The sequence below is a fragment of the Pituophis catenifer genome, unplaced genomic scaffold (assembly GCF_029215685.1).
Source record: "Pituophis catenifer annectens isolate HBS135680 unplaced genomic scaffold, rPitCat1.0.hap2 SCAF_2, whole genome shotgun sequence".
Taxonomy (NCBI): domain Eukaryota; kingdom Metazoa; phylum Chordata; class Lepidosauria; order Squamata; family Colubridae; genus Pituophis; species Pituophis catenifer.
Window position 1 is genome coordinate 36,848,554 of NW_027256882.1, and position 118,148 is coordinate 36,966,701.

The 118,148-nt window shown below is 41.0% G+C and overlaps 3 protein-coding genes and 1 pseudogene across 3 annotated transcripts; all 4 read left to right on the top strand.

Annotated features, from left to right (window-relative positions):
* Window positions 1–7,860: 7,860 nt before the first annotated feature.
* On the top strand, window positions 7,861–13,405 carry LOC139310140 (vomeronasal type-2 receptor 26-like; annotated as a pseudogene).
* A 6,197-nt stretch (window positions 13,406–19,602) lies between these two features.
* Window positions 19,603–36,315, top strand: LOC139310141 (vomeronasal type-2 receptor 26-like). The gene is made up of 6 exons (XM_070934298.1): window positions 19,603–19,754; window positions 22,996–23,281; window positions 24,363–24,608; window positions 32,899–33,048; window positions 34,839–34,965; window positions 35,414–36,315. Exons 1-6 carry the CDS (start codon window positions 19,603–19,605, stop codon window positions 36,313–36,315), a joined length of 1,863 nt encoding a protein of 620 aa, XP_070790399.1.
* Window positions 36,316–38,845: 2,530 nt separating this feature from the next.
* On the top strand, window positions 38,846–69,338 carry LOC139310142 (vomeronasal type-2 receptor 26-like). The gene is made up of 8 exons (XM_070934299.1): window positions 38,846–38,930; window positions 46,132–46,291; window positions 51,101–51,386; window positions 52,463–52,750; window positions 55,636–56,472; window positions 66,018–66,245; window positions 67,885–68,011; window positions 68,437–69,338. The coding sequence occupies exons 1-8, from the start codon at window positions 38,846–38,848 to the stop codon at window positions 69,336–69,338; spliced, it is 2,913 nt and encodes a 970-aa protein (XP_070790400.1).
* Window positions 69,339–73,729: 4,391 nt separating this feature from the next.
* LOC139310143 (vomeronasal type-2 receptor 26-like) lies at window positions 73,730–90,523 on the top strand. The gene is made up of 5 exons (XM_070934301.1): window positions 73,730–73,881; window positions 77,220–77,505; window positions 78,656–78,826; window positions 89,047–89,173; window positions 89,622–90,523. Exons 1-5 carry the CDS (start codon window positions 73,730–73,732, stop codon window positions 90,521–90,523), a joined length of 1,638 nt encoding a protein of 545 aa, XP_070790402.1.
* Window positions 90,524–118,148: the final 27,625 nt, after the last annotated feature.

A 118,148-nucleotide genomic window follows, 5' to 3' on the forward strand; every position in this document is an offset into this window, starting at 1 on the left:
CTGCTGGCGCGCTGCCGGAGCTCTCCTTATATTCGCTCCCGGCAGACGCACCGCCCCTAGACAGGGATTCAAATCTCCCGCCCGATGGCTGGCAGCCAATCAGGGCGGATGTCCTTATACGGACATAACACTGGTAACTCGACAAATAAGAGAAGGAGACTCAGAGGAGAATATGCTGAAAATCAGCCAAAATAAAACATGCTGGAAATCAGCCAAATAATAGTGGGAGGTTTGGAGGAGATTATGCTGGAAATCAGCCAAAATATAATATGCTGGAAATCAGCCAATAACGGATGGAGGTATGGTGGTGACTATGCTGGAAATCAGCCAAAATAAAGCATGCTGGAAATCAGCCAAACAAAAACTGGAGGTATGGAGGAGAATATGCTGTTAATCAGCCAAACAATAATATGCTGGAAATCAGCCAACAATAGGAGGAGATATGGAGGAGGATATGGATTTTGAGATAAATTTGAGCAATATGGAATATGTAAAATTAAAGATAAATTAATAAAGATTTACGGTTTAAAGACCTGATGAAGGGGTCAAGAGATTAAGAAATATGGATTGAATTTTGATTTAAAAATTGGAATAAAAAATAGAGCTGTAGTTAAGTTGAAATTAAGATGTTTGGTGAGAAATTATAAGGTAAATAATTAGACTAAGAGGTTAGAATATTTTTTTCTTTCTTTTAATGTTTTAATATTGATGTTAAAAGGTGTAATGAAGAGAGCTTGGAAAAGAATCAGAAATAATTGAATTTACAAATGAGTATAACAATGAATTAAATGTGTATTTGGAAATTAAATTGATGGTGATATAATAGAATGGTTCTGATCAAGATATTAAAATTTATGACTAAACATTTCTCTACATTTTGATTATAAATTTTAAAAGATATAATGGGAAATTGTGAATGGAATTTTTTAAAATCTAAGCGATTGTACCTATCTATGACCAGATCGAGACTTTGCTCTCGAAAGAGATATATTTTATTTGTTATGTTGGAAAAAATAAAAAATATTTTGCAAAAAAAAAAAGAGGCTCATGATTTAATTAGGGCATCTGTTGGATCCCTGACATGAATAATGAGAAGTTGATTAACTTTTTGGCATTGCACTCAGTGGTGGGATTCAAGTAATTTAACAACCGGTTCTCTGTCCTAATGATTTCTTCCAACAACCAGTTTGCCAAACTGCTCAGAAAGTTAACAATCGGTTCTCCCGAAGTGGTGCGAACTGGATGAATCCCACCACTGATTGCACTATGTAGATATAAAGCTACAGTAAATATGATATGCTTTCATGAAAATCCAAACTGAAGATTTCTTTCTTTCTTTATTGGAATTTGTCAAAGAAAAATGAGAACAAGAATAAGAGAATAAAAATACAATGACAGGGAGGATAGCAGTGGTGAAATTCAAATTTTTTTTACTACCAGTTCTGTGGGTGTGGCTTGGTGGGCATGGTGTGTCTTGGTCGGTGTGGCAGGGGAAGGATACTGCAAAATCCTCACTCCCGGGGCCAGCCAGAGGTGGCATTTGCCAGTTCTCCAAAGTACTCAAAATTTCCACTACTAGTTCTCCAAAACCTGTCAGAACCTTCTGAATTTTACCCCTGGATGATAGGCACATTAGTGCACTTATGCATGCTCCCCCTACTTACCACTTAAGTATGAAGTAAGATCCATGGAAGTCAATTTGTGACTGAAACTGTGAAAATTTGTAGCTGAGACAACTGAATCAGGTAGGGCATTCCAGACTTTGATAACTCTATTACAGAAATCATATTTTTACAGTAAAGTTTAGAACGATTTACATGGAATTTAAAGTGGTTGTTCGCAGAGATATTATTGTGATTAAAACAGAAAAAGTAATTTACAGGTAAAATATCACTGTTCAATTTTGGATGCATACCTAGGCCTGGTCACAAGGGGTGCAGTTCTAAATTATCCAAACTGAGAATTTTGAGCCTAGTAGCATAGGGAATTCTATTGTGTAAAGAATTGTGCAAGACTTTTCTCGTGAAGTACTTCTGAACCCACTCAATTGTACTGATGTCAGATATATGGTGGGGATTCCAAACAGTTGAACAAGACTCTAAGATTGGTCTAGCATAAGTTTTATAAGCTCTAATGAGCAATACAATGTTTCCAGAAAAAAAAGCTTTGTCAAATTAACCTTACAACTCTTAATGCTTTTTTAGCAATGCTGTTACAGTGAGCATTGGAGCATAAATTGTCAGAGATACAGTAAGTACACCTAGGTCCTTAACAAAGTGAGGGTCATCTGCTAGATCAGAGATCCCCAACCTTTTGGACCTCACGGACCACTGAATTCATAATTTGAAATCCCAGGGACCGCTAATATGATCTGCCTAATGACTGGCTGGGTGGGTGTGGCCAACTTGATGTCACTCACATCAAAGGGCGCCTTACCAGCCTCTACTTGCCACTCCTCGCCTAACTGCCTGGGCACCTTAGGGCCCCAGTTGTTGGAGCTAAGCAGCCACCACCAGTTGGTGACCACTGTGCTAGATCAATGCCACTTTTCTTATACTTGACATTCTTATTATGTTTACTAATATATAAGACAGAGCATTTATGAATTGAAATTTGAAGTTGCCAAATAGATGACCATTCAGACACCATTCAGAAACATAATTGAGATCACTTTGCAAAACAACAGAATTATCTGTAGAACTGAATAATTTTACGTCATCGGCAAAAAGAACGCAATTGTTTTTAAGTTGATCACATAAATCATTGATATAGAGCAAAAAAAGATGATGAAATTTCTTACATTGCAGTGAGAACACCTTCTACCACAATCTGCCCTTCTTGTTGGCTGTTCATGAAGTCAACCAGAATTCAAGGCTCTTACCCAACATCACCCTGGGCTACAACATCTATGAGAACTTTTTCAGTGCAAGAATGACATATGAGGCCATGCTGGATGTACTGTCTACAGGACAGGAGAATATCCCAAACTACAGATGTGGAAGACAAAAGAACCTGTTGGCGATTCTTGAAGAGATGGATGCTGAACTCTTTGATCATATTTCCAATGTCCTGAGCATCTATAAAATTCCACAGGTATAAAGACAAATGAAATTAATTCCGGGTTGTAAAATGTTCAGATTTGCCTAGAAGGCAGCACTAGAGGGTAAGCTATAGAGCTTGATATTGATGTATTTTGAGCGCTGTACACAAATGCAAAGTGTGAGCTCACAGAACCAGTTTTTAAACCGGTTGCAGTCTACCATTCTATGAATATACATACTTTGGCTTTGGGCCATGTGGCCAGCAGGCCTCTGGTAGTAGAAAAAGTCTGGGTGTGAGCATTGTGAATTTTGAAAATTATGACGTTTGAAAAGTTAGACTTTGTCAAACAATGTATGAGGGTTGAATCACTGACTTTTAAACATTTTGAAAATTTAGTGACCAATGCAAAAGAGATTTTTTTTCCATAGAATCATAGAATAAAACGTACATCTCCTTACACAGAAGAGGAATGGTCAGACCACTGTAGCCAAATTGCTGTCCAGGTTTTCCTTGAAAATAACCAGCAGTGGAGCTCCAGGAGGCAGGCTGTTCCAACTCTTCATAACTCTCACAGTGAGGAATTCCTCATTTTTTTATAATCTTGAGACTGAAGTAAAAAATTCAAAAGAAAGATATGAAAAAGCAATGAATGGGTCAAGATAAGTAGAAGGCACCTCCAGAAAGCAGCTTTTACATACTTTCTCTAGTGTACATAAAAAAAATAGTGTACATAAAAAAGGCTGAGCACCAAAGAACTGAGGCCTTTGAACTATGGTGCGGGAGGAGACTCCTGTGAGTCCCTTGGACTGCGAGGTGATCAACTGGTTAGTCCTAGAGCAGGGGTCCCCAACCTTTTGGACCTCAGGGACCACTAAATTCATAATTTGAAATCCCATGGACCACTAATATGATCTGCCTAATGACCGGCTGGGTGGGTGTGGCCAACTTGATATCACTCACATTGAGGGGCGCCTTGCCAGCCTCTACTTGCCACTCCTAGCCTACCCACCTGAGTTCCTTAGGGCCCCAACAGGAAGCAGTTGTTGGAGCTAAGCAGCCAACGTGAGAAAGAGTTGGCAAAACATCTGGCTCAGTTTAAATTCAATCTGACAGAGAAAGAGGCTCAGCAGAAGCACCTCACTGAGGACTACGAGCATAGGCTTTCCAAGCAGAGGGAAGACCTGCGGGAGTACAAGGCCAGTTACTGGTACCTGGAGGCTCAGTAGAGTGAGATGGTCAGCCAATTCCAGGCCATGATGCAGTCTCACTGGAACAAGGCCCTCCGGATCTTCGCCACCAGCGGCACTTCCTTCCAGCCTTCACCCAAAGCCCCTCACCAGGAGGCTGAAACAGACCCCAAGTCAGAATTTCTTCCCCCCTCTGACCCACACAAGAAGACCCCAAAGGGGGAGATTTTGCAGCAACACAAAGTTTCATTGCACGTATCCGACCCAGGGGCCGTAGTTTGAGGACCCCTGATTTAGTGCAATGTAAAAAATGCAAATAATTTTTCTGAGGACCACCTAAATTTTCTCCATGTACCATCAGTTGATGACTACTTTCCTAGAGGAGATCAACCCTGACTGCTCTTTAGAAGGCCAGATCCTAAAGATGAAACTCAAATACTTTGGCCACCTAATGAGAAAGAAGGACTCACTGGAGGAGAGCCTAATGCTGGGTAAGGAAGAAGAAGGAGACGACAGAGAACGAGGTAGTTGGATCGAATCACTGAAGCAGTAGGCATGAGCTTAAATGGACTCCAGAGGATGGCAGAAGACAGGAAGGCCTGGAGGAACATTGTCCATGGGGTCATGATGGGTCAGACACAGGGGTGAAATGCTCCCGGTTTGGACTGGATCACCTGAAAATCCCTGCTCCCCACCACCACCACCATGCCCAGCTGAGCCACACAATCATCAGAGGCTTTTTTTTTGCTTTTTACTTTTAAATCACTTTTTTTTACAACTTCTTCCTTCTTCAGTTCCAAGTTGGGGGAAAGACACTGCATTCATGGAAGTTGCTTGGAAAGATGGCTTTAATAGTGAACAGGATCACATGCCTTGATGATGTTGGGTGAAGAAAAAAAGGGAAGAGATGCTGAGAGTGCCTGAGTTTTATGCCCTCTCTGGGCTTTTGCATTTGAGCTTGTATTCTGATTGGTTGTCAGACTCCCAGGGGGCCATGCAGAGGCAACTCTGTAGGCTGTGTTTTGAGTCCAAGTTTGGTTGAGCCTTGCTGGATGGTGCTAGAATAGAATAGAATAGAATAGAATAGAATAGAATAGAATAGAATAGAATAGAATGGAATGGAATGGAATGGAATGGAATGGAATGGAATAGAATAGAATAGAATAGAATAGAATAGAATAGAATAGAATAGAATAGAATAGAATAGAATAGAATAGAATAGAATAGAATTCTTTATTGGCCAAATGTGATTGGGCACACAAAGAATTTGTCTTGGTGCATACGCTCTCTGACTACATAAAAGAAAAGATACATTTGTCAAGAATCATAAGGTACAACACTTAATGATAATCATAGGGAAACAGTCAAGGATTCCAGCAACAAGCTTACAGTCAGACAGTCATAAGTGAGAGTGTAGAATAGATTGGCTCAGGGCTTAATGGTTCATTGACAAAGGTGTGTGTGTGGGGGGCTGAGTTTCTGCCTCCATTTTAGGGGAAATATTCTTCCCTTTTAATATTTCCTTAAATATCTCATTTTCCTAGGAGGGGCTGGGTGCTAACTTCCTACACTATCAATACCTTCTCTTTCATCTTAGATCAACTATAGTGTCATCAACCAGATGGCTGAGAAAAATCATCGTTTTCCTTTTTTATATCGGATGACCCCAAACCAAGAACCTCCTTACTCAGCAATTGTCCAGCTGCTCCTGCAGTTCCAATGGACGTGGATCGGCCTCCTTTCTCAGGACAATGAAAAAGGAGAAAAATTCAAAAGACGCTTGGAAGTTCTCGCTCTAAAAAATGGGATTTGCATTGTCCTCTCAGGAACCGTCCCAGAAGCAAATATGAAGACAAATGCTAGAGAAACTCTCACGCAAGAAAAAAGGAAAATATTCTTTTCTATTATCAACAGTCAAATAAAAATTATAGTATGCCAACTGGATTTTCAGGCCTCAGGAATGTTAGCAACAATAATAAAAATGATTGATATGACTAATACACCCATTGTGGGAAGGGTGTGGATTGCAACAACTTTGACAGCTTTAAGTGGAAGTATTTTTGACCACTTGGTTGATCTCCAAAATAAATATGCTTTGTTTTCCTTCCTCATCCAGACAAAAAGAAGGACTCAGTATTATGACTTTAATTCTTATGCATCCATGGTCTTATCGTATGGAAAGGAAGCATTCCAATGTTCTTTTTCAAGTCCTGTGTTATCTAAGAAAGTCTGGAAAAAATGCAGAGAAAAAGAGAATTGGGAATTTCCACCCCATGATGTGATTGCAAAAATCCTGTCTCAGGATTCCTCCAGTATTTCCCAAATAATTCAAATTGTGGCCTGGGTCCTCAGTGCTGCCTCTTCCTCCCAATGGAGTAAGAGGAGAATGCAAGTTGGAGACCATCAACCACCGCAGATTGTACAGCCATGGCAGGTAAGTCTCTTCCTTTGAGGTTCCATTGATTCTCCCCTTCCAATTCATCCATATTAAATTAGATGTAGAAAGGGGTCAGATATTCCAAAGAGCAGCTGCCCAGTTTGTGGTATTTGAGAGTGGGTGTCAATCCTGATGTTAAACAACCTGTGCTATTTGGGATGCTTTTGTGACAGAATTAAAATCTATAGTGACAATTTTCCAAATCAAACAAGTATCAGAATATTCCAGCAATCCTCAACCCTTTATTGTGATCACAAAGTGGTCTCCAAGCTAAGGAGTTCAGCTGGATTCTTTGTTCTGGATTAAGATTGAACTTTGCTAGCTAACTCCGCTAACTTCATCTTGATCAGGTCTGATGGCAAAATTGTATTCTCCATCTTTTCCTATTACATGTTTTCCCATATCTGCAAATGGTCTTGCCTCTGATGGGCTGTGATGGTGAAGCAGCAAAACATAGATCATAAAACATAGAATAATAAGAGTTTGAAAGGACCTCAGAGGTTTTTCTAGTCCAACCCACAAATTGAGCAGGAGACCCTGCACCATTTCAGACAAAGATGCAGCAGCTGAAGGCTTGTTGTAGCGAAAGTTACAGGCAGCTGTTCCCCTTCTTAAAAGTGCTGCTGCCATTGCCACCCTGTTCCATGCACGTGCGCACACCATTGCCTGCTGCCGCTGATAAATGATGAATGAATAAGTAAATGGTGTGTGCATGTGCACCCAGCACATGGAACAGAGTGGCGATGGCGGCAACGTATTTAAGAAGGAGAGCGGCTCTGTTAACTTTCGCTACAAGAAGCCTGCAGCCGCTGCATCTTTTGGCACAAGAAGCACCTCCAGGTGCACACACACAAAAAAAGTGGCTGTGGCTGCAGGCATCTCGCGACAAGGGGGCCGAGGTACGGATTGGCATTCAGCCCAGCAGCGATGGCTCAGCCCTGGCTTGCCTTTCCTGGCAGCCAGCCATGAGAAGAAGTTAAGGATGCATAATGTGGAAAAGGGAGAGCCGGCAGTGGGCAGCAAGTGGGCGGCGGCTCCAGGACAAGGCCGGAGCCAGGAAATGATGCATTTGTTGACCCAGTCGAGGCAGGTGGCAAGCGGGAGGTGGCTCTATGGCAAGCCTGGAGACAGGGAATGGTGAATGGTGGAGGTGGCCAGTGAGCAGGTGGCAGCTACAAGGACTCAGGGAATCACATGTCCCTGGGCCCGGGCCCCAGCACCACACGCAAGTCGAAGGACGAGCAGGCAGAATGCATTGCTTACCTTTGGTGAGCTGAGCAGGTGAAGCGACTGGTGAGGCAAGTAGCCGGGCCGCATGGCAAAGGGAACTTATATAGGGTGGGAGTGAGTGGGTGGGCCGACAGCTAGAAGCAGCGAGTAAGCCAGAAGGGGAGAGCGAGCCGGAAGAGGCGAGTGGGCATATGTGCGCCACCAGGGATGATTGCTATGGTGTGGCGAACTGATGCCAATCATCCCTACTGGTTTACCCAAACGGGTCCGAAACAGTAGGATTTTACCCCTGCTGTAACTGTTTTTGGTATGTTTTAGCCTTCAGCTCCCTAATCATTTTTGTTGCTCATCTCTACAGTCTTTCCAGTGTTTCAATACCTCTTTTATATTGTGTTGACCAGAACTGGAGGCAGTATTCTAAATGTGGTCTTACTAAAGCTTTGTAAAGCAATATTAGAACTTCATGTGATCTTGATTCTATCCCTTTATTAACGCAGCCTAGGATTGCATTGGCATTTTTGTCTGCTGCCACACATTATTGGCTCATATTTAAGTGATTGTCCACTAGGACTCCAAGATCCTTCTCACAGTTACTGGCATTAAGCCAAATTTCACTTAGTCTGTACCTATACTGTTGGTTTTTCTTGCCTAAGTATAAAACCTTACTTTTATCTAATTTGAATTTCATTTCGTTAGGTAGGGGACCATGTTCAATTTGTCAAGATCTTTTTGGATCTTGAGCTTGTCTTCTGGAGTGTTGGCTATTCCTGCCAGATTAGTGTCATCTGCAAATTTGATGAGTTCCCCTTCGATTCCCTCACCTAGATCTTCAAAAGACATTGAATGGTGCTGGGCCTAAAATGGAAACCTGGGGTTCCCCATTTCTTACTTTCCTCCATGTGGATGAGGTTCCCCAGAGGACTACATGTTGAATATAATTTGTTATCCAGTTACAAGGCCACCTGATGGTGGTGTTATCTATTCCATGTTTTCAAGAATGTGAAATTTGCAGATGACACCAAGCTGGCAGGAATAGCTAACAATTAGGAAGATAGGCTTAAGATACAGAAGGATCTTGACAGACTTGAAGATTGGGCGCAATCTAACAAAATGAAATTCAATGGAGAAAAAAGTAAGGTTCTACATTTAGGCAAGAAAAACAAAGTGCATGGGTACAGTATATGTGGTACCTTGCTCAATAGTAGTAACAGTGAGAGGGATCTTGGAGTCCTAGTGGACAACCATTTAAATATGAGCCAGCAGTGTGCAGCAGCTGCCAAAATAGCCAACACAGTTGTAGGCTGCATAAACAGAGGGATAGAATCAAGATCACGTGAAGTGTTAATAGCACTTTATAATTCCTTGGTAAGGCCATACTTGGAATACTGCATCCAGTTTTGGTTGCCACAATTTAAAAAAGATGTTGAGACTCTAGAAAGAAGGCAGAGAAGAGCAACAAAGATGATTAGGGGACTGGAGGCTAAAACATATGAAGAACCGTTGCAGGAACTGGGTATATCTAGTTTAATGAAAAGAAGGACAAAGGGGAGACATGATAGCCGTGTTCCGATATCTCAGGGGCAGCCACGAAGAAGAGGGAGTCAAGCTATTCTCCAAAGCACCTGAGGGTAGGAAAAGAAACAATGGGTGGAAACTAATCAAGGAGAGAAGCAACCTAGAACTAAGGAGAAGTTTCCTGACAGAATAATTAATCAACGGAACAACCCACCTCCACAAGTTGTGAATGCTCCAACACTGGATGTTTTTAAGAAGATGTTGGATAACCATTTGTCTGAAGTGGTGTAGGGTTTCCTGCCTAAGCAAGGTCCTTTCCAACTCTGTTATTCTCTTCTCTTCTCTTCTCTTCTCTTCTCTTCTCTTCTCTTCTCTTCTCTTCTCTTCTCTTCTCTTCTCTTCTCTTCTCTTCTCTTCTCTTTCCTCTTCAATAAATATTTGAAAAAGAGCTGTAAATTCCTGGAGAATGACTGGAAGAACCTTCCCATGAAATGCTGAATTAATCTGTTTCAGACTGTAGTGGTGATTTGAAGAGGTTGAATTATTCAGAGTACCTCCAATCCGGAATAACATTGAATAAAGGCTCAAATTGGAATGTTTTTTTTCCCTGCAGCTTCATAGGTTCCTGAGAAAATTCCAACATCACAATATTTCCCGTGATGGGATTTCTTTTGATGAAAATGGAATTCCTGTTGGTGACTTTGATATCATGCAGTGGACATCAGCTTTGAACAAATCAGATGCGGGGGTGAAAATTGGGACTGTAGAAAGACAAGCCTCCTCGGAAGTCAAGATATCTGTCAATCAAAGCGCCATCCAATGGCCAACTTTATTTAACAAAGTAGTTGAGGCTGCTTGTATTTTGCTCTTCTATTTATCTCCATGTGTGGAAATTTTTCTGTTCAGAAATAATTCTTATTGAGGCCACTTGAGATAACTGCCAAATAAGAGAATTTAAAGCCACATTAATTCATTAGATATCATTTTACTTTAGAGGTTTTAGAATAATCTATCACACACTGGAACCTGTTGCATTGTATTGCGGGATTTGCAATCTACATTATTAAACTGAAATATGTTGCCATAATTTATAGTACATCAAATTATTTTGTTTTCAGTAAGAGAAAATCCAGAATGTCTATGGAGATTTTCAGTCATCCAGGTTGTATCAAAGGTGCTTTTTCAAAAGGCACCTGGGCTTTGTTTTCCCTTGAAGATGTTTCACTTCTCATCCAAGAAGCTTCTTCAGTTCTGACTAAATGGTGGAGGATGGAAAGATTTGAAACCGCTGAAAAGACTGTGTTTTAAACAGGATATAGATATAGATTCAGCAATTGCAGGAAGGTTCCACACCCATCTGCACTATTCAGGTGACCCTGAGGGCGCAGATAAATTTCAAGTGGCTCAACAACTTTCAGAAAGACTGCTAACAACCAGATGACTGCAAGGATTATAAATCCTTCCATACTTCACCATTCAGTCAGTACTGAAGAAGCTTCTGGAATGAGAAGTGGAATGTCTTTAAGGGGAAACAAAGATCACTTGTCTTTTGAAAAAGCACCTTTGGGAGAAAAATCCAGAATATTAAGGTTTCTCTTATGCACTGAATTGCATAAGAGAAAGATATCACTAAGAATGTGGTGAAGGAAATATGGGCAGCTAAAAAAGTGATTTACATATGATGATACAAATCTAGACGTTGGAGGGTTCCTGAGAAAGCAAAGATGGAGAAAAATATACTGCTCAATAAAATAAAGGGAACATAAGCAGAAGACATCCGAGATCTGAATGAATGAAATAGCCTTATTAAATACTTTGTTCTTTACCTACATAGTTTATATACTGCTCAAACAACTAAAGGGAACACAAAACTACTGTAGGTTACGAACAAAGTATTTAATAAGGCTATTTCATTCGTTCAGATTTCGGATGTCTTCTGATTGTGTTCCCTTTATTTTTTTGAGCAGTGTATATATACCGTATTTTTCGGAGTATAAGACCCCTCCCAATCATTCCATTTTTGCCCTCCCCAGCCCCCAGAAGCAATCTGCAGGCCTCCCAAACCCTCTGTGCATCCCTTTTTTGGGAAAAATAGACCCATTTTTTGCAAAAACGGGATGTGCAGAATGCTCCTAGGGAGCTGGGGAAGGCAAAACCTTTTTTTTTCTTGTTTTCCCCTCAAAATCTTGGTGTGTCTTATAGTCCAAAAAATACGGTAAGCATTCTCATACATGCCCTAAGGAGAAACACCTGTTGCAATGGAACTACTGTTCTTTGGAAAAAAGAATGAGGCAACAAGTCTGTTTTGGAATCTACAACGGAGACTGATAGAGAAAAAGAATGACCTTTCATTTGCCCCTTGCAAGTAGAGTAATTAAAGTTCATGCCACTACTTCTTGACTGATTTTGCTCAATGTGCTGCTGAGCTTCTGGAAACAAGTTGATTTCAGTAAAACCTTCTAATTCATATATCACCTTGACTAATCTTTCTCTTTATGTTTAGATGGTGCCTTATTCAAGATGTACAGAAAGCTGCTCCCCAGGTTATGCCAAGCTTGTGAGAGAGGGAGCCCCAGTTTGCTGCTATGACTGTTCTCTGTGTATGGAAGGAACATTTTCTGTGCAAGAAGGTACAGTAGGTGGCTCCAAAAAAATCAAGGTACAATCAATATTCTATCTTGTTTTTTGGGGGAGTATTTGATCAAGAAGTAAGAAAAACATTACATTTCTTGAAGGCATCCACAAACTTCAAAGATTGGACACTCTCGGCAAATTTGGATGTTGATGTGAGCATTAAAATAATTAATGAAAGGTTGCTGATTTCTATTGAGTTGTTACTTACTTGCTTTCTTTTAGGAAAGAAGATTTGAGAACTGATAATCACATTCATCTTCAGCCTTTAAAAAGAGTGTTAACTAATGTATGGATATTCCTGGGGAGAAATATTATATTATTCCTTGACAATGAAGTAATTGATTTCTGGTGCAGTTTTCATGCTCCTACAGCTGCAGAAACAGATTCATGCTAACCATTTTTTTCTCAGATGCAGCCCATTGTGAAAAGTGTCCAGATGACTAGTATTCCAATAAGAAGCGAGATCAGTGTGTCCCCAAAAATATAAGCTTCTTATCCTATCAAGAATTGTTGGGACTCATCCTGGCTTTCTTTGCCATTGCTTTATCCCTAACCACCGCCTTTACTCTGGGAATAATTCATGAAATACCGAGACACTCCCATAGTCAAAGCCAACAACTGTGAACTCACCTACATCCTCCTGGTTTCGCTCCTGCTTTCTTTCTTGACTTCCCTTCTATTCATCAGTCGCCCCGTGAAAATGACCTGTCTCCTTCGACAAACCATTTTCAGTATTGTTTTCTCAGTTGCTGTGTCTTCCTTGCTGGCCAAGACTGTCATGGTGGTGGTGGCCTTTCTGGCCACCAAGCCAGGCAGCAGCATGAGGAAATGGCTGGGGAAGAGTCTGGCCAACTCTATTGTTTTATCCTGCTCTGGTATTCAAGTAGGCCTCTGTATGATGTGGCTGGGAGTCTTTCCCCCATTCCCAGATTCTGACTTTCATTCCCAACCAGAACACATCCTGCTGCAGTGCAATGAAGGCTCTGTCACCATGTTCTACTCTGCTCTTGGCTACATGGGTTTTTTGGCTGCCATCTGTTTCTTGGTGGCATTTCTGGCTCAAAATCTGCCAGGGGCTTTTAATGAAACCAAACTGATCACCTTCAGCATGTTGGTTTTTTGTAGCGTTTGGATCTCCTTTGTTCCCACCTATCTGAGCACCAAGGGGAAATACATGGTAGCCGTGCAGATCTTCTCCATCCTGGCCTCTGGCTTGGGTTTACTGGGCTGCATCTTTATCCCCAAATGCTACATTATTATCCTGAGACCTGCCATGAACACCAAAGAACATCTTGTGATAAAAAATCATCAAGTCTCCTTTTGCTGGTGTTTATTTTTGTACAGTTTACATGCAGCATAAAATCACATGCTTTGAAGTAATGTTTTCTGTGTTGTCACTTATCTTTCTTCATTCCATGTGAATTTTGAATTATAATAATTATAATAATTGAACAACAGATAGCGACAGATCTAACAAAATGGGAGAATTTGCAGCTATCATTGATAGGGAGAATATCAACTATTAAAATGAATATACTGCCCAGACTTTTATACTTATTTCAGACAATTCCAATTAAGTTGGGGAAAAAATATTTTGAAGATTTAAATAAAATGGTGTTAAAATATATATGGCAGGACAAAAAGGCAAGGATAAAACTAAAATTGATGCAAGATGTTAGATCAAGAGGAGGTTTTGGTTTGCCAGATTGGGAATTATATTATCAAGGTTGTAACTTGATGTGGATTAAAGAATAGCTTAACGCTAAGGAATATTAGATTGTTGACTTTAGAAGGACATGATTTATTGTTGGGTTGGCAGGCTTTTATGTGGTATAAAAGTACAAAAGTACAGGGTTATTTCAGAAGACATATGATACGAGAGTCTTTGTTATTAAACTGGGAGAAGATTAAACAATGTTACTATTTAAAAATTCCAGTCTGGTTATCACCTATTGAAGCAGTCTCATACGCAATAACATTTAGAAAGGAACAAATTGTTAGATATGGTGAATTATTAAATGAAAGGGGTGAACTTAAGTCGAAGCAAGAACTAGAAGAACAAGAGTTTGAAATGGATTGGTTTTCATATATGCAAATACAGTCTAGATATGATGAAGATTCTAAAAAGGAGGGTTTTTATAATAACTTGATAAACTTAGATAAAATCTTAACAGGTTCTGATGACCATGTAATTAAAAAATTGTACAGTCATTTATTAGAAGTAAAATTGGCAGAAGAACAAGTTAAAGAAACAATGATTGCATGGGGGAAAAATGTGGGTCATGGGATTGACTTAGAGAAATGGGAAAAATTATGGTTGCAGAATTATAAAATGACAATGTCAACAGAATATTTAGATTTAGATTTAGATTTTATTAAATTTGTATACCGCCCTATTCCCGAAGGAATCAGGGCAGTGAACAGGCACAGGATAAAATACAGAAATACAAAAGTTAAAAACAATTTAAAACCAAATTAAATAATTTAGCCCACGACAATTAAAATCCCAATAAATTTAAAACAAATTAAAAATTACAATTTAAAATTTTAAAAGGGGAGAAAAAATTAGGCCAGGCCGGCTTGTTGGAAGTATGGCGGAAGGTGCGTAGATCCGGGATCCTCCGTATCTCTGGGGGGAGCTCATTCCAGATAGTAGGTGCCCCCACAGAGAAGGCCCTCCCCCTGGGGGCCGCCAGTCGACACTGCTTGGCTGACGGCACCCGGAGAATCCCCTCTCTATGAGAGCGTACCGGCCAGTGGGAGGCTATTTGTGGTAGTAGGCGGTCCCGTAAATAACCAGGTCCTAAGCCATGGAGCGCTTTGAAGGTGGTAACCAAAACCTTGAAGCGCACACGGAAGACCACCGGGAGCCAGTGCAGCTCGCACAGGAGAGGTGTTACACGGGAGCACCATGTTGTTCCCATAACCACCGGTGCGGCCACACTCTGCGCCAGTTGGAGCCTCCGGGTGCTCCTCAAAGGGAGCCCCATGTAGAGAGCGTTACAATAGTCCAGGCGGGAGGTGACGAGGGCATGAGTGAATGTGTGTAGGGAGTCCCAATCCAGAAAGGGATGCAACTGGTGAATCAGGCGAACCTGATGAAAAATCCTCCCGATCACGGCTGTCAAGTGCTCTTCTAAAGACAGCCGTGAGTCCAGGAGGACGCCCAAGTTGCGAGCCCTCTCTGTGGGGGCCAGCGATTCGCCCCCAATAGTCAGCGATGGCGTCAACTGACTATATTGGGACGTCAGAAACCACAGCCACTCAGTCTTGGATGGGTAGAGCCTGAGCCTGTTCCTCCCCATCCAGATTTGCACGGCCAGATAAATATATGGAAAATCTGTATAAGATGTTTTACAGGTGGCATTTACCTCCGGCGAGAATAGCCAGAATGTACAAGAATAAATCGGAGAAATGTTGGAAGTGTCATCCGGGCTCATATTACCATATGTGGTGGACATGTGCAGAAGCTAAGAGATATTGGACTAAAATCCACAAATGGTTGGAAAAAATGACAAAGAAACATATTGACTTTAAACCAGAGATATTTTTATTGGGGATTTTACCAGAAATATACAATAGAGAAATGAGATATTTAATTGTGAATGTTTTAATGGCGGCTAGAATTGTATTTGCTAGAAACTGGAATTAGGGAACAAGAAGACAAACAATATTATTTGATATGGGATTTATTTTATCAATGGTTAGACAAGAAAGAATGGAAATGAAATATGAAATATGATATGGATAAGATAATAAAACATATAAAGGGTGTTTTTTCCCCCTTATAGAGGACAATTTACTGTTAAATAATTGGTAAATGAGAATAATAAAGTAATAAAGGAGAAAATAAATAATAAAGGAGAAAAAGAGAAAAAGGGCAGATTATTGCCAAATTGGGAGTTATAATAATATTATGCTAAATTAGAAGCTATTATACAATGTTATAGTATAATGTTTTTCTTTCTTTCTTGAAATGTATGGTTAAAGGGGGATGTTATAATATTAATAATATTTCTAGTAAGTAAAGCTCAGTATTTATAGGAGGGAGTAAGTAATCTGTTATGAATTAGGTTTTTTGTTATGAAGAAGTCACAGGGGGGATGGGTGGGGAGGGGGGGTTGGGGAGGGGGAGGGGGAGAAAAAAGGGGGAAAAATTTGTATTTGAAAACTTTTTCAATAAAAAAAAGAATAATAAAGTAATAAACTGTTAAATAAGAAAATGATGGATAGAGGATTAAGCACAAAAGATTTGTAACCGATCAATACACTTTCTGTAATTGTAATGGATGATAATTGTTTTATGTTTTAAGTTTTGTTTAAAAATAAAAAAAAAATTCCCCCCAAAAAATAATTATAATAATTGAATAGTAAAGTTGCTAAAAAACCTCAAATTATCTGAAATAATCATATCCTTCAATTGTCCTAATCTGAATTCATATTATGAAATTAATAAAATTTCTGAAACCAGGCCAGATAAACTGTAATCAGAGATGTTGTGATATGGTTTTATGATTAAATTAAAGATTATGGCTAATGGTGATGTATGTTTTTGTTACTATATAAATAGCAGCCATCAAAATGAACATCCTACCTAAAATTCTGTTCCTATTTCAAAATATTCCGATAACCTTAGATAAAAAATTCTTTCTGGACCTGAACAAACATATTAGAAACTTCCTATGGGAAGGTAAGAAATCGAGGATCTCCTTCAAGATACTGCAAGGGAAAAGAAATTTGGGAGGATTCGGGCTCCCCGATTGGGAAATATACCAAAAGGCGGCGAAAATAATTTGGATTAAGGAGTGGATCACGTTACGAAATAGGAGAATCCTGACATTAGAAGGACATGACCTATTAGAAGGATGGCATGCTCACCTGTGGGACACAAAGAACAAGAAAAAATCCTACTTTCATAAACATAAAATTAGGGAGACACTTATACGCACGTGGGAGGAAATTAGACAGAGGATTTATACTAAGGTACCTAACTGACTTTCTATTATGGAAGCGTTGGCGGCCCCAAACAGGAGAGATGATTATAAACTGGGCACATATAAAGATATTCTTGATGAAAAGGGGAAGCTCAAATCTTTGGATTTATTGAGGGACCAGGGTTTCAACTTGGATTGGTGGAATTACCTGCAGATTAATTCAAGATTTCAAAAAGACAGAGACCAATTTGATATAGAAGCTAAGCATCGAAATTTTGACAAAATTATTTGGGGAGTAGACAAGAAAATGCTAGCAAAAATATATAACTTCTAACTAGATGAGGATAGGGCAGAGATTATAGCAAAAAATCAGTTAAATATCTGGGAAAAAAACTTGGGATACAGATTAAATTTTAACGACTGGGAGATGGCCTTGAATAGGAACTATAAAATGACAAAATCGGTAACATTCAGAGAAAACCATTATAAAATGCTACACAGGTGGTATCTAGCGCCAGCTAGGTTAGCAAAAATGTTTCCCAATCTCTCAGCCACGTGTTGGAAATGTGGAAAAGCGGTCGGCACCTTCTATCATCTATGGTGGACCTGTCCAGAGACCAAAAGGTTCTGGTCAAAAATTCGATATTGGCTATGTGAAATAACAGGACAGGAGATAGTTTTATCTCCAGAAATCTTCCTTCTGGGTATAATCGGAGACGGCCTCAATAACAACAAAACTCAACTCATAATCCAGATTACAACAGCGGCTAGACTAGCCTTTGCGAAATACTGGAAAAATAAAGCCATACCCTCAGAAGAAATACTAATAAACAAAATCCTAGAGTGCGCAGAAATGGCAAAATTGACGAGTGAGATAAATAATGAGGAGAAATCTAAATACTATGAAGTATGGGGAAATTGGTACAATTGGTTGAAGAACAAGACAAAAACATGATTTTAGGATATGATTTGTTATGCATTTGAAGTAAGAGCTAGATTGCATAGAATATCGAACAGTTAAGGATGAAGTTTATTTGACGTATGATTTCGTAAATTGTATAAACACTGTATCTCCGAAGGAGATAGAGATTGTATATATTTTTTTCTTTTATAACGGAAAAATTTAATAAAGTATATTTAAAAAAAATAAATAAATTGGTTGTGCGGCTGTTATATTTTATTTTCTGGGGTGATGTTCTGAATTTTTTAAAAAAACTAGTTAATTTAAAATATATATTTGATTGATCTCTTCTGGCTGGATAATGTAAGATTACTCAAAGATAGATAAATGAGATAGATGATAGATAGATAGATAGATAGATAGATAGATAGATAGATAGATAGATAGGAGATATTGAGAAAGAGAAAAACAGAGAGACAGATAACAGTCTATATATTCAGAATAGATCAAATTTCAACATGAACTTTGGAGCAATTTTAATTTTTTTTCTTCATCACTTTGAATAAATTAATGAGACAAATTATTATTTTTAACAGTCTTCAGTCAAAAGAAAAATATGTACAGCTCTGAGTGATGGGGGGGATCATGTAGACATGCTCTGACATGAGAATTAAAATTGGTTCCTGTTTTTTATCCATGTCCATATCCATGTCCATATCCATTTCCATATACTGTACATACAGTAGCATACAGTGCTTTATATATACAAGGCACTGTGAAGTGTTATATAAGTCTGCTATTGCTATTGCTATCATGAAGAAGTCAATAACGGGCCATTGTTTTAGATTAATGCCCCAGGGAATTTTGATTAGATCTTCTTTGTAAACATTAAGATTGATAGTCCCTTCTACATTTTGAAAGACACAAGACATTTAACAGGGGGCTCCAATTGCAATAGCACTTAGACTTATATACCGCTTCATAGTGCTTTACAGCCCTCTCTAAGCAGTTTATAGAGTCAACTCATGAGTTAACTCATTCTGGAGTATCTAACCTTCACTGAAGAAGATAGCCTCATCCACACCAGACAAAATAAGAAGGAATTATAATGGCCCACTGCCTAGTTCAAGAGTGTTGAACTGTTTTTCCACATTTAAATCTTTACAATCTCTAGAATAAGTTTGGAGACTAAAAAACAATCAAACTTCCCTGAATTGTTCCTTTCTTGACTCTCAAATTAGGATTATTCTCCTGAATAAAAGAAAACTCTTTTCTCCAACGGCACACTTTTATGGCCAAGGCTCGTTCCCAATTCCCCTTCTAATTATTAAAATCATGATTATTTATTCTCCTTTGAACAAGGTTCATGGGATTTCCACCACCACAATTAGTTGTTAATCTATGTGACAACAAATGGCATAGGCAGCATGTGATAATCTGATTTGTAACAGCCTCCTGTGATGAGATCAGAGTTTGGGGTAAAGCTGGGCAAATATTGTAGCAGTCTGAAATTGCAGATAGCTCTTCCAAATCTGGGGGCAAACTGGACCTTCTTCACTATAGTTGTGGTCTTTTTGTGATCTCTGAGATTTAGCTCTGTGCTGAAGAAAGAACTCTAGGAAGGATCTCCTGCAGTATACTGTATGTCAAATGTTGCTGCTGCTGCATATACAGCTTTTTCTGCTTCAGTTTCTGTCTCAAATTCCCTGTGTCAGTACGCTGATGAAATGTCCATTTAAGGTGATAGTAGAAGAAAACGAGTGGTTCCATTACTACAAGCCAGGAGACTACTGGATTACGGGAATAATGTCTGCACTCGTAGTTCTGTTGTACCCATTTTCATTCTCCAAGCCTCCAACCCATCAACTGAAAAGGTAATTGTCAACTCATCCAAGGATTCTGGTGATTGATTTTACTTGCTCCAATGTCTTTTCTTTATTTTATTTTAATACAAACATTCCCTCTTTCAGTAAACAGCATGTTGTCTGAGTACACGTTTTTGTGTCATGACAATTAAAATTTACCACCATATTCATTATTTGTATTTATTCTTATATTACTACTAATATTTAACATACCTAGTCTTATAACATTTCCCTTCTTAACTTATTTGCCTTTATAATACATTGCTTTCATATTTATTCTCTAACCATTGATAGAATATTATAAGAATCAGATTCTTCCTTTCCTTTGATTGCAAGTGTTAATCTATGTATCTATGTATTTTTTCTTTTATGAGAGCATATGCACCAAGACAAATTCCTTGTGTATCCAATCACACTTGGCCAATAAAGAATTCTATTCTATTCTATTCTATTCTATTCTATTCTATTCTATTCTATTCTATTCTATTCTATTCTATTCTATTCATTTCTGCACATTCTAATATTTTCTTAATCATATTTTCATCCGTAGGGATCTCTTCACTTTTACAATTTTGTGCAAATACAATTCTAGCTGCAGTTATTACATGAATAATCAAGTATACATTTTCTTTACTATAAGCTTCTGGTAGAATACACAACAGGAATAGTCCAGGTTTTAAATCGATATTTTGCTGCGTCATCTTCTCCAACCACATACCTTCAATGTCTTTTCTAGGAATGATTTCCTTTCCCCTATTCCTCACTTTGAGAAAGCCAAGTCATTATTGCTCATCCCAATTTGCTTTAGAGAAAAGGCTCTTGGGAAACCTGATGATTTTGTAAAACCTGAATTTGCAAAGTTTCTTTTTAAATTCTTCCACAAGTGTCAGCCTCAACACTGGGCACTGCCAACACTGTCCCATGATGAATCTTGCCTGTTTGGGGTTCTGCCTGCTTTCAAAATGATTACCTTGGTACTGTGGAGTCAGCAACTTATTTATTCATTTAACTTATTTAGCCATTTTGCTTTCTTGCCTTTCTTTTTCTTTGGGATGGTTTTAGTTGCTATTTGTTATAAAATAGTTATTTAGGCACTCTGTCTATCAGATCTAATTCCTTAAATCTATTTGTCACCCCTACTGTATATTCATCAGAGATATGATTTAGTTCACACCTGAGTGGTATGATTTTAATTACATTTTATGGATTGTTTTGAATTGATATGAGTGATATATTAGCTTTATAAATAGGTAAGTGGATAAAATAAATGCTTTGATTTTGCAAAAAGTTTATTCTAAGCAGATTGAAACAGTTACAATAGTAAGAAACCTTCACACTTTCTTTTTGTGAAGAAGATGGTGTGGAGGTTTCTTGCTATTGTAACCATTTTCCTTACCTGGCTCCTAAACTTTAAGAATAATTTTCCTCATTTTTCCCCCCAAGTCATAATGTGGAGAAAAAGGCAGAATCAGTTCTGGTGATTTTGATAGGATTCCTTTGATCCTGACATAACAAGCTTGCTATCTCTCTCTGATATTTTTCTTTCTTTCTTTTTTTTTTTTTTGGCAAGAAGCTCCTAGTAGTGTCAATTGAACTGTTGGCTGCACAGCATCCAAAGACAGATGCACATTCTAGACATTTGATATAATTTTGATATAAATTTGATTAATAATAAATAAATAGACTTATAGTTCTCAAGGCTGTATCCCAGGGTTACCACAGTGGCCGGAGGAGAGTGATCTCTACAATCCACAAAATTGCTCTGTTGGTGAATGTGATTGATGACACACCATACGGGGAGGAGGAAAACAAGGTCATGATTGGGGCATTATTTATGTGGGGTCAGATTTGGCTTCACTTGGGAAAGTGCCTACATGAAGCTCCTAATAACTAACTGGATTTCTTTTGAAGCTTGGCTCAAGGCTCATGATTTAATTAGGGCATCTGTCGGATCCCTTACATGAATAAAGAGAAGTTGATTATCTTTTTGGCATTGCACTATATAGATATAAAGCTACAGTAAATATGACATGCTTTCATGAAAATCCAAACTGAAGATTTATTTCTTTCTTTATTGAAATTTGTCAAAGAAAAATGAGAACACGAATAAGAGAATATAAATTCAATGACAGGGACAATAGGAGTTGTGAAATTCAATTTTTTTTACTAGCAGTTCTGTGGTTGTGGCTTGGTGGGCATGGTGTGGCTTGGTGGGTGTGGCTTGGTGGGCAAGGCAGGGAAATGATGCTGCAAAATCCCCATTACCACCCCACTCTGGGGCCAGCCAGAGGTGGTATTTGCCAGTTCTCCAAACTACTCAAAATTTTCACTACCGGTTCTCCAGAATCTGTCAGAACCTGCTGAATTTTACCTCTGGACGATAGACACATTAGTGCACTTACGCACAGTCTCTCTACTGACCACTTAAATATAATGTAAGTTCCATTGAACTCAACTTGTGACCGAAACTGTGGAAATTTGTAGCTAAGACAACTGAATCAGGTAGGGCATTCCAGACTTCGACAATTTACATGGTGTTTAAAGCAGTTGTTCGCACACATATTATTGCGATTAAAACAGAAAAGGTCATTTACATGTAAGACATTATTACGTATAATTTTGTATTCAATACCTAGGCCTGAACGCAGGCGACACTGCTCCAAGTTATCCAAACCGAGAATTTCGAGCCTAGTAGCATAGGGAATTCTATTGTGTACAAAAGAGTGCAAGACTTTTCTCGTGAAATACTTGTGAACCCTCTCAATTGTACTGATGTCAGATATATGGTGGGGAATCCAAACGGTTGAATAATACTCTAAGATTGGTCTAGCATAAGTTTCATAAGGTCTAATGAGCAATACAATGTTTCCAGAAATAAAAGCTTTGTCAAATTAACCTTACAACATTTAATGCTTTTTTAGCATTGCTGTTACAGTGAGCTTTGGAGGATAGATCGTCAGAGATAAATACTCCTAGGTTCTTAACAAGGTGAGGGTCATCTACTAAATCAATGCCACCTATCTCATACTTGACATTCTGATTATGTTTACCAATATGTAAGGCAGAGCATTTATTAATCGAAAGTTGACCATTCAGACTCATAATTGTGATCACTTTGCAAAACAACAGCATTATCTGTAGAATTGAATAATTTTACGTCATCGGCAAAAAGAATGCAATTGCTTTTAAGTTGATCACATAAATCGTTGATATAGAGCAAAAACAGATGATGAAATTTCTTACATTGCAGTGAAAGCACCTTTTACAACATTCTGCCCTTCTTGTTGGCTGTTCATGAAGTCAACCAGAATTCAAGGCTCTTACCCAACATCACTCTGGGCTACAACATCTATGAGAACTTTTTCAATGCAAGAATGACATATGAGGCCATGCTGGATGTGCTGTCTACAGGACAGGAGAACGTCCCAAACTACAGATGTGGAAGACAAAAGAACCTGCTGGCGATTCTTGAAGAGATGGATTCTGAACTCTTTGATCATATTTCCAATGTCTTGAGCATCTATAAAATTCCACAGGTATAAAGCCAAATGAAACTGATTCCGTGTTGTAAATTGTTCATATTTGCCTAGAAAGCAGCATTTGTATATATTTCTCCAAATAAATTGAAAGTCAGAGAGTAAATATTAGAAGATTTGAAAGAATTGTTAATTCAGAAGGTATGTGTCTATACATAAAGTGATGGGCTGCTTCTGGTTTGGACCAGTTCTAGCAAACCGGTGGTTCCGGTGATCAGTTGTCCCTGCCCACCTACCTGTCCCCACCCTATCCTGTCCTATATTTCTGTGTTTCTGAGCCCAGCTGATTTGCGTGGCATGGTGGATTTCCACCCCTCAGCTGTTTTACTTACCAGGGCTTCCCTAGAAGATAAGCTATAGAGCTTGATATTGGTGTATTTTGAGCGCTGTACACGAACGCAAAATGTGTGCTCACAGAACCAGTTGTTAAATCAGTTGCAGTCCACCACTGTATCTATCTATCTATCTATCTATCTATCTATCTATCTATCTATCTATCTATACTTTGGCTTCAGGCCCTGTGGCCAGCAGGCCTCTGGTAGCAGAAAAAGTCTGGGTGTGACCATTGGGAATTTTGAAAATTATGACATTTGAAAAGTAAGACTTTATCAAAGAATGTATGAGGGTTGAATCAGTGACTTTTAAATACTTTGAAAATTTAGTGACCAATACAAAAGAGGTTTTTTTTTCCATAGAATCATAGAATAAAAAGTCCAACTCCTTACACAGAGGAGGAATGGTCAGACCACTGTAGCCAAATTGCTGTCTAAGTTTTCCTTGAAAATAACGAGCAGTGGAGCTCCAGGAGGCAGGCTGTTCCAACTCTTCATAACTCTCACAGTGAGGAATTCCTCATTTTTTTATAATCTTGAGACTGAAGTAAAAAATTCAAAAGAAAGATATGAAAAAACAATGAATGGGTCAAGATAAGTAGAAGGCACCTCCAGAAAGCAGCTTTTACATACTTTCTCTAGTGTACATAAAAAAAATAGTGTACATAAAAAAGGCTGAGCACCAAAGAACTGAGGCCTTTGAACTATGGTAATGGGAGAAGACTCCTGCAAGTCCCTTGGACTGCAAGGTGATCAACCGGTTAGTCCTAGAGGTTCAGCAGAAGCACCTCACTGAGGACTATGAGCATAGGCTTTTCAAGCAAAGGCAAGACCTGCGGGAGTACAAGGCCAGTTGCCAGCACCTGGAGGCTCAGCAGGCTGAGATGGTCAGCCAATTCCAGGCCATGATGCAGTCTCAATGCAACAAGGCCATCTGGCTCTTCGCTACCAGCCGCACTTCCCTCCAGCCTTTGCCCAAAGCCCCGCACCAGGAGGTTGAAACAGACCCCAAGTCAAAATTTCTTCCCTCCTCTGACCCACACAGGATGACCCCAGAAGAGACCCCAGTTGTCTCTGCAGCAACGCAAACATTCATTGCACATATCCGACCCAGTGGCTGTAGTTTGGGGACCCCCTGATTTAGTGCAATATAAAAACTGCAAATAATTTTTCTGAGGACCACCAAAATTTTCTTGTGGTCCACCAGTGGTCCACGGACCACCAGTTGGTGACCACTGTCCTAGAGGAGATCAACCCTGACTGCTCTTTAGAAGGCCATATCCTGAAGATGAAACTCAAATACTTTAGCCACCTGATGAGAAGGAAGGACTCACTGGAGGAGAGCCTAATGCTGGGTAAGGAAGAAGAAGGAGACGACAGAGAATGAGGTGGTTGGATCAAATCACTGAAGCAGTAGGCGTGAGCTTAACTGGACTACAGAGGATGGTAGAGGACAGGAAGGCCTGGAGAAACATTGTTCATGGGGTCACGATGGGTCAGACATGACTTCACAACTAACAAAACAATTAGTGTACAACACAGAAGAAAGTATGTCATAATATTATTTCCTATTTTGAACTGGAGCTTGGCAAAATGTCAGTTGATTTGGGTTGTTTTTTTTTAAAGGAGGTTATTAAACTGACTTCTGCATTTTAAATGTCTGAAAGAAATCCAGCCAATTAAAGAGTTTATATAGAGTTATTTGAAATCAATTATATGAATAAAGACAATGAAATAATATACCAATATTAAACAATTGTTGAGGGGGGATATAACAATATTTCAAGCCCAACGTATGAAACAATCAAATAAGCAGTTATAATCTATGAGAAATTAATATGTTTGTCAGTTTAAAAAGATATTCCATAAGTGTATAGCAGTATTCCAGTATTTGTGAAGCTGCCATAAAGAGGAGGAGATCAATTTATTTTCCAAAGCACCAGAAGGCAGGACAAGAAGCAATGGATGGAAGCTAATCAAGGAGGGAAGCAACCTGGAATTAAGGCTTGGAGGACAATTAATCATTGGAACAGATTGCCTTCAGAAGTTGTGGGTGCTTCATCACTGGGGCTTTTTAAGAAGAGACTGGACAGTCACTTGTGTAAAATGGTCTTGTGTCTGCTGCTTGAGCAGGGGGTTGGACTGGGGCAGGGGTGTCACTCAATTTCATTGAGGGCCACATCCAGGTTGTGTCTGACTTCGGGTGGAGGCATGGCCAAGGGTGGTATGGCTAGCATGATGTCACTTGTGTCAGGGGAACCTGCAGTGGCCTGAATTCTTTGCCAGCAAAAATGGGCTCCCGAGCTCTGTTTTCATCTGGGATGGCCTCCTGCAACCCTCTGCCAGCTTAAACAGAGCTCGGAGAGGGCATGCATGGCCCTTGCAAGCTCTATTTTGGCTGGGAAGCCTCCTGCAACCCTCTGCTTGCCAAAACAGAGCTCGGGAGGGCCATGCCCGGCCCTCTCTAACTCCATTTTCACTGGCAGAGGCACTGTGGGCTGGTCCTTTGCTATTTCAAGGGCGGCCACATAGGCCGGATCTAAGCACCCTGCAGGCCAGATCCAGCCCTCAGGCCTTGAGTTTGATACCCCTGGACTAGGGTCTCCTGCTTGAGCAGGTGGTTGGACTAGAAGACTTTCCAGCTCTATTCTGATTGACTAATTGACTGAGTGGATGGGTGACCCACAGAGTTCTAATGTTACAGAAGGGTGTGCTCTATGAGGACCACCAATGAACATCACCCACAGATAATTCAGAGCTCCCTGGTTTCAAAGGCAGCATACAAGACAACAGGACAGAACATCCAGAGAACCAGCAAAATTCATGCAGTTATCATTTGAAACATCTCTCAGCAGTGTGGAAAGGCCCTTAGATTTACCATCTGACTTTTATCATTAAAAGTGGCAAAAACTACTGTTGGAAGAAATATCCTTCTGGGTTCAGTTCCAAGGTGGGGTGAAAGACGCTGGATTCAAGGAAGTTGCTTGGAAAGATGGTATTAATGGTGGACAGGATCATTTGCCTTGATGATGTTGGGTGAATTAAAAAAGGGAAGAGATGCTGTGAGTGACTGAGTTTTATGCCCTCTCCGGGCTTTTGAATTTGAGCTTTAGTATTTATCTTTTTTTTTTTTTGAAAAAAAAAAATTCTAAACAAATATTAAAAAAACAAATAAAAAACCATCTTTAATTACAAATACAAACAGTGTGTCGGTTGGTTACAAGTCTTTTGTGCATCTTCACCCTATTCAAAGTTTGAGTTAATTTGTATTATACCGTTCATTTTATCCTCTTACATCGTTCCAATAATAGTACATCTTTATATTATATTTTATATAATTCTACATTATTTGTATTAGAAAGATCTCTACCATATTTCATTTCCATATCTTTTTATCTAACCATTGATAAAATAAGTCCCATATCTTATAGTATTGTTTATCTTCTTGTTCTTTAATTTCAAATATCAATTTACTCATTTCTGCACATTCCATTATTTTCTCAATAACTTCTTCTTGCGTTGAGATTTTCTCACTTTTCCAATTTTTAGCAAACAGAATTCTAGCCGCTGTTAATACATGCACAATCAAATATCTCAATTCTCTATTGTATATTTCAGGTACAATCCCCAATAAAAAAATCTCTGGTTTAAAATCTATGTGTTTTTGTGTCATTTTTTCCACCCATGTGTGGATTTTAGTCCAGTATCTCTTAGCTTCTACACACGTCCACCACATATGGTAATATGAGCCCGGTATCTGATGACATTTCCAATATTTTTCAGATTTATTCTTGAACATTCTGACTATCCTCGTTGGGGGTAAATGCCACCTCTAAAACATCTTATACAAATTTTCTTTATATGCAGTTGACATTGTCATTTTATGTTCCTTTCTAAATATTATTAAATATGAGAAAGCTTCAATAGATGATAACCAGACTGGAATTTTTAAATAATGTTATCTTTTTACATTCTCCCAGTTTAATAGCAAAGCATCTCGTATAAAATGTCTTCTAAAATACCCCTGTGTTTATGTTTCCTTGTACCATAAAAAGCCATGCCAACCCAATAACAAATCATGTCCTTCTAAAGTCAATAATCTAACATTTTTTAACATTATCCATTCCTTGATCCACATCAAACTTGTCGTTTGATAATATAGTTCCCAATTAGGCAAGCCAAAACCTCCTCGCATTCTAGCATTTTGCAACAACTTTAGTTTTATCCTCGCTTTTTTACCCTGCCAAATGTATTTCATCACTATTTTATTCAAATCTTCAAAATAATCTTTCCCCAATCTGATTGGAATTCTCTGGAACAAGTACAGAATTCTAGGCTATATATTCATTTTAATCATTGATATTCTCCCTATCAATGACAGTTGTAAATTTTCCCACTATTCCAAATCTGTCACTATCTGTTGCTTGAGTTTATTATAATTATTCTCTTTAAGTGAACTACATCTTGCTGTCAGATATATCCCCAAGCACTTAAACTTATTTGTGACCTTCATCTTCGATACTTCCACCAATTCTTCTTTTTGTTTTATTAACATATTTTTTGTCAAAATCTTCATTTTGTCTTTATTTATTTTCAAACCAGCTACTTTTCCATATTCTCCTATCTTGTCAATCAATTTAGTTGTTGATTCTAATGGATCTTCAAAAATAAAAAACCAGGTCATCAGCAAATGCTTGCAATTTGTATTCTTCCTTTTGGAACTTCATTCCCTTTATATCTTTATCTTCTCTAATATTTCTGTTTAGCACTTCTAATGTTAATACAAACAATAAAGGTAACAGTGGACAACCTTGTCTCGAACCTTTTTTTATTTCAATAGACTCTGTCAATTCTCCATTTATCATTACTTTTGCTGTTTGTTTGTAGTATATGGCTTCTATGGCTTGAATAAATTTTTTGCCAAGGCCCATCTGTTCCAGCTGTAATAACACAAATTGTCAGTTCACATTATCGAAGGCTTTCTGAGCATCTAGAAATATCAAAGCCATTTGCTTTTCAGGATGTGCCTCGTAATATTCCAAAGTATCCAGAATTATTCTCATATTGTCCTTAACTTGTCTTTTTGGCAGAAACCCATTTTAATCAGAGTGTATAAAATTATTTAAATATAATTTAAGTCTTTCTGCCAATATTGAAGCAAAGATTTTGTAGTCTGAGTTTTGCAGAGAAATAGGCCTATAATTCTTGATTTGTTGTGGGTCGGTGTCCTCCTTGGGAACAAGTGTAATATATATTACCCATGACTTGGGTAATTTCATCTTTAACATGACTTCATTCGGATTGTATCTCTAATATATAAAACAACTCCTCTTTTCTTATATTGTGGCAATGAAGAGAATATTTTCCCTAATTTTGGCTCTACCATGTTGCTTTTTAATATGCACTTCTTCTAGACAAATTATACTTTCTGCCTCCCTTTTAGGGGAAATGTTCTTCCCTTTTAATATATCCTAAAATATCTCATTTTCCTAGGAGGGGGTTTGGTGCTAACTTCCTACACTACCAATACCTTCTCTTTCATCTTAGATCAACTATAATGTAATCAACCAGATGGCTGAGAAAAATCATCGTTTTCCTTTTTCATATCGGATGACCCCAAACCAAGAACCTCCTTACTCAGCAATCATCCAGTTGCTCCTGCATTTCCAATGGACGTGGATCGGCCTCCTTTCTCAGGACAATGAAAAAGGAGAAAAATTCAAAAGACGTTTGGAAGTTCTCGCTCTAAAAAATGGGATTTGCATTGTCCTCTCAGGATTTGTCCCAGAAGCAAATGTGCCGACAAGTGCTGGAAAAATTCTCACGCAAGAAAAAAGGAAAAAGTTCTACTCTCTTATCAAGAGTCAAATAAAAATTATAGTATGCCAACTGGATTTTCAGGCCTCAGGAATTTTAGCAACAATAATACAAATAATTGATACGACTAATGCATCCACTTTGGGAAGGGTGTGGATTGCAACAACTTTGACAGCTTTAAGTGTAGGTAGTTTTGACCTCTTGGTTGATCTCCAAAATAAAAATGCTTTGTTTTCCTTCCACATCCAGACAAAGAGAAGGACTCAGTATTATGACAAATCTTATGCATCCATGGTCTTATTGTATGGAAAGAAAGTGTTTCAATGTTCTTATTCAAGTCCTGTGTTATCTAAGAAAGTTTGGAAAAAATGCAGAGAAAAAGAGAATTGGGAATTCCCAACCCATGATGTGATTGCAAGAATCCTGTCTCAGGATTCCTCCAGTATTTCCCAAATAATTCAAATTGTGGCCTGGGTCCTCAGTGCTGCCTCCTCCTCCCAACGGAGTAAGAGGAGAATGCAAGTTGGAGATCATCAATCACCCCAGATTGTACAGCCATGGCAGGTAAGTCTCCTCCTTTGAGGTTCCATTGATTCTCCCCTTCCAATTCCTCAATATTAAATTAGATGTAGAAAGGGGTGAGATATTCCAAAGAGCAGTTGCCCAGTTTGTGGTATTTGAGAGTGAGTGTCAATCCTGAAGCTGACCTGACTGAGGCCATGTTGGAAGCTTCAGTGTTGCCACATTGGATCTGAGAGGTAGAGAGGGAGGGGGGAATAGACATAGCTGGAGTTTGTAGCCAAAACAAAATACCTGGAAACCAAAGATATTCCCACTGATGGCCGGAGGGAGGATGAGTAAAGTCACCAGGCAACCAGATGATACCTTGATTGGACCATGTGACTTATTGTTTGGCAAGAGGAGGAAAACTTTTACTTTAATTAGGTGAAAACTGTGGGAACATTTAGAGTCAGTTTTCACCAGCCTGTGCCTATATGATATGTCCAATAAAACTGATATTTGGGGAACCTGCTTGCCTTAGAGTCTTGTTTGCTATGGGCCTATTATTTGGAACCCTAACATTAAACAATCTCTAAATGTTTTTTTTTCAAGTTTTTTTAATTTTATTTTTTCATTTTTTACAACCATATCAGTGCCTGAACAGTGTGGCACCTGAGTGACTTACATTTTGGTACAAAAAAAATAATATTCATCATATTTGCTACAGTTGACAAGCATATATAGTTCTCATAATAGTACACATATTTTGTTGAATTATAACCTTACATTATTAGTTATTCCATATTTCCATATTTTATTTTTATGCCAATTACTGTATTCTGAGTGTCATTCCTTTTACTGCAAATAAAATATTAATAATTATATTTGTTATAATTTACAGGCTTTTATGGTTTTAACAGGCTTTTATATTTAATAGGCTTTATGGTTCTAATAGTAATACACATATTTATGCTCAACTATAACCCTCCATTATTTAATTATTCAATATTTCAATATGTTATTTTGAAGGAGAGCAGGCATGTGTGGGCCACCAGGGATGATTGCTATTGGTTCAGCGAACTGATGCCAAACATGCCTACCGGTTCCCCCAAACTGGTCCGAACCAGTAGGATTTTACCTCTGCTGTAACTGTTCTTGGTATGTTTTAACCTCCAGCCCCCTAATCATTTTTCTTGCTCATCTCTACAGTCTTTCCAGTGTTTCAATATCTTTTTTATATTGTGTTGACCAGAACTGGATGCAGTATTCTAAATATGGTCTTACTAAGGCTTTGTAAAGCGATTTTAGAACTTCATGTGATCTTGATTTTATCCCTTTATTAACACAGCCTAGGATTGCATTGGCATTTTTGTCTGCTGCCACACATTGTTGGCTCATATTTAAGTGATTGTCCACTAGGACTCCAAAATATTACTCACAGTTACTGGCATTAAGCCAAATTTCACGTAGTCTGTACCTATACTGTTGGTTTTTCTTGCCTAAGTATAAAACCTTACTTTTATCTAATTTGAATTTCATTTTGTTAGATAGGGGCCCATGTTCAATTTGTCAAGATCTTTTTGGATCGTGACCTTGTCTTCTGGGGTGTTGGCTATTCCTGCCATCTTAGTGTCATCTGCAAATTTGGTCAGTTACCCTTCAATTCCCTCACCTAGATCTTTTTTGAAGATATTGAAGGGTGCTGGGCCTAAAATGGAAACTTGGGGTTCCCCATTGCTTACTTTCCTCCATGTGGATGAGGTTCCCCAGAGGACTACATGTTGAATATAATTTGTTAGCCAGTTATAAGGCCACCTGATGGTGGTGTTATCCATTCCATGTTTTCAAGAATGTGAGATAATGAATTACTTGGATGAGAGGATAGATGGGGAACTCATCAAATTTGCAGATGACACCAAGCTGGCAGGAATAGCCAACACTCAGGAAGATAGGCTTAAGATACAGAAGGATCCTGACAGACTTGAAGATTGGGCACTATCTAACAAAATGAAATTCAATGGAGAAAAAAGTAAGGTTCTACATTTAGGCAAGAAAAACAAAGTGCACAGGTACAGTATATGTGGTACCTTGCTCAATAGTAGTAACTGTGAGGGGAATCTTGGAGTCCTAGTGGACAACCATTTAAATATGAGCCAGCAGTATGCAGCAGCTGCCTAAAAAGCCAACACAGTTGCAGGATGCATAAACAGAGGGATAGAATCAAGATCACGGGAAGTGTTAATAACACTTTATAATTCCTTGGTAAGGCCATACTTGGAATACTGCATCCAGTTTTGGTTGCCACAATGTGAAAAAGATGTTGCAACTCTAGAAAAATGGCAGAGAAGAGCAATAAAGATGTTTAGAGGACTGGAGGCTAAAACATATGAAGAACCGTTGCAGGAACTGGGTATGTCTAGTTTAATGAAAAGAAGGACTGGGGAGACATGATAGCAGTGTTCCAATATCTCAGGGGCAGCCACGAAGAAGAGGGAGTCAAACTATTCTCCAAAGCACCTGAGGGCAGGATAAACAGCAATGGGTGGAAAGTAATCAAGGAGAGATGCAACCTAGAAGTTTTTGAGAAGATGTTGGATAGCCATTTGTCTGGAATGGTGTAGGGTTTCCTGCCTAAGCAGGGGATGGACTAGAAGACCTCCAAGGTCACTTTCAACTCTGTTATTCTCTTCTCTTCTCTTCTCTTCTCTTCTCTTCTCTTCTCTTCTCTTCTCTTCTCTTCTCTTCTCTTCTCTTCTCTTCTCTTCTCTAAATATTTGAAAAAGAGCTGTAAATTCCAGGAGAATGGCTGAAAGAAGCTTCCCATGAAATGCTGAATCAATCTGTTTCAGACTGTAGTGGTGATTTGAAGAGGTTGAATTATTCAGAGTACCTCCAATCCAGAATAATAGCAAGGAAAACATTGAATAAAGGCAAAAATTGGAATGTTTTCTTTTTATGTTTCTGCAGCTTCACAGGTTCCTGAGAAACTTCCATCATCACAATATTTCCAGAGATGGGATTTCTTTTGATGAAAATGGAGTTCCTGTTGGTGACTTTGATATCATTCAGTGGACATCAGCTTTGAACAAATCAGATGCAGGGGTGAAAATTGGGAATGTAGAAATGCAAGCGGAAGTCAAGATTTCTGTCAACCAAAGTGCCATCCAATGGCCAACTTTATTTAACAAAGTAGTTGAGGCTGCTTCGATTTTGCTCATCTTTTTATCTCCAGATGTGGAAATTGTTCTGTTCAGAAATAAGTCTTATTGAGGCCAATTGAGATAACTTCCAAATAAGAGAACATAAAGCCTTATTAATTCATTAGATATCATTTTACTTTAGAGGTTTTACAATAATCTATCATACACTGGAACCTGCTGCATTGTATTGTGGGATTTGCAATCTACATTATTGAACTGGAATATGTTGCCATAATTTATAATACATCAAATTATCTTGTTCTCAGTAAGAGAAAATCCAGAATGTCTATGGAGATTCTCAGTCATCCAGGTTGTATCAAATGTGCTTTTTCAAAAGGCACCAGGACTTTGTTTTCCCTTGAAGATGTTTCACATCTCATCCAAGAAACGTCTTCAGTTCTGACTAAATAGTGGAGGATGGAAACATTTGGAACTGCTGAAAAGACAGTGTTGTAACCACAATCATTTGCACTATTCACGTGACTCTGAGGGCAGAGATAAACTCCAAGTGGTCTCAACAACTTTCAGAAAGACTGCTAATGACCAAATGATTGTATGAAATATGGATCCTTCCATACTCCACCATTCAGTCAGAACTGAAGAATCTTCTGGAATGATAAGCGAAAAGTCTTCAAGGGAAAACAAAGATCAGTTGTCTTTTGAAAAAGCACCTTTGGGAGAAAAATCCAAAATATGAAGGATTTAGACCACTGAATTGCATAAAAGAAAGATATCACTAAGAATGTGGCAAAGGAAATGAGGGCAGCTAAAAAAGTCATTTACATATGATGATACCATGATCATTTGTAGGAGAGAAAGATAGGGACTCTCAACAAATCTAGATGTTGGAGGTTTCCTGAGAAAGCAAAGATGGAGAAAAAATATATACCGTATTTTTTGGAGTATAACACAACCCTCTTATAGGGGGAAGTGAAATAATATTTCAATGTTTATTTCTGTGATAATGTTGCTTGAATGTGTTGATGATCAAATTAAAGAGTAGTTGATATAAGGGAAATTAGATTATTTAAGTAGAATAAGATAAAGTTAGAATATAAGTAAATAATAAGAAAGGATCACCTTAAATGAGCTGTTAACAACAGAAAAATGATAGGTATATAAGTGTCTGTTTTGTGTTTGTTTTAATGTGTTTAAAATAAGAAAACTTTTTAATAAAAAAAAGATACCCCTCCCAACCATTGCATTTTTGCCCGCCCCAGACCCCTAGGAACACTCTGCAGGCCTCCCAATCCCCCTTTGCATCCATTTTGGGAAAAACAGGCCTGTTTTTTGCAAAAACAGGATGCGCAGATGTTTGGGAGGCCTACAGAGTGCTCATAGGGGTCTGGGGAGGACAAAAACTTTTTTTCTTGTTTTCCTCTTCAACATCTTGGTGCGTCTTATAGTCCGAAAAATACGGTAAGCATTCTCATACATGCCCTAAGGAGAAACACCTTTTGCAATGGAACTACTTTCCTTTGGAAAAAAGAATGAGGAAATGAGTCTGTTTTGGGATCTACAATGGAGATTGATAGAGAAAGAGAATGACCTTTCATTTGCCCCTTGCAAGTAGAGTAATTAAGGTTCATACCATGACTTCTTGACTGATTTTATTCAATGTAGTCCTGAGCTTCTGGAAACAAGTTGATTTCAGTAAATCCTTCTAATTCATATATCACCCTGACTAATTTTTCTGTTTATGTTTAGATGGTGCCTTATTCAAGATGTACAGAAAGTTGCTCCCCAGGTTATGCCAAGCTTGTGAGAGAGGGAGCCCCAGTTTGCTGCTACGACTGTTCTCTGTGTATGGAAGGAACATTCTCTGGGCAAGAAGGTACAGTAGGTGGCTCCAAAAATAACCCCCCAAAATTCAAGATACAATCAATATTCCATCTTGTTCTTTTGTGGGGGGGAAGGTATTTCATCAAGAAGTAAGAAAAACATTAAATTTCTTGAAGGCATCCACGAACTTCAAAGATTGGGCACTATCGCCAAATTTGGATGATGATGTGAGCATTAAAATAAATAATAAAAGTTTGCTGATTTCTACTGAGTTGCTACTTTCTTGCTTTGTTTTAGGAAAGAAGATTTGAGAACTGATAATCACATTCATCTTCATTCATTCATCTTTAAAAAGAGTGTTAACTAATGTAGTATCGCATGGATATCCCTGGGCAGAAATATTATATTATTCTTTGAAAATGAAGTAATTGATTTCTGATGTGGTTTTCATGCTCCTACAGCTGCAGAAACAGATTCATGCTAACCATTTTTTTTCTCAGATGCAGCCCATTGTGAAAAGTGTCCAGATGACCAGTATTCCAATAAGAAGCGAGATCAGTGTGTCCCCAAAAATATAAGCTTCTTATCCTATCAAGAATTGTTGGGACTCATCCTGGCTTTCTTTGCCATCGCTTTATCCCTAACCACCGCCTTTATTCTGGGAATCTTCATGAAATACCGAGACACTCCCATAGTCAAAGCCAACAACTGTGAACTCACCTACATCCTCCTGGTTTCACTCCTGCTTTCTTTCTTGACCTCCCTTCTATTCATCGGTCGCCCCGTGAAAATGACCTGTCTCCTCCGACAAACCATTTTCAGTATTGTTTTCTCAGTTGCTGTGTCTTCCTTGCTGGCCAAGACTGTCATGGTGGTGGTGGCTTTTCTGGCCACAAAGCCAGGCAGCAGCATGAGGAAATGGCTGGGGAAGAGTCTGGCCAACTCTATTGTTTTATCCTGCTCTGGTATTCAAGTAGGCCTCTGTATGATGTGGCTGGGAGTCTTTCCCCCATTCCCAGATTCTGACTTTCATTCCCAACCAGAACACATCCTGCTGCAGTGCAATGAAGGCTCTGTCACCATGTTCTACTCTGCTCTTGGCTACATGGGTTTTTTGGCTGCCATCTGTTTCTTGGTGGCATTTCTGGCTCGAAATCTGCCAGGGGCTTTTAATGAAGCCAAACTGATCACCTTCAGCATGTTGGTTTTTTGTAGTGTTTGGATCTCCTTTGTTCCCACTTATCTGAGCACCAAGGGGAAATACATGGTAGCCGTGCAGATCTTCTCCATCCTGGCCTCTGGCCTGGGTTTACTGGGCTGCATCTTTATCCCCAAATGCTACATTATTATCCTGAGACCTGACATGAACACCAAAGAACATCTGATGATAAAAAATCATTAAGTCTCCTTTTGTTGGTGTTTATTTTTGTACAGTTTACATGCAACATGAAATCACATACTTTGAAGTAATGTTTCATGTCTTGTCGCTTATCTTTCTTCATTCCATTTGAATTTTGAATTATAATAATTGAGTAGTAAAGTTGCTAAAACAACTCAAACTATCTGAAATAATCATATCCTTCAATTGTCGTAATCTGAATTCATATTATGACATTAATAAAATTTCTGAAACCAGGCCAGATAAACTATGACCAGAGATGTTCTGATATGGTTTTAGATTAAATTAAAGTCTATGGCTAATGATGATGTGTGTTTTTGTTACTATATAGATTGCTGTGCTGGTGTTATATTTTATTTTCTGGGAAAGATGGGAAAGATGGGAAAGATGGGAAAGATCAAGAAAGAGAAAAAGAGAGTGACAGATAACATTCTATAGATTAAGAATAGATAAAATATCAACATGAACATTGGAGCAACTTTAATTTTTTTCTCCGTCCCTTTGAATAAATTCATGAGACAAATTATTATTTTTGACAGTCTTCAATCAAAAGAAAAATATGTACAATTCTGAATGATTTTTTTTTGGGGGGGGATCCATGTAGATATGATGTGACAATGAAGATGTGCTTATGAGTAATAAAATTGCTTCCTGTTTTTTATCCATGTCCATATCCATTTCAATATCCATTTCTATTTCCATATACTGTACATACAGTGTCTGTTTCTCTGTGTGTGTGTCCTGCCAACCTAGCAATTCAAAAGCATGTAAAAGCAAGTAGATAAATAGGTACCACTTCAGCGGGAAAGTAACAATGTTTCATGCACCTTCAGTGCATAGTCATGCCAGCCACATGACCATGGAAGCATCTTCAGATAAAGGCTCTTCATTTGTGAATCAAAGATGAGCACCGTCCCTTGGGTTGGTCATGACTGTGTTGTAGGAAAATCACGGGACCAGACCAAGCACTTCAATGCAGGAAAGGTTTATTATGCATAAGGTTCAAACAGCAGTTAACACAGCAAATTGTCTGAACCCCGAAGGGTGTACAGAGGTGTTGCTTATATACTTTTCGACTACGTATACATTTGTCGAGGTTGCATTAATACATATTTGGTCCTAGAGGAAGTGAAAGGAGACTCTCCAGACCCTTGGTGATAGATAACAGGAAAAAGGAAATAACATGAATATATTGGGGTATAATTATACATAGCACACATTATATATGACATTTGAGGTTAAATGCAGAAGTCAGCAACAGGATGCATCTGTCTGGGTCAGTCTGCTCTTTTCAGATAAAAATACTCTCTGTCATCTCAGCACCTCCTTACTGGCAAGAGAAAATATTTAACCTTGACCAAAGTTTCAGGCCTATTTACTCAGGCTTTGGGTTTTGACCAAAGAATGTTTGTATACCTGAACTCTTACCCTCTTCACTCCCCCCTTCGTGACTCATCTGACATATCCAGAAGAGTCACGTACTCAGGTTCTCCAGGTTCCCCAGGTTGACTTGGGTGGAGTTCCTGATAAGCCCACAAAGCCATTACCTGAGCCGTTGCCCTTCTTTCCACCAATAAGGATAGACTGTTCGAAATAGTTTTAACAAAAATGGGTAAAATACATGGCAGTATGACACAACCTGCAGCTATCAGTCCAATTAAACCTACAATTGCTTGTAATCCAGGCAGCTTTGGCCACCACCCGGAAAACATATCTTTCAGGTTTAATCCTCTCCATGTTTGTACCGGCACATGAGCTACCTTGACCATTTTATCAGTGATTTCTTTTATGACCTTACCACTTTCATCTATTTCAATACAACAGTTGGTTAGATTAAATTTTCCACACACTCCACCCTCTTTAGCAAGCAAATAATCTAAAGCTAGCCTATTTTGCATGATATAAGTTCTTGACTTCACACTCTCCCTAGCTAATTGCGTTAGGCCTTTTACTGTTTCATTAGTGATTATTTCAACAACAGCCTGTAAACGAATCAACCGGTTCAAGATATATATAGGTGTTCGATAGCCATACAAACCATCCTCTGCCCAGGTTGCTGGTCCATAAACTTGTATGATTCGTTCAGCAGGCCATTCCTCATCTCCCCACGTGCGTAGAAAGTCAGCTTCCGGTGTGACTTAGCAAGGGTTTCTTTCTTCTTTTAGAAATTCCTGCCACATGATCAGCTGTGGTGGGGGAATAGTTTGGGCGAAGAGAACCACGTCGGGCAAAGGGACCGGAGGATTAAGGGCTTCTCCACACAATCTCAGTCTATATTGATAAAATATAAAAGGAACAAAAACTAAAACAGCAACGATCCACAATCCCCACATCCAAGTCTCCCACATAAAGTGAGGCCAATCTTCAGCCGTGCGCAGGGAAGCAGCTTCCGGTGTGCTCCGGCAGGGCAAGACGTTCTTTCCTTCTTACAGCCACCCAGTCATACCTGGATACGCTCCAAACAACCTATATACATATGTAAGACACCTTTTAGTTGCGTCTAAAGGTAAGCTTGGTTGGATTCTTCGGGTCCATGGACACTCTCCAGTTCTTGTCTGCTGCCGCTTTGACTCGTGTCCAATGGATCCACGATTTGGATTCTGCAATTTTAACAGCGAGTGGGGAAGACATAACAACTGTGAACGGTCCTTTCCATCTTCCCTCTAACTGTTCTTTCTTCCAATGCTTAACCCACACTCGATCTCCAGGCTTAAAGGGATGACAGCGAGTTACTAATCTTGGGGGTACCTGTTCCATCACATATTGTTGTAGTTTTTCAACCTGTTTGCTTAATTCTTGCACCATTTCCATATGCCAAACACCCCCCTTATGACCCAAATCTGGCCATCCCGCTAGGTGGCGTCTCAAAAGATTCGGAGGACGCCCAAACATCAATTCATATGGGGACAACTTGTGCTGTCCTCTCGGAGAGCTTCGAATAGCATACAAAGCAAGTGGCAAAGCATCAGGCCATTTCAAGTGACTTTCAGTACAAATTTTATACATTTGTCGAGGTTGCATTAATACATATTTGGTCCTAGAGGAAGTGAAAGGAGACTCTCCAGACCCTTGGTGATAGATAACAGGAAAAAGGAAATAACATGAATATATTGGGGTATAATTATACATAGCACACGTTATATATGACATTTGAGGTTAAATGCAGAAGTCAGCAACAGGATGCATCTGTCTGGGTCAGTCTGCTCTTTTCAGATAAAAATACTCTCTGTCATCTCAGCACCTCCTTACTGGCAAGAGAAAATATTTAACCTTGACCAAAGTTTCAGGCCTATTTACTCAGGCTTTGGGTTTTGACCAAAGAATGTTTGTATACCTGAACTCTTACCCTCTTCAACTGACAGGGGAAGTCTTTACCTATACCCACTTAAACCTTTACCTATAAATATATAAATATATTTTTGTGCATGTATCCTTTCTTTGTCTTTGTCTTTTTGTCAGTCAGCCCTTCGCTGTATTCCAAGTTAGGAAAGCTACATCATATAAGTCAGTACTACTTTTATCTGACCTTGTCTTGGCAATGGTCTCTCAGTGCCATTTCCTCTGCCTTCTACATTCTCTTTCGATATTGAGAAAGCATTGGAAAAGCAAAGAAATTTCCATATATCTTAATTCACATACTGATCGGTTTCATTCATTATGCTAAATCAGGATTGTAGATTGTCCTAATATTGATTTCTGTCATTGTAGTTGTTAGGTTCAGCTTGCAGCTTACTCCTAACTTGTTGGTCAGGCAATATCTGTTTCTTTAAGAAACAACTGAGCCATGTAATCAGGGTTTGCTGAACCCTGTAATTAGGCTACAGTGCATAAATAAGCAGCACAGAGAAGCGTTCCTTCTTCCTGCTTCTTCCTGCTTCTTCCGGATTGATACCTGATTGTATCCTGTTGCTTACTGCGTATGGTACTGTATACCAAGAGTTACTAAAGTCTGTTTGCTTTGGTAAGGGAAGATACTTACTGGACTGATATTACTGTTTATGACCTTGGACTGTTTTACTTACACCGAGACTGTTTGTTATCTATAAAGTATTATTCTCACATGAGCTGGACGTTTATCTCCTTCCCTGTGTGTTTCTGCTCTGCTCGTTGCACAAGCAACAAATACTTTTTACACACACCCTAACATTGGTTATGGGCCCAGAACGTTCCAGGGCTCTTTAATTTGTTTTTGTGGAAGTGAGAAGTGCAGGCAGTGGGTGTAGTAGTCAAGATGATGGCTTTTGAGCAAGGTACAAGTTATTCTACTATAACCCGGTTGGATGGAACAAACTATGTTACCTGGTCCACAAAATGCTGTCTACTTTTGCGAAAAGAAGGACTGTGGGACATGGTTAATAATCCACCGGACATAACTGCATTGAATGCTGCTGATGAAGAAGATGCCAAAAAGATAGCGAAGTTTCACAGGGACAATGAGCGTGCTTTATGCATCATTGGCCTGACACTGGGAGACCAGCAACTTGTCCATTTCCGGGGCGAAGAGTCTGCTGCGAGGTGTTGGACAAAGCTAAAGAAGCTCTACGTTCGTGACTCTGTGGGTGTCCATATCTACCTGACACGGAAATTGTTTCGCTTACATCTTCAGAAAGGAGGAGACATGATGGCTCACCTGGACTCCATGACAGGGCTTTTCCAGGAGCTACATGAGAAAGACCTTGTGTTTACTGAACTGCAGCAAGTTTATATTATTCTTTCATCGTTGGATGACAGTTATGACTCTTTTGTTTCATCATTAGAAGTATTGTCTAGAGATGAACTAACATTGGCCAGTATAACTGGTAGGTTACTGGATGAGGCCAAACGTAGGCAAGAACGAGACCAGTTAAGGATGCAACAGCAACCAAAAGTGGAAGCTGTATATGAGAATGTCAATATTGTTAAACGCTGTTATGCTTGTGGGGCTAGGGGCACATTGCAAAATATTGTAATAAGAAAGTATCTGCTAGTAACTCTGCTAAACCCAGGAAAGGGTGTAATTTAGCAACCAGTTCATCTAATAATATAAAAGATGATTGGTGGGTGATTGATAGTGGTGCCTCTCAATCAATAACAAAAAACAGAAAACTGTTTCTAAATATGAAGAAAAGTACTAAAAAGGTCAAATTAGCTAATGGCTGGAATGTGACTGTAGCTGGGGAGGGACTTGTTCAATGTTCTATTAGTAAGCACCCTTTACCCATGCTTTATATCCCTAGTTTGAAATATAACCTTTTATCTGTAAAGTCATTACTACATTCTGGGTTTACAGTAACTTTTAAAAACAACAAATGTTTGCTGGAATGTGAAGGCACTGTAGTTACTGCAGAATTAGAAAACGACTTATTTGTTATTAGGGATACGTCATTACTGTTAGTTCAGTCAAAAGCTAAATTTGGAAATGTAAAGCCTCATGATGAATGCGTACATTTATTACATAGAAGGCTTGGTCATCTGAATTTCAGGTTGTTGAATTCGACTGTTAAGCAGTCTAACGGCATAAAATTAAGGGCTTGCAGCAAATACCTGAACTGTAATACTTGTAACCAACATAAAAGTAAAGTTACACCTGCAAACCGCTGCAATGGGTTTAAAACAACTAAACCTTTGGAGGTAGTCTTTTTAGACTTAATAGGGCCAAAGAAACCCAGTTTAGGGGGAGCATGCTATATTTTGAGTATAGTTGATCACTTTACTAGATATGGTTTTTGCTACCTTATGAAGTCCAAAAGTGATACATTTCAATGTATCACAAATTGGCTTCATTTTGTAGAAAGGAAGCAGAGGTTTAAGGTGAAATGCATTGTTACTGACAATGGAACTGAGTTTACTAACCATCAGTTGGCTAAGTTTTTGAAGGATGCTGGGATACAGCATAAACGTTCTGCCCCTTTTCGGCCAGAACATAATGCATATATTGAAAGAAGAGGCCAGACCCTACAAGCTATGACTAGGACTATGCTGGCTGATGCTTGTTTACCTGATAAATTATGGGGAGAAGCAATACTATGTGCCAATCATATTTTAAATAATGTGGTACACTCCTCTACAGGAAAAATACCTTTTACTTTATGGCACGGGAGGAAGTCTGATTTAAGTTATATACATACTTTTGGTGCACCAGCCTGGGTGCATACACCAGTTAGTCAGAGAAGGAAGGACCAACAGAGAGCAAAGAAAATGATTTTTGTTGGCTATGAGGCTAACCATAGGTCCTATAGGTTCTGGGAAAAAGGAACAACAAAAGTTTTGTGTAGCACTAATGCTAAATTCCTAGAACATGAAGGCTGGGACAGGTTAGAAAAAGCAGACTATGGTTTTACAGATGTAGATGTTAGAATGGACCATATTCCTGATGATAGTTCATCTGGGATGGATGATAAACCATCTATTAAGGTTGAAGAACAGGAACAGGAATTAGGGTTAGGGGAGGATGAACCCAATATACCTGATGTTAGTCCTGTTATGCCTAGACGATCTTCCAGGGACCGGCATCCACCAGATCGCTATAAAGCCACAGTGGTTTGCCAAGTAGATATCGAACCATCCAGTTATCATGATATAAAATTATATCCAGAAAAGGAGCAAAAAGCCTGGCAAGAGGCAATGGATAGAGAAATTGATTCTTTGAAGAGGCTTGGTGTCTATGAAGTTGTAAGAAAACCACCAAATGAGAAACTTATAGGCTGTAGGTGGGTCTATAAGGTAAAGAAAAGTGTAGATGGGGTAGTAACCCATAAAGCTCGGCTTGTTGCACAAGGGTTCTCACAGACAGATAGAGACTATGATGAGGTTTTTGCTCCAAGTCTACGAGCGAGCACTTTGAGAACGATGCTTGTTTGGGCAGCTAGAAATAAATGCTCAATTACTCATTTAGATGTCGAGACAGCTTATTTGAACGCTCCGTTGAGGCATACAATATATATGAAGAAACCTCCTGGTTATGATACACAGGATAGAACTGAGTGTTGGAGGCTACAAAAAAGCCTATATGGTTTAAGGCAATCAGGTTACGAGTGGAACCAATGTATAGTGCAGGAATTACATAACATTGGGTTCTATGAGGGCGTAGCAGATAAATGTCTGTTTAAAAAAGAACAGGATGGATGTGTTTCATTCTTGTTACTCTTTACAGACGACATTGCCATAATTACCAGAACTGACGCTGAGGCCAGAGAGATTATCGGTCAGTTGCAAACAAAATTTAAACTTAGAAATCTAGGACATATACGGCATTATCTAGGGCTGGATATCCTGAAAACATCTAGAGGATTTAAAATATCACAGTCTAATAAGATCTGCAAATTGTTGAAAAAATATGGGATGGAATTATGTAAACCTGCCAAGACTCCTATGGCACAGGAATTTCAGCAGGATAGTTTGCAGAGTCCACAGTTCAGTAAAGAACTGTATCAATCATTAATAGGCAGTTTGTCGTATTTGAGCAACTGGACACGGCCTGATATAGCTTTTAGTGTTAATCAACTAGCACAATATAGTTCAGAGCCTACTGATAGGCATTGGCAGGCTGCTAAACGTGTTCTTAGGTATCTTAAAAGAACATTGCATTTTGCTATGTATTTAGAACCAAATGCCAATATGATGTTAAAGGCATATGCTGATGCCAGTTTTGCCAGAAAATCTACGTCTGGAATGGCAATCATGTTGGATAACTGCCTGATTGGATGGAGATCAATTCGCCAGAAACACATCAGTTTGTCTACCATGGAAGCGGAATTTTCTTGTCTATCACTTACATGTACTGAACTGATTTATTATAAACAGTTGATGGAAGATATTGGATTCAAAATGGATTATCCTATTACGGTTTATGAAGATAACCAGGCAGCCATTAAAATGGCAACGAATCTTGCTGTAAAGACAAGGACTAAATACACTGATATACGTTATCTGAATGTTCGGCAATGTGTTAAGGATAACATGATTACATTGGAATATTGCGCATCAGAGTACAATATTGCCGACAACTTTACTAAAGCGCAAGGTGCCATTAAACACACCAATTGTTGTGAAAGAGTTGGATTAAGAATCTGAAATGTAACTGATACCACTGTACAATGTATGATTTGGATGTGCATTTCTGTTTCTGCATCTATTGTGGATATTGTCCTGCCCAATGGGGAGAATGTTAGGTTCAGCTTGCAGCTTACTCCTAACTTGTTGGTCAGGCAATATCTGTTTCTTTAAGAAACAACTGAGCCATGTAATCAGGGTTTGCTGAACCCTGTAATTAGGCTACAGTGCATAAATAAGCAGCACAGAGAAGCGTTCCTTCTTCCTGCTTCTTCCTGCTTCTTCCGGATTGATACCTGATTGTATCCTGTTGCTTACTGCGTATGGTACTGTATACCAAGAGTTACTAAAGTCTGTTTGCTTTGGTAAGGGAAGATACTTACTGGACTGATATTACTGTTTATGACCTTGGACTGTTTTACTTACACCGAGACTGTTTGTTATCTATAAAGTATTATTCTCACATGAGCTGGACGTTTATCTCCTTCCCTGTGTGTTTCTGCTCTGCTCGTTGCACAAGCAACAAATACTTTTTACACACACCCTAACAGTAGTATTGAATCTATCCTAGCCACTTCTAAGTTATCTGTAAAGATAAGAAACATTTCCTCCCTCCAATTGTTTACCATATCAAAGTGTCCAGAACCCAGCACTCAACAAGAATGAACTCAACAAGAATAAAATAGGATATGTAACTCCACAGTCCCTTCCAACTCTATTTTTCTATTCTATTCTATTCTATTCTATTCTATTCTATTCTATTCTATTCTATTCTGTTCTGTTCTGTTCTGTTCTGTTCTGTTCTGCTCTGCTCTGCTCTGCTCTGCTCTGCTCTGCTCTGCTCTGCTCTGCTCTGCTCTATTCTACCCTTTCCAAGCAGTTTACAGAGTCAGCCTATTGCCCCCAATAAGCTGGGTCCTCATTTCACCGAGCTCGGAAGGATGGAAGGCTGAGTCAACATTGAGCCTGGTGAGATTCGACCTGCCAAACTGCTGGCAGCCGGTGATCAGCAGAAGTAGCCTGCAGTACTGCACTTAACCACTGCATCACCGTGGCTCATCATCAACAATAATAATAGGTGATTCAATATGTCATGATCTGGAGTTAATTCATTCTGGAGTATCAAACCTTCACTGAAGAAGATGGCCTCATCCACATCAGACAAAATAAGAAGGAATTATAATGGCCCACTGCCTAGTTCAAGAGTGTTGAACTGTTTTTACACATTTAAATCTTTACAATCTCAAGAATAAGTTTGGAGACTAAAAAACAATCAAATTTCCCTGAATTGTTCCTTTCTCAGCTCTCAAATTAGGATTATTCTCCTGAGTCAAAGAAAACTCTTTTCTCCAACGGCACACTTTTATGGCCAAGTCTCGTTCCCAATTCCCCTTCTAATTATCAAAATCACGATTATTTATTCTCCTTTGAACAAGGTTTATGGGATTTCCACCACCACAATTAGTTGCTAATCTATGTGACAACAAATGGGATAGACAGCATGTGATAATCTGATTTGTAACAGCCTCCTGTAATGAGATCAGAGTTTGGGGTAAAGTTGGGCAAATACTCTAGCAGTCTGAAATTGCAGATAGCTCTTCCAAATCTGGGGGCAAACTGGACCTTCTTCACTGTAGTTGTGGTCTTTCTGTGATCTCTGAGATTTAACTCTGTGCTGAAGAAAGAACTCTAGAAAGGATCTTCTGCAGTATACTGGATGTCAAATGTTGCTGCTGCTGCATATACAGCTTTTTCTGCTTCAGTTTCTGTCTCAAATTCCCTGTGCAGGTACACTGATGAAATGTCCATTTAAGGTGATCATAGAAGAAAACGAGTGGTTCCATTACTACAAGCCAGGAGACTACTGGATTACAGGAATAATGTCTGAAATCGGAGGTCTGTTGTACCCATTTTCATTCTCCAAGCCTCCAACCCATCAACTGAAAAGGTAATTGTCAACTCATCCAAGGATTCTGGGCTTTTTTCCTCCCACCTAGCAGGAAGAGTTTGCTAGCTGCTAGAAAGGAAGAAAAGTCCAGAACAGAGTGGGTGTGATTCTACTGAGCTGGTGCAGCAGAAAAACCTGTTCTGTTCTGTTCTGTTCTGTTCTGTTCTGTTCTGTTCTGTTCAGTTCAGTTCTGTTCTGTTCTGTTCTGTTCTGTTCTATTCTGTTCTATTCATTTCTGCACATTCTAATATTTTCTTAATCATATTTTCATCCGTAGGGATCTCTTCACTTTTACAATTTTGTGCAAATACAATTCTAGCTGCAGTTATTACATGAATAATCAAGTATACATTTTCTTTACTATAAACTTCTGGTAGAATCCCCAACAGGAATAGTTCAGGTTTTAAACTGATATGTTTCTGTGTCATCTTCTCCAACCACATATCTCCAATGTCTTTTCTAGGAATGATTTCCTTTCCCCTATTCCTCACCTTGAAAAAGGCAAATCATTACTGCTCATTCCAATTTGCTTTAGAGAAAAGGCTCTTGGGGAACCTGATGATTTTGTCAAACCTGAATTTGCAAAGTTTCTTTTTAAGTTCTTCCACAAGTGTCAGCCTCAACACTGGGCAACAATGGGCACTGCCAACTCTCTCCCACAATGAATCTTGCCTGGATGGGGTCCTGCCTGCTTTCAAAATGATTACCTTGGTACTCTGGAGAGTCAGCAACATATTTATTCATATTTATTTTATTTATTTATTTATTAACAATGGTTAAACAGTAACTCCCAATAAAGTAAATGAATGACACCTTAAAATAGAGTGAGATCTCTGGTATTTTCTCCCTCTGTTTCTTCCCCTTCCTTACATTTATTCTATAATTCCTATCACCCTCTCCGCTCTTTCTTTCCACCCTTCAACACTTTTGTAGCTGTTCCTTTTGGTTTAGATAAAAGGGATACTTTTTAAAAACCGAATTCAAGGAGGGGACAGACTTTATGAGATAAGTTAATGTTTAGTGGCAGAGGAATCCCATTAACTGTAGTTAACTGTAAAATATAGGACAATAACTCTAAAGCCGTGAATGTTGTTGTTCTTAGTCACAAAATCGTGTCTGACCCATCACCATCATGGACAACATTACTCCAGGCCTTTCTGTCCTCTACCATCCCCCAGAGACCATTTAAGCTCACACCGACTGCTTCAGTGACTCCATCCAGCCACCTCATTTTCTGTCGTCTCCAGCACCATAGTTCAAAGGCCTCAATTCTTTGGTGCTCAGCCTTCTTTATGGAAACCATGAGTATTTTGCAGCTAATATCTAAGTCTAAGGAAGGCTTGCTAAAGAGATATCCATCTTCAGTTAGGTAATACCACTTGCTAATCTAGCACTTGAATCCCAACAGTTAGTCCTCTCCAGGGTGATACAACGGGAAGAAATCATATCATATGATCACAACCTATACATGTACACTTGGTAGCATCCCTTAATAGCATTCTTGAGGATTGGAAAGAAAAGGATCTTATATAATTTTTCTGTGTAATTTTGCCACCTCTTCTTAATCTCTTCTGCCTCTGTTATGTCCCTACCGTTTTGGTCCTTTATTATGCCTATCTTTGCAGGAAATGTTCCCTTCATATCTCCAATTTTCTTGAAGAGATCTCTGGTCCTCCCTATTCTTTTGTTTTCTTCTGTTTCTTTGCACTGTTCATTTAAGAAGGCACTCTTATCTCTTTTAGCTATTCTCTGGAATTCTGCATTAAATTGGGTGTATCTTTCTCTTTCTCCCTTGCCTTTCGCTTCCCTTCTTTCCTCAGCTATTTACAAAGCTTCCTCAACAGCCATTTTGCTTTCTTGCCTTTCTTTTTCTTTGGGATGGTTTTAGTTGCTACCTCTTGTACAATGTTGCGATACTCCATCCATAGTTCTTCAGGCACTCTGTCTATCAGATCTAATTCCTTAAATCTATTTGTCACCTTTACTGTATATTCATCAGAGATATGATTTAGTTCACACCTGAGTGGTATGATTTTAATTACATTTTACGGGTTGTTGTGAATTGATATGAGTGATATATTAGCTTTATAAATAGGTAAGTGGATTAAATAAATGCTTCAGTTTTGCAAAAAGTTTATTCTAAGCAGATTGAAACAGTTACAATACTAAGAAACCTTCACACTTTCTTTTTGAGAAGACGATGGTGTGGAGGTTTCTTGCTATTGTAACCATTTTCCTTACCTGGCTCCTGAACTATAAGAATAATTTTCCTCATTTTTTTTCCTCCAAGTCATAATGTGGAGAAAAAGGCAGAATCAGTTATGGTGATTTTGATAGCATTCCTTTGATCCTGACATAACAAGCTTGCTATCTCTCTCTGATATTTTTTTTTTGGCAAGAAGCTCCTAGTGGTGTCAATGGGACTGTTCTTCTCAGAGAAATTTCAAAAATGTCTATCACTTGCAAAATTCAAATAAATTGAATAATTTAATTGAAATGTCAACTTGCAAAGCATCCCTGGCCTGCTCTCGAGTTGCCATAGGCAAGTGGGATGGGAAACCGACAAAACAGCACAGCAGCCAAAGACAGATGCACATTCTAGAATTATATCTCTAAAGGCTGTATCCCAGGGTTACCACAGCAGCCGGAGAGGAGTGATCTCTACAGCCCGCAAAATTGCTCCGTTGGCAAATGTGATTAATGACACAGCATGAGGGGAGGAGGAAAACAAGGTCATGGTTGGGGCATTATTTACGTGGGGTCAGATTTGGCTTCACTTGGGAAAGTGCCTATATGAAGCTCCTAATAACTAACTGGATTTCTTTTGAAGCTTGGTTAGAGGCTCATGATTTAATTAGGGCATCTGTCGGATCCCTGACATGAATAAAGAGAAGTTGATTAACTTTTTGGCACTGCACTCAGTGGTGGGATTCAAGTAATTTAACAACCGGTTCTCTGCCCTAATGATTTCTTCCAACAACCAGTTTGCCAAACTGCTCAGAAAGTTAACAACCGGTTCTCCCAAAGTGGTGCGAACTGGCTGAATCCCACCACTGATTGCACTATATAGATATAAAGCTGCAGTAAATATGATATGCTTTCATGAAAATCCAAACTGAAGATTTCTTTCTTTCTTTATTTGAATTTGTCAAAGAAAAATGAGAACAAGAATAAGAGAATAAAAGTACAATGAAAAGGACGATAGCAGTGGTGAAACTCAATTTTTTTTACTACCACTTCTGTGGGTGTGGCTTGATGGGCATGGTGTGTCTTGGTCGGTGTGGCAGGGGAAGGATACTTCAAAATCCCCATTCCCACACCACTCCCGGGGCCAGCCAGAGGTGGCATTTGCCAGTTCTCCAAACTACTCAAAATTTCCACTACTAGTTCTCCAGAACCTGTCAGAACCTGCTGAATTTTACCCCTGGACGATAGGCACATTAGTGCACTTATGCATGCTCCCCCTACTTACCACTTAAGTATGATGTAAGTTCCATGGAAGTCAATTTGTGACTGAAACTGTGAAAATTTGTAGCTGAGACAACTGAATCAGGTAGGGCATTCCAGACTTTGACAACTCTGTTACAGAAATCATATTTTTACAGTAAAGTTTAGAACGATTTACATGGAATTTAAAGTGTTCGCCGACATATTATTGCGATTAAAACAGAAAAAGTCATTTACAGGTAAAATATCACTGTTTAATTTTGGATGTAATACCTAGGCCTGGCCACAAGGACGCAGTTCTAAATTATCCAAACTGAGAATTTTGAGCCTAGTAACATAGGGAATTCTATTGTGAAAAGAATTGTGCAAGACTTTTCTCGTGAAGTACTTCTGAACCCACTCAATTGTACTGATGTCAGATATATGGTGGGGATTCCAAACAGTTGAACAATACTCTAAGATTGGTCTAGCGTAAGTTTTATAAGCTCTAATGAGCAATACAATGTTTCCAGAAAAAAAAGCTTCGTCAAATTAACCTTACAACTCTTAATGCTTTTTTAGCAATGCTGTTACAGTGAGCGTTGGAGCATAAATTGTCAGAGATAAAGTAAGTACACCTATGTCCTTAACAAGATGAGGGTCATCTGCTAGATCAGAGATCCCCAACCTTTTGGACCTCAGGGACCACTGAATTCGTAATTTGAAATCCCAGGGACCGCTAATATGATCTGCCTAATGACCGGCTGGGTGGGTGTGGCCAACTTGATGTCACACATGTCAAAGGGTGCCTTGCCAGCCTCTACTTGCCACTCCTCGCCTACCTGCCTGGGCACCTTAGGGCCCCAAGAGGAAGAAGTTGTTGGAGCTAAGCAGCCACCATGAGAAAGAGTTGGCAAAACATCTGGCTCAGTTCAAATTGGATCTGACCAAGAAGGAGGCTCAGCAGAAGCACCTCACTGAGGACTACAAGCATTGTCTTTCCATGCAGAGGGAAGACCTGTGGGACTACAAGGCCAGTTACTGGCACCCCAGTTAGGGCCCCAGTTGTTGGAGCTAAGCAGCCACAACCAGTTGGTGACCACTGTGCTAGATCAATGCCACTTTTCTTATACTTGACATTCTGATTATGTTTACTAATATATAAGACAGAGCATTTATGAATTGAAATTTGAAGTTGCCAAATAGGTGACCATTCAGACACCATTTAGAAACATAGTTGAGATCCCTTTGCAAAACAACAGAATTATCTGTAAAATTGAGTAATTTTACATCATTGGCAAAAAGAATGCAATTCCTTTTAAGTTGATCACATAAATCATTGATATAGAGCAAAAAAAGATGATGAAATTTTTTACATTGCAGTGAGAACACCTTCTACCAAATTCTGACCTTCTTGTTGGCTGTTCATGAAGTCAACCAGAATTCAAGGCTCTTACCCAACATCACCCTGGGCTACAACTTCTATGGGACCTTTTTCAATGCACGAATGACCTATGAGGCCATGCTGGATGTGCTGTCTACAGGACAGGAGAACATCCCAAACTACAGATGTGGAAGACAAAAGAACCTGCTGGCAATTCTTGAAGAGATGGATTCTGAACTCTTTGATCATATTTCCAATGTCTTGAGCATCTATAAAATTCCACAGGTATAAAGCCAAATGAAATTAATTCCATGTTGTAAATTGTTCAGATTTGCCTAGAAGGCAGCACTAGAGGGTAAGCTATAGAGCTTGATATTGATGTATTTTGAGCGCTGTACACAAATGCAAAGTGTGAGCTCACAGAACCAGTTTTTAAACCGGTTGCAGTCCACCATTCTATGAATATACATACTTTGGCTTTGGTCCATGTGGCCAGCAGGCCTCTGGTAGCAGAAAAAGTCTGGGTGTGACCATTGGGAATTTTGAAAATTATTACTTTCAAAAAGTAAGACTTTGTCATAGAATGTATGAGGGTTGAATCAGTGACTTTTAAACATTTTGAAAATTTAATGACCAATGCAAAAGAGATTTTTTTCCATAGAATCATAGAATAAAAAGTACATCTCCTTACACAGAAGAGGAATGGTCAGACCACTGTAGCCAAATTGCTGTCCAAGTTTTCCTTGAAAATAACCAGCAGTGGAGCTCCAGGAGGCAGGCTGTTCCAACTCTTAATAACTCTCACAGTGAGGAATTCCTCATTTTTATAATGTTGAGACTGAAGTAAAAAATTCAAAAGAAAGATATGAAAAAAACAATAAATGGGTCAAGATAAGTAGAAGGCACCTCCAGAAAGCAGCTTTTACATACTTTCTCTAGTGTACATAAAAAAAAATAGTGTACATAAAAAAGGCTGAGCGCCAAAGAACTGATGTCTTTGAACTATGGTGCGGAAGAAGACTCCTGCGAGTCCCTTGGACTGCAAGATGATCAACTGGTTAGTCCTAGAGCAGGGGTCCCCAACCTTTTGGACCTCAGGGACCACTAAATTCATAATTTTAAATCCCTGCCTAATGACTGGCTGGGTGGGTGCGGCCAACTTGATGTCACTCACATCGAGGGGCGTCTTGCCAGCCTCCTAGCCTACCCGCCTGGGCCCCTTAGGGCCCCAACAGGAAGCAGTTGTTGGAGCTAAGCAGCCAACACGAGAAAGAGTTGGCAAAACATCTGGCTCAGTTCAAATTCAATCTGACCGAGAAGGAGGCTCAGCAGAAGCACCTCACTGAGGACTACGAGCATAGGCTTTCCAAGCAGAAGAGTACAAGGCCAGTTACTGGTACCTGGAGGCTCAGCAGACTGAGATGGTCAGCCAATTCCAGGCCATGATGCAGTCTCACTGGAACAAGGACCTCCGGATCTTCGCCACCAGCGGCACTTCCCTCCAGCCTTCACCCAAAGCCCTGCACCAGGGGGCTGAAACAGACCTCAAGTCAGAATTTCTTCCCCCCTCTGACCCACACAAGAAGACCCCAAAGGGGGAGATTCTGCAGCAACACAAATGTTCTTTGCACATATCCGACCCAGGGGCCGTAGTTTGAGGACCCCTGATTTAGTGCAATATAAAACTGCAAATAATTTTTCTGAGGGCCACCTAAATTTTCTCATGGACCACCAGTGGTCCATGGACCATCAGTTGGTGACCACATTCCTAGAGGAGATAAACCCTGACTGCTCTTTAGAAGGCCATATCCTGAAGATGAAACTCAAATACTTTGGCCACCTATTGAGAAGGAAGGTCTCACTGGAGGAGAGCCTAATGCTGGGTAAGGAAGAAGAAGGAGATGACAGAGAACGAGGTGGTTGGATCGAATCACTGAAGCAGTAGGTGTGAGCTTAAATGGACTCCAGAGGATGATAGAGGACAGGAAGGCCTGGAGAAACATTGTCCATGGGGTCACGATGGGTCAGACACAGGGGTTAAAATCTTCCCAGTTAGGACTGGATCGCCCAAAAATGGCTGCTCCCCCGACCACCACCATGCCCAGCTGAGCCGCATGATCATCAGAGGCTTTTTTTTTTACTTTTAAAAGCATTTTTTTACTTCTTCTTCCGCTTAAAAAATGCTTTTAAAAGTAAAAAAAAAGCCTCTGATGATCGCGCGGCTCAGCTGGGATCGTCAGAGGCTTTCTAAAGCATTTTTTTAATCACCTCTTCCGCTGAAGAGTTTGCAGAAAAAAATGCTTTAAAGTCTCTCTGACAATCCCAGCTGAGTTGCCTGATCGGCAGAGGCTTTTCAAAGCATTTTTTTGCATTTGCAGAAAAAAATGCTTTAAAAAGTTTAAAAAAAATTTTTTGGCCACGCCCACCAAGCCACGCCCACAGAACCGGTAGTAACACATTTTACATTTCACCCCTGGTCAGACATGACTTCACAACTAACAACAACAATTAATGTACAACACAGAAGAAAGTATGTCATAATATTCTTTCCTATTTTGAACTGGAGCTTGGCAAAATGCCAGTTGATTTGGGTTTTTTTTTTTAAAGGAGGTTAGTAAACTGACTTCTGCATTTCAAATGTCTGAAAGAAATTCAGCCAATTAAAGAGTTTATATAGAATGATTTGAAATCAATTATATGAATGAAGACAATGAAATAATAGACCAATATTAAACAATTCCTGAGGGGGGTTGTAACAATATTTCAAGCCCAACATACGAAACAATCAAATAAGTAGTAATAATCTATGAGAAATTAATATGTTTGTCAGTTTAAAAAGATATTCCATGAGTGCATAGCAGTTTTCCAGTATTTGTGAGGCTGCCATAAAGAGGAGAAGGTCAATTTATTTTCCAAAGCACCAGAAGGCAGGACAAGAAGCAATGGATGGAAGCTAATCAAGGAGGGAAGCAACCTGGAATTAAGGCTTGGAGGACAATTAATCATTGGAACAGTTTGCCTTCAGAAGTTGTGGGTGCTTCATCACTGGGTTTTTTTTAAGAAGAGACTGGACAGTCACTTGTGTAAAAAGGTCTTGGGTCTGCTGCTTGAACAGGGGGTTGGACTAGGGCTGGGGTGTCACTCGATTTCATTGAGGGCCACATCCAGGTTGTGTCTGACTTTGGGTGGAGGCATGGCCAAGGTGGGAATGGGCAGCATGATGTCACTTGTGTCAGGGGCACCTGCGGTGGCCTGAATGCTCTGCCAGTGAAAATGGGCTCCTGAGCCCCGTTTTCATCTGGGATGGCCTCCTGCAACCCTCTGCCCCCTTAAACAGAGCTCGGAGGGGGCATGCATGGCCCTCGCAAGCTTTATTTTTGGCTGGGAAGCCTCCTGCAACCCTCTCCTTGCCAAAACAGAGCTCGGGAGGGCCATGCCCGGCCCTCTCTAACTCCATTTTCACTGGCAGAGGCACTGTGGGCTGGTCCTTTGCTATTTCAAGGGCGACCCCACAGGCCAGATCTAAGCACCCTGCAGGCCAGATCCAGCCCTCAGGCCTTGAGTTTGATACCCCTGGACTAGGGTCTCCTACTTGAGCAGGTGGTTGAACTAGAAGACTTTCCAGCTCTATTCTGATTGACTAATTGACTGAGTGGATGGGTGACCCACAGAGCTATAAGGTGACCAGAAGGGTGTGCTCTATGAGGACCACCAATGAACATCACCCACAGATAATTCAGAGCTCCCTGGTTTCAAAGGGAGCATACAAGACAACAGGACAGAACATCAAGGGAACTAGCAAAATCCATGCACTTATCATTTGAAACATCTCTCAGCAGTGTGGAAAGGCCCTTAGATTTACCATCTGACTTTTAACATTAAAACTGGCACAAACTACTGTTGGAAGAAAAATCCTTCTGGGTTCAGTTACAAATGGGGGAAAAGCACTGGAAACATGGTGGCTGCTTGGAAAGATGGTATTAACGGTGGACAGGATCATATGCTTTGATCATGTTGGGTGAAGAAAAAAAGGGAAGAGATGCTGAGAGTGACTGAGTTTTATGCCCTCTCTGAATTTGAACTTTATTCTGATTGGTTGTCAGACTCCCATAGGGCCATACAGGGGCAACTCTGTAGGTTGTGTTTTGAGTCCATGATTGGTTGAGCCTTGCTGGATGGTGAAGTACTGAAAGGGCTTTGGGATTGCTATTATGGTTCTGCCTGAAGCAGGTAGATCTTTGTTATGTAGAATAGACTGGCTCAGGCCTTAAAGGCCCATTGACAAAGATGGGGGGGGGGTGAAGTTTCTGTCTCCCTTTTAGGGGAAATATTCTTCCCTTTTAATATTTCCTAAATATCTCATTTTCCTAGGAGGGGGTGGGCTTTGAAACAGAGATGAGCACCACCCCCTAGAGTCAGGAACGACTAGCACATATCTGTGAGGGGAACCTATACCATTACTGAAAATATCTCATGTTCCTAGGAGGGTGGGTGCTAACTTCCTACACTACCAATACCTTCTCTTTTATCTTAGATCAACTATAATGTCATCAACCAGATGGCTGAGAAAAATCATCGTTTTCCTTTTTCATATCGGATGACCCCAAACCAAGAACCTCCTTACTCAGCAATCATCCAGCTGCTCCTGCACTTCCAATGGACGTGGATCGGCCTCCTCTCTCAGGACAATGAAAAAGGAGAAAAATTCAAAAGACGCTTGGAAGTCCTTGCTCTAAAAAATGGGATTTGCATTGTCCTTTCAGGATCTGTCCCAGAAGCAAATCTGCCGACAAGTGCTGGAGAAACTCTCATGCAAGAAAAAAGGAAAATGTTCCTTTCTCTTATCAAGAGTCAAATAAAAATTATAGTATTCCAACTGGATTTACAGGCCTCAGGAATGTTAGCAGTAATAATACAAACGATTGATATGACTAATACATCCCTTGTGGGAAGGGTGTGGATTGCAACAACTTTGACAGCTTTAAGTGTAGATAGTTTTGACCTCTTGGTTGATCTCCAAAATAAATATGCTTTGTTTTCCTTCCTCATCAAGACAAAGAGAAGGACTCAGTATTATGACTTTAATTCTCATGCATCTATGTTCTTATCGTATGGAAAGGAAGCTTTCCAATGTTCTTTTTCAAGTCCTGTGTTATCTAAGAAAGTTTGGAAAAAATGTAGAGAAAAAGAGAATTGGGAATTTCCACCCCATGATGTGATTGCAAGAATCATGTCTCAGGACTCCTCCAGTATTTCCCAAATAATTCAAATTGTGGCCTGCGTCCTCAGTGCTGCCTCTTCCTCCCAACGGAGTAAGAGGAGAATGCAAATTGGAGACCATCAACCACCTCAGATTGTACAGCCATGGCAGGTAAGTCTTCTCCCTTGAGGTTCCACTTATTCTCCCCTTCCAATTCCTCAATATTAAATTAGATGTAGAAAGGGGTGAGATGTTCCAAAGAGCAATTGCCCAGTTTGTGATATTTGAGAGTGGGTGTCAATTCTGAAGCTGACCTGACCGAGGCCATTTTGATGCTTCAGTGTTGCCACATTGGAGCTGAGGAATAGAGAGGGAGGGGAGGAATAGAGATACTAGAGTTTTGTAGCCAAAACAAAATACTTTCTCCTGGGAACCAAGGACATTCCCACCGATGGCCGGAGGGTGGGTGAGTGAAGTTACCAGGTAACCGGATGACACCTTGATTGGACCATGTGACTGATTGTTTGGAAAGGGGAGGAAAAGTTTTACTTTTAATTAGGTGAAAACTGTGGAAACATTTAGAGTCAGTTTTCACCAGCCTATGCCTATATGATATGTCCAATAAAACTGATATTTGAGGAACCTTCTTGCCTCAGAGTCCTGTTTGCTATGGGCGTATTACTTGGAACCCTGATGGTGAGTTAGAGAGAGATGATAAAGAAACATCATCCAAAGTTAAACAACCTGTGCTAGTTTGGGATGCTTTTGTGACAGAAATAGCTCTATGGTGACAACGTAATTTTCAAAACTAAACCAGCATCAGAATATTCCAGCAATCCTCAACCTTTATCGTGATCACAAAGTGGTCTCCAAGCTAAGGAATTCAGATGGATTTTTTTTCTGGATTAAGATTGAATTTTGCTAGCTAACTCCATAACTTCATCTTCATCAGGTCTGAGGGCAAAATTGGATTCTCCCTCTTCTCCCATTACATGTTTTCCCATATCTGCAAGTGGTCTTGTCTCAGAGGGGGCTGTGATGGTGAAGCAGCAAAACATAGAACATAAAACATAGAATAATAAGATTTTGAAAGGACCTCAGAGGTTTTTCTAGTCCAACCCACAAATTGAGCAGGAGACCCTGCACCATTTCAGACAAAGATGCAGCAGCTGCAGGCTTGTTGTAGTGAAAGTTACAGGAAGCTGCTCCCCTTCTTAAATGTGCTGCCGCCATTGCCACCCTGTTCCATGCACATGCGCACACCACTGATAAATGCTGAATGAATAAGGAAATGGTGTGTGCATGTGCACCCAGCACATGGAACAGAGTGGCGATGGCAGCGACATGTTTAAGAAGGAGAGCGGCTCTGCTACAAGAAGCCTGCAGCTGCTGCATCTTTTGGAACAAGAAGCACCTAAAGGAGCACCAAAAAAAAAGGCTGTGGCTGCAGGCATCTTGCGACAAGAGGGGGGGAGGCAAAGCTGGCATTCAGCCCAGTGGCGATGTCTCAGCCCTGGCTTGCCTTCCCTTAAGTTAAGGACACATAATGTGGCAAAAGGAGAGTGGGCAGCGGCTAAGGGACAAAGCCGGAGCCAGGAAATGATGCATTCTCTGACCCGGTCGAGGTGGGCAGTGAGTGGGTGGCAGCTGCAAGGACTCTGGGAATCACATGTTCCTGGGCCCGGGCCGTGGCACCCAACCCAAGTCAAAGGATGAGCAGGTGGCATGCATTGCTTACCTTTGGTGAGCTGAGCAGGAGAGGTGACTGGTGAGGCAAGTAGCTGGGCTGCATGGCAAAGGGAACTTACATAGGGTGGGAGTGAGTGGGTGGGCTGAGCAGCCAGAAGCAGCGAGTGAGCCAGAAGAGGCGAGAGAGCTGGAAGAGGCGAGCGGGCATGTGTGGGCCACCAGGGATGATTGCTATGGTTCGGCGAACTGATTCCAATCATCCCTACCGGTTCACCCAAACCGGTCCAAACTAGTAGGATTTTACCCCTGCTGTAATTGTTGGTATGTTTTAGCCTTCAGCTCTCTAATCATTTTTGTTGCTCATCTCTACAGTCTTTCCAGTGTTTCAATATCTTTTTTATATTGTGTTGATCAGAACTGGATGCAGTATTCTAAATGTGGTCTTACTAAGGCTTTGTAAAGCAATATTAGAACTTCATGTGATCTTGATTCTATCCCTTTATTAACGCAGCCTAGGATTGCATTGGCATTTTTGTCTGCTGCCACACATTGTTGGATCATATTTAAGTGATTGTTCACTAGGACTCCAAGATCCTTCTCACGGTTACTGGCATTAAGCCAAATTTCACATAGTGTCAACTTGCAAAGCTTTCAAGTTGCCATGAGCAGGAGGGAGAAAGAACTGGAGTGAATTCCATACATTATTTCTCACCGCAATCAGAAGGAGGGTGTTAAATTTCACAGCCAGCCAAAGTGGTTAATTGGAGAATGTGATTTATGACATGGCCAGAGAGGAGGGGAGAGACAGGGTCATAGGAGAACGTAAATCTACATAGGATCAGTCCTAACTGCATCCGAGTATTGCTGGAATGGTGTTCCTAATAAATGAATATATTTCCTTTGAAGTTTGGATCATGGCGCATGAATTAATTAGGGCATCTTTCAGAATCTTGACACGTAGTCTGTACCTATACTGTTGGTTTTTCTTGAATAAGTGTAAAACCTTACTTTTATCTATGTTGAATTTCATGTTGTTAGGTAGGGGCCCATGTTCAATTTGTCAATATCTTTTTGGATCTTGAGCTTGTCTTCTGGAGTGTTGGCTATTCTTGTCAGCTTAGTGTCATCTGCAAATTTGATCAGTTACCCTTCAATTCCCTCGCCTAGATCTTTTTTTGAAGATATTGAAGAGTGCTGGGCCTAAAATGGAAACTTGAGGTTCCCCATTGCTTACTTTCCTCCATGTGGATGAGGTTCCCCAGAGGACTACATGTTGAATATAATTTGTTAGCCAGTTACAAAGCCACCTGATGGTGGTGTTATCTATTCCATGTTTTCAAGAATATGAGATAATGAATTATTTGGATGAGGCGATAGATGGGGAACTCATCAAATTTGCAGATGACACCAAGCTGGCAGGAATAGCCAACACTCTGGAAGATAGGCTTAAGATACAGAAGGATCCTGAGAGACTTGAACATTGCGCGCTATCTAACAAAATCAAATTTAATGGTAAAAAAAGTTAAGTTCTACATTTAGGCAAGAAAACAAATGCAGGTACAGTATATGTGACACCTTGCTCAATGGTAGTAACTATGAGAGGGATCTTGGCGTCCCAGTGGACAACCATTTAAATATGAGCCAGCACTATGCAGCAGCTACCAAAAAAACCAACACAGTTGTGGGCTGCATAAACTGAGGGATAGAATTAAGATCACGGGAAGTGTTAATAACACTGTCAGCGTTCCAAATTATGATCTCCTCCCATTGCTGACATGAATGAGAGAGGGAGAAGCTTTGCTTTAATGCTGAGATGAACTTTTACCTAGTTTCCTGCTTTTTAGTAGATAGCATTACCTGGGTGACAGAGGGAGGGGGGAATTCCTGTGAAAAGAATGTGCTTGGGATGAAGAGATGGATCTGCACGATGGCCAATGAGACATTGGGGTTGAAGAACGGAAAGGGAGGGGTTTGGATGAGGTGCCAGTTTTGGCTGCACAAAGAGTTCAGGGATGTCGTTCTTTCTATTCTTAAATTAAAAAAAAGATTCATTAGAGACCTGGCGTTTGAGAATGAAGTTTATTTAAGATACCAGCGAAACCTGACAAACACTTTATAATTCCTTGGTAAGGCCATTCCTGGATTACTGCATCCAGCTTTGGTTGCCACAATGTAAAAAAGATGTTGAGACTCTAGAAAGTGAGCAGAGAAGAGCAACAAAGATGATTAGAGGACTGGAGGCTAAAACATATGAAGCACGGTTGCAGGAACTGGGTATGTCTAATTTAATGAAAAGAAGGACTGGGGAGGCATGATAGCAGTGTTCCAATATCTCAGGGGCTACCAAAAAGAAGAGGGAGTCAAGCTATTCTCCAAAGCACCTGAGGGCAGGACAAGAAGCAATGGGAAGAAACTAATCAAGGAGAGATGCAACTTAGAACTAAGGAGAAATTTCCTGACAGTTAGAACAATTAATCAGTGGAACAACTTGCTTCCAGAAGCTGTGAATGCTCCAACACTGGACGTTTTTAAGAAGATGTTGGATAGTGTTATGTCCTTATAAGGACATCCACTGGGGATTGGCTAATCCTCCGGCGGGAGATTTAAAGAACTGTCATTGGACGGCTGAGTCTGCCGGAGCGTATTTAAAGAGCCCTGGCAGCACAGCCGCTCGTCTTATTCTTGTGCTTAAATAAAGTGCTGAATGGACTAGAGCTGGTCGCGTCTTTCTTTCCCTGCGCCGATCTAACACTGGCGACGAAGGAGTCAAGAACCAAGCGACGAACCTCGTGGCACGAAGCCAACTTCAAGAGCTAAGTCACTAGCAGCTGAAGTCACTCGTAGGCATCTTCCAGCGGCATGGCAGCAGCAGAAGCCACATTGCTGACCCTTGCCCCTTTCCGACTAGGGAAGGAGAAATGGAAGTCCTACATGATCAGATTCCGGCAATTCCTGAGAGGCAACAACATCAGGGATGCCGATGACGGCCACAAGAAGGGTATTTTCCTGGCAAACTGCAGCACTGATGTCCTCGAGATGGCCATCGACCTGGTGGCACCAAGGGGCATCGAGGAATTGCCATGGACGGACCTGCAACAAATTCTGCAGGACCACTATGGCCCAACGGGAACACCGGTGGCTAATCGATTCACCTTCCACCAGAGGGATCAAAAGGAAGGTGAAACCATCAAGGAATTCGTGGCCGCCCTGCGCCAAATCGCAGCCAGCTGTGAATTTAATCACGTGGACAATGCCATAGCTGACCGCGTGGTTTTTGGCATGAGGGACAGGGCCCTACAAAAAAAGTTCCTGAGCAAGGAGAAGCTTGTGCTCAAGGACGTGGTGGAGGAAGCTACGGCCTCCGAGACCTCCGAGAGAGCAGCAGCCGCAGTGCTCCGGGCAAAAAGAATCCACAAGATTCGCAGAGCTGCGCAATCATCGACCGAGGATTCCACGGCTGGATCAGAATCCGATGAAGAATTGGCCGTGCACAAAGTCTCCAGACCCCTGAAGTGGGAAACCGCTCGGAAAAGCGATGGGGGGGAGTGCTGTGCCAGCTGCAGAGGGGACCATTCCAGAGTCAACTGCAAGTGGAGGGATGCGACCTGCAGACGTTGCAACAGAAGGGGTCACATTGCTGAAGCTTGCAGAGCCGAGGAGCCAGCCCCGGAGCCATCCAGCCACCGGCCGCGCGAAAATTGGGAGGTCAACACGAGGTCATCCAAATGGTCCTCCTACCAGTCCAGACGCGGTGAGAGCGACGGGAACCAGAGGAGAGCGGTGCACCAGACAACCATAGACTTCTCCTACGATGACAACACCGCCACCAAGTGCCATGTGACCGTACACTTGGAAGGAACCCCATGTACAATGGAGGTAGATTCAGGCTCAATTTACTCCATTATGGACTGGCAACATCTCAAGCGCATCAAGCCAGACATCCGCAAAAAGGACCTGAAACCCCTACGCTCCAGGCTAGTCGATTTTGGAGGAAACCCCATCGGAGTCCTGGGAAGAACCTCACTACAAACCTCTTTCCGCGAGTTCCAAGGCGACCTCCCCATCACCATCATCGAGCACAACCACCTGACCCTGCTAGGCATGGAGTGGTTCAAGCCATTAGGGCTCGGGATCAGAGGGGTTAATCAGATTCGGCAGGATGAACTCAACACCCTCCTCGAAGAGTTCAAGGAAGTCTTTGATCGTAAGCTGGGGAAATTTGTGGGGAAGCCCATTTCCTTTAATCTTGATAAGGCAATTACACCCATTAGGCTTAAGCCTCACAGAGTTCCGTTTGCCTTGAGGCCCAAGATAGATGCTCAGCTAGATAAGCTGATAGCCCAAGGAGTTTTGGAACCAATCGATCATGCGGCATGGGAGACGCCCATTGTGACCCCCATGAAGCATGATGGATCTGTGCGCATCTGTGCTGACTATAAGTGTTCGATCAACAAGGCCCTGTCACAGAACGCATACTCAGTTCCAGTGGTGCAACATCTGCTGCATTCACTTGGGAGTGGGACAATATTTGCCAAACTGGACCTGGCCCAGGCTTACCAGCAACTGCCAGTAGACGAAAAAACTGTGGAGGCTCAAACCATTGTCACCCACAGAGGCGCATTTAAATGTAACCGTCTCCAATTTGGAGTCAGCGCAGCCCCAGGAATTTTTCAATCAATGATGGAACGCCTTCTCCAAGGCATTCCAGGGGTGGTGCCGTACTTCAATGATGTCTTAATCTCCAGGCACTCTAAAACCCAACTACTTGAGCGACTAAAACAAGTTTTACAGTGCTTTAAGGAGAAGGGTTTAAGAGTCAGGAGAGACAAGTGCATCATTGGGGTCCAGGAGGTTGAGTTCCTGGGCTATCTCATAGATGGCACTGGCATCCACCCCACCAAAGCAAAAGTTACGGCAATCCACGAAGCTCCAGCCCCCAAAAACAAAGCGGAGCTTCAAGCCTTTTTGGGACTACTGAATTTTTACAGTGTCTTCTTAAAACAAAAGGCAACAGCTGCTGAACCGCTCCATCGCCTGCTGGGGAAAGCGGTACCGTGGAGATGGGGGACAGAAGAGGAAGCAGCTTTCAAGACCATCAAAGGGCTCCTCTCCTGAGACAGCGTGCTCATCCAATATCACGAGATGCTTCCACTACTACTGACCTGCGATGCATCACCATACGGGATCGGCGCAGTCCTCAGCCACCAACTTCCCAACAGCTCTGAGGCACTCATCGCCTATTTCTCCAAGACGATGTCCAGTACCGAGAGGAACTATAGTCAGCTGGACAAGGAAGCCTTGGCCATCGTGGCTGGCATCAAGCGTTTCCACAAGTACCTGTATGGCAGAAGCTTCACGGTCATCACGGACCACAAGCCACTGTTGGGACTGTTACCAGGCGACAAACCCACACCCGGCTACATGTCGCCCAGGATGACAAGCCGGGCCATCTTCCTTGCCGGGTACTCATACAAACTAATCCACAGACCTGACAAGACCATCGGAAACGCCGACGCCCTGAGCCAATGACCATCTCAGGAGCCAGTGGTGGACCCCGCCCCCACACTCGGACTATTTCACATTGATGATGACCCCATTTGCCCAGTCACCTCTGCAGATGTGGCAGCACAGACCCAGAAGGACAAAACTCTCAAACAGGTACTCTCCTGGGTCCTGTGGGGGTGGCCAACGGAGAGGGTGGCAGAAGAATTTACCCCATAAATCAGGAAGCAGCAAGAACTAACCACAATGAAGGGCTGCATCTTCTGGGGTGACAGGGTCATGATTCCCCGAGCACTCCAGCAGAACACCCTAGAGACACTGCACAAGGGGCACCCTGGCATCGTGCGCATGAAGGGGTTGGCACGAAGCTACGTGTGGTGGCCCACATTAGACAAAGACATTGAGACCTGGGTGGCCAGATGTGACCCGTGCCAGGCATCCCAGCCAGCGCCACCCCGCGCCCACTCATCCGAATGGGAGATGCCCAGCAGCCCGTGGTCAAGGATCCACATCGATTTCGCAGGGCCGATGAGTGGAAAATACCTCCTCATCGTGGTGGATGCCTTCTCGAAATGGCTGGAGATCATGCCCATGGCATCTACAACAACAGAGGCCACCACAAGGGCACTCCGGAGGCTTTTCGCGATACACGGGCTACCGGATGTACTTGTGCACGACAACGGGCCACAGCTCACCTCCAAGCCCATGGAGACGTTCCTGGCAGGACATCATGCCGCACACAACGATGCGGAAAAGCCCGGCCGAGCTGCTGATGGGGAGAAGACTGAGGTCACATCTGGATCGACTGCACTCCCAGTACAACCCAGAGGTGCCATCAGACGCCAGCCACCTGCCCCGCACCTTCACCACAGGAGATCTGGTTTTCACGCTTAATTTTCACGGGTTTCCGAAATGGCTGAAAGGCAAGATCGAGAGCTCAACCAGCCCGAAGTCCTACAGAGTGGAGCTGGAAGATGGACAGGTCTGTAGACGTCACATCGACCAGCTCCAGAAAAGGTGGAGGGGAACGGGAAGAAACCAGCCTGACGAGGTAGGCTTACAACCCCCCGACAAGGTAGGCCTGCAACCCCCCGACAAGGTAGGCCTACCACACCCCGATGAAGTAGGCTGACCACGCCCCGACGAGGTAGGTCTACAACACCCCGACGAGGCCGACCAATGCCACTACCGTGAGCTGAACTGTCGGAAATCCAGAGCAGTAGACCAGTACCCACGGCCTGAGGGACGTCGACACCAAACCAGCGAGGAGGGCACCCGCCATCCCAGCAAGAGGGACCTCCACTGCAGCATTGAGGTATACCGGGGGCTACGCAGGGGGGAAGAGCCACACCCCCCCAGCAAGGGCGACAAACAACACCCCAGCCAGGGATACCTCCATCCCAGATGAGTAGACCGGGGACTACTAGGCGAGGAGGGCATACAACACCCCAGCAGAGCCAGCCAGCCACCGACCGGTGAGGGAGACCTCCACCACCAACCTGACCAGGTCAACCAGCACCAACCCTGCGAAGTCGACCTGCACGAACCCGACCGAGGAGGCAAACACCACCCCGGCGAGGTTGACCACGACCAACATCAACATCATCGGGAGCCACAGAAGTCTAAAATAACACCAGTGGACTTACCGGGCTTCGGACGGCACCCACCAGACAGCAGCGATGTCCAACCACGAGGTTCCAGAGAATCTGGGTGAGGGAAGGACTGGCGACACCAGCAGGAAGATCCAGATGCTGCGGCCAGAGGTGCTGGGACGGGTCCAGCACACTCGACGGCCGGACTCCGGGCTGCCTCAGCCGGGGAGCCGGAGAGGACAGGAGCTTCGCCCAGCCAGGTCAGCGGCGAAGCTCCAAGTGAACTGCACAGATCTTCTAGGACGGTCAGGCGTCCCGCCTACCTGCATGAGTTCGTTACGCATATTGACTTTGATGGACAGCTTTCAGACTAAGGGGGGAGGAGTGTTATGTCCTTATAAGGACATCCGCTGGGGATTGGCTAATCCTCCGGCGGGAGATTTAAAGAACTGTCATTGGACGGCTGAGTCTGCCGGAGCGTATTTAAAGAGCCCCGGCAGCACAGCCGCTCGTCTTATTCTTGTGCTTAAATAAAGTGCTGAATGGACCAGAGCTGGTCGCGTCTTTCTTTCCCCGCGCCGATCTAACAGATAGCCATTTGTCTGAAGTGGTGTAGGGTTTCCTGCCTAACCAGGGGAATGGACTAGAAGATCTCCAAGGTCACTTTCAACTACTCTCTTCTCTTCTCTTCTCTTCTCTTCTCTTCTCTTCTCTTCTCTTCTCTTCTCTTCTCTTCTATAAATATTTGAAAAACAACTGTAAAATACTGGAGAATGACTGAAAGAAGCTTCCCATGAAATGCTGAATCAATCTGCTTCAGACTGCAGTGATGATTTGAAGAGGTTGAATTATTCAGAGTACCTCCAATCCGGAATAATAGCAAGAAAAATATTGAATAAAGGCTCAAATTGGAATGTTTTTTTTCCCCTGCAGCTTCATAAGTTCCTGAGAAACTTCCAACATCACAATATTTCCCGAGATGGGATTTCTTTTGATGAAAATGGAGTTCCTGTTGGTGACTTTGATATCATGCAGTGGACATCCTCTTTGAACAAATCAGATGCAGGGGTGAAAATTGGGACTGTAGAAAGACAAACCTCCTTGGAAGTCAAGATATCTGTCAATCAAAGCGCCATCCAATGGCCAACTTTATTTAACAAAGTAGTTGAGGCTGCTTGGATTTTGCTCTTCTATTTATCTCCATGTGTGGAAAATTTTCTGCTCAGAAGTAATTCTTATTGAGGCCAGTTGAGTTAACCTTCAATTCCCTCACTTCCAAATAAGAGAACTTAAAGCCTCATTAATTCATTAGATATCATTTTACTTTAGAGGTTTTACAATAATCTATCACACACTGGAATCTGCTGCATTGTATTGCGGGATTTGCAATCTACATTATTAAACTGAAATATGTTGCCATAATTTATAGTACATCAAATTTATCTTCTTTTCAGTAAGAGAAAATCCAGAATGTCTATGGAGATTCTCAGTCATCCAGGTTGTATCAAAGGTGCTTTTTCAAAAGGCACCTGGACTTTGTTTTCCCTTGAAGATGTTTCACTTCTCATCCAAGAAGCTTCTTCAGTTCTGACTGAATGATGGAGGATGGAAAGATTTGGAACCACTGAAAAGACTGTGTTGTAAACAGGATATAGATATAGATTCAGCAATTGCAGGAAGGTTCCACACCCGTTTGCACTATTCAGGTGACCCTGAGGGTGCAGATAAATTTCAAGTGGCCTCAACAACTTTCAGAAAGACTGCTAACGACCAGATGACTGCAAGGATTATAAATCCTTCCATACTTCACCATTCAGTCAGAACTGAAGAAGCTTCTGGAATGAGAAGTGGAATGTCTTTAAGGGAAAACAAAGATCAGTTGTCTTTTGAAAAAGCACCTTTGGGAGAAAAATCCAGAACATGAAAAGCAAAGATGGAGAAAAAATATATACCGTATTTTTCGGAGGATTAGACACTCCGGAGTATAAAGTGCAACTTAGTTTTGGGGGAGGAAAATAAGAAAAAAAAAAATCTGCCTCTGCCTACCAGCATCCATCAGAATTCAGCTGGCTAGCATCCTGTCAGTGTGTGAGAGAGTTGAGGGCTGGTTGGAAAATGAAACAGTATTTGCTGTGGGAGCAACTTGAATGGAGCCTGGGCGTGGCTTAGGTCAATTATTCTAAAGCTGCATGCTGTGCTGATCTCTGAAACTGAAACTGAAACTCCTCTGTTCTACTTGTGTTTTCCTTGCTGCTGAAAACTGTGACAGTCCTTGCACAAACAGCCAGGTCAGCCTCAGCACATTATTGCAGCCTGATTCAGTATGAGCAGCTGATTGGCGGGTGGATTGGTCTCCCAGAATACCCCCAATCAGCTGTTCCAGGCTGCAGGGATTGCCGAAGACCACTGCTTCCTCCGTGCCTCGCATTTTTGGCTACGTTCGGTGTATAAGATGCACTGAAATTTTCACCCTCTTTTGGGGTGTGTCTTATAGTCCGAAAAATATGGTAAGCATTCTCATACATGCCCTAAGGAGAAAAACCTTTTGTAATGGAACTACTTTCCTTTGGGGGAAAAAATAAGGCAGTGAGTCTGTTTTGGGATCTACAATGTAGATTGATAGAGAAAGAGAATGATCTTTCATTTGCCCCTTGCAAGTAGAGTAATTACAGTTCATGCCACTACTTCTTGACTGATTTCGCTCAATGTGCTCCTGAGCTTTTGGAAGCCACTTGATTTCAGTAAATCCTTCTAATTCATACAGTATATCACCCTGACTAATTTTTCTGTTTATGTTTAGATGGTGCCTTATTCAAGATGTACAGAAAGTTGCTCCCCAGGTTATTCCAAGCTTGTGAGACAGGGAGCCCCAGTTTGCTGCTACGACTGTTCTCTGTGTATGGAAGGAACATTCTCTGGGCAAGGAGGTACAGTAGGTGGCTTCAAAAAAAATCAAGATACAATCAATATTCTATCTTGTTTTGGGAGGGATATTTGATAAAGAAGCAAGAAAAACATTAAATTTCTTGAAGGCATCCACAAACTTCAAAGATTGGGCACTATCACCGAATTTGGATGATGTTGTGAGCATTAAAACATATAATGAAAGGTTGCTGATTTCTACTGAGTTGTTACTATTTTGCTTGGTTTTGGGAAAGAGGATAGTTTTGAGAGCTGATAATCACATTCATCTTCAGCTTTTAAAAAGACTGTTTGATTATTTTAACTAATGCTGTATAATATTAATATCACTGGGGAGAAATATTATTCTTTGAAAATGAAGTATTTGATTTCTGATGCAGTTTTCATGCTCCTACAGCTGCAGATTCATGCTAAGATTTTTTTTTTTCAGATGCAGCCCATTGTGAAAAGTGTCCAGATGAACAGTATTCCAATAAGAAGCGAGATCGGTGTGTCCCCAAAAATATAAGCTTCTTATCCTATCAAGAATTGTTGGGACTCATCCTGGCTCTCTTTGCCATCACTTTGTCCCTAACCACCGCATTTATTCTGGGAATCTTCATGAAATACCGAGACACTCCCATAGTGAAAGCCAACAACTGTGAACTCACCTATATCCTCCTGGTTTCACTCCTGCTTTCTTTCTTGACCTCCCTTCTATTCATCGGTCGCCCCATGAAAATGACCTGTCTCCTTCGACAAACCATTTTCAGTGTTGTTTTCTCAGTTGCCGTGTCTTCCTTGCTGGCCAAGACTGTCATGGTGGTGGTGGCCTTTCTGGCCACAAAGCCAGGCAGCAGCATGAGGAAATGGCTGGGGAAGAGTCTGGCCAACTCTATTGTTTTATCCTGCTCTGGAATTCAAGTAGGCCTCTGTATGATGTGGCTGGGAGTCTTTCCCCCATTCCCAGATTCTGACTTTCATTCCCAACCAGAACACATCCTGCTGCAGTGCAATGAAGGCTCTGTCACCATGTTCTACTCTGCTCTTGGCTACATGGGTTTTTTGGCTGCCATCTGTTTCTTGGTGGCATTTCTGGCTCGAAATCTGCCGGGGGCTTTTAATGAAGCCAAACTGATCACCTTCAGCATGTTGGTTTTTTGTAGCGTTTGGATCTCCTTTGTTCCCACTTATCTGAGCACCAAGGGGAAATACATGGTAGCCGTGCAGATCTTCTCCATCCTGGCCTCTGGCCTGGGTTTACTGGGCTGCATCTTCATCCCCAAATGCTACATTATTATCTTCAGACCTGACATGAACACCAAGGAACATCTGATGATAAAAAATCATTAAGTCTCCTTTTGCTGGTGTTTATTTTTGTACAGTTTACATGCATCATAAAATCACATGCCTTGAAGTAATGTTTTCTGTGTTGTCACTTATCTTTCTTCATTCCATGAGAATTTTGAATTATAATAATTATAATAATTGAACAACAGATAGCGACAGATCTAACAAAATGGGAGAATTTGCAGCTATCATTGATAGGGAAAATATCGACTATTAAAATGAATATACTGCCCAGACTTTTATACTTATTTCAGACAATTCCAATTAAGTTGGGGAAAAAATATTTTGAAGATTTAAATAAAATGGTGTTAAAATATATATGGCAGGGCAAAAAGGCAAGGATAAAACTAAAATTGATGCAAGATGTTAGATCAAGAGGAGGTTTTGGTTTGCCGGATTGGGAATTATATTTTCAAGCTTGTAACTTGATGTGGAATAAAGAATAGCTTAACGCTAAGGAATATTAGATTGTTGACTTTAGAAGGACATGATTTATTGTTGGGTTGGCAGGCTTTTATGTGGTATAAAAGTACAAAAGTACAGGGTTATTTCAGAAGACATATGATACGAGAGTCTTTGTTATTAAACTGGGAGAAGATCAAACAATGTTACTATTTAAAAATTCCAGTCTTATTATCACCTATTGAAGCAGTCTCATTCGCAATAACATTTAGAAAGGAACAAATTGTTAGATATGGTGAATTATTAAATGAAAGGGGTGAACTTAAGTCGAAGCAAGAACTAGAAGAACAAGAGTTTGAAATGGATTGGTTTTCATATATGCAAATACAGTCTAGATATGATGAAGATTCTAAAAAGGAGGGTTTTTATAATAACTTGACAAACTTAGATAAAATCTTAACAGGTTCTTATTACCATGTAATTAAAAAATTGTACAGTCATTTATTAGAAGTAAAATTGGCAGAAGAACAAGTTAAAGAAACAATGATTGCATGGGGGGAAAATGTGGGTCATGGGATTGACTTAGAGAAATGGGAAAAATTATGGTTGCAGAATTATAAAATGACAATGTCAACAGCATATTTAGATTTAGATTTAGATTTTATTAAATTTGTATACCGCCCTATTCCCGAAGGACTCAGGGCAGCGAACAGGCACAGGATAAAATACAGAAATACAAAAGTTAAAAACAATTTAAAACGAAATTAAAAAATTTAGCCCACGACAATTAAAATCCCAATAAATTTAAAACAAATTAAAAATTACAATTTAAAATTTAAAAAGGGGAGAAAAAATTAGGCCAGGCCAGCTTGTTGGAATAAGAGGGTCTTAAGAGTACGGCGGAAGGTGCGTAGATCCGGGATCCTCCTTATCTCTGGGGGGGAGCTCATTCCAGATAGTAGGTGCCCCCACAGAGAAGGCCCTCCCCCTGGGGGCCGCCAGTCGACACTGCTTGGCAGACGGCACCTGGAGAATCCCCTCTCTATGAGAGCGTACCGGCCGGTGGGAGGCTATTTGTGGTAGTAGGCGGTCCCGTAAATAACCAGGTCCTAAGCCATGGAGCGCTTTGAAGGTGGTAACCAAATCCTTGAAGTGCACACGGAAGACCACTGGGAGCCAGTGCAGCTCACGCAGGAGAGGTGTTACACGGGAGCGCCATGTTGCTCCCATAACCACCCGCCCGGCCGCACTCTGCGCCAGTTGGAGCCTCCGGGAGCCCCATGTAGAGAGCATTACAATAGTCCAGGCGGGAGGTGATGAGGGCATGAGTGACTGTGTGTAGGGAGTCCCAATCCAGAAAGGGACGCAACTGGCGAATCAGGCGAACCTGATGAAAAATCCTCCCGGTCACGGCTGTAAAGTGCTCTTCTAAAGATAGCCGTGAGTCCAGGAGGACACCCAAGTTGTGAGCCCTCTCCGTGGGGGCCAGCGTTTCGCCCCCAATAGTCAGCGATGGCGTCAACTGACTATATCGGGATGTCAGAAACCACAGCCACTCGGTCTTGGATGGGTTGAGCCTGAGCCTGTTCCTCCCCATCCAGATCCGCACGGCCGGATAAATATAAGGAAAATCTGTATAAGATGTTTTACAGGTGGCATTTACCTCCGGCGAGAATAGCCAGAATGTACAAGAATAAATCGGAGAAATGTTGGAAGTGTCATCAGACTCCGGGCTCATATTACCATATGTGGTGGACATGTGCAGAAGCTAAAAGATATTGGACTAAAATCCACAAATGGTTGGAAAAAATGACAAAGAAACATATTGACTTTAAACCAGAGATATTTTTATTGGGGATTTTTACCAGAAATATACAATAGAGAAATGAGATATTTAATTGTGAATGTTTTAATGGCGGCTAGAATTGTATTTGCTAGAAACTGGAATTAGGGAACAAGAAGACAAACAATATTATTTGATATGGGATTTATTTTATCAATGGTTAGACAAGAAAGAATGGAAATGAAATATGAAATATGATATGGATAAGATAATAAAACATATAAAGGGTTTTTTTTCCCCCTTATAGAGGACAGTTTACTGTTAAATAATTGGTAAATGAGAATAATAAAGTAATAAACTGTTAAATAAGAAAATGATGGATAGAGGATTAAGCACAAAAGATTTTGTAACCGATCAATACACTTTCTGTAATTGTAATGGATGATAATTGTTTCATGTTTTAAGTTTTGTTTAAAAATAAAAAAAATTTCCCAAAAAAATAATTATAATAATTGAATAGTAAAGTTGCTAAAACAACTCAAATTATCTGAAATAATCATATCCTTCAATTGTCCTAATCTGAATTCATATTATGAAATTAATAAAATTTCTGAAACCAGGCCAGATAAACTGTAATCAGAGATGTTGTGATATGGTTTTTATGATTAAATTAAAGACTATGGCTAATGGTGATGTATGTTTTTGTTACTATATAAATTGGTTGTGCGGCTGTTATATTTTATTTTCTGGGGTGATGTTTTGAATTTTTTAAAAAAACTAGTTAATTTAAAATATATATTTGATTGATCTCTTCTGGCTGGATAATGTAAGATTACTCAAAGATAGATAGATAGATAGATAGATAGATAGATAGATAGATAGATAGATAGATAGATAGGAGATATTGAGAAAGAGAAAAACAGAGAGACAGATAACAGTCTGTATATTCAGAATAGATCAAATTTCAACATGAACTTTGGAGCAATTTTAATTTTTTTTCTCCATCGCTTTGAATAAATTAATGAGACAAATTATTATTTCTAACAGTCTTCAGTCAAAAGAAAAATATGTACAGCTCTGAGTGATGGGGGGGGATCATGTAGACATGCTCTGACATCATAAGCACATCTCATAAGATGTGCTTATGAGAGTTAAAATTGGTTCCTGTTTTTTATCCATGTCCATATCTATGTCCATATCCATTTCCATTTCCATATACTGTACATACAGTAGCATACAGTGCTTTATATATACAAGGCACTGTGAAGTGTTATATAAGTCTGCTATTGCTATTGCTATCATGAAGAAGTCAATAATGGGCCATTGTTTTAGATTAATGCTCCAGGGAATTTTGATTAGATCTTCTTTGTAAACATTAAGATTGATAGTCCCTTCTACATTTTGAAAGACACAAGACATTTAACAGGGGGCTCCAATAGCAATAGCACTTAAACTTATATACCGCTTCATAGTGCTTTACAGCCCTCTCTAAGCAGTTTATAGAGTCAACTCATGAGTTAACTCATTCTGGAGTATCTATCCTTCACTGAAGAAGATGGCCTCATCCACACCAGACAAAATAAAAAGGAATTATAATGGCCCACTGCCTAGTTCAAGAGTGTTGAACTGTTTTTCCACATTTAAATCTTTACAATCTCAAGAATAAGTTTGGAGACTAAAAAACAATCAAACTTCCCTGAATTGTTCCTTTCTCGACTCTCAAATTAGGATTATTCTCCTGAATAAAAGAAAACTCTTTTCTCCAACGGCACACTTTTATGGCCAAGGCTCGTTCCCAATTCCCCTTCTAATTATCAAAATCATGATTATTTATTCTCCTTTGAACAAGGTTCATGGGATTTCCACCACCACAATTAGTTGTTAATCTATGTGACAACAAATGGCATAGACAGCATGTGATAATCTGATTTGTAACAGCCTCCTGTGATGAGATCAGAGTTTGGGGTAAAGCTGGGCAAATATTGTAGCAGTCTGAAATTGCAGATAGTTCTTCCAAATCTGGGGGCAAACTGGACCTTCTTCACTATAGCTGTGGTCTTTTTGTGATCTCTGAGATTTAACTCTGTGCTGAAGAAAGAACTCTAGGAAGGATCTCCTGCAGTATACTGTATGTCAAATGTTGCTGCTGCTGCATATACAGCTTTTTCTGCTTCAGTTTCTGTCTCAAATTCCCTGTGTCAGTACGCTGATGAAATGTCCATTTAAGGTGATAGTAGAAGAAAATGAGTGGTTCCATTACTACAAGCCAGGAGACTACTGGATTACGGGAATAATGTCTGCACTCGTAGTTCCGTTGTACCCATTTTCATTCTCCAAGCCTCCAACCCATCAACTGAAAAGGTAATTGTCAACTCATCCAAGGATTCTGGTGATTGATTTTACTTGCTCCAATGTCTTTTCTTTATTTTATTTTAATACAAACATTCCCTCTTTCAGTAAACAGCATGTTGTCTGAGTACACGTTTTTGTGTCATGACAATTAAAATTTACCACCATATTCATTATTTGTATTTATTCTTATATTACTACTAATATTTAACATACCTAGTCTTATAACATTTCCCTTCTTAACTTATTTGCCTTTATAATACATTGTTTTTATATTTATTCTCTAACCATTGATAGAATATTATAATAATCAGATTCTTCCTTTCCTTTGATTGCAAGTGTTAATCTATGTATCTATGTATTTTTTCTTTTATGAGAGCATATGCACCAAGACAAATTCCTTGTGTGTCCAATCACACTTGGCCAATAAAGAATTCTATTCTATTCTATTCTATTCTATTCTATTCTATTCTATTCTATTCTATTCTATTCTATTCTATTCTATTCATTTCTGCACATTCTAATATTTTCTTAATCATATTTTCATCCATAGGGATGTCTTCACTTTTCCAATTTTGTGCAAATACAATTCTAGCTGCAATTATTACATGAATAATCAAGTATACATTTTCTTTACTATAAACTTCTGGTAGAATCCCCAACAGGAATAGTTCAGGTTTTAAACTGATATGTTTCTATGTCATCTTCTCCAACCACATACCTCCAATGTCTTTTCTAGGAATGATTTCCTTTCCCCTATTCCTCACCTTGAGAAAGGCAAGTCATTATTGCTCATCCCAATTTGCTTTAGAGAAAAGGCTCTTGGTGAACCTGATGATTTTGCAAAACCTGAATTTACAAAGTTTCTTTTTAAATTCTTCCACAAGTGTCAGCCTCAACACTGGGCACTGCCAACACTGTCCCATGATGAATCTTGCCTGTTTGGGCTTCTGCCTGCTTTCAAAATGATTACCTTGGTACTGTGGAGTCAGCAACTTATTTATTCATTTAACTTATTTAGCCATTTTGCTTTCTTGCCTTTCTTTTTCTTTGGGATGTTTTTAGTTGCTGTTTGTTATAAAATGTTGCGAACATCCGTCCATAGTTATTTAGGCACTCTGTCTATCAGATCTAATTCCTTAAATCTATTTGTCACCCCTACTGTATATTCATCAGAGATATGAATATACCACACCTGAGTGGTATGATACCACAGCTGAGTGGTATGATTTTAATTACATTTTATGGATTGTTTTGAATTGATATGAGTGATATATTAGCTTTATAAATAGGTAAGTGGATAAAATAAATGCTTTGGTTTTGCAAAAAGTTTATTCTAAGCAGATTGAAACAGTTACAATACTAAGAAACCTTCACACTTTCTATTTGAGAAGAAGATGGTGTGGAGGTTTCTTGCTATTGTAACCATTTTCCTTACCTGGCTCCTAAACTATGAGAATAATTTTCCTCATTTTTTCCCCCCAAGTCATAATGTGGAGAAAAAGGCAGAATCAGTTCTGGTGATTTTGATAGCATTTCTTTGATCCTGACATAACAAGCTTGCTATCTCTCTCTGATTTTTTTTTTTTGGCAAGAAGCTCTTAGTGGTGTCAATGGGACTGTTCTTCTCAGAGAAATTTCAAAAATGTCTATCACTTGCAAAATTCAAATAAATTGAATAATTTAATTGAAATATCAACTTGCAAAGCATCCCTGGCCTGCTCTCGAGTTGCCATAGGCAAGTGGGATGGGAAACCAACAAAACAGCACAGCAGCCAGAGAGGTGCACATTCTAGAATTACATCTCTCAAGGCTGTATCCCAGGGTTACCACAGCGGCCGGAGGGGAGTGATCTCTACAACCCACAAAATTGCTCCGTTGGCGAATGTGATTGAGGACACACCATTGGGGGAGGAGGAAAACAAGGTCATGGTTGGGGCATTATTTACGTGGGGTCAGAATTGGCTTCACTTGGGAAAGTGCCTACATGAAGCTCCTAATAACTAACTGGATTTCTTTTGAAGCTTGGCTCAAGGCTCATGATTTAATTAGGGCATCTGTCAGATCCCTGACATGAATAAAGAGAAGTTGATTATCTTTTTGGCATTGCACTATATAGATATAAAGCTACAGTAAATATGACATGCTTTCATGAAAATCCAAACTGAAGATTTATTTCTTTCTTTATTGAAATTTGTCAAAGAAAAATGAGAACAAGAATAAGAGAATATAAATTCAATGACAGGGACGATAGGAGTTGTGAAATTCAATTTTTTTTTACTACCAGTTCTGTGGGTGTGGCTTGGTGGGCATGGTGTGGCTTGGTGGGCAAGGCAGGGAAATGATGCTGCAAAATCCCCATTACCACCCCACTCTGGGGCCAGCCAGAGGTGGTATTTGCCAGTTCTCCAAACTACTCAAAATTTTCACTACCGGTTCTCCAGAATCTGTCAGAACCTGCTGAATTTTACCTCTGGACGATAGACACATTAGTGCACTTACGCACACTCTCTCTACTGACCACTTAAATATAATGTAAGTTCCATTGAACTCAACTTGTGACTGAAACTGTGGAAATTTGTAGCTAAAACAACTGAATCAGGTAGGGCATTCCAGACTTCGACAATTTACATGGTGTTTAAAGCAGTTGTTCGCACACATATTATTGCGATTAAAACAGAAAAGGTCATTTACATGTAAGACATTATTACGTATAATTTTGTATTCAATACCTAGGCCTGAACGCAAGCGACACTGCTCTAAGTTATCCAAACCGAGAATTTAGAGCCTAGTAGCATAGGGAAATCTATTGTGTACAAAAGAGTGCAAGACTTTTCTCGTGAAACACTTGTGAACCCTCTCAATTGTACTGATGTCAGATAAATGGTGGGGAATCCAAACAGTTGAACAATACTCTAAGACTGGCCTGGCATAAGTTTTATAAACTCTAATTAGCAATACAATGTTTCCAGAAATAAAAGCTTCATCAAATTAACCTTACAACATTTAATGCTTTTTTAGCATTGCTGTTACAGTGAGCTTTGGAGGATAGATCGTCAGAGATAAATACTCCCAGGTTCTTAACAAGGTGATGGTCATCTACTAAATCAATGCCACCTATCTCATACTTGACATTCTGATTATGTTTACCAATATGTAAGACAGAGCATTTATGAATCAAAAGTTGACCATTCAGACTCATAATCGTGATCACTTTGCAAAACAACAGCATTATCTGTAGAATTGAATAATTTTACATCATCAGCAAAAAGAATGCAATTGCTTTTAAGTTGATCACATAAATCGTTGATATAGAGCAAAATAAGATGATGAAATTTCTTACATTGCAGTGAAAGCACCTTCTACAACATTCTGCCCTTCTTACTGGCTGTTCATGAAGTCAACCAGAATTCAAGGCTCTTACCCAACATCACCCTGGGCTACAACATGTATGAGAACTTTTTCAATGCAAGGATAACCTATGAGGCCATGCTGCATGTGCTGTCTACAGGACAGGAGAACATCCCAAACTACAGATGTGGAAGACAAAAGAACCTGCTGGCGATTCTTGAAGAGATGGATTCTGAACTCTTTGATCATATTTCCAATGTCTTGAGCATCTATAAAATTCCACAGGTATAAAGCCAACTGAAACTAATTCCGTGTTGTAAATTGTTCATATTTGCCTAGAAAGCAGCACTTGTATATATTTCTCCAAATAAATTGAAAGTCAGAGAGTAAATATTAGAAGATTTGAAAGAATTGTTAATTCAGAAGGTATGTGTCTATACATAAAGTGATGGGCTGCTTCTGGTTTGGACCAGTTCTAGCAAACCGGTGGTTCCGGCAATCAGTTGTCCCTGCCCACCTACCCACCCCCGCCCTATCCTGTCCTATATTTCCGTGTTTCTAAGCCCAGCTGATTTGCGTGGCATGGTGGATTTCCACCCCTCAGCTGTTTTACTTACCGGGGCTTCCCTAGAAGGTAAGCTATAGAGCTTGATATTGGTGTATTTTGAACACTGTACACGAACGCAAAATGTGTGCTCACAGAACCAGTTGTTAAATCAGTTGCAGTCCACCACTGTATCTATCTATCTATCTATCTATCTATCTATCTATCTATCTATCTATCCTTTGGCTTTGGGCCCTGTGGCCAACAGGCCTCTGGTAGCAGAAAAAGTCTGGGTGTGACCATTGGGAATTTTGAAAATTATGACGTTTGAAAAGTTAGACTTTGTCATAGAATGTATGAGGGTTGAATCAGTGACTTTTAAACACTTTGAAAATTTAGTGACCAATGCAAAAGAGATTTTTTTCCATAGAATCATAGAATAAAAAGTCCAACTCCTTACACAGAGGAGGAATGGCCAGACCACTACAGACAAATTGCTGTCTAAGTTTTCCTTGAAAATAACCAGCAGTGGAGCTCCAGGAGGCAGGCTGTTCCAACTCTTCATAACTCTCACAGTGAGGAATTCCTCATTTTTTTATAATCTTGAGACTGAAGTAAAAAATTCAAAAGAAAGATATGAAAAAACAATGAATGGGTCAAGATAAATAGAAGGCACCTCCAGAAAGCAGCTTTTACATACTTTCTCTAGTGTATATATATAAAATAGTGTACATAAAAAAGGCTGAGCACCAAAGAACTGAGGCCTTTGAACTATGGTAGTGGGAGAAGACTCCTACGAGTCCCTTGGACTGCAAGGTGATCAACCCGTTAGTCGTAGAGGTTCAGCAGAAGCACCTCACTTAGAACTATGAGCATAGGCTTTTCAAGCAGAGGCAAGACCTGCGGGAGTACAAGGCCAGTTGCCAGCACCTGGAGGCTCAGCAGGCTGAGATGGTCAGCCAATTCCAGGCCATGATGCAGTCTCAATGCAACAAGGCCGTCTGGCTCTTTGCCACTAGCTGCACTTCCCTCCAGCCTTTGCCCAAAGCCCCGCACCAGGAGGTTGAAACAGATCCAAGTCAAAATTTCTTCCCTCCTCTGACCCACACAAGATGACCCCAGCAAAGACCCCAGTTGTCTCTGCAGCAATGCAAACATTCATTGCACATATCCGACCCAGTGGCCGTAGTTTGAGGACCCCCTGATTTAGTGCAATATAAAAACTGCAAATAATTTTTCTGTGGACCACCAAAATTTTCTTGTGGTCCACCAGTGGTCCAGTTGGTGACCACTGTCCTGGAGGAGATCAACCCTGACTGCTCTTTCGAAGGCCAGATCCTGAAGATGAAACTCAAATACTTTAGCCACCTAATGAGAAGGAAGGACTCACTGGAGGAAAGACTAATGCTGGGTGAGGAAGAAGAAAGAGACGACAGAGAATGAGGTGGTTGGATCAAATCACTGAAGCAGTAGGCGTGAGCTTAACTGGACTACAGAGGATGGTAGAGGACAGGAAGGCCTGGAGAAACATTGTTCATGGGGTCACGATGGGTCAGACATGACTTCACAACTAACAAAACAATTAGTGTACAACACAGAAGAAAGTATGTCATAATATTCTTTCCTATTTTGAACTGTAGCTTGGCAAAATGTCAGTTGATTTGGGTTTTTTTTTTTTAAAGGAGGTTATTAAACTGACTTCTGCATTTCAAATGTCTGAAAGAAATCCAGCCAATTAAAGAGTTTATATAGAGTTATTTGAAATCAATTATATGAATGAAGACAATGAAATAATATACCAATATTAAACAATTCCTGAGGGGGGATATAACAATATTTCAAGCCCAACGTATGAAACAATCAAATAAGCAGTTATAATCTATGAGAAATTAATATGTTTGTCAGTTTAAAAAGATATTCAATGAGTGCATAGCAGTATTCTAGTATTTGTGAGGCTGCCATAAAGAGGAGGAGGTCAATTTATAGTCCAAAGCACCAGAAGGCAGGACAAGAAGCAATGGATGGAAGCTAATCAAGGAGGGAAGCAACCTGGAATTAAGGCTTGGAGGACAATTAATCATTGGAACAGATTGCCTTCAGAAGTTGTGGGTGCTTCATCACTGGGGCTTTTTAAGAAGAGACTGGACAGTCACTTGTGTAAAATGGTCTTGTGTCTGCTGCTTGAGCAGGGGGTTGGACTGGGGCTGGGGTGTCACTCGATTTCATTGAGGGCCACATCCAGGTTGTGTCTGACTTCGGGTGGAGGCATGGCCAAGGGTGGTATGGCTAGCATGATATCACTTGTGTCAGGGGAACCTGCAGTGGCCTGAATTCTTTGCCAGCAAAAATGGGCTCCCGAGCTCTGTTTTCATCTGGGATGGCCTCCTGCAACCCTCTGCCATCTTAAACAGAGCTCGGAGAGGGCATGCATGGCCCAGGCAAGCTCTATTTTTGGCTGGGAAGCCTCCTGCAACCCTCTGCTTGCCAAAACAGAGCTCGGGAGGGCCATGCCCGGCCCTCTCTAACTCCATTTTCACTGGCAGAGGCACTGTGGGCTGGTCCTTTGCTATTTCAAGGGCGGCCACATAGGCCAGATCTAAGCATCCTGCAGGCCAGATCTAGCCCTCAGGCCTTGAGTTTGATACCCCTGGTCTCCTGCTTGAGCAGGTGGTTGGACTAGAAGACTTTCCAGCTCTATTCTGATTGACTAATTGACTGAGTGGATGGGTGACCCACAGAGTTCTAATGTTACAGAAGGGTGTGCTCTATGAGGACCACCAATGAACATCACCCACAGATAATTCAGAGCTCCCTGGTTTCAAAGGCAGCATACAAGACAACAGGACAGAACATCCAGAGAACCAGCAAAATTCATGCAGTTATCATTTGAAACATCTCTCAGCAGTGTGGAAAGGCCCTTAGATTTACCATCTGACTTTTATCATTAAAACTGGCAAAAACTACTGTTGGAAGAAATATCCTTCTGGGTTCAGTTCCAAGGTGGGGTGAAAGACGCTGGATTCAAGGAAGTTGCTTGGAAAGATGGTATTAATGGTGGACAGGATCATTTGCCTTGATGATGTTGGGTGAATTAAAAAAGGGAAGAGATGCTGTGAGTGACTGAGTTTTATGCCCTCTCCGGGCTTTTGAATTTGAGCTTTATTATTTATCTTTTTTTTTTTTTGAAAAAAAAAATTCTAAACAAATATTAAAAAAACAAATAAAAAACCATCTTTAATTACAAATACAAACAGTGTGTCGGTTGGTTACAAGTCTTTTGTGCATCTTCACCCTATTCAAAGTTTGAGTTAATTTGTATTATACCGTTCATTTTATCCTCTTACATCGTTCCAATAATAGTACATCTTTATATTATATTTTATATAATTCTACATTACTTGTATTAGAAAGATCTCTACCATATTTCATTTCCATATCTTTTTATCTAACCATTGATAAAATAAGTCCCATATCTTATAGTATTGTTTATCTTCTTGTTCTTTAATTTCAAATATCAATTTACTCATTTCTGCACATTCCATTATTTTCTCAATAACTTCTTCTTGCATTGAGATTTTCTTATTTTTCCAATTTTTAGCAAACAGAATTCTAGCCGCTGTTAATACATGCACAATCAAATATCTCAATTCTCTATTGTATATTTCAGGTACAATCCCCAATAAAAAAATCTCTGGTTTAAAATCTATGTGTTTTTGTGTCATTTTTTCCACCCATGTGTGAATTTTAGTCCAGTATCTCTTAGCTTCTACACACGTCCACCACATATGGTAATATGAGCCCGGTATCTGATGACATTTCCAATATTTTTCAGATTTATTCTTGAACATTCTGACTATCCTCGTTGGGGGTAAATGCCACCTCTAAAACATCTTATACAAATTTTCTTTATATGCAGTTGACATTGTCATTTTATGTTCCTTTCTAAATATTATTAAATATGAGAAAGCTTCAATAGATGATAACCAGACTGGAATTTTTAAATAATGTTATCTTTTTACATTCTCCCAGTTTAATAGCAAAGCATCTCGTATAAAATGTCTTCTAAAATACCCCTGTGTTTATGTTTCCTTGTACCATAAAAAGCCATGCCAACCCAATAACAAATCATGTCCTTCTAAAGTCAATAATCTAACATTTTTTAACATTATCCATTCCTTGATCCACATCAAACTTGTCGCTTGATAATATAGTTCCCGATTAGGCAAGCCAAAACCTCCTCGCATTCTAGCATTTTGCAACAACTTTAGTTTTATCCTCGCTTTTTTACCCTGCCAAATGTATTTCATCACTATTTTATTCAAATCTTCAAAATAATCTTTCCCCAATTTGATTGGAATTGTGTGGAACAAGTATAGAATTCTAGGCTATATATTCATTTTAATCATTGATATTCTCCCTATCAATGACAGTTGTAAATTTTCCCACTATTCCAAATCTGTCACTATCTGTTGCTTGAGTTTATTATAGTTATTCTCTTTAAGTGAACTACATCTTGCTGTCAGATATATCCCCAAGCACTTAACCTTATTTGTGACCTTCATCTTCAATACTTCCACCAATTCTTCTTTTTGTTTTATTAACATATTTTTTGTCAAAAACTTCATTTTGTCTTTATTTATTTTCAAACCAGCTACTTTTCCATATTCTCCTATCTTGTCAATCAATTTAGTTGTTGATTCTAATGGATCTTCAAAAATAAAAAACCAGGTCATCAGCAAATGCTTGCAATTTGTATTCTTCCTTTTGGAACTTCATTCCCTTTATATCTTTATCTTCTCTAATATTTCTGTTTAGCACTTCTAATGTTAATACAAACAATAAAGGTAACAGTGGACAACCTTGTCTCGAACCTTTTTTTATTTCAATAGACTCTGTCAATTCTCCATTTATCATTACTTTTGCTGTTTGTTTGTAGTATATGGCTTCTATGGCTTGAATAAATTTTCTGCCAAGGCCCATCTGTTCCAGCTGTAATAACATAAATCGCCAGTTCACATTATCGAAGGCTTTCTGAGCATCTAGAAATATCAAAGCCATTTGCTTTTCAGGATGTGCCTCGTAATATTCCAAAGTATCCAGAATTATTCTCATATTGTCCTTAACCTGTCTTTTTGGCAGAAACCCATTTTGATCAGAGTGTATAAAATTATTTAAATATCATTTAAGTCTTTCTGCCAATATTGAAGCAAAGATTTTGTAGTCTGAGTTTAGCAGAGAAATAGGCCTATAATTCTTGATTTGTTGTGGGTCGGTGTCCTCCTTGGGAACAAGTGTAATATATATTACCCGTGACTTGGGTAATTTCATTTTTAACATGACTTCATTCGGATTGTATCTCTAATATATAAAGCAACTCCTCTTTTCTTACATTGTGGCAATGAAGGGAATATTTTCCCTAATTTTGGCTCTACCAATATTTATTCATGTTGCTTTTTAATATGCACTTCTTCTAGACAAATTATAGTTTCTGCCTCCCTTTTAGGGGAAATGTTCTTCCCTTTTAATATATCCTAAAATATCTCATTTTCCTAGGAGGGGGTTTGGTGCTAACTTCCTACACTACCAATACCTTCTCTTTCATCTTAGATCAACTATAATGTAATCAACCAGATGGCTGAGAAAAATCATCGTTTTCCTTTTTCATATCGGATGACCCCAAACCAAGAACCTCCTTACTCAGCAATCATCCAGTTGCTCCTGCAGTTCCAATGGACGTGGATCGGCCTCCTTTCTCAGGACAATGAAAAAGGAGAAAAATTCAAAAGACGCTTGGAAGTTCTCGCTCTAAAAAATGGGATTTGCATTGTCCTCTCAGGATTTGTCCCAGAAGCAAATGTGCCGACAAGTGCTGGAAAAATTCTCACGCAAGAAAAAAGGAAAAAGTTCGGTTCTCTTATCAAGAGTCAAATAAAAATTATAGTATGCCAACTGGATTTTCAGGCCTCAGGAATGTTAGCAACAATAATACAAATAATTGATACGACTAATGCATCCACTTTGGGAAGGGTGTGGATTGCAACAACTTTGACAGCTTTAAGTGTAGGTAGTTTTGACCTCTTGGTTGATCTCCAAAATAAAAATGCTTTGTTTTCCTTCCACATCCAGACAAAGAGAAGGACTCAGTATTATGACAAATCTTATGCATCCATGGTCTTATTGTATGGAAAGAAAGCGTTTCAATGTTCTTATTCAAGTCCTGTGTTATCTAAGAAAGTTTGGAAAAAATGCAGAGAAAAAGAGAATTGGGAATTCCCAACCCATGATGTGATTGTAAGAATCCTGTCTCAGGATTCCTCCAGTATTTCCCAAATAATTCAAATTGTGGCCTGGGTCCTCAGTGCTGCCTCCTCCTCCCAATGGAGTAAGAGGAGAATGCAAGTTGGAGATCATCAATCACCCCAGATTGTACAGCCATGGCAGGTAAGTCTTCTCCTTTGAGGTTCCATTGATTCTCCCCTTCCAATTCCTCAATATTAAATTAGATGTAGAAAGGGGTGAGATATTCCAAAGAGCAATTGCCCAGTTTGTGATATTTGAGAGTGAGTGTCAACCCTGAAGCTGACCTGACTGAGGCCATGTTGGAAGCTTCAGTGTTGCCACATTGGATCTGAGAGGTAGAGAGGGAGGGGGGAATAGACATAGCTGGAGTTTGTAGCCAAAACAAAATACTTTCTCATGGGAACCAAAGATATTCCCACTGATGGCCGGAGGGAGGATGAGTAAAGTCACCAGGCAACCAGATGATACCTTGATTGGACCATGTGACTTATTGTTTGGCAAGAGGAGGAAAACTTTTACTTTAATTAGGTGAAAACTGTGGGAACATTTAGAGTCAGTTTTCACCAGCCTGTGCCTATATGATATGTCCAATAAAACTGATATTTGGGGAACCTGCTTGCCTTAGAGTCTTGTTTGCTATGGGCCTATTATTTGGAACCCTAACATTAAACAATCTCTAAATGATTTTTTTTCAAGTTTTTTTAATTTTATTTTTTTATTTTTTACAACCATATCAGTGCCTGAACAGTGTGGCACCTGAGTGACTTACATTTTGGTACAAAATAATAATAATATTCATCATATTTGCTACAGTTGACAAGCATATATAGTTCTCATAATAGTACACATATTTTGTTGAATTATAACCTTACATTATTAGTTATTCCATATTTCCATATTTTATTTTTATGCCAATTACTGTATTCTGAGTGTCATTCCTTTTACTGCAAATAAAATATTAATAATTATATTTGTTATAATTTACAGGCTTTTATGGTTTTAACAGGCTTTTATATTTAATAGGCTTTATGGTTCTAATAGTAATACACATATTTATGCTCAACTATAACCCTCCATTATTTAATTATTCAATATTTCAATATGTTATTTTGAAGGAGAGCGGGCATGTGTGGGCCACCAGGGATGATTGCTATTGTTTCAGCGAACTGATGCCAATCATCCCTACCGGTTCACCCAAACTGGTCCGAACCAGTAGGATTTTACCTCTGCTGTAACTGTTCTTGGTATGTTTTAACCTCCAGGCCCCTAATCATTTTTCTTGCTCATCTCTACAGTCTTTCCAGTGTTTCAATATCTTTTTTATATTGTGTTGACCAGAACTGGATGCAGTATTCTAAATATGGTCTTACTAAGGCTTTGTAAAGCGATTTTAGAACTTCATGTCATCTTGATTTTATCCCTTTATTAACACAGCCTAGGATTGCATTGGCATTTTTGTCTACTGCCACATATTGCTGGCTCATATTTAAGTGATTGTCCACTAGGACTCCAAAATACTACTCACAGTTACTGGCATTAAGCCAAATTTCACCTAGTCTGTACCTATACTGTTGGTTTTTCTTGCCTAAGTATAAAACCTTACTTTTATCTAATTTGAATTTCATTTTGTTAGATAGGGGCCCATGTTCAATTTGTCAAGATCTTTTTGGATCATGACCTTGTCTTCTGGGGTGTTGGCTATTCCTGCCAGCTTAGTGTCATCTGCAAATTTGATCAGTTACCCTTCAATTCCCTCACCTAGATCTTTTTTTGAAGATATTGAAGGGTGCTGGGCCTAAAATGGAAACATGAGGTTCCCAGTGCTTACTCTCCTCCATGTGGATGAGGTTCCCCAGAGCACTACATGTTGAATATAATTTGTTATCCAGTTACAAAGCCACCTGATGGTGGTGTTATCCATTCCATGTTTTCAAGAATGTGAGATAATGAATAACTTGGATGAGGGGATAGATGGGGAACTCATCAAATTTGCAGATGACACCAAGCTGGCAGGAATAGCCAACACTCCGGAAGATAGGCTTAAGATACAGAAGGATCCTGACAGACTTGAACATTGGGCGCTATCTAACAAAATGAAATTCAATGGAGAAAAAAGTAAGGTTCTACATTTAGGCAAGAAAAACAAAGTGCACAGGTACAGTATATGTGGTACCTTGCTCAATAGTAGTAACTGTGAGGGGAATCTTGGAGTCCTAGTGGACAACCATTTAAATATGAGCCAGCAGTATGCAGCAGCTGCCTAAAAAGCCAACACAGTTGCAGGATGCATAAACAGAGGGATAGAATCAAGATCATGGGAAGTGTTAATAACACTTTATAATTCCTTGGTAAGGCCATACTTGGAATACTGCATCCAGTTTTGGTTGCCACAATGTAAAAAAGATGTTGAGACTCTAGAAAGAGGGCAGAGAAGAGCAACAAAGATGATTAGAGGACTGGAGGCGAAAACAGATGAAGAACGGTTGCAGGAACTGCGTATGTCTAGTTTAATGAAAAGAAGGACCAGGGGACACATGATAGCAGTGTTCCAATATCTCAGGGGCTGCCACAAAGAAGAGGGAGTCAAGCTATTCTCCAAAGCACCTGAGGGTTGGATAATCAGCAATGGGTGGAAACTAATCAAGGAGAGATGCAACCTAGAAGTTTTTGAGAAGATGTTGGATAGCCATTTGTCTGGAATGGTGTAGGGTTTCCTGCCTAAGCAGGGGATGGACTAGAAGACCTCCAAGGTCACTTTCAACTCTGTTATTCTCTTCTCTTCTCTTCTCTTCTCTTCTCTTCTCTTCTCTTCTCTTCTCTTCTCTTCTCTTCTCTTCTCTTCTCTAAATATTTGAAAAAGAGCTGTAAATTCCAGGAGAATGGCTGAAAGAAGCTTCCCATGAAATGCTGAATCAATCTGTTTCAGACTGTAGTGGTGATTTGAAGAGGTTGAATTATTAAGAGTACCTCCAATCCAGAATAATAGCAAGGAAAACATTGAATAAAGGCAAAAATTGGAATGTTTTCTTTTTATGTTTCTGCAGCTTCATAGGTTCCTGAGAAACTTCCATCATCACAATATTTCCAGAGATGGGATTTCTTTTGATGAAAATGGAGTTCCTGTTGGTGACTTTGATATCATTCAGTGGACATCAGCTTTGAACAAATCAGATGCAGGGGTGAAAATTGGGAATGTAGAAATGCAAGCGGAAGTCAAGATTTCTGTCAACCAAAGTGCCATCCAATGGCCAACTTTATTTAACAAAGTAGTTGAGGCTGCTTCGATTTTGCTCATCTTTTTTTCTCCAGATGTGGAAATTGTTCTGTTCAGAAATAAGTCTTATTGAGGCCAATTGAGATAACTTCCAAATAAGAGAACATAAAGCCTTATTAATTCATTAGATATCATTTTACTTTAGAGGTTTTACAATAATCTATCATACACTGGAACCTGCTGCATTGTATTGTGGGATTTGCAATCTACATTATTGAACTGGAATATGTTGCCATAATTTATAATACATCAAATTATCTTGTTCTCAGTAAGAGAAAATCCAGAATGTCTATGGAGATTCTCAGTCATCCAGGTTTTATCAAATTGCTTTTTCAAAAGGCACCAGGACTTTGTTTTCCCTTGAAGATGTTTCACTTCTCATCCAAGAAGCTTCTTCAGTTCTGACTAAATAGTGGAGGATGGAAACATTTGGAACTGCTGAAAAGACAGTGTTGTAACCACAATCATTTGCACTATTCACGTGACTCTGAGGGCAGAGATAAATTCCAAGTGGCCGCAACAACTTTCAGAAAGACTGCTAATGACCAAATGATTGTATGGAATATGGATATTCCATACTCCACCATTCAGTCCGAACTGAAGAATCTTCTGGAATGATAAGCGAAAAGTCTTCAAGGGAAAACAAAGATCAGTTGTCTTTTGAAAAAGCACCTTTGGGAGAAAAATCCAGAATATGAAGGATTTAGCCCACTGAATTGCATAAAAGAAAGATATCACTAAGAATGTGGCAAAGGAAATGAGGGCAGCTAAAAAAGTCATTTACATATGATGATACCATGATCATTTGTAGGAGAGAAAGATAGGGACTCTCAACAAATCTAGATGTTGGAGATTTCCTGAGAAAGCAAAGATGGAGAAAAAATATATACCGTATTTTTTGGAGTATAAGACAACCCTCTTATAGGGGGAAGTGAAATAATATTTCAATGTTTATTTCTGTGATAATGTTGCTTGAATGTGTTGATGATCAAAGGAAAGAGTAGTTGATATAAGGGAAATTAGATTATTTAAGTAGAATAAGATAAAGTTAGAATATAAGTAAATAATAAGAAAGGATCACCTTAAATGAGCTGTTAACAACAGAAAAATGATAGGTATATAAGTGTCTGTTTTGTGTTTGTTTTAATGTGTTTAAAATAAGAAAACTTTTTAATAAAAAAAAGATACCCCTCCCAACCATTGCATTTTTGCCCGCCCCAGACCCCTAGGAGCACTCTGCAGGCCTCCCAATCCCCCTTTGCATCCATTTTGGGAAAAACAGGCCTGTTTTTTGCAAAAACAGGATGCGCAGATGTTTGGGAGGCCTACAGAGTGCTCATAGGGGTCTGGGGAGGACAAAAACTTTTTTTCTTGTTTTCCTCTTCAACATCTTGGTGCGTCTTATAGTCCGAAAAATACGGTAAGCATTCTCATACATGCCCTAAGGAGAAACACCTTTTGCAATGGAACTACTTTCCTTTGGAAAAAAGAATGAGGAAATGAGTCTGTTTTGGGATCTACAATGGAGATTGATAGAGAAAGAGAATGACCTTTCATTGGCCCCTTGCAAGTAGAGTAATTAAGGTTCATACCATGACTTCTTGACTGATTTTACTCAATGTAGTCCTGAGCTTCTGGAAGACACTTGATTTCAGTAAATCCTTCTAATTCATATATCACCCTGACTAATTTTTCTGTTTATATTTAGATGGTGCCTTATTCAAGATGTACAGAAAGTTGCTCCCCAGGTTATGCCAAGCTTGTGAGAGAGGGAGCCCCAGTTTGCTGCTACGACTGTTCTCTGTGTATGGAAGGAACATTCTCTGGGCAAGAAGGTACAGTAGGTGGCTCCAAAAATAACCCCCCAAAATTCAAGATACAATCAATATTCCATCTTGTTTTTTTGTGGGGGGGAAGGTATTTCATCAAGAAGTAATAAAAACATTAAATTTCTTGAAGGCATCCACGAACTTCAAAGATTGGGCACTATCGCCAAATTTGGATGATGATGTGAGCGTTAAAATAAATAATAAAAGTTTGCTGATTTCTACTGAGTTGCTACTTTCTTGCTTTGTTTTAGGAAAGAAGATTTGAGAACTGATAATCACATTCATCTTCATTCATTCATCTTTAAAAAGAGTGTTAACTAATGTAGTATCGCATGGATATCCCTGGGCAGAAATATTATATTATTCTTTGAAAATGAAGTAATTGATTTCTGATGTGGTTTTCATGCTCCTACAGCTGCAGAAACAGATTCATGCTAACCATTTTTTTTCTCAGATGCAGCCCATTGTGAAAAGTGTCCAGATGACCAGTATTCCAATAAGAAGCGAGATCAATGTGTCCCCAAAAATATAAGCTTCTTATCCTATCAAGAATTGTTGGGACTCATCCTGGCTTTCTTTGCCATCGCTTTATCCCTAACCACCGCCTTTATTCTGGGAATCTTCATGAAATACCGAGACACTCCCTTAGTCAAAGCCAACAACTGTGAACTCACCTACATCCTCCTGGTTTCACTCCTGCTTTCTTTCTTGACCTCCCTTCTATTCATCGGTCGCCCCGTGAAAATGACCTGTCTCCTCCGACAAACCATTTTCAGTATTGTTTTCTCAGTTGCTGTGTCTTCCTTGCTGGCCAAGACTGTCATGGTGGTGGTGGCTTTTCTGGCCACAAAGCCAGGCAGCAGCATGAGGAAATGGCTGGGGAAGAGTCTGGCCAACTCTATTGTTTTATCCTGCTCTGGTATTCAAGTAGGCCTCTGTATGATGTGGCTGGGAGTCTTTCCCCCATTCCCAGATTCTGACTTTCATTCCCAACCAGAACACATCCTGCTGCAGTGCAATGAAGGCTCTGTCACCATGTTCTACTCTGCTCTTGGCTACATGGGTTTTTTGGCTGCCATCTGTTTCTTGGTGGCATTTCTGGCTCGAAATCTGCCAGGGGCTTTTAATGAAGCCAAACTGATCACCTTCAGCATGTTGGTTTTTTGTAGCGTTTGGATCTCCTTTGTTCCCACTTATCTGAGCACCAAGGGGAAATACATGGTAGCAGTGCAGATATTCTCCATCCTGGCCTCTGGCCTGGGTTTACTGGGCTGCATCTTTATCCCCAAATGCTACATTATTATCCTGAGACCTGCCATGAACACCAAAGAACATCTCATGATAAAAAATCATTAAGTCTCCTTTTGTTGGTGTTTATTTTTGTACAGTTTACATGCAACATGAAATCACATACTTTGAAGTAATGTTTCATGTCTTGTCGCTTATCTTTCTTCATTCCATTTGAATTTTGAATTATAATAATTGAGTAGTAAAGTTGCTAAAACAACTCAAACTATCTGAAATAATCATATCCTTCAATTGTCCTAATCTGAATTCATATTATGACATTAATAAAATTTCTGAAACCAGGCCAGATAAACTATGACCAGAGATGTTCTGATATGGTTTTAGATTAAATTAAAGTCTATGGCTAATGATGATGTGTGTTTTTGTTACTATATAGATTGCTGTGCTGGTGTTATATTTTATTTTCTGGGGTGATGTTCTGACTTTGTTTAAAAAAATAGTTAATTTCAAATATTATATATATATATATTTGATTGATCTCTTCTGGCTCAATGATATAAGATCATTCATAGTTTGATAAATGAGATAGATAGATAGATAGATATATAGATAGATAGATAGATAGATAGATAGATAGATAGATAGATAGATAGATAGATAGATATACATGGATGGGAGAGATCAAGAAAGAGAAAAAGAGAGTGACAGATAACATTCCATAGATTAAGAATAGATAAAATATCAACATGAACATTGGAGCAACTTTAATTTTTTTCTCCGTCCCTTTGAATAAATTCATGAGACAAATTATTATTTTTGACAGTCTTCAATCAAAAGAAAAATATGTACAATTCTGAATGATTTTTTTTTGGGGGGGGATCCATGTAGATATGATGTGACAATGAAGATGTGCTTATGAGTAATAAAATTGCTTCCTGTTTTTTATCCATGTCCATATCCATTTCAATATCCATTTCTATTTCCATATACTGTACATACAGTGTCTGTTTCTCTGTGTGTGTGTCCTGCCAACCTAGCAATTCAAAAGCATGTAAAAGCAAGTAGATAAATAGGTACCACTTCAGCGGGAAAGTAACAATGTTTCATGCACCTTCAGTGCATAGTCATGCCAGCCACATGACCATGGAAGCATCTTCAGATAAAGGCTCTTCATTTGTGAATCAAAGATGAGCACCGTCCCTTGGGTTGGTCATGACTGACAGGGGAAGTCTTTACCTATACCCACTTAAACCTTTACCTATAAATATATAAATATATTTTTGTGCATGTATCCTTTCTTTGTCTTTGTCTTTTTGTCAGTCAGCCCTTCGCTGTATTCCAAGTTAGGAAAGCTATATCATATAAGTCAGTACTACTTTTATCTGACCTTGTCTTGGCAATGGTCTCTCAGTGCCATTTCCTCTGCCTTCTACATTCTCTTTCGATATTGAGAAAGCATTGGAAAAGCAAAGAAATTTCCATATATCTTAATTCACATACTGATCGGTTTCACTCATTATGCTAAATCAGGATTGTAGATTGTCCTAATATTGATTTCTGTAGTATTGTAGTATTGAATCTATCCTAGCCACTTCTAAGTTATCTGTAAAGATAAGAAACATTTCCTCCCTCCAATTGTTTACCATATCAAAGTGTCCAGAACCCAGCACTCAACAAGAATGAACTCAACAAGAATAAAATAGGATATGTAACTCCACAGTCCCTTCCAACTCTATTTTTCTATTCTATTCTATTCTATTCTATTCTATTCTATTCTATTCTATTCTATTCTATTCTATTCTGTTCTGTTCTGTTCTGTTCTGTTCTGTTCTGTTCTGTTCTGTCCTGTCCTGCTCTGCTCTGCTCTGCTCTGCTCTGCTCTGCTCTGCTCTGCTCTGCTCTGCTCTGCTCTGCTCTATTCTACCCTTTCCAAGCAGTTTACAGAGTCAGCCTATTGCCCCCAATAAGCTGGGTCCTCATTTCACCGAGCTCGGAAGGATGGAAGGCTGAGTCAACATTGAGCCTGGTGAGATTCGATCTGCCAAACTGCTGGCAGCCGGTGATCAGCAGAAGTAGCCTGCAGTACTGCACTTAACCACTGCATCACCGTGGCTCATCATCAACAATAATAATAGGTGATTCAATATGTCATGATCTGGAGTTAATTCATTCTGGAGTATCAAACCTTCACTGAAGAAGATGGCCTCATCCACATCAGACAAAATAAGAAGGAATTATAATGGCCCACTGCCTAGTTCAAGAGTGTTGAACTGTTTTTACACATTTAAATCTTTACAATCTCAAGAATAAGTTTGGAGACTAAAAAACAATCAAATTTCCCTGAATTGTTCCTTTCTCAGCTCTCAAATTAGGATTATTCTCCTGAGTCAAAGAAAACTCTTTTCTCCAACGGCACACTTTTATGGCCAAGTCTCGTTCCCAATTCCCCTTCTAATTATCAAAATCACGATTATTTATTCTCCTTTGAACAAGGTTTATGGGATTTCCACCACCACAATTAGTTGCTAATCTATGTGACAACAAATGGGATAGACAGCATGTGATAATCTGATTTGTAACAGCCTCCTGTAATGAGATCAGAGTTTGGGGTAAAGCTGGGCAAATACTGTAGCAGTCTGAAATTGCAGATAGCTCTTCCAAATCTGGGGTCAAACTGGACCTTCTTCACTGTAGTTGTGGTCTTTCTGTGATCTCTGAGATTTAACTCTGTGCTGAAGAAAGAACTCTACAAAGGATCTCCTGCAGTATACTGGATGTCAAATGTTGCTGCTGCTGCATATACAGCTTTTTCTGCTTCAGTTTCTGTCTCAAATTCCCTGTGCAGGTACACTGATGAAATGTCCATTTAAGGTGATCATAGAAGAAAACGAGTGGTTCCATTACTACAAGCCAGGAGACTACTGGATTACAGGAATAATGTCTGAAATCGGAGGTCTGTTGTACCCATTTTCATTCTCCAAGCCTCCAACCCATCAACTGAAAAGGTAATTGTCAACTCATCCAAGGATTCTGGGCTTTTTTCCTCCCACCTAGCAGGAAGAGTTTGCTAGCTGCTAGAAAGGAAGAAAAGTCCAGAACAGAGTGGGTGTGATTCTACTGAGCTGGTGCAGCAGAAAAACCTGTTCTGTTCTGTTCTGTTCTGTTCTGTTCAGTTCTGTTCTGTTCTGTTCTGTTCTATTCTATTCTGTTCTATTCATTTCTGCACATTCTAATATTTTCTTAATCATATTTTCATCCGTAGGGATCTCTTCACTTTTACAATTTTGTGCAAATACAATTCTAGCTGCAGTTATTACATGAATAATCAAGTATACATTTTCTTTACTATAAACTTCTGGTAGAATCCCCAACAGGAATAGTTCAGGTTTTAAACTGATATGTTTCTGTGTCATCTTCTCCAACCACATATCTCCAATGTCTTTTCTAGGAATGATTTCCTTTCCCCTATTCCTCACCTTGAAAAAGGCAAATCATTACTGCTCATCCCAATTTGCTTTAGAGAAAAGGCTCTTGGGGAACCTGATGATTTTGTCAAACCTGAATTTGCAAAGTTTCTTTTTAAGTTCTTCCACAAGTGTCAGCCTCAACACTGGGCAACAATGGGCACTGCCAACTCTCTCCCACAATGAATCTTGCCTGGATGGGGTCCTGCCTGCTTTCAAAATGATTACCTTGGTACTCTGGAGAGTCAGCAACATATTTATTCATATTTATTTTATTTATTTATTAACAATGGTTAAACAGTAACTCCCAATAAAGTAAATGAATGACACCTTAAAATAGAGTGAGATCTCTGGTATTTTCTCCCTCTGTTTCTTCCCCTTCCTTACATTTATTCTATAATTGCTATCACCCTCTCCGCTCTTTCTTTCCACCCTTCAACACTTTTGTGGCTTCCCTGTTCCTTTTGGTTTAGATAAAAGGGATACTTTTTAAAAACCGAATTCAAGGAGGGGACAGACTTTATGAGATAAGTTAATGTTTAGTGGCAGAGGAATCCCATTAACTGTAGTTAACTGTAAAATATAGGACAATAACTCTAAAGCCGTGAATGTTGTTGTTCTTAGTCACAAAATCGTGTCTGACCCATCACCATCATGGACAACATTACTCCAGGCCTTTCTGTCCTCTACCATCCCCCAGAGACCATTTAAGCTCACACCGACTGCTTCAGTGACTCCATCCAGCCACCTCATTTTCTGTCGTCTCCAGCACCATAGTTCAAAGGCCTCAATTCTTTGGTGCTCAGCCTTCTTTATGGAAACCATGAGTATTTTGCAGCTAATATCTAAGTCTAAGGAAGGCTTGCTAAAGAGATATCCATCTTCAGTTAGGTAATACCACTTGCTAATCTAGCACTTGAATCCCAACAGTTAGTCCTCTCCAGGGTGATACAACGGGAAGAAATCATATCATATGATCACAACCTATACATGTACACTTGGTAGCATCCCTTAATAGCATTCTTGAGGATTGGAAAGAAAAGGATCTTATATAATTTTTCTGTGTAATTTTGCCACCTCTTCTTAATCTCTTCTGCCTCTGTTATGTCCCTACCGTTTTGGTCCTTTATTATGCCTATCTTTGCAGGAAATGTTCCCTTCATATCTCCAATTTTCTTGAAGAGATCTCTGGTCCTCCCTATTCTTTTGTTTTCTTCTGTTTCTTTGCACTGTTCATTTAAGAAGGCACTCTTATCTCTTTTAGCTATTCTCTGGAATTCTGCATTAAATTGGGTGTATCTTTCTCTTTCTCCCTTGCCTTTCGCTTCCCTTCTTTCCTCAGCTATTTACAAAGCTTCCTCAACAGCCATTTTGCTTTCTTGCCTTTCTTTTTCTTTGGGATGGTTTTAGTTGCTACCTCTTGTACAATGTTGCGATACTCCATCCATAGTTCTTCAGGCACTCTGTCTATCAGATCTAATTCCTTAAATCTATTTGTCACCTTTACTGTATATTCATCAGAGATATGATTTAGTTCACACCTGAGTGGTATGATTTTAATTACATTTTACGGGTTGTTGTGAATTGATATGAGTGATATATTAGCTTTATAAATAGGTAAGTGGATTAAATAAATGCTTCAGTTTTGCAAAAAGTTTATTCTAAGCAGATTGAAACAGTTACAATACTAAGAAACCTTCACACTTTCTTTTTGAGAAGACGATGGTGTGGAGGTTTCTTGCTATTGTAACCATTTTCCTTACCTGGCTCCTGAACTATAAGAATAATTTTCCTCATTTTTTTTCCTCCAAGTCATAATGTGGAGAAAAAGGCAGAATCAGTTATGGTGATTTTGATAGCATTCCTTTGATCCTGACATAACAAGCTTGCTATCTCTCTCTGATATTTTTTTTTTGGCAAGAAGCTCCTAGTGGTGTCAATGGGACTGTTCTTCTCAGAGAAATTTCAAAAATGTCTATCACTTGCAAAATTCAAATAAATTGAATAATTTAATTGAAATGTCAACTTGCAAAGCATCCCTGGCCTGCTCTCGAGTTGCCATAGGCAAGTGGGATGGGAAACCGACAAAACAGCACAGCAGCCAAAGACAGATGCACATTCTAGAATTATATCTCTAAAGGCTGTATCCCAGGGTTACCACAGCAGCCGGAGAGGAGTGATCTCTACAGCCCGCAAAATTGCTCCGTTGGCAAATGTGATTAATGACACAGCATGAGGGGAGGAGGAAAACAAGGTCATGGTTGGGGCATTATTTACGTGGGGTCAGATTTGGCTTCACTTGGGAAAGTGCCTATATGAAGCTCCTAATAACTAACTGGATTTCTTTTGAAGCTTGGTTAGAGGCTCATGATTTAATTAGGGCATCTGTCGGATCCCTGACATGAATAAAGAGAAGTTGATTAACTTTTTGGCACTGCACTCAGTGGTGGGATTCAAGTAATTTAACAACCGGTTCTCTGCCCTAATGATTTCTTCCAACAACCAGTTTGCCAAACTGCTCAGAAAGTTAACAACCGGTTCTCCCAAAGTGGTGCGAACTGGCTGAATCCCACCACTGATTGCACTATATAGATATAAAGCTGCAGTAAATATGATATGCTTTCATGAAAATCCAAACTGAAGATTTCTTTCTTTCTTTATTTGAATTTGTCAAAGAAAAATGAGAACAAGAATAAGAGAATAAAAGTACAATGAAAAGGACGATAGCAGTGGTGAAACTCAAATTTTTTTACTACCACTTCTGTGGGTGTGGCTTGATGGGCATGGTGTGTCTTGGTCGGTGTGGCAGGGGAAGGATACTTCAAAATCCCCATTCCCACACCACTCCCGGGGCCAGCCAGAGGTGGCATTTGCCAGTTCTCCAAACTACTCAAAATTTCCACTACTAGTTCTCCAGAACCTGTCAGAACCTGCTGAATTTTACCCCTGGACGATAGGCACATTAGTGCACTTATGCATGCTCCCCCTACTTACCACTTAAGTATGATGTAAGTTCCATGGAAGTCAATTTGTGACTGAAACTGTGAAAATTTGTAGCTGAGACAACTGAATCAGGTAGGGCATTCCAGACTTTGACAACTCTATTACAGAAATCATATTTTTACAGTAAAGTTTAGAACGATTTACATGGAATTTAAAGTGTTCACCGACATATTATTGCGATTAAAACAGAAAAAGTCATTTACAGGTAAAATATCACTGTTTAATTTTGGATGCAATACCTAGGCCTGGCCACAAGGGACGCAGTTCTAAATTATCCAAACTGAGAATTTTGAGCCTAGTAGCATAGGGAATTCTATTGTGAAAAGAATTGTGCAAGACTTTTCTCGTGAAGTACTTCTGAACCCACTCAATTGTACTGATGTCAGATATATGGTGGGGATTCCAAACAGTTAAACAATACTCTAAGATTGGTCTAGCATAGGTTTTATAAGCTCTAATGAGCAATACAATGTTTCCAGAAAAAAAAGCTTCGTCAAATTAACCTTACAACTCTTAATGCTTTTTTAGCAATGCTGTTACAGTGAGCGTTGGAGCATAAATTGTCAGAGATAAAGTAAGTACACCTATGTCCTTAACAAGATGAGGGTCATCTGCTAGATCAGAGATCCCCAACCTTTTGGACCTCAGGGACCACTGAATTCGTAATTTGAAATCCCAGGGACCGCTAATATGATCTGCCTAATGACCGGCTGGGTGGGTGTGGCCAACTTGATGTCACACATGTCAAAGGGTGCCTTGCCAGCCTCTACTTGCCACTCCTCGCCTACCTGCCTGGGCACCTTAGGGCCCCAAGAGGAAGAAGTTGTTGGAGCTAAGCAGCCACCATGAGAAAGAGTTGGCAAAACATCTGGCTCAGTTCAAATTGGATCTGACCAAGAAGGAGGCTCAGCAGAAGCACCTCACTGAGGACTACAAGCATTGTCTTTCCATGCAGAGGGAAGACCTGTGGGACTACAAGGCCAGTTACTGGCACCCCAGTTAGGGCCCCAGTTGTTGGAGCTAAGCAGCCACAACCAGTTGGTGACCACTGTGCTGGATCAATGCCACTTTTCTTATACTTGACATTCTGATTATGTTTACTAATATATAAGACAGAGCATTTATGAATTGAAATTTGAAGTTGCCAAATAGGTGACCATTCAGACACCATTTAGAAACATAGTTGAGATCCCTTTGCAAAACAACAGAATTATCTGTAAAATTGAATAATTTTACATCATTGGCAAAAAGAATGCAATTCCTTTTAAGTTGATCACATAAATCATTGATATAGAGCAAAAAAAGATGATGAAATTTTTTACATTGCAGTGAGAACACCTTCTACCAAATTCTGCCCTTCTTGTTGTCTGTTCATGAAGTCAACCAGAATTCAAGGCTCTTACCCAACATCACCCTGGGCTACAACTTCTATGGGACCTTTTTCAATGCACGAATGACCTATGAGGCCATGCTGGATGTGCTGTCTACAGGACAGGAGAACATCCCAAACTACAGATGTGGAAGACAAAAGAACCTGCTGGCGATTCTTGAAGAGATGGATTCTGAACTCTTTGATCATATTTCCAATGTCTTGAGCATCTATAAAATTCCACAGGTATAAAGCCAAATGAAATTAATTCCATGTTGTAAATTGTTCAGATTTGCCTAGAAGGCAGCACTAGAGGGTAAGCTATAGAGCTTGATATTGATGTATTTTGAGCGCTGTACACAAATGCAAAGTGTGAGCTCACAGAACCAGTTTTTAAACCGGTTGCAGTCCACCATTCTATGAATATACATACTTTGGCTTTGGTCCATGTGGCCAGCAGGCCTCTGGTAGTAGAAAAAGTCTGGGTGTGACCATTGGGAATTTTGAAAATTATTACTTTCAAAAAGTAAGACTTTGTCATAGAATGTATGAGGGTTGAATCAGTGACTTTTAAACATTTTGAAAATTTAATGACCAATGCAAAAGAGATTTTTTTCCATAGAATCATAGAATAAAAAGTACATCTCCTTACACAGAAGAGGAATGGTCAGACCACTGTAGCCAAATTGCTGTCCAAGTTTTCCTTGAAAATAACCAGCAGTGGAGCTCCAGGAGGCAGGCTGTTCCAACTCTTAATAACTCTCACAGTGAGGAATTCCTCATTTTTATAATGTTGAGACTGAAGTAAAAAATTCAAAAGAAAGATATGAAAAAAACAATAAATGGGTCAAGATAAGTAGAAGGCACCTCCAGAAAGCAGCTTTTACATACTTTCTCTAGTGTACATAAAAAAAAATAGTGTACATAAAAAAGGCTGAGCGCCAAAGAACTGATGTCTTTGAACTATGGTGCGGAAGAAGACTCCTGCGAGTCCCTTGGACTGCAAGATGATCAACTGGTTAGTCCTAGAGCAGGGGTCCCCAACCTTTTGGACCTCAGGGACCACTAAATTCATAATTTTAAATCCCTGCCTAATGACTGGCTGGGTGGGTGCGGCCAACTTGATGTCACTCACATCGAGGGGCGTCTTGCCAGCCTCCTAGCCTACCCGCCTGGGCCCCTTAGGGCCCCAACAGGAAGCAGTTGTTGGAGCTAAGCAGCCAACACGAGAAAGAGTTGGCAAAACATCTGGCTCAGTTCAAATTCAATCTGACCGAGAAGGAGGCTCAGCAGAAGCACCTCACTGAGGACTACGAGCATAGGCTTTCCAAGCAGAAGAGTACAAGGCCAGTTACTGGTACCTGGAGGCTCAGCAGACTGAGATGGTCAGCCAATTCCAGGCCATGATGCAGTCTCACTGGAACAAGGACCTCCGGATCTTCGCCACCAGCGGCACTTCCCTCCAGCCTTCACCCAAAGCCCTGCACCAGGGGGCTGAAACAGACCTCAAGTCAGAATTTCTTCCCCCCTCTGACCCACACAAGAAGACCCCAAAGGGGGAGATTCTGCAGCAACACAAATGTTCTTTGCACATATCCGACCCAGGGGCCGTAGTTTGAGGACCCCTGATTTAGTGCAATATAAAACTGCAAATAATTTTTCTGAGGGCCACCTAAATTTTCTCATGGACCACCAGTGGTCCATGGACCATCAGTTGGTGACCACATTCCTAGAGGAGATAAACCCTGACTGCTCTTTAGAAGGCCATATCCTGAAGATGAAACTCAAATACTTTGGCCACCTATTGAGAAGGAAGGTCTCACTGGAGGAGAGCCTAATGCTGGGTAAGGAAGATGAAGGAGATGACAGAGAACGAGGTGGTTGGATCGAATCACTGAAGCAGTAGGTGTGAGCTTAAATGGACTCCAGAGGATGATAGAGGACAGGAAGGCCTGGAGAAACATTGTCCATGGGGTCACGATGGGTCAGACACAGGGGTTAAAATCTTCCCAGTTAGGACTGGATCGCCCAAAAATGGCTGCTCCCCCGACCACCACCATGCCCAGCTGAGCCGCATGATCATCAGAGGCTTTTTTTTTTACTTTTAAAAGCATTTTTTTACTTCTTCTTCCGCTTAAAAAATGCTTTTAAAAGTAAAAAAAAAGCCTCTGATGATCGCGCGGCTCAGCTGGGATCGTCAGAGGCTTTCTAAAGCATTTTTTTAACCACCTCTTCCGCTGAAGAGTTTGCAGAAAAAAATGCTTTAAAGTCTCTCTGACAATCCCAGCTGAGTTGCCTGATCGGCAGAGGCTTTTCAAAGCATTTTTTTGCATTTGCAGAAAAAAATGCTTTAAAAAGTTTAAAAAAAAATTTTTGGCCACGCCCACCAAGCCACGCCCACAGAACCGGTAGTAACACATTTTACATTTCACCCCTGGTCAGACATGACTTCACAACTAACAACAACAATTAATGTACAACACAGAAGAAAGTATGTCATAATATTCTTTCCTATTTTGAACTGGAGCTTGGCAAAATGCCAGTTGATTTGGGTTTTTTTTTTTAAAGGAGGTTAGTAAACTGACTTCTGCATTTCAAATGTCTGAAAGAAATTCAGCCAATTAAAGAGTTTATATAGAATGATTTCAAATCAATTATATGATTGAAGACAATGAAATAATAGACCAATATTAAACAATTCCTGAGGGGGGTTGTAACAATATTTCAAGCCCAACATACGAAACAATCAAATAAGCAGTTATAATCTATGAGAAATTAATATGTTTGTCAGTTTAAAAAGATATTCCATGAGTGTATAGCAGTTTTCCAGTATTTGTGAGGCTGCCATAAAGAGGAGAAGGTCAATTTATTTTCCAAAGCACCAGAAGGCAGGACAAGAAGCAATGGATGGAAGCTAATCAAGGAGGGAAGCAACCTGGAATTAAGGCTTGGAGGACAATTAATCATTGGAACAGATTGCCTTCAGAAGTTGTGGGTGCTTCATCACTGGGTTTTTTTTAAGGAGAGACTGGACAGTCACTTGTGTAAAATGGTCTTGTGTCTGCTGCTTGAGCAGGGGGTTGGACTAGGGCTGGGGTGTCACTCGATTTCATTGAGGGCCACATCCAGGTTGTGTCTGACTTTGGGTGGAGGCATGGCCAAGGTGGGAATGGGCAGCATGATGTCACTTGTGTCAGGGGCACCTGCGGTGGCCTGAATGCTCTGCCAGCGAAAATGGGCTCCTGAGCCCCGTTTTCATCTGGGATGGCCTCCTGCAACCCTCTGCCAGCTTAAACAGAGCTCGGAGGGGGCATGCATGGCCCTCGCAAGCTTTATTTTTGGCTGGGAAGCCTCCTGCAACCCTCTGCTTGCCAAAACAGAGCTCGGGAGGGCCATGCCCGGCCCTCTCTAACTCCATTTTCACTGGCAGAGGCACTGTGGGCTGGTCCTTTGCTATTTCAAGGGCGACCACATAGGCCAGATCTAAGCACCCTGCAGGCCAGATCCAGCCCTCGGGCCTTGAGTTTGATACCCCTGGACTAGGGTCTCCTGCATGAGCAGGTGGTTGGACTAGAAGACTTTCCAGCTCTATTCCGATTGACTAATTGACTGAGTGGATGGGTGACCCACAGAGTTATAATGTGACCAGAAGGGTGTGCTCTATGAGGACCTCCAATGAACATCACCCACAGATAATTCAGAGCTCCCTGGTTTCAAAGGCAGCATACAAGACAACAGGACAGAACATCAAGGGAACTAGCAAAATCCATGCAGTTATCGTTTGAAACGTCTCTCAGGAGTGTGGAAAGGCCCTTAGATTTACCATCTCACTTTTATCATTAAAACTGGCACAAACTACTGTTGGAAGAAATATCCTTCTGGGTTCAGTTACAAATGGGGGAAAATCACTGAAAACATGGTGGCTGCTTGGAAAGATGGTATTAATGGTGGACAGGATCACACACCTTGATGACATTGGGTGAAGAAAAAAAGGGAAGAGATGCTGAGAGTGACTGAGTTTTATGCCCTCTCTGGGATTTTGAATTTGAGCTTTATTCTGATTGGTTGTCAGACTCCCATGGGGCCATACAGGGGCAACTCTGTAAGTTGTGTTTTGAGTCCATGATTGGTTGAGCCTTGCTGGATGGTGATGTACTGAAAGGGCTTTGGAATTGCTATTATGGTTCTGCCTGAAGCAGGTAGATCTTTGTTATGTAGACTGGACTGGCTCAGGCCTTAATGGCCCATTGACAAAGGTGGGGCGGGGTCTGAGTTTCTGCCACCATTTTAGGGGAAATATTCTTCCCTTTTAATATTTCCTAAAATATCTCATTTTCCTAGGAGGGGGTGGGCTTTGAAACAGAGATGAGCACCACCCCCTAGAGTCAGGAACAACTAGCACATATCTGTGAGGGGAACCTATACCATTACTGAAAATATCTCATGTTCCTAGGAGGGGATGGGTGCTAACTTCCTACACTACCAATACCTTCTCTTTTATCTTAGATCAACTATAATGTCATCAACCAGACGGCTGAGAAAAATCATCATTTTCCTTTTTCATATCGGATGACCCCAAACCAAGAACCTCCTTACTCAGCAATCATCCAGTTGCTCCTGCACTTCCAATGGACGTGGATCGGCCTCCTTTCTCAGGACAATGAAAAAGGAGAAAAATTCAAAAGACGCTTGGAAGTTCTTGCTCTAAAAAATGGTATTTGCATTGTCCTCTCAGGATTTGTCCCAGAAGCAATTCTGCCGACAAGTGCTGGAGAAACTCTCATGCAAGAAAAAAGGAAAATGTTCCTTTCTCTTATCAAGAGTCAAATAAAAATTATAGTATGCCAACTGGATTTTCAGGCCTCAGGAATGTTAGCAGTATTAATACAAACGATTGATATGACTAATACATCCATTGTGGGAAGGGTGTGGATTGCAACAACTTTGACAGCTTTAAGTGTAGATAGTTTTGACCTCTATGTTGATCTCCAAAATAAATATGCTTTGTTTTCCTTCCTCATCAAGACAAAGAGAAGGACTCAGTATTATGACTTTAATTCTCATGCATCTATGTTCTCATCGTATGGAAAGGAAGCATTCCAATGTTCTTTTTCAAGTCCTGTGTTATCTAAGAAAGTTTGGAAAAAATGTAGAGAAAAGGAGAATTGGGAATTTCCACCCCATGATGTCATTGCAAGAATCATGTCTCACGACTCCTCCAGTATTTCCCAAATAATTCAAATTATGGCCTGGGTCCTCAGTACTGCCTCTTCCTCCCAACGGAGTAAGAGGAGAATGCAAGTTGGAGACCATCAACCACCCCAGATTGTACAGCCATGGCAGGTAAGTCTTCTCCCTTGAGGTTCCATGGATTCTCCCCTTCCAATTCCTCAATATTAAATTAGATGTAGAAAAGGGTGAGATATTCCAAAGAGCAATTGCCCAGTTTGTGGTGTTTGAGAGTGGGTGTCAATCCTGAAGCTGACCTGACCGAGGCCATTTTGATTTTCAGTGTTGCCACATTGGAGCTGAGGGATAGAGAGGGAGGGGAGGAATAGAGATAGCTGGAGTTTTGTAGCCAAACCAAAATACTTTCTCCTGGGAACCAAGGAGATTCCCACCAATGGCCGGAGGGAGGATGAGTGAAGTCACCAGGCAACCGCATGACACCTTGATTGGACCATGTGACTGATTGTTTGGAAAGGGGAGGAAAACTTTTACTTTTAATTAGGTGAAAACTGTGGAAACATTTAGAGTCAGTTTTCACCAGCCTATGCCTATACGATATGTCCAATAAAACTGATTTTTTTTTTAAATTTGATTTATATGCCGCCCTTCTCCAGAGACTCAGGGCAGCTTACAATGCGTTAAGCAATAGCCTTCATACTTTTGTATATTTATACAAAGTCAGCTTATTGCCCCCACAAACTGGGTCCTCATTTAACCTACCTTAGAAAGGATGGAAGGCTGAGTCAACCTTGAGCCTGGTAAGATTCAAACCTGCAGAAATTGCAGGCAGCTGTGTTAATAACAGGGTGCATTAAACCACTGTACTACCAAGGCTCTTTGAGGAACCTGCTTGCCTCAGAGTCCTGTTTGCTATGGGCGTATTACTTGGAACCCTGAAGGTGTGTTAGAGAGAGATGATAGAGAAACATCTTCCAAAGTTAAACAACCTGTTCTAGTTTGGGATGCTTTTGTGACAGAAATAGTTCTATGGTGACAACGTAATTTTCAAAACTAAACCAGCATCAGAATATTCCAGCAATCCTCAACCTTTATCGTGATCACAAAGTGGTCTCCAAGCTAAGGAATTCAGCTGGATTTTTTTTCTGGATTAAGATTGAATTTTGCTAGCTAACTCTGCTAACTTCATCTTCATCAGGTCTGAGGGCAAAATTGTATTCTCCCTCTTCTTCCATTACATGTTTTCCCATATCTGCAAGTGGTCTTGCCTCAGAGTGGGCTGTGATGGTGAAGCAGCAAAACATAGAACATAAAACATAGAATAATAAGCGTTTGAAAGGATCTCAGAGGTTTTTCTAGTCCAACCCACAAATTGAGCAGGAGACCCTGCACCATTTCAGACAAAGATGCAGCAGCTGAAGGCTTGTTGTAGTGAAAGTTAAAGGAAGCTGCTCCCCTTCTTATATGTGCTGCCGCCATTGCCACCCTGTTCCATGCACATGCGCACACCACTGATAAATGCTGAATGAATAAGTAAATGGTGTGTGCATGTGCACCCAGCACATGGAACAGAGTGGCGATGGCAGCGAAATGTTTAAGAAGGAGATCGGCTCTGCTACAAGAAGCCTGCAGCTGCTGCATCTTTTGGGACAAGAAGCACCTCCAGGAGCACCAAAAAAAAAGAGGCTGCGGCTGCAGGCATCTTGCAACAAGGGGGGGGAGGCAAGATGCAAGCTGGCATTCAGCCCAGTGGCGATGTCTCAGCCCTGGCTTGCCTTCCCTTAAGTTAAGGACACATAATGTGGCAAAAGGAGAGTGGGCAGCGGCTCAGGGACAAGGCCGGAGCCAGGAAATGATGCATTCTCTGACCCGGTCGAGGCGGGCAGTGAGTGGGTGGCAGCTGCAAGGACTCTGGGAATCACATGTACCTGGGCCCGAGCCGTGGCACCCAACCCAAGTTAAACGGCGAGCAGGTGGCATGCATTGCTTACCTTTGGTGAACTGAGCAGGAGAGGTGACTGGTGAGGCAAGTAGCTGGGCTGCATGGCAAAGGGAACTTACATAGGGTGGGAGTGAGTGGGTGGGCTGAGCAGCCAGAAGCAGCGAGTGAGCCAGAAGAGGCGAGAGAGCTGGAAGAGGCGAGTGGGCATGTGTGGGCCACCAGGGATGATTGCTATGGTTCGGCGAACTGATACCAATCATCCCTACTGGTTCACCCAAACTGGTCCAAACTAGTAGGATTTTACCCCTGCTGTAATTGTTCTTGGTATGTTTTAGCCTTCAGCTCCCTAATCATTTTTGTTGCTCATCTCTACAGTCTTTCCAGTGTTTCAATATCTTTTTTATATTGTGTTGATCAGAACTGGATGCAGTATTTGGCATTAAGCCAAATTTCACATAGTGTCAACTTGCAAAGCTTTCAAGTTGCCATGAGCAGGAGGGAGGAAGAACTGGAGTGAATTCCATACATTCTTTCTCACCGCAATCAGAAGGAAGGTGTTAGGTTTCACAGCCAGCCAAAGTGGTTAATTGGAGAATGTGATTTATGACATGGCCAGAGAGGAGGGGAGAGACAGGGTCATAGGGGAACGTAAATCTACGTAGCATCAGTCCTAACTGCATCCGAGTATTGCCGGAATGGTGTTCCTAATAAATGAATATATTTCCTTTGAAGTTTGGATCATGGCGCATGAATTAATTAGGGCATCTTTCAGAATCTTGACATGTAGTCTGTACCTATACTGTTGGTTTTTCTTGAATAAGTGTAAAACCTTACTTTTATCTATGTTGAATTTTATGTTGTTAGGTAGGGGCCCATGTTCAATTTGTCAATATCTTTTTGGATCTTGAGCTTGTCTTCTGGAGTGTTGGCTATTCTTGTCAGCTTAGTGTCATCTGCAAATTTGATAAGTTACCCTTCAATTCCCTCGCCTAGATCTTTTTTTGAAGATATTGAAGAGTGCTGGGCCTAAAATGGAAACTTGAGGTTCCCCATTGCTTACTTTCCTCCATGTGGATGAGGTTCCCCAGAGGACTACATGTTGAATATATTTTGTTAGCCAGTTACAAAGCCACCTGATGGTGGTGTTATCTATTCCATGTTTTCAAGAATGTGAGATAATGAATTATTTGGATGAGGCGATAGATGGGGAACTCATCAAATTTGCAGATGACACCAAGCTGGCAGGAATAGCCAACACTCTGGAAGATAGGCTTAAGATACAGAAGGCTCCTGAGAGACTTGAACATTGCGCGCTATCTAACAAAATCAAATTTAATGGTAAAAAAAGTTAAGTTCTACATTTAGGCAAGAAAACAAATGCAGGTACAGTATATGTGACACCTTGCTCAATGGTAGTAACTATGAGAGGGATCTTGGCGTCCCAGTGGACAACCATGTAAATATGAGCCAGCAGTATGCAGCAGCTACCAAAAAAACCAACACAGTTGTGGGCTGCATAAACAGAGGGATAGAATCAAGATCACGGGAAGTGTTAATAACACTGTCAGCGTTCCAAATTATGATCTCCTCCCATTGCTGACATGAATGAGAGAGGGAGAAGCTTTGCTTTAATGCTGAGATGAACTTTTACCTAGTTTCCTGCTTTTTAGTAGATAGCATTACCTGGGTGACAGAGGGAGGGGGGAATTCCTGTGAAAAGAATGTGCTTGGGATGAAGAGATGGATCTGCACGATGGCCAATGAGACATTGGGGTTGAAGAACGGAAAGGGAGGGGTTTGGAGGAGGTGCCAGTTTTGGCTGCACAAAGAGTTCAGGGATGTCGTTCTTTCTATTCTTAAATTAAAAAAAAGATTCATTAGAGACCTGGCGTTTGAGAATGAAGTTTATTTAAGATAGCAGCGAAACCTGACAAACACTTTATAATTCCTTGGTAAGGCCATTCCTGGATTACTGCATCCAGCTTTGGTTGCCACAATGTAAAAAAGATGTTGAGACTCTAGAAAGTGAGCCGAGAAGAGCAACAAAGATGATTAGAGGACTGGAGGCTAAAACATATGAAGAACGGTTGCAGGAACTGGGTATGTCTAATTTAATGAAAAGAAGGACTGGGGAGGCATGATAGCAGTGTTCCAATATCTCAGGGGCTACCAAAAAGAAGAGGGAGTCAAGCTATTCTCCAAAGCACCTGAGGGTAGGACAAGAAGCAATGGATGGAAACTAATCAAGGAGTGATGCAACTTAGAACTAAGGAGAAATTTCCTGACAGTTAGAACAATTAATCAGTGGAACAACTTGCTTCCAGAAGCTGTGAATGCACCAACACTGGACGTTTTTAAGAAGATGTTGGATAGTGTTATGTCCTTAAAAGGACATCCACTGGGGATTGGCTAATCCTCCGGCGGGAGATTTAAAGAACTGTCATTGGACGGCTGAGTCTGCCGGAGCGTATTTAAAGAGCCCCGGCAGCACAGCCGCTCGTCTTATTCTTGTGCTTAAATAAAGTGCTGAATGGACTAGAGCTGGTCGCGTCTTTCTTTCCCTGCGCCGATCTAACACTGGCGACGAAGGAGTCAAGAACCAAGCGACGAACCTCGTGGCACGAAGCCAACCTCAAGAGCTAAGTCACTAGCAGCTGAAGTCACTCGTAGGCATCTTCCAGCGGCATAGCAGCAGCAGACGCCACATTGCTGACCCTTGCCCCTTTCCGCCCAGGGAAGGAGAAATGGAAGTCCTACATGATCAGATTCCGGCAATTCCTGAGAAGCAACAACATCAGGGATACCGATGACGACCGCAAGAAGGGTATTTTCCTGGCAAACTGCAGCACTGATGTCCTCGAGATGGCCATCGACCTGGTGGCACCAAGGGACATCGAGGAATTGCCATGGACGGACCTGCAACAAATTCTACAGGACCACTATGGCCCAATGGGAACACCGGTGGCTAATCGATTCACCTTCCACCAGAGGGATCAAAAGGAAGGTGAAACCATCAAGGAATTTGTGGCCGCCCTGCGCCAAATCGCAGCCAGCTGTGAATTCGATCACGTGGACAATGCCATAGCTGACCGCGTGGTTTTTGGCATGAGGGACAGGGCCCTACAAAAAAAGTTTCTGAGCAAGGAGAAGCTTGTGCTCAAGGACGTGGTGGAGGAAGCTACTGCCTCCGAGACCTCCGAGAGAGCAGCAGCCGCAGTGCTCCGGGCAAAAGGAATCCACAAGATTCGCAGAGCTGCGCAATCATCGACCAAGGATTCCACGGCTGGATCAGAATCTGATGAAGAATCGGCCGTGCACAAGGTCTCCAGACCCCCGAAGCGGGAAACCGCTCGGAAAAGCGACCGGGGGGAGCGCTGTGCCAGCTGCAGAGGGGACCATGCCAAAGTCAACTGCAAGTGGAGGGATGCGACCTGCAGATGTTGCAACAGAAGGGGTCACATTGCTGAAGCTTGCAGAGCCGAGGAGCCAGCCCCGGAGCCATCCAGCCACCGGCCGCGTGAAAATTGGGAGGTCAACACGAGGTCATCCAAATGGTCCTCCTACCAGTCCAGATGCGGTGAGAGCGATGGGAACCGGAGGAGAACGGTGCACCAGACAACCATAGACTTCTCCTACGATGACGACACCGCCACCAAGTGCCATGTGACCATACACTTGGAAGGAACCCCATGTACAATGGAGGTAGATTCAGGCTCAATCTACTCCATTATGGACTGGCAACATCTCAAGCGCATCAAGCCAGACATCCGCAAAAAGGACCTGAAACCCCTACGCTCCAGGCTAGTTGATTTTGGAGGAAACCCCATCGGAGTCCTGGGAAGAATCTCACTACAAACCTCTTTCCACGAGTTCCAAGGCGACCTCCCCATCACCATCGTCGAGCACAACCGCCCGACCCTGCTAGGCATGGAGTGGTTCAAGCCATTAGGGCTCGGGATCAGAGGGGTTAATCAGATTCGGCAGGATGAACTCGACACCCTCCTCGAAGAGTTCAAGGAAGTCTTTGAGGGTAAGCTGGGGAAATTTGTGGGGAAGCCCATTTCCTTTAATCTTGATAAGGCAATTAAGCCCCGCAGAGTTCCGTTTGCCTTGAGGCCCAAGATAGATGCTCAGCTAGATAAGCTGATAGCCCAAGGAGTTTTGGAACCAATCGATCATGCGGCATGGGAGACGCCCATTGTGACCCCCATGAAGCATGATGGATCTGTGCGCATCTGTGCTGACTATAAGTGTTCGATCAACAAGGCCCTGTCACAGAGCGCATACTCAGTTCCAGTGGTGCAACATCTGCTGCATTCACTTGGGAGTGGGACAATATTCGCCAAACTGGACCTGGCCCAGGCTTACCAGCAACTGCCAGTAGACGAAAAAACTGTGGAGGCTCAAACTATTGTCACCCACAGAGGCGCATTTAAATGTACCCGTCTCCAATTTGGAGTCAGCGCAGCCCCAGGAATTTTTCAATCAATGATGGAACGCCTTCTCCAAGGCATTCCAGGGGTGGTGCCGTACTTCGATGATGTCTTAATCTCCAGGCACTCTAAAACCCAACTACTTGAGCGACTAAAACAAGTTTTACAGTGCTTTAAGGAGAAGGGTTTAAGAGTCAGGAGAGACAAGTGCATCATTGGGGTCCAGGAGGTCGAGTTCCTGGGCTATCTCATAGATGGCACTGGCATCCACCCCACCAAAGCAAAAGTTACGGCAATCCACGAAGCTCCAGCCCCCAAAAACAAAGCGGAGCTTCAAGCCTATTTGGGACTACTGAATTTTTACAGTGTCTTCTTAAAACAAAAGGCAACAGCTGCTGAACCGCTCCATCGCCTGCTGGGGAAAGCGGTACCGTGGAGATGGGGGACAGAAGAGGAAGCAGCTTTCAAGACCATCAAAGGGCTCCTCTCCTGAGACAGCATGCTCATCCAATATCACGAGATGCTTTCACTACTGCTGACCTGCGATGCATCACCATACGGGATCGGCGCAGTCCTCAGCCATCAACTTCCCAACAGCTCTGAGGCACTCATCGCCTATTTCTCCAAGACGATGTCCAGTACCGAGAGGAACTATAGTCAGCTGGACAAGGAAGCCTTGGCCATCGTGGCTGGCATCAAGCGTTTCCACAAGTACCTGTATGGCAGAAGCTTCACGGTCATCACGGACCACAAGCCACTGTTGGGACTGTTACCAGGCGACAAACCCACACCCGGCTACATGTCGCCCAGGATGACACGCCGGGCCATCTTCCTTGCCGGGTACTCATACAAACTAATCCACAGACCCGGCAAGACCATCGGAAACGCCGACGCCCTGAGCCGATGCCCATCTCAGGAGCCAGTGGTGGACCCCGCCCCCACACTCGGACTATTTCACATTGATGATGACCCCATTTGCCCAGTCACCTCTGCAGATGTGGCAGTGCAGACCCAGAAGGACAAAACTCTCAAACAGGTACTCTCCTGGGTCCTGCGGGGGTGGCCAACGGAGAGGGTGGCAGAAGAATTTACCCCATACATCAGGAAGCAGCAAGAACTAACCACAATGAAGGGCTGCATCCTCTGGGGTGACAGGGTCGTGTTTCCCCGAGCACTCCAGCAGAACATCCTAGAGACACTGCACAAGGGGCACCCTGGCATCGTGCGCATGAAGGGGTTGGCACGAAGCTACGTGTGGTGGCCTACATTAGACAAAGACATTGAGACCTGGGTGGCCAGATGTGACCCGTGCCAGGCATCCCAGCCAGCGCCACCCCGCGCCCACTCATCCGAATGGGAGATGCCCAGCAGCCCGTGGTCAAGGATCCACATTGATTTCGCAGGGCCGATGAGTGGAAAATACCTCCTCATCGTGGTGGATGCCTTCCCGAAATGGCTGGAGATCATGCCCATGGCATCTACAACAACAGAGGCCACCACAAGGGCACTCCGGAGGCTTTTCGCGATACACGGACTACCGGATGTACTTGTGCCCGACAACGGGCCACAGCTCACCTCCAAGCCCATGGAGACGTTCCTGGAAGGACTGGGCATCCGCCATGCCCTGATTGCCCCCTACAGACCGGCTGGAAATGGGCAGGTTGAGAGGATGGTGAGGCTCACAAAGGAAGCCCTCACCAAAATGGGCACCGGTGACTGGCAAGAGAGAATTGACCAGTTCCTCCTAACCCAGCACATCATGCCGCACGCAACGATGCGGAAAAGCCCGGCCGAGCTGCTGATTGGGAGAAGACTGAGGTAACATCTGGATCGACTGCACCCCCAGTACAACCCAGAGGTGCCATCAGACGCCAGCCACCTGCCCCGCACCTTCACCACAGGAGATCTGGTTTTCATGCTTAATTTTCACGGGTTTCCGAAATGGCTGAAAGGCAAGATCGAGAGCTCAACCAGCCCGAAGTCCTACAGAGTGGAGCTGGAAGATGGACAGGTCTGTAGACGTCACATCGACCAGCTCCGGAAAAGGTGGAGGGGAACGGGAAGAAACCAGCCTGACGAGGTAGGCTTACAACCCCCCGACAAGGTAGGCCTGCAACCCCCCGACAAGGTAGGCCTACCACACCCCGATGAAGTAGGCCGACCACGCCCCGACGAGGTAGGCCTACAACACCCCGATGAGGCCGACCAATGCCACTACTGCGAGCTGAACTGTCGGAAATCCAGAGCAGTAGACCGGTACCCATGGCCTGAGGGACATCGACACCAACCCAGCGAGGAGAGCACCTGCCATCCCAGCAAGAGGGACCTCCACTGCAGCATTGAGGTATACCGGGGGCTACGCAGGGAGGAAGAGCCACACACCCCCAGCAAGGGCGACAAACAACACCCCAGCCAGGGATACCTCCATCCCAGATGAGTAGACTGGGGACAACTAGGCGAGGAGGGCATACAACACCCCAGCAGAGCCAGCCAGCCACCGACCGGTGAGGGAGACCTCCACCACCAACCTGACCAGGTCAACCAGCACCAATCCTGCGAAGTCGACCTGCACGAACCCGACTGAGGAGGCGAACACCACCCCGGCGAGGTCGACCACGACCAACATCAACATCATCGGGAGCCACAGAAGTCTAAAATAACACCAGTGGACTTACTGGGCTTCGGACGGCACCCACCAGACAGCAGTAATGTCCAACCACGAGGTTCCAGAGAATCCGGGTGAGGGAAGGACCGGCGACACCAGCAGGAAGATCCAGACGCTGCGGCCAGAGGTGCTGGGACGGGTCCCGCACACTCAACGGCCGGACTCCGGGCTGCCTCAGCCGGGGAGCCGGAGAGGACAGGAGCTTCGCCCACCCAGGTCAGCGGCGAAGCTCCAAGTGAACTGCACAGGTCTTCTAGGACCGTCAGGTGTCCCACCTACCTGCGTGAGTTCGTTACGCATATTGACTTTGATGGACAGCTTTCAGACTAAGGGGGGGAGGAGTGTTATGTCCTTACAAGGACATCCGCTGGGGATTGGCTAATCCTCCGGCGGGAGATTTAAAGAACTGTCATTGGATGGATGAGTCTGCCGGAGCGTATTTAAAGAGCCCTGGCAGCACAGCCGCTCGTCTTATTCTTGTGCTTAAATAAAGTGCTGAATGGACCAGAACTGGTCGCGTCTTTCTTTCCCCGCGCCGATCTAACAGATAGCCATTTGTCTGAAGTGGTGTAGGGTTTCCTGCGTAACCAAGGAATGGACTAGAAGATCTCCAAGGTCACTTTCAACTACTCTCTTCTCTTCTCTTCTCTTCTCTTCTCTTCTCTTCTCTTCTCTTCTCTTCTCTTCTCTTCTCTTCTCTAAATATTTGAAAAACAACTGTAAAATACTGGAGAATGACTGAAAGAAGCTTCCCATGAAATGCTGAATCAATCTGCTTCAGACTGCAGTGGTGATTTGAAGAGGTTGAATTATTCAGAGTACCTCCAATCCGGAATAATAGCAAGAAAAATATTGAATAAAGGCTCAAATTGGAATGTTTTTTTTTCCCTGCAGCTTCATAAGTTCCTGAGAAACTTCCAACATCACAATATTTCCAGAGATGGGATTTCTTTTGATGAAAATGGAGTTCCTGTTGGTGACTTTGATATCATGCAGTGGACATCCTCTTTGAACAAATCAGATGCAGGGGTGAAAATTGGGACTGTAGAAAGACAAACCTCCTTGGAAGTCAAGATATCTGTCAATCAAAGCGCCATCCAATGGCCAACTTTATTTAACAAAGTAGTTGAGGCTGCTTGGATTTTGCTCTTCTATTTATCTCCATGTGTGGAAATTTTTCTGCTCAGAAGTAATTCTTATTGAGGCCAGTTGAGTTACCCTTCAATTCCCTCACTTCCAAATAAGAGAACTTAAAGCCTCATTAATTCATTAGCTATCATTTTACTTTAGAGGTTTTACAAAAATCTATCACACACTGGAATCTGCTGCATTGTATTGCGGGATTTGCAATCTACATTATTAAACTGAAATATGTTGCCATAATTTATAGTACATCAAATTTATCTTCTTTTCAGTAAGAGAAAATCCAGAATGTCTATGGAGATTCTCAGTCATCCAGGTTGTATTAAAGGTGCTTTTTCAAAAGGCACCTGGACTTTGTTTTCCCTTGAAGATGTTTCACTTCTCATCCAAGAAGCTTCTTCAGTTCTGACTGAATGATGGAGGATGGAAAGATTTGGAACCGCTGAAAAGACTGTGTTGTAAACAGGATATAGATATAGATTCAGCAATTGCAGGAAGGTTCCACACCCGTTTGCACTATTCAGGTGACCCTGAGGGTGCAGATAAATTTCAAGTGGCCTCAACAACTTTCAGAAAGACTGCTAACGACCAGATGACTGCAAGGATTATAAATCCTTCCATACTTCACCATTCAGTCAGAACTGAAGAAGCTTCTGGATTGAGAAATGGAATGTCTTTAAGGGAAAACAAAGATCAGTTGTCTTTTGAAAAAGCACCTTTGGGAGAAAAATCCAGAACATGAAAAGCAAAGATGTAGAAAAAATATATACCGTATTTTTCAGAGGATTAGACACTCCGGAGTATAAAGTGCAACTTAGTTTTGGGGGAGGAAAATAAGAAAAAAAAATCTGCCTACCAGCATCCATCAGTATTCAGCTGGCTAGCATCTTGTCAGTGTGTGAGAGAGTTGAGGGCTGTTTGGAAAGTGAAACAGTATTTGCTGTGGGAGCAACATGAATGGAGCCTGGGCGTGGCTTAGGTCAATTATTCTAAAGCTGCATGCTGTGCTGATCTCTGAAACTGAAACTGAAACTCCTCTGTTCTACTTGTGTTTTCCTTGCTGCTGCAAACTGTGACAGTCCTTGCACAAACAGCCAGGTCAGCCTCAGCACATTATTGCAGTCTGATTCAGTATGAGCAGCTGATTGGCGGGTTGATTGGTCTCCCAGAATACCCCCAATCAGCTGTTCCAGGCTGCAGGGATTGCCGAAGACCATTGCTTCCTCCGTGCCTCGCATTTTTGGCTACGTTCGGTGTATAAGATGCACTGAAATTTTCACCCTCTTTTGGGGTGTGTCTTATAGTCCGAAAAATATGGTAAGCATTCTCATACATGCCCTAAGGAGAAAAACCTTTTGCAATGGAACTACTTTCCTTTGGGGAAAAAAATAAGGCAGTGAGTCTGTTTTGGGATCTACAATGGAGATTGATAGAGAAAGAGAATGATCTTTCATTTGCCCCTTGCAAGTAGAGTAATTAAAGTTCATGCCACTACTTCTTGACTGATTTCGCTCAATGTGCTCCTGAGCTTTTGGAAGCCACTTGATTTCAGTAAATCCTTCTAATTCATACAGTACATCACCCTGACTAATGTTTCTGTTTATGTTTAGATGGTGCCTTATTCAAGATGTACAGAAAGTTGCTCCCCAGGTTATTCCAAGCTTGTGAGAGAGGGAGCCCCAGTTTGCTGCTACGACTGTTCTCTGTGTATGGAGGGAACATTTTCTGGGCAAGAAGGTACAGTAGGTGGCTCCAAAAATAACCCCCCAAAATTCAAGATACAATCAATATTCCATCTTGTTTTTTTGTGGGGGGGAAGGTATTTGATCAAGAAGTGAGAAAAACATTAAATTTCTTGAAGGCATCCACGAACTTCAAAGATTGGGCACTATTGCCAAATTTGGATGATGATGTGAGCATTAAAATAATGAAAGGTTGCTGATTTCTGTTGAGTTGTTACTTTCTTGCTTGGTTTTGGGAAAGAGGATAGTTTTGAGAGCTGATAATCACATTCATCTTCAGCTTTTAAAAAGACTGTTTGATTATTTTAACTAATGTTGTATAATATAAATATCACTGGGGAGAAATATTATTCTTTGAAAATGAAGTATTTGATTTCTGATGCGGTTTTCATGCTCCTACAGCTGCAGAAACAGATTCATGCTAAGCATTTTTTTTCTCAGATGCAGCCCATTGTGAAAAGTGTCCAGATGACCAGTATTCCAATAAGAAGCGAGATCAGTGTGTGCCCAAAAATATAAGCTTCTTATCCTATCAAGAATTGTTGGGACTCATCCTGGCTTTCTTTGCCATCGCTTTGTCCCTAACCACCGCCTTTATTCTGGGAATCTTCATGAAATACCGAGACACTCCCATAGTCAAAGCCAACAACTGTGAACTCACCTACATCCTCCTGGTTTCACTCCTGCTTTCTTTCTTGACCTCCCTTCTATTCATCGGTCGCCCCGTGAAAATGACCTGTCTCCTTCGACAAACCATTTTCAGTATTGTTTTCTCAGTTGCTGTGTCTTCCTTGCTGGCCAAGACTGTCATGGTGGTGGTGGCCTTTCTGGCCACCAAACCAGGCAGCAGCATGAGGAAATGGCTGGGGAAGAGTCTGGCCAACTCTATTGTTTTATCCTGCTCTGGTATTCAAGGAGGCCTCTGTATGATGTGGCTGGGAGTCTTTCCCCCATTCCCAGATTCTGACTTTCATTCCCAACCAGAACACATCCTGCTGCAGTGCAATGAAGGCTCTGTCACCATGTTCTACTCTGCTCTTGGCTACATGGGCTTTTTGGCTGCCATCTGTTTCGTGGTGGCATTTCTGGCTTGAAATCTGCCAGGGGCCTTTAATGAAGCCAAACTGATCACCTTCAGCATGTTGGTTTTTTGTAGCGTTTGGATCTCCTTTGTTCCCACCTATCTGAGCACCAAGGGGAAATACATGGTAGCCGTGCAGATCTTCTCCATCCTGGCCTCTGGCCTGGGTTTACTGGGCTGCATCTTTATCCCCAAATGCTACATTATGATCCTGAGACCTGACATGAACACGAAAGAACATCTGATGATAAAAAATCATTAAGTCTCCTTGTGTTGGTTTTTATTTTTGTACAGTTTACATGCAGCATAAAATCACATACTTTGAAGTAATATTTTATGTCTTGTCGCTTATCTTTCTTCATTCCATGTGAATTTTGAATTATAATAATTGAGTAGTAAAGTTGCTAAACCAACTCAAAATATTTGAAATAATCATATCCTTCAATTGTCCTAATCTGAATTCATATTATGACATTAATAAAATTTCTGAAACCAGGCCAGATAAACTGACCAGAGATGTTCTGATATGGTTTTAGATTAAATTAAAGACTATGGTTAATGATGATGTCTGTTTTTGTTACTATATAGGTTGGTGTTCTGATGTTATATTTTATTTTCTGGGGTGATGTTCTGACTTTGTTTAAAAAAATAGTTAATTTCAAATATTATATATATATATATTTGATTGATCTCTTCTGGCTCAATGATATAAGATCATTCATAGTTTGATAAATGAGATAGATAGATAGATAGATAGATAGATATACATGGATGGGAGAGATCAAGAAAGAGAAAAAGAGAGTGATAGATAACATTCTATAGATTAAGAATAGATAAAATATCAACATGAACATTGGAGCAACTTTAATTTTTTTCTCCGTCCCTTTGAATAAATTCATGAGACAAATTATTATTTTTGACAGTCTTCAATCAAAAGAAAAATATGTACAATTCAGAATGATTTTTTTTGGGGGGGGGGATCCATGTAGATATGATGTGACAATGAAGATGTGCTTATGAGTAATAAAATTGGTTCCTGTTTTTTATCCATGTCCATATCCATTTCAATATCCATTTCTATTTCCATATACTGTACATACAGTGTCTGTTTCTCTCTCTGTGTGTCCTGCCAACCTAGCAATTGAAAAGCATGTAAATGCAAGTAGATAAATAGGTACCACTTCAGCAGGAAAGTAACAATGTTTCATGCATCTTCAGTGCATAGTCATGCCAGCCACATGACCATGGAAGCATCTTCAGATACAGGCTCTTCATTTGTGAATCAAAGATGAGCACTGCCCCTTGGGTTGGTCATGACTGACAGGGGAAGTCCTTACCTATACCCACTTAAACCTTTACCTATAAATATATAAATATATTTTTGTGCATGTATCCTTTCTTTGTTTTTGTCTTTTTGTCAGTCAGCCCTTCGCTGTATTCCAAGTTAGGAAAGCTACATCATATAAGTCAGTACTACTATTATCTGACCTTGTCTTGGCAATGGTCTCTCAATGCCATTTCCTCTGCCTTCTACACTATCTCTCTTTGGATATTGAGAAAGCATTGGAAAAGCAAAGCAATTTCCATATATCTTAATTCACATACTGATCCGTTTCCTCCCTCCAATTGTTTACCATATCAAAGTGTCCAGAACCCAGCACTCAACAAGAATGAACTCAACAAGAATAAAATAGGATACGTAAC

Coding starts and splice junctions, on each gene's coding strand:
- LOC139310141 (XM_070934298.1), top strand. CDS start 19,603: ATGAAATGTCCATTTAAGGTGATAGTAGAAGAAAACGAGTGGTTCCAT. Junction 19,755..22,995: donor CCAACCCATCAACTGAAAAG/GTAATTGTCAAC, acceptor CTTACATTGCAG/TGAAAGCACCTTTTACAACA. Junction 34,966..35,413: donor AACATTCTCTGGGCAAGAAG/GTACAGTAGGTG, acceptor TTTTTTTCTCAG/ATGCAGCCCATTGTGAAAAG.
- LOC139310142 (XM_070934299.1), top strand. CDS start 38,846: ATGGACACTCTCCAGTTCTTGTCTGCTGCCGCTTTGACTCGTGTCCAA. Junction 46,292..51,100: donor CCAACCCATCAACTGAAAAG/GTAATTGTCAAC, acceptor TTTACATTGCAG/TGAGAACACCTTCTACCAAA. Junction 51,387..52,462: donor GCATCTATAAAATTCCACAG/GTATAAAGCCAA, acceptor CTACGAGCATAG/GCTTTCCAAGCAGAAGAGTA.
- LOC139310143 (XM_070934301.1), top strand. CDS start 73,730: ATGAAATGTCCATTTAAGGTGATAGTAGAAGAAAATGAGTGGTTCCAT. Junction 73,882..77,219: donor CCAACCCATCAACTGAAAAG/GTAATTGTCAAC, acceptor CTTACATTGCAG/TGAAAGCACCTTCTACAACA. Junction 77,506..78,655: donor GCATCTATAAAATTCCACAG/GTATAAAGCCAA, acceptor CTTTTCAAGCAG/AGGCAAGACCTGCGGGAGTA.